The sequence below is a fragment of the Gymnodraco acuticeps genome, unplaced genomic scaffold, assembly GCF_902827175.1.
Source record: "Gymnodraco acuticeps unplaced genomic scaffold, fGymAcu1.1, whole genome shotgun sequence".
NCBI lineage: Eukaryota > Metazoa > Chordata > Actinopteri > Perciformes > Bathydraconidae > Gymnodraco > Gymnodraco acuticeps.
The window spans coordinates 560,922-703,912 of record NW_022989949.1 but is presented as its reverse complement, the minus strand read 5'-3'; the positions used below and the strand labels follow the sequence as shown (position 1 = coordinate 703,912).

General features: G+C 41.7%; 9 protein-coding genes and 3 non-coding genes across 16 annotated transcripts in view; 11 read left to right on the top strand and 1 right to left on the bottom strand.

Moving 5' to 3' along the window:
* Window positions 1-35,320: 35,320 nt before the first annotated feature.
* On the top strand, window positions 35,321-48,888 carry kiaa0232 (KIAA0232 ortholog). 2 transcript variants are annotated; one of them, XM_034210606.1, is made up of 8 exons: window positions 35,321-35,632; window positions 37,553-38,122; window positions 38,434-38,571; window positions 41,402-41,471; window positions 41,568-41,652; window positions 41,793-45,153; window positions 45,318-45,426; window positions 46,001-48,888. In XM_034210606.1, exons 2-8 carry the CDS (start codon window positions 37,886-37,888, stop codon window positions 46,015-46,017), a joined length of 4,017 nt encoding a protein of 1,338 aa, XP_034066497.1. In that variant the 5' UTR covers window positions 35,321-35,632; window positions 37,553-37,885; the 3' UTR covers window positions 46,018-48,888. The 2 variants fall into 2 exon arrangements, with proteins under 2 accessions (XP_034066497.1, XP_034066496.1); XM_034210605.1 differs by having other exon boundaries at window positions 38,431-38,571.
* Window positions 48,889-49,838: 950 nt separating this feature from the next.
* On the top strand, window positions 49,839-95,427 carry tbc1d14 (TBC1 domain family, member 14). 4 transcript variants are annotated; one of them, XM_034210602.1, is made up of 15 exons: window positions 49,839-50,241; window positions 50,316-50,477; window positions 53,317-54,061; window positions 69,318-69,441; window positions 77,874-77,998; window positions 79,001-79,083; window positions 79,638-79,755; window positions 80,775-80,881; window positions 83,931-84,005; window positions 85,733-85,821; window positions 85,995-86,066; window positions 87,614-87,742; window positions 90,346-90,455; window positions 90,553-90,811; window positions 93,119-95,427. In XM_034210602.1, exons 2-15 carry the CDS (start codon window positions 50,429-50,431, stop codon window positions 93,173-93,175), a joined length of 2,142 nt encoding a protein of 713 aa, XP_034066493.1. In that variant the 5' UTR covers window positions 49,839-50,241; window positions 50,316-50,428; the 3' UTR covers window positions 93,176-95,427. The 4 variants fall into 4 exon arrangements, with proteins under 4 accessions (XP_034066493.1, XP_034066492.1, XP_034066494.1 ...); XM_034210601.1 differs by having other exon boundaries at window positions 49,925-50,019; XM_034210603.1 differs by lacking the exons at window positions 49,839-50,241; window positions 50,316-50,477; window positions 53,317-54,061 and adding an exon at window positions 56,735-56,987.
* A 741-nt stretch (window positions 95,428-96,168) lies between these two features.
* On the top strand, window positions 96,169-97,167 carry LOC117542751 (C-C motif chemokine 5-like). Its single transcript, XM_034210585.1, has 3 exons — window positions 96,169-96,439; window positions 96,518-96,629; window positions 96,831-97,167. Exons 1-3 carry the CDS (start codon window positions 96,370-96,372, stop codon window positions 96,922-96,924), a joined length of 276 nt encoding a protein of 91 aa, XP_034066476.1. The 5' UTR covers window positions 96,169-96,369; the 3' UTR covers window positions 96,925-97,167.
* Window positions 97,168-98,262: 1,095 nt separating this feature from the next.
* LOC117542755 (C-C motif chemokine 5-like) lies at window positions 98,263-99,151 on the top strand. Its single transcript, XM_034210589.1, has 3 exons — window positions 98,263-98,423; window positions 98,502-98,613; window positions 98,815-99,151. The coding sequence occupies exons 1-3, from the start codon at window positions 98,354-98,356 to the stop codon at window positions 98,906-98,908; spliced, it is 276 nt and encodes a 91-aa protein (XP_034066480.1). The 5' UTR covers window positions 98,263-98,353; the 3' UTR covers window positions 98,909-99,151.
* Window positions 99,152-100,205: 1,054 nt separating this feature from the next.
* LOC117542752 (C-C motif chemokine 5-like) lies at window positions 100,206-104,418 on the top strand. The gene is made up of 4 exons (XM_034210586.1): window positions 100,206-100,408; window positions 100,488-100,599; window positions 100,801-100,974; window positions 104,394-104,418. The coding sequence occupies exons 1-3, from the start codon at window positions 100,339-100,341 to the stop codon at window positions 100,892-100,894; spliced, it is 276 nt and encodes a 91-aa protein (XP_034066477.1). The 5' UTR covers window positions 100,206-100,338; the 3' UTR covers window positions 100,895-100,974; window positions 104,394-104,418.
* Window positions 101,914-103,889, bottom strand: LOC117542730 (piggyBac transposable element-derived protein 2-like). Its single transcript, XM_034210557.1, has 2 exons — window positions 103,742-103,889; window positions 101,914-103,544 (listed from the first exon to the last, which is right to left on the bottom strand). Exons 1-2 carry the CDS (start codon window positions 103,887-103,889, stop codon window positions 101,914-101,916), a joined length of 1,779 nt encoding a protein of 592 aa, XP_034066448.1.
* A 1,391-nt stretch (window positions 104,419-105,809) lies between the features above and the next one.
* On the top strand, window positions 105,810-122,483 carry senp3b (SUMO specific peptidase 3b). The gene is made up of 12 exons (XM_034210587.1): window positions 105,810-106,169; window positions 107,588-107,713; window positions 108,445-109,167; window positions 111,993-112,106; window positions 112,265-112,376; window positions 115,069-115,216; window positions 115,387-115,434; window positions 115,555-115,632; window positions 117,237-117,374; window positions 117,633-117,716; window positions 117,894-117,944; window positions 121,083-122,483. Exons 2-12 carry the CDS (start codon window positions 107,626-107,628, stop codon window positions 121,191-121,193), a joined length of 1,695 nt encoding a protein of 564 aa, XP_034066478.1. The 5' UTR covers window positions 105,810-106,169; window positions 107,588-107,625; the 3' UTR covers window positions 121,194-122,483.
* An 804-nt stretch (window positions 122,484-123,287) lies between these two features.
* On the top strand, window positions 123,288-131,299 carry eif4a1a (eukaryotic translation initiation factor 4A1A). Its single transcript, XM_034210534.1, has 11 exons — window positions 123,288-123,464; window positions 124,851-124,893; window positions 125,052-125,184; window positions 125,528-125,667; window positions 126,435-126,603; window positions 127,037-127,146; window positions 127,438-127,581; window positions 128,109-128,246; window positions 128,610-128,699; window positions 129,122-129,201; window positions 129,335-131,299. Exons 1-11 carry the CDS (start codon window positions 123,442-123,444, stop codon window positions 129,477-129,479), a joined length of 1,215 nt encoding a protein of 404 aa, XP_034066425.1. The 5' UTR covers window positions 123,288-123,441; the 3' UTR covers window positions 129,480-131,299.
* On the top strand, window positions 125,859-125,997 carry LOC117542773. Its single transcript, XR_004568484.1, has one exon. It is a non-coding gene; the product is annotated as a small nucleolar RNA SNORD10 (small nucleolar RNA).
* LOC117542772 lies at window positions 126,766-126,905 on the top strand. Its single transcript, XR_004568483.1, has one exon. It is a non-coding gene; the product is annotated as a small nucleolar RNA SNORD10 (small nucleolar RNA).
* On the top strand, window positions 127,829-127,967 carry LOC117542774. Its single transcript, XR_004568485.1, has one exon. It is a non-coding gene; the product is annotated as a small nucleolar RNA SNORD10 (small nucleolar RNA).
* A 9,462-nt stretch (window positions 131,300-140,761) lies between the features above and the next one.
* sox19b (SRY-box transcription factor 19b) overlaps window positions 140,762-142,991 on the top strand; it is a 5,287-nt gene continuing 3,057 nt past the window's right edge. The window contains exon 1 of the mRNA XM_034210572.1: window positions 140,762-141,745. Within this exon, the coding sequence (XP_034066463.1) occupies window positions 141,087-141,745 (659 nt within the window). The 5' untranslated portion in view covers window positions 140,762-141,086. The remainder of the gene's footprint in view (window positions 141,746-142,991) is intronic.

Here is a 142,991-nt window from a genome sequence, read left to right as displayed (position 1 = left end):
GTTGATATATATGGAGAATAAAAGTGGACCTAAAACAGAACCTTGAGGAACACCATTAGTAATGTTTAACCACTCAGAAGACAGCCCATCAAAGTGAACACATTGGGACCTTTCAGAGAGGTAGTTCACAAACCACCCACTGCATGGATATGCCAATACTGGCTAGCCTCTGCTTTAAAATGCGATGATCGACGGTGTCAAACGCTTTTGAAAGGTCAATAAATAGAGCTGCACAACTCTGCTTATTATCTAAAATACTCGCCACATCATTCACCACTTTCATTGTGGCAGTGATGGTGCTGTGTTGCTTTCTGAAGCCTGACTGATGTTTAGACAGGATGTCATTTGTACATAAAAACACCTTTACCTGTTCACTCACTAAGCGTTCAAGAACCTTAGCCAGAACTGACAACTTAGAGATTGGCCTAAAGTTATTTAATAAGGTGGCCTCCCCACCTTTTAGTAAAGGCAGGACATACGCCGACTTCCACAATTTTGGAATTGTGTTAGTGCTGAGGGAGAGGTTAAAAAGAGTAGTGAGAGGTGGAGCAATAAAATCTGCAGCTATCTTTAAAAAGAAAGGTTCTACGTTGTCCGGGCCAGCCGGTTTCTTAGGATCTAACTTGGTTAAAGTTTCACGAACAACATCAACAGTAAAAGGGGTAAAACTAAAAGGGTTTTCCAACACACATTTTTCAGAGTCACATATTGTAGTGTTCACAGAAGCAGAGTTAGTGACAGAATCAAATAGAGAACCACAGGACACAAAATGCTCATTAAAGCAATTTAACATAGTGGCCCTGTCCGATATAGTGCCAGATGCTGTGGTAATGCACGGAGGTAGCTCATTACGGATATCGCCGGTGGATAACGATTGAATGGCTTTCCAAAATTTTCCAGGATTATTCAGATTCTTTGTGGTTACTGACAGATAGTACTTTGATTTAGCACTTTTGATTTGCGATGTGAAGCTATTCCTTAGCTGCCTAAAATGCAGCCATTCTACCTCTGAGCCTGATTTCCTAGCCTTTGCCCAGGCCTTGTTTCTCTCATGAAGGAGACTGGACAGTTCAGCAGAGAACCAAGGATTATATATGTATATTGTTTTACACTTTAAATGTTTTATGTTTATTTGTATTTTATTCTATTTTTAAGAAATGTTATAATTCTTGTACATTGACTGTCAAAATGCTGCTGTGACAAAACAATGTATATGTATGTATGTATGTATGTATGTATGTATGTATGTATGTATGTATGTATGTATGTATGTATGTATGTATGTATGTATGTATGTATGTATGTATGTATGTATGTATGTATGTATGTATGTATGTAGTATGTATGTATGTATGTATGTATGTATGTATGTATGTATGTATGTAGGTATGTATGTATCTATCTATCTATCTATGTATCTATCTATCTATCTATCTATCTATCTATCTATATATGTATCTATCTATGTATCTATATATGTATCTATATATGTATCTATCTATGTATCTATATCTATCTTAATGCTAATGTGGCTACATGTCTGCGAGATGAATACATTATCAACTGTTCTAGCATGCTAACAAAGACAGATTAAATGTGATTTGTCCTCATTGCGAAACAGGATCATATACAGGTCCAGTTCCTTGTGGATTTAGTCAATTAAATACATTGTATTAAACATGTTTAGTACATAAGAAGCTCAATTATATCAAAATGTTTGACTTTTGTAGAGCTCATTCTATAAAAATACGTGTTGTATCTATTACTCTTCCTAAATTAATCAATGGCAATGTTTTTTTGACAAATGAGTGTAGCTATTGGCTCTAGAGATTTCAATCTGAAGTCTGTTGAATGGATTGCACATTGATGGCGCCCCAGAATGATTCCTAACAACTTTGGTGATCTCTTGACTTTTTCTCTGGCGCCACCCGCAGGTCAAAGTTTGTACTCCTTCAGTGAAATGCCATATTATTCCTAATTCACACCAACGCAACTCCGGTTCAAGCTCCGTGCTAGAGCTTTTTAGGTTCAGAACCGGTTCTTCGGTTTAGAGTCATTTCTGTGGTTTAGACCAGGGGTTCCCAAACTTTGCCATTCCAAGGACCCCCATATAGCATTATCCTCTGGCGGGGACCCATGCCCGGCGCCGTGGGAGGGCCAGGCCCTCCCATTTGACATTCCTGCCCTCCCCCAATAAACACGTTTTTTATTATTTATAAAAATTTAAAAATATATCTTTTTTATTTTTTTAATTATAAATAAACTGTGAACTTTTATGCTACGATGTATGTGATGTCAGAACAACAACAACAAATCGCAGGCGCCAGGCTACGTCAAATAAATGCATGTGTCTGTTGTGATTTGTGATTCGTCCCCATTTAGACCAATCACAGTGTCACACTCTGCCGCCTATTCTGGATTTGTTTATTGTGCATTCTGTAGACTCCCATTTCTGTTTGAATTACAAAATGGACATCAAAAATTGGCTTAAAAGGTCTAAGGATTTATTCAAACGAAATAGCGATGAAAGAACTGCAGTCGATGGTGCTGCTGGCGACCCTGCACCTGCCGTTGCAGCAGCACGCCTTAATGTCACAAGCTTGACCTCGGCAAACCCCGGGGCTGAGTTAGCGATGATCTTGGGGTTAATAAACCCAAGCAGGTGAAGCTGGATCATTATCCAGGGAGATTGTTTTCAGGAAAGAAGCGCACTTTTGCCTCTGCATGGTACACAACAGACCATGGCTTGAAGATTTGTTAAAAGCAGACGCAGCCTTTTGATTCCACTGTAGACAGTTTAAAGTAAATACGTCTTCATCTGATGCGGCTTTTACTGTCAAAGGTTTTTGCGACTGGAAACACGCATTACAGACTGATAAAGGACTGCTAATGCATGCCGCATCAAAAGAACACATTTCATGTGAGAGTTTGTGGAGAGAGAGAGAGAGATACGCGAGGAAACAAATAAGGAAATTAGAACTTTGGTGCAGTTCAGCTGCACGGAGCCGTTATTACGTGTCAGCTGTCGTTGATATTATAGCTTTTTTAGCTGTCAACCAACTCCCTCTCAGAGGTGACTCGATTCACTCCACAGCATGTCCGAGTGCAGTGTATATGAACATAAACCATGCCCAAGGCGGGCTAAACAGTTCAACGTCTCCGTCTCTACTATTTCTCTCCGAGTGCAGCGATGAGGAAGCTGCCATCCGTAACCAGTGTGCCTTGCTCGTGATTTACCAGTGCCTGTGCTGCCACGCACACAATGTTTCAAAGTGGTTGCTATGTTGCCCTTTATTTGTGTATGTATTTGCGATAGTGTGCGTCTTTATACGCAATGCCGTTGGCCTTGCTGTTTGATATATATTGTGCCGCAGGCCCGCAGCACGTGACGGTTTTGTGTGCCCTCCCATGAAAATCATATGCCCTCCCTTTAGATTTGTTCTGGCGCCGGGTCTGCGGGGACCCCCCTGTTTTAAAAAAAATGATGTGTACAAGTGCCTCGCGATGGAGCATGCAGTGTGTTGCCACTACATTTGGGGCCTTCTGCCTGATCAAAGCTGTCACTCCGCTTTCTTTGCCTGTCACAGCCCCACTGCCCCATCTGAACACACACCCACACAACAAGACAAGTCCGTTTGAGATGATGTACTCATCTAAAACTTGGAAAATGTCTCTTCATGTCCTACCTTCCAGTGCTTTGTAAAATAATATTTCCTCAACAAAGTTGTCTTCTGAAATAAATCTGATGTATGCAAGCATTTCTGCGACATTTGCTACATCCGTGCTCTCATCCAGCTGCAGAGCGAAACATTCACTAGCTCTCACTTGCTCCAAAAGCTGAGCAGATTTTCACTCTCAGTAGCGGCAGCTCGATTCTGATTGGCTTGAAGGGTGTCCGTGTGATTCAAAAACAAAAAATATTAAAAGATTGGCATCAAAGGAAACATAGATTGATTAATATACAGTTATTAATAACATCTAAAAAATTTTTTTTTTTAATTTAAATTAAAAATTCTGTTCAAACTTTGCGTGACCCCCCTGGCGCCCCCTGGGGGGTAGGGGCCCCCACTTTGAAAAACACTGGTTTAGACTATATTCTTATAAAAAAGTGTACTCGTGTCAATAAAGGTTTTTTAAAAACACAACTGCTTCCGAGGTCGGTCTTATTTCTTAAGGTGGACTGAACCATGAGTGTGGAGTAACGTTGTATCTTTCATTTAAATGAACTGTAACCTTCACCCAGGTATGTAACAGCTGTTCTCAAATAAACAAGTGAAGTAAAGTTTAATATTTATAGTTTTATAGATTTATAATGAGAGGTGATCAACGTGAATGCTCAGGTTCCACCTTAACACGCAGACACGTTGCTTCACCATGTGCAGAAACCTTTATATATACAGTCTATGGCAGAAACACTGAAACTCTGAAACTCTTGTTAAGTTTCTCCATCGTTGTGTACAAACTGGATCAAACGCGGGCTTTTTGTTGTTGTTCAGGAGTTGATCTGTCTCTGCCCCCGCCTCGACGTAAGCGTGACGAATGCGGTGCTTTTGCTCTGGCCAGACAATTAATTGGTGCTTGAAACGAACCGGATTCTGGAGCTAATACCTCATTCACACCAACGCAACTCCGGTTCAAGCTCCGTGCTAGAGCTTTTCAGGTTCAGAACCGGTTCTTCGGTTTAGCGGAGGCTCTTTTCACACCACCCAGAGTCAGCGGCGCCGGATTCATTTCAGAAGTGGGGGGTCAAAAAGTGCGTGTGTATGTGACATAGCCTACTTGCCAACCCTCCCGATTTTCGCTGGAGACTCCCGTTTTCCTCCCGGGGTCATATTTATCCCGCATTTCTCCCGATTTCTGACTAAATCTGATTTGTTTCATTCTAACATAACGCACCAAATGTTACTGTTTCCACTCGGACTTCAATACAGCTACACCATTGTTTGGTTTCCATGGTAACGTGTCTCTTTAGTAGCGCGAGAAAATGAAAGTCTGAGAGGGTCTTCAGGAGGAAGATAGTCAGAGAAAACAGAACAAGAATGGACAACTCAACCCTCTGCTCACTCCTTTCCTGTACATTAAACTACACAGACCAGCCCACATATGACAGCGCAGTTGCTCATTCCATCTCTTCTTTTTTCCTGCTACGCTCTTGTTTGACAAGCTGAATGTTTACTGGTGTTTGACTGAAGTAAGCTCTGTGAAAATGTCCAGTTATTAACTCGGTATTTACAAAGCTGTTATCTCCACATTTGGAGAAAGTTACAAGCCGTTTGACAGCAGCACATCTGCATATTTCACAGAAGGCTCGTTTAGTGGTTTTGCAAATAATTAACCACTCTCTGTTTTTGTACCATTCTGCATTGAAGTACCTTTCTCTTTGCCCAAATAAGCTTTTATTGGCCCGTCACAATGTCCCGACAACAAACCTCCATGCAGTCGGAACCAGCCTGTTTCGGTTCAACGATGCAGCGGCGGCGGTTTTGACAGCCTCTGCGGCCGCAGAGCTGCTGCTGGGGTTCATCTTCTGCGCTGGTTCTATGGTTGAAGGACCAGGCTCCGGAGTTGTGGATGTCAGGGATGTGACATTCAAGTTGTTGAATTTCAGCTTAGTTTGACTGTATTTTGTTTTCTTATGCGCCGGTTCTTCTGACATGTTTGCAAGTTTATCTATCTAGGTTAACGGCTGACACACACAGAACAACGTAACAAATAACGTAAACAACGTAACAAATAAACACATCTAAGCTTTGTTATTTGTTGTAATGTACATGGATACATTTGAATGGTGTGACAATGTCCTATTTGATTGGATTAAAATGTACATATTCTATGGAAGCAAACAAGAGACAGAAGTATTTGAATTTTATTAGACACCGAATTTATAGCATTGAAAATAATTACTTTGAAAATCATGAATCTGAATTTTTTTTGCTCCGAATTTATCTATGTGAAATAAAAATGTAAAAATTCAAGTTAAAAAAATTCGAATGTTCAAATTCAGATCCCAAAAATTCAAGTGAAAAAAATTCGACGTCAAATATTTCGGTGTTTAAAATTCGATGTAAAAAAATTCGGTGTGTAAAATTCGACGTCAAAAATTGCGATGCAGCCTCATCCGGGCTACTCAGACAGGATAAGCAATCGAGCCCTAATGCAATCAAACCGACTTCTGGCCTATCAGAGCCAAGCGGCAAACCCCGGGACAGTGCGGTGAAGCCCAATGCTGCAAACTATAGGCGATGGATGCAGATGGGAGCAATTCCCGTAGACCCTTTGTTAAAATGTCCAACTTAACATCAGAAAATGAACATGTTTCTAGCCTGGATCTACAAAAACATATTCTGTATATAGTTAGATTCCCCCTTCATGACAACGGGGCTGCTGCTCCTAGCTCCTCTCTGCTAGCTCCGTTAGCTCCGTGATGCTACAGCGGCTCAGCTCATGAGGAGAACACTACTTGAACTCGGCCATGTTTGTTGTGTTGGTTCCTGGTGGACTATTCGTCCTGCAAATATAGGATTTATCTGCCGTTGAAACAGACCGTCCATGAATGCAGTTTATTCGGTAAGTCAACCCTGCGTACTTTATGTTATGTTACTGGTGTTTTTATTAAGCTAACGTTAATGAATGTTTAGAGTTGGGGTAGTATTTGAGCAATCGTAGCTCCATCTGTGCTAACGATGCTATGCGTAGCATCCAAGAGTGTAAAACATTAAGTGGGATGCTACTGTCTACCAAAAGGCTTCTGTGCGAGGTTGCTCAAATAAGGTCATCCTTGTACGTTAGATAGTTTGTTTGCTATTTAGGTTACTGTATGCATTGTTAAGGTTCATTTAAATTCGCTATGCTCTACTATAGCATACAATAGACTAGCTAACGTCAACGTATTGTTGAAGAGAGGCTTAGTGTATATTAAATCAACCTCACAATGAAATATGTGTATCTTTAAAATATGAACGTCACATTTCAAGATAATAACGCTCCCTTAGATATTGTAATATGGTTTGTTGAACTGGAGTTATTTATTGCAGCTAACCGCCTATCCGACGAACATTGTTGTTTTTAATATTATTACCAATGCCTCTTTTAATTGTATTATCCTCACACTTGAGAAACAGCCTCATCGTGGCTGTAGAACAGAACATGTAACTTAATTCCTGCATTTAAGGACGATGAATAGCGTAGTCAATGCTTTAGTGACAAGGAAATGATTTGTTTAAATATTATATATGACGTTATCTGTGACTTCAGTGGAAATTAAGCTTATCCATTGCATTGCATTTGTTCAATAGGTTTGTGTCTTACCCTTACGTGTGTGATACATATGAATATGGCATATGAAAACAAATTAATTTGACTGACTCATGAAAACCTCATCCAAAGTAACAGTAAAATAAAAAGGACCTACACAATAATACTCAATCAAACTGATACAGTATAAGGACTGTGATATCCAGCAATTTCTGAAGTATAACAATAAGATTATGACCTGTTTTTAAAAGAAGATAAAAAGTTGTTTGCATGGAAAGAAGTCTGTAACCCACGCATGTAACTTTACATCTGTTTGTTCAAAGTCTCCTTAAGGTGATCCAGACAGGCTGGACCAGAGGAGGAGAAACAGACCTGGACCAGAGGAGGAGAGACAGACCTGGACCAGAGGAGGAGAGACAGATCTGGAGTCCTAACAGCAGAGAACTTCAGCACGGATTCCAAGGTACACCTTTTTCATGCTTTACAAAGAATGCATAAAGTAATGACTCTAATACACTGATAGACATGCCATTAAACATGACTGAATACTAGATCACCCACACATCAGTGATGTTGAGTGTACTTTCTTAGCAAAAGGTTACATTTACATTTTACCAAGCAACATCACATAGTGAGAGCTGCGACCCTTTGTCTTTCAGTGAGACAACCGGACAGAGCAAGCTTCTACAGTTGCACTAAGTTTTGATAACAGTTAAATATTATTTTAATAATACATTTATTTCAATGTTGATGAATTTAGAACGGTTTATTCATAATCTGATTATCTTTGTAGTACACTGTTGGATTTAAAAAACACATTCAAATAAAAAATCATTATATTTATGAACAAACAAACACACCTCTTTCTTAAATAACACACTTGCTCAGCAATAATATGTTTTTTAATATTTCTGTTAGGAAAGGACATGCCTGAGAGACAGGACTGCTTCACCATGTTCTCTTTCTCTAAGGGTCCAGAAGAACATCCAAGAGGGAAAGGAGAAGCTGATGTGATGAGATTTAAGAGCAGTACAGGACATTCACTAAGAGACACTTGTATTGTAACACAAAGACCTGCACACTGAATAGTTTTGTAGTCTAACAGGAACTTCATTTGTGTTGTTTTGTGTTTTACGTTGCACCTCAGAGACAGTGTGATTGTCAGGCCTATAAAGTTTGGCAAAAAAAAAGTCAGCTGATCAAATGCATTTGCACTTTGAGCTTCACATCACTTGTGCCTTGTGCCGCCGAGTTTGGAACGTCATAAATAAATGGTACCAATCTTCAGTCAGATGTGAATGTGTAATTTAACAGTTTCAGTAAGGATAACGGACAAAAGGAGTGCAAATACAATTTATTGAAATGTGAACTAAAAGTTATCAAGCATGAACCATCACCATTTAAAAAAATAAAAACGAAATAATATACATAAGTTACACTCAATGTTAATCTGTTAATTGACAGGCTAGGCCTGTGCAGGTGGTAACAGCTATGCCCAGCATGGGCTAAGTTCTGTAGGTGCAGCTGGTGTAAGTCCTCCTCCATCAGGCCTGCAGGGTCTTTCCCTGCGAGGAGGACTCCTCGCAGGGAAAGACCCTCAGCCCTCTCTGGCCAAAGCAACAGACAGGACGTTCATAAAGCTGAGGTCTCCCCCAAAGTCTCTAATCATCCATCCTGTGAATATGAGAGGGGAACAAATAGTGTAATAGATGCTTTGGACAATAAGAAATATAAAGTTAACTGTTGAGTTGCTCAGTTTTTTAGATTGACAGGGTTTAATAACACAAACAAAAGGAGAGAAATAAAGATTGGTCTTTCAATACATTGTGTTGATTTTGTCTTTTGAATTGTTTGTCTAAAGTCAAGTAGCTAGAACTGTTACTTATAGTTTGAATGATACAGTCTGGTTATAATGTGTGGAGAAGGCATCACAGGTAAGAGCACCATTTGTTGTGTTCCATCCACAACACATTGATGTGTGTGTATTTATTTATCTACTATTTCTTGAATCATTACTGTCAGTCCAAAACAAGAGATTTTGTTTTGGTAACATTTAAAAAAAAAAAACATTATCTCTTTTCCACTACACTATCTTGAATACTTTAGTTTTTACGTCACTACATTTATCCAACAGCTTTAACATTGTAAAGGTGTCACTTCGGACTCTGGGTAATTATGACAGCATGTCCTACTCAGAGCCCTAGAGTCTCTCGGGCTCTGGTCCTACTAGTTTGAGACTTTGAACAAACCAGACCTTCATCTATTAATGTAGAAAATAGTCAGCACATTACACCATTATGAAAGTAATAATTAGTTAGCTCATTGTTCAAATGAGCTCCAACTACAACAGTTAAGTCAACTCGTGCATCGGTAATAACAATAAATCAAATGATATAATATAATAGAATAACTTGTGTCTACTTTAAATACTCTAACAACACTTGTTGCTAATTATACTAGCATACTTTTACTAAAGTAACATTAACATGTTTAAATGCAGGGCTTTTGTAAGAGAGTATTTCGTATAGTGTAGCATGGTCTACTTGACTTATCTAACCGAAGTGATCGTTACGTTACTTTGCAAACCGTCCCCCCCCCCCCCCCCCCCCCCCCCCCCACACACACACACACACACACACACACACACACAAAAGGACACGGTAACGTTGTGATTCACTTCAATTAATGATAACTACGGAGCTTGCTAACAGCAAGGCTACTTCACTCATTTAGCTAATGTAAGATACAAATGCTGTCGAGCCCTCACTGCTTGTAAGATAAAGAGCACAAACTGACTACTTACCCGAGCGCCGAGCCCCGCTGTTCTCCGTCATTTTTCTCCCGGGTTGTTGTGATCACATGACTGACAAAGCCGTGCTCTGATAGGCCAAGTCAGTTTGATTGCATTAGGGCTCGATTGCTTATCCTGTCTGAGTAGCCCGGATGATGCTGCATCGCAATTTTTGACATCGAATTTTATACACCGAATTTTTTGACGTCGAATTTTTGGGATCTGAATTTGAACATTCGAATTTTTTTCACTTGAATTTTTACATTTTTATTTCACATAGGTAAATTCGGAGCAAAAACATTCAGATACATGATTTTCAAAGTAATTATTTTCAATGCTATAAATTCGGTGTCTAATACAATTCGAATACTTCTGTCTCTTGTTTGCTTCCATAATATTCTTCCTGATATGTCTGCCTGCTGTATTTTACCTAATGCAAAGTGACCTGCTCCATCGAAATCAGTCGCATTGATCCGAAGACACATTTTGAGTTGTATACACTGTTGGAAAGAGGAGATTCCTAGCTTTCTAATGATATCAGGATTGTTTTTGTACTATGTTAAACAAAATATGTCACATTATATAATGACTGTCACCGAGTCATCATTTTGAGAAAAAGGCCTTAAAGTTTCCTCTTCTCTGGATCGATCTGATTGATTATTAGCGGAGCAAATGATCAAAGCAGTACGGAGGGAAGATATTTTCGTTTGGATTACTGGTCTGGGGGAAGCTCGCAAGAGTGTGTGTGTATACGTGTGTGTGTTTGTGTATTTTTGCGTTTGTTTCCCGGGGAAAACTCTCAGGAGAAACACCGGCTGTTGTTATGCTTGCTGTGACGTCAAGTTACTCCGTTCTCCGCTTGTAATTATGCCGTTAAAAGCTTCAAAGCTGTATTTATCATCTGAATTTGCCGAAACAAGTTTAATATTCTGAAAGCCAAGACTTTGTTTATTTGAAATCAGATGAAAACAAACTGTAACGGACCCTGCGGTGTTATCTATGATTACTATGCCTTACATTCATAATGTCAGTGGAGGGAGGGGAAGCGGCGCTGTGGAAGAGCAGAGTGGCGAGTGAGAGGCGAGCTGTGTTCTTCCCTTTACAAGCTTCAAAAATGCCTGTAGCTAATGAGATTGAATATAAAAATTAAAAAATAACAAAATATACACAGCTAGATCAGATGGCGTTCTTTTTAGATGCGACTTTAGAGTAGAGGGGAATTATTGAAACGGGATGTGTACAGTGTTCGGCGGCATCCGCTGCTGCGAAAATGTGGGGCAGGGCCGTAAAGTGGGGGGGCCAATGGCCCCCTGGCCCCCTGGCCCCCCCGCTTCCGGCGCCCTTGCCCAGAGTCCGACTGGTGCTGCGTCATTGCGTCATCGTTTGCGTCATGACGTAACCGTTTGCGTGCCTGCTTCATAAAGCCAAACTGCGCGGAAACCCCTCACAGCTGACACCGACAACAACAACAATGGCCGATTGTGCTCCAGCTTCCTCTGTACCTCTTCGGAAGACCAGATTCCCAGTAGGTAGCTGGTCTCTTCAGTGGACCACTGCTGCTTGTTAAGTTTCTCCATCGTTGTGTACAAGCTGGATAACACGCGGGCTTCTTGTTGTTGTTCAGGAGTTGATCCCGCCCCTGCCCCTGCCCCCGCCTCGACGTAAGCGTGTATGTGGTGCTTTTGCTCTGGCCGGACAATTTGTTGGTGCTTGAAACGAACCGGATTTCGGAGCTAAGAGGCTGCTCCGCTGCAGTGGCGTAGCTGTGGGTGGGCCCGGGTGGGCCTGGGCCCACCCACATGCACGTCTGGCCCACCCACAGCCAATCAGCGCTTCATAGCGCAGAGCCGGGAAGCCCAGAAGGAAGTGCCACAAACTGCAGTTCATCTAGTGGCCGCCGGATGGATGCAAAAAGGAGCAATTCCCACAGACCCCCATGTTAAAATGCACAACTTTACAGCAGAAATAAACATGTTTCTAGCCTGGATCCAATAAAACGTATTCTGGATATAGTTAGATTCCACCTTCATGACAATGGAATAGGGAGTGCATTTTTTTACCGTGAGTCTTTATAGTAAGTAAAGTAACTTTTGCCGTGAGTGAATGAGCGAGGGGGCGGGGCAGTTTACACACACGCAGCTGCTACATGCAGCAACACACACACACACACGGAGGAGATGGCGGAGAGAACGCGCTCCGAGGTGTGGTTAAACTATAGCCGTGTCGATGTGGACAATACTCGTTACCAAAAGTGGAATAAGAGTTTAGCATGTAAGGGCGGTAACACGAGCAATTTGTTTAAACATTTAGCAAAAGTGCACCACATTCAGACGGAGAAATGCACCGGGTTCGACTGTCTTTCTAGCAGCTCTGTAGCCCCATCCACGAGTAACGTTTCCACGTCAGGTATGTTATGTATGCTAGCACCAACATACCAAGTTAACTACATTATACAAACATGGGTTAATGATTAGAGGTAACAGAGTTATTTATTTTGTTAAAGTTTCAGCTATTCTGTTTACAATTCTGTCATCACATTATTTAATACGATTTGTTAAAACATTGTTGTTTCTTTTGATGTGAAATATTATGTATTTAATTGAAATAAAAAGCAATGTTAGTTTTGTTCACAATTTGTTTAGTTAGTTTACTTTATTTTTTTCTCCAAAAGAACCGATAAAAGTAATGTTAAAGGACCGGATCGATAAGACATAGAAATAGACATACTTTATTGTCATTTCAACAAGACACAGAGTGTACTATTAAAACGAAATGTCGTTGTACTGGCTGACAGGAACAGGACAATATAAAAACTTGCTAAAATTGTACATATAAATAAATAATAGTGACGTGGTGCTGATAAAATTAAAGATAAAGTGTGCGTTTAAAATATAAAGACTTACTATACATATAAATAAAATAGACATTATGTTACTGGTCTACTTGCTGTTCAGCAGTCTGATGGCATGGGGGAAAAGCTATTGCAGAATCTGGCTGTTCTGCTCTTAATGCTGCGGAACCTCTTGCTGGAGGGCAGCAGGGAGAACAGAGCATGGTGAGGATGAGTGGGGTCTTTCAAAATGTTCTGGGCTTTTGTCAGGCAGCGTTTCTGAGCGGTGTCTCTGATGGGAGGGAGAGACACTCCGATGATCTTCTCTGCTGTCCTAACCACTCTCTGCAGAGACTTCCAGTCTTTGGCGTTGCAGTCTCTCGACCAGATGGAGATGCCGCTGGTCAGCACGCTCTATATGGTTCCTCTGTAGAACGTGGTGAGGATGGGAAGGGGGAGCTGCGCAGGAAGTGTAGGCGCTGCTGTGCCTTCTTAAATAGTGATGTCGTGTGAGTGGACCAGGTCAGACTGCTTGTGATATGCACCCCCAGGAACTTGGTGCTGTCTGTAGTCTTCACTGCTGTGCCGTTGATGTGGATTGGTGGGTGACAGTGCTTTTTGTTCCTGAAGTCGACAATGATCTCTTTTGTTTTATTGACATTCAGGATCAGGTTGTTGGTGTTACACCAGTCTGTCAGATGTTTCACCTCCTCCCTGTAGGCCTGTTCGTTGTTGTCCCTGATGAGTCCCACCACTGTTGTATGGTCCGCGTACTTTATGATGTGGTTGGTACTGAACCTGGAGCATAAGCATAAGCGCTATCGATAAAAGTAGTAGTACCGCTGTGTACCCTATGTGGATGTCAGTTTTACACACATTCTGAGGCCGCCGTGCCTATGTTTTTTGTTTTCACTGCTAATTTATGCTTATGTTCTATTAGTGCATTAAAAAATCATTAAAATCATTAATGAAGTTTCAGCTCAGACCCCACGCTTAATATGTCTCCCCCTGGCCCACCTACATTTCTCCAGGCCCACCCACACAATAATTCCTGGCTACGCCACTGGCGGTGTGAAGAGGAAAACCCGGTGCTTTTCAAGCTCCAGCTCCGAACTGGCCCCAGAACACCGTTGGTGTGAATGAGGTAGGGAGGCTGCTCCGCTGCGGTGTGAAGAGGAAAACCCGGTGCTTTTCAAGCTCCAGCTCCGAACCGGCCCTGAAACACCGTTGGTGTGAATGCGGTATTAGAAGTATCAATAAAGACACTTTGAGCCCAATGAAAACCATGTGACACGTCTCTTCATACCACAGACAGTTGCTGAGTAAGGCTTTATGTTTATAATGATGCATGCCTGGAATCATTTGTGTTCGTTTTGCATTGCAAAAGAGGAGGAGAACCTGGCAGGGTGATTTGCTTGTGACAGTTGGGCTGTGTAAATGTGCACATGAATCCCTTTTTCCTTCAAACCTGTCTTCCCAGAACATCATGTTGTGTGTGTGGCGTGGAGGGTTGAGTCTGGGCTAATAAACAATTGCCAGAACTGAAATACAACAGCATTCCTTTCAACTTAGTGTCAAAGAGGACATTTCTGTCAAACAGGATGCTGGTATCTGTCTGCTGTGGAGACTAAAGACTTGTCTCCACGGATGAATTCTGACTTCTGAAGAAGGCAGAACCAGACAGCTGTTTTTTTAAGAAAAATCCATGTGTAAGAAGCTTTAAAGTGGCTCTTAAGTATGAAAGTGAGGGAACAGACACACACATCAGCTCTCATGACAGTAGTGTCAGCACTGTCACCTTTGACCTACACTCATGATAAGCACTGAAAAGACTGAGGCGTCGTCTTTAATTAAATGTATTTTGTCAACAGATTTCACATAACTGTATTAGGTTAGTTGAAAGCAATAATATTAAGTTGAACCTAATATTTATTTATTTAAACTTGATATTATTTATTTTAACTAACCAAATACAGTTGAGTGAAATATGTTGACATAATACATTTAATTAAAACCAACGTTTCTGTTTTTTCAGTGTGGGAGCAGGAACTTATTATCATATTAGTCCCACCCTTATTTTAATTATTATCTTGGAATATAAATGATTGTTTTCTATGGCCAAGGCTTGTAGTAAATGGGCCCAAGGCGTGATTGCTCTATTATATAATTATGTATGAAATGATCCATCAAATGCACTCACTATGATTGCAGTGTCACATGAGAGCATGTGACACAGCAGCTGATCTGGGTAATGGCCTTGATTTTCACAGCTGAGCGTTAATTGAAACCATTGGAACTGGAATACATGCAGAGTAATGAAATGTTATGGTACATATTTATGTTTGATAGTTAAATGTAGCTTTGTTAGTTTTTACGAGTGGACATTCAACCACAAAAAAATCAAAAATGGGGTGAAGCCTGCGAGCTAGTTCAGGCAGTCAACTCGAGCACGTATGCTGCATTCATACATAATGCCTCCTTGCCCCTCTACAACCAACCAAACAGAGTCTCCTTAAGATGCCGCTCTATTTAACCTGCCAGATCTCTCTCCATGCATTGCTTGCTGCTGCTATTGCTGCAGCTACCTCTACGTCGCTGCTGCTCGCTGCCCCACCACCACCCCAGCTTCCACCTGTAGGCTCGGGGGTTAGTTATTTAATCATCACTCATGGTGCTATGTATATCTGTGGAGTGATGATGCCCGAGCCTAGTCGCCAAAATTAACTATATGCTGCTTCTAATAAACATGTTAAAGGAACACGTGAGTTGTCTGACTGAAATATGATAAATAAATGGTAGAGGCATACTTCTCCAAATGTGTTATTCAGTCTTTTACAGTTATTCTGTCTGACTTAAATAACTAACAGGATGAAAATAGTGCATTTATAGAGGATTCTTTTTATTTGTCGAACTAGAACAGAGGAATAAGATTCACATTACATTCATTTTTCATTTTGATGATCGCGTTTACGTTCCAGTGGTGGAAATAACTATGTAAATGTGTCAAGTACTGTACCTACATTGTGAGGTACAAGTACTTTACTTGAGTATTTTCATTTTATGCTACTTTATCATTCTGCTCCACTACATTTTGGCAGAAAATATTGAACTTTTTACATTTATTTGACAACATTAGTTACTTTTGCAGATTTATATGATTAATACAATAATGATTTTAATTGTATTCACTGTATTAGGTTAGTTGAAAGCAATAATATTAAGTTGAATCTAATATTAGTTATTTTAACTCAATATTATTGCTTTCAACTACTAACCTAATACAGTTATGTGAAATCTGTCGATATAATACATTTAATTAAAGTCAACGTTTCAGTTTTTCAGGGAACTTCTTCCACCACTGCTCCATTCATACATTATGTAAATGTAAAAACATCAACTCCAGATTGTTTTAGGCTCCTTTAAATGTACTTTTTAAAAAATGTTTAAGCAGGCTCTGATCAAAGAGAAAGAAAAACAAGCTGTCTGCACTTTGTATACCCATTGAAACATTAATCAGTAATCATGCATGCTGCAGACAGACGGCAGACAGGTTAACAGAGGGGCGTGGGGCCGTGCTATTTGCATTGAGAGCACATTCATGCCTGTACTGTGCTGATAACAGGCTCTCTGTGGATAGACTGTGACCGCATGATGTAATCCACATTTTCCTGCTTTTCCTGCCGCTTGTCTGTGACGTAAGTAAAAATGTTGGTGCACCATCTTGATGAGAACAGGACTGCTCTCTGTCTTATACACACAGAGTGAAACACATGACAAGGAGACTTTGTCCTTTCTTTATCGTCAGCAGCCCCAGACAAGTCCTTCAGCATAGACACATTTGCACATTGTCGGAGCCAGTCATCAGATATATGAATTCATTGAACGTTTTTGGACGCGCAGAAATGTGTTAAGGCCTCCAGATGATATCGGTTTGATACATTTAAAAATCAGTAGTTTAAATCCCTTGACAACCTCCAACATTGCTGGTCCATATTATTCAGGAACATTCCAAAGTAGGTTTCAAAAGTTTGCTTTAACAAGATCTCCGTATCATAAATTATAATTGATCTGTGTCTGTGGGTATGTACAATTGTATTATCTCCATTTGGCTTAATGATGGTTAGAAAAGGATGATCATTTATGTTTACATTTCATTCTGAATTGTTAATTGCATGAAATTATGAGCTATTTTTTTGTTTTATGCAGAATAGCCAATGTTCATGCTAGTGCTGATAGGGATACTAATAAAGAAAAAATAACCTACTGACAAAAACATTTGTATGAATTCCCATTTTTACAATATTGGTCAGAAATTATGGGATCCAACAAGCCATTCTGATTTGGCCCCTCTTTCTATATCACAATCAGGCCTATTAATCTCAAGCCATGACTCAACAAATACCATTCTCGTGAGCCAATCTGAGTGGACTTTTTCTGGAGGGTGGCTTAAAGAGACAGGCACCAAAACCAAGAGTCTAAACCACCAGACTGATTGATCTGTATCGACTGACCTACTGACCGATCTCCCTGCTGGAGTGATAATTGAGTAAAATGCAAATCATCCTTTTTAGATCATGTGTTAATGAGTTTTTCTGAAAACAGATAAAGACAATAGTGCATGTTTACAAGTGCAGTTGACCTTTAACACGAGCCAGTAGACAAAGTATCTGTCAGGTTGGAAACCATCACATACCTACTGCAGAACGAACTCAGTGACCTCACGTAAGTTCCGCTGCTGGCGGTGGTAAACAGTGTCGCACAAAGATGGAAACTATAAGGTGATCCTGTTGATCAGAATGTTATGAGAATCATGTGAAACGCTTCTCTACATCACAGACACTGGTAGCAAATAAGAATGCATCAAAATCAATAATTGGATCAACTCCTATACTTTAAATTATTCAAAAATGAACCTCAACTTAACACATAACTAGGGCTGCCACAAAATATGTTTTTATTATCTATTTATCTGCCAATTATTTTCCCAAGTAACCAATAAAATGTCAGAAAATTGTGAAAAATATTGTTTTGTCCAATAATCAATAACCAAAATATTGGCTGTTAATACAAGTTTGAAGCCATGTTATCTATACAGGACACAGCATTGACAACAGCAACAAAGAAGAGAGGATTGTAAGACAGTACATAGTCTACATACAAGTAATTGTACGTTCAGCAAAGTGGATCTACAGCTGTTTTCATTATCTTTCTGAATGTCCTGAGGTGAGGTATGGTACATGGCTTGGTGCCAGAAAAGATTTGCGCAACAGGGAACAAAACATCACTCAGGCAGGCTGTTACACTGTTACATCAGTCTGTAATGAGAGGAGATCTGAGTGCATGTGCCACCAGGCATGCAGACAGAGTCCAGACAGAGCAGAATGTGGTAAACAGATTTGGAGACAAGAAAGAGGAACCAAAGTCATGGCTTAGCCCAGGGCGGGATCTCTTTCTTCCTCAAAGATCCTGATTGGTCTCTGTTAATAATGCCCCATCTGTGATTGGTCTCTTCTTGGGAAAAGTATTTAAATTCTGTAAAAAGGATTATTCCTGAGAAGTGTGTCAACTTAAAAGGAGGTGAGAATTGTTTGTCACAATAGCATTAGTCCTTATGATGAATCCTGACATGTGACTGTCTTTGTCCAGGTGATTTGAATGAAGTTCGTCTAGATAACATGTGATTAACTTCTGTTGTCTGAAACTCTTACTAGTAAAACTGAAAAAATAAAAGCCCCCTGACCCAGCAGATTAAAAAAAAACATAAGCTAAAATGTTCTTGACGGCCTTACAGGTTTTGAACCACCCCATGTATTTAGACTTACGTAAATTGGAGTAGCGGAAAAAAATCATAGCTTTGAGTTTGAAAATGCTTCAAAGGTTGTGTTAGGACACAGAGACAATGTAAACAAGTCCCAGTGTACAATATACCACATGTCTAAAGTTATAAAGCCTGTGAGCTATGAGGAATAAAGCATTTACCTCAGTGACCAACAATGCCGATGATAATCCGCTTCACCTCAGATAGCACTGTGAACTCGCTGTGAAGGTGCAAAGCAACACTAAAGCTTCGTGGGACACACTCTACAGTACACAACCTTTGAGTGAAATTACCCAGAGGCTCCTTCCCCCATCTATAGCCCCCTTCCTGGGAGAGGATTATGGTGCATCTTTTAACCATGCCATCTGCTCCAAATTGACTTTCAGTTAACAAATGAGAAAGCTGTTGGAGCAAACAGCAGTAGTGATTTAGATATTTCTCTGTGGATGTTATGTTGTTGCATGTGATGTGCCTGAGGGGGAGGTTCAGAGGAGATGTTATCAGTGACAGGATGATGAGGAAAACACTTCCACTTCGATCAGGCCTCAGTGCAGTCATTTGTGTTTCGCCTTAGCTAAACATCAAAAAGCAGTACTCAATATTATTCTGCTGACTCTGAGGGACCCTGAACTGTAGTTAAATGCTTGCCTGTATAACCTGCCAGCTGCTAGATACTGCCTCACTGAGACACACCTCACTTCCTCTCTCCCTTTATTTAGTTTTTGCTCTCATTTGCACGTGCACACTCTCCTGTCCTCTTTTGTTTTCACACACTTACCTCAAACTCAACCACATGAAGATAATAACGCCTGGTAATCGAGTAGGCAATGAAGCATGGGGTTGTATGTGTGTGTGTGTGTGTGTGTGTGTGTGTGTGTGTGTGTGTGTGTGTGTGTGTGTGTGTGTGTGTGTGTGTGTGTGTGTGTGTGTGTGTGTGTGTGTGTGTGTGTGTGTTGTGCCAAGAGCACAAACAGCTGGTCAATAGCCCTCGACCCGTCTCTTCCCAGAGGTCATGACCCTATAGGGGCCAGAAGGCATTTGAAGTGCACAGGTGGCGAGCCTAAAGAATATGCACCACCCACAACATACACTCACACATACACTTAGTGAAATACATCTGTGAAAAGCAGTTGTATTGTTGTTTTGTAAAACATTTACAATACTTATGTTTAATACTTATACAAATGGCACAATTGCACAAACATTTGTATTTCTGTTGTGGTTTAACTTTAATAAATGTGTTGTTGACTACGTTTATTAGGTGCACACAATTATAAGATTATTATTATTTATCATAGAAAAATAATGATAATTGACAAGTCTAGTCATATTGTATTGTGTACGCTATATCGTGAGGGATGGGAACGATTAATCGAATATTCGAAATTATTCAGGTATTCGAATAATTATTAATGTATTCGAATATGAGTTATGAATTATTTTTTTGCGAGTGATGCCTAAATTGATTACATATTATCAAATTGAATAATTCAATGTATATATATATATATACGACTGTGCCATAGCTAAATGTGTTAGGTGACGTATAAAGGTGTGTTTTGCTCCACTCATAGTCCCTCACAGCGGTCAGAGCTGCAGGTGCTGATCTCTCTCTCTCTCGCGTCCGGTTATACTTCACTCGCGTTTATGTCCAAATCCATCAGATCTAGCTAGTTCTAGCCAATGATATGGCTGCTGCCCCTCCCTACACGCAGATCACGCAGACTCAAACCTCATATTAGGCCCAAATGTGGCGCAAATGAGCTCCGCAGCCGTTGCGAGGTTCCGGCGCTAACAGTTCATGAGCGTGCTCCCCCGCCCCCTGTCAACACTCGCGACACATGAGTGGCCAGCCTAAACAACAATAAGCGCTGCTTGGCAACCGTGTGTGGCGGCAAAGACGTAGGCTACATAGACATTTTGACAGGAGAGATTTAGTTTTGCCGGTATTCAACATATTTTACCAGTCATAGTCCGGTAATTATTTACACTCCAAGAAGAGTCCTACACAACAGACATGGCGTCAAAAAGGAGTAATGTGTGGAAATATTTCGACCAGGTTAGTGAGTGCGGTGTAGAGGTCAAAAGTATAATAAGAACGGCGGGAGAGTGTTGAGTACTGGCACGGTGCATGAGTACCGGCACGGTGCATGAGTACCGGAGTACCGCCAGCATGCCGGTACTGAGCAAGAAGTGCCGGTACTCCATGGGTCAGAACCAGAAGTGCCGGTACTGCGTACCGGTGAGTACCGGCCCAATTCCAGCACTGGGTCAAACTATGCGAAATTAAACTTATATATTAGGGCCGGGACTTTAACGCGTTAATTAAGATTAATTAATTACACAAAAATTAACGCGTTAAAAAAATTAACGCATTTTAATCGCACTTATTTTTGCACCGCGGAACGTTTCTCACTGGATGAGTTTCAGGCGTACCGATTATACTGGAGCACCAACTAACGTTCATGACTTCAGACAACAACAAACCACAGTGAACAACAGTGGGAAATGTTGTTTTAAAAAACGGACGGATGGAAGCGTCGATAAGAGCACGGTTGTGTGCAAATTATGTAAAAAGGAATTCGCATATCACCGCAGCACATCAAGCCTCAAGTATCACCTCAATGCAAAACATATAGCAGCTAGCGTGGAAGCTAGCGTGGACGTTAGCCTCTTTTATCGCGTTCACACCAAAAAGAGCCGGTACTAAAATTAGTTCACCCCACGAAAGTCCCTGCTAGAGAGCAGGGCTGCTTCTCAGGTCGACTATTTTCATTTCCTCGCTCCTCGGTCCTCGGTCTCACCGGAAGTTGATTTGCCTGCGCCATCTTGAGTACCGTCCCATGGCTCTTATTTCTGCCGGAGGACCGAGGATCGAGGAGCGAGGAGCGATAATGGAGGAGCGATAACCGAGGAACCACCAGACCATCCTCCGATGAAATCCTCAGATACTCACCCCGCCCCCTTACTGTGTATCGCTCACTGATTGGACGAGGCAGTGCATGCACTGATCTGATGCTTCTTGACATGAGAGCAATACCCCAGCGTGAAGAAAATACATGAACCTCACGGGACTCACTCCTCAGTTTATACCGTGTTTTGTTTCAATTAATGTATCATTTAGTTACAAATATGTGATCTGAACAAAAGTGGTCAAAAATCATTATTGGAAACATTTTCAGGATCGCTTTTTTCGTTTTACAGTTTCATTTATTGTCATTTCCATTCAGTCAGTCATTAAGTGCTATTAAAATGTTAATGTGCTACATATCCACACAAACACACAACGTGTGCAATCCAATGAATGTTAATCTAACTGGCTTTTGATAGATAACATATCTCTTTTTCTTCTCTTAATTATTTTATTTCTATTGTGCACTCTAATCAATATTAATCTAACTATTGTTCGTTTATACATTTTAAGAATGGCGTTTATCTTTTTTGAGAATGACTTCTTATTTTATTTAATGTATGTGGATCTACAACAGATGATACTAATGTTTGTGTCAGTAAATGTGTACTAACAGAGGCGGGGGTGTTTGTGGAAATAACGGGTACAGAGCTGGCTGCTGCCAGACGAACAGCTGTGCAGCGTCATCACAAACGGACGTCGCTTCACGTGACGCTCCGGAGGAAAGGACGTCCCATTGCTCTTAAAACTCATTTCCCTGCTTCTCGTGGTTTCCTTGCGTCCCTCCATGCTTCCCTGGAGGGAGGGACTAAACGCAGGGAAACGACGCAAGTGAGGGACGCAAGGATTTCATTTAATCGACCTGAGAAGCAGCCCAGGTGTCAGTACCAGATATGTTCGGGCTACCAGATATGTTCGGGTGTATTTCCGTCGCATCCGTCATCCGTCATATACTCACCTCCCTCTGCTCCCAGCGCTCTGCTGCCACACACCGGCCGTCCGTGGAACTGCAGCCGGAGGAACTCGGGACAGCTTGTTATGTGTGAGGTGCTATGGTGGGGTCCCATGTACTTGTGCACATAAATAATGTTTATAATTATTTACAATTTAAAAAAATATATATTCTGCGTTACTTTAGCCAACACTTTTATAAGGCCACTAGATTAGATAATTACGAAATGTGTAGATAGTACATATATTTCAGGTTGTTATTTTGTCATTATGTTTAATGTTTTATTTACCTTTGAGTATTTTTATATAGTATCTGAACTTTGGAGAGGAGTTGGGAGACACACGACACATCAAATCACATCTACAGATCAAGGCGAAGCGAATGGAAGTAGTCCCATACTCCTAGCGTGAAAATGTTTGTGAAAACGTGTGCAAAGTCTCCGAAAATCCTAAAAATAAGCTCATATTTGAATTCCCCATAAAAAAACACATCATTCAGTAAAAACAAGGCCCCACTGATCATCTACTCTCTGAGACGATTCCAGGGATGTCTGGCTTGAGTTTCGACCACCAGGGAAAGTGGACAAAAGTGCCCGAGATCAGCCTCTTAATTTACCCAGGGCCTAGTGCTTGGTTTTGGGCATGAAAATTCAGGAAACTCCCCTGAGTATTTTATTAAATATCTGAACTTTGGAGAGGAGTTGGGGGACACACGACACATCAAATCACATCTACAGATCAAGACGAAGCTAGTGGAAGTACTCCTAGCGTGTGCAAATGTTTGTGAAAAACGTGTGCAAAGTCTCCGAAAACGGAGCAGTGGCTGTGATGCTAGCTTTGCGGCTAGCGGTTAGTTGTTATTGTTTGAAGTTGTTGCTATGGAAACAACATGACGGAGAAAAAATTAATATCTTCTACATATAATAACGGACAAAGTAAAGAATGAAGTGTAGGCTATGCCTGTTTGAAGTTGTTGCTAAGGAAACAACATGACGGAGAAAAAGTATAATCTTCTACATATAATAACGGACAAAGTAAAGAATGAAGTGTCGGCTATGTTTAAATGTTCGGAATTTGACCGTGGTGGCCCTCTTGAGTTGCCGTAAAATATGACGAATATGACGGACGACGGATGCGACGGAAATACACCCGAACATATCTGGTAGCCCGAACATATCTGGTACTGACACAGGGACTTTCGTACGGTGTCAGTACCAGATATGTTCTGGCTACCAGATATGTTCGGGTGTATTTCCGTCGCATCCGTCATATTCGTCATATTTTACGGCAACTCAAGAGGGCCATCACGGTCAAATTCCGAACATTTAAACATAGCCGACACTTCATTCTTTAGTTTGTCCGTTATTATATGTAGAAGATTATACTTTTTCTCCGTCATGTTGTTTCCTTAGCAACAACTTCAAACAGGCATAGCCTACACTTCATTCTTTACTTTGTCCGTTATTATATTATGTAGAAGATATTAATTTTTTCTCCGTCATGTTGTTTCCATAGCAACAACTTCAAACAATAACAACTAACCGCTAGCCGCAAAGCTAGCTTCACAGCCACTGCTCCGTTTTCGGAGACTTTGCACACGTTTTTCACAAACATTTTCACACGCTAGGAGTACTTCCACTAGCTTCGTCTTGATCTGTAGATGTGATTTGATGTGTCGTGTGTCCCCCAACTCCTCTCCAAAGTTCAGATATTTAATAAAATACTCAGGGGAGTTTCCTGAATTTTCATGCCCAAAGCCAAGCACTAAGCCCTGGGTAAATTAAGAGGCTGATCTCGGGCACTTTTGTCCACTTTCCCTGGTGGTCGAAACTCAAGCCAGACATCCCTGGAATCGTCTCGGAGAGTAGATGATCAGTGGGGCCTTGTTTTTACTGAATGATGTGTTTTTTTATGATGAATTCAAATATGAGCTTATTTTTAGGATTTTCGGAGACTTTGCACACGTTTTCACAAACATTTTCACGCTAGGAGTATGGGAGTACTTCCATTCGCTTCGCCTTGATCTGTAGATGTGATTTGATGTGTCGTGTGTCTCCCAACTCCTCTCCAAAGTTCAGATACTATATAAAAATACTAAAAGGTAAATAAAACATTAAACATAATGACAAAATAACAACCTGAAATATATGTATTCTATCTACACATTTCGTAATTATCTAATCTAGTGGGCTTATAAAAGTGTTGGCTAAAGTAACGCAGAATATTTTTTTTTTTTAATTGTAAATAATTAGAAACATTATTTATGTGCACAAGTACATGGGACCCCACCATAGCACCCCACACATAACAAGCTGTCCCGAGTTCCTCCGGCTGCAGTTCCGCAGACGGCCGGTGTGTGGCAGCAGAGCGCTGGGAGCAGAGGGAGGTGAGTATATGACGGATATGACGGAAGACGGATGCGACGGAAATACACCCGAACATATCTGGTAGCCCGAACATATCTGGTACTGACAACGGCTCTCTTGTGAGAAGAGAGCTATATGTCTGATTGGCTGGGCGGATTGCAAACCACGCCCCGTAAAACTCCCAAAAAGTTTTGTGAAGCCGCCATTGTCGCCATATCCTCGCATTAGCATTATTAGCATTAGCCCAGCGCAGAAACGCAGAGAGACTAACTTATGGCAACACAAAATAAAACATGGGAGCGGTGGAGATGAGGAGGTGTCGGCGTTCTGGCGATTTACTCGGAAGGCTTCAGTAGAAGCTGCTGGGACTCCCAGCAGCTTCTACTGAAGCCAGTCCCCAACTCCGGGGACTTCCGGCCGGGGACTTTGGGCGGCAGTATACGCCGTGAAGTGGTTTGCGGCCTGCCAGTAAACCCAAAGCAGAAGAAGAAGAAGTGACGTCAGCGGCTTCATTTGCCTAATCCTCCCCCAGGTTCAAAGAGTTCTCATGAACCTTTGTGGGAAAAGTATGCGGTGTGAATGCGCCTAATGGTATACTAAAATCCATGTGAAAAAAATTGCTTCTCACTGTTCTTAGGTCAAATATTTATATGTGATTAAAAATGCGATTAATTTCGATTAATTAATTACAAAGCCTCTAATTAATTATATTAATTTTTTTAATCGAGTCCCGGCCCTTATATATATATATATATATACAGTGGCGTTTCTAGGTGTACAAAACTGGGGGGGCAGAAAGAGGTCGGGGGAGAGAGAGAGAGAGGGGGGGGACAGAGAGAGGGAGGAGAGAGAGAGGGGGGACAGAGAGAGGGGGGGAGGAGAGAGAGGGGGGGAGGAGAGAGAGAGAGAGGGGAGTGTTCAAATTACATACTGAAGACCACAGGAGCAACACTGTGAGCGCATACATTTACGTACACAGCGTGGGGATGTCATAGTAATGCACCTTCATACATGGAGTAAAGGTCACCATCACAAAGTAATTCTTAACAATAACAACAACCGTAATGCTTTAGCATTAAAAACACCATAGACTGTAAATATAAGGAAAACACAGACACTCATCATCGAGGTCACAATATCAATCGATCCAGCAGAGGCAAAACACAGAAGATCAACAAAATATATGACATAAATTAACTTACCAAAGCTGAAGGCCTCACTTGAAAAGAAAAGCGGCACGGCGGTCCTTCCTCTGACAGAATGTGTCTATCACTTGGGGATGAAGTCCTGTAGTTGCTGGATCAACTGGCTTTCAATTGAAAGCATGGCCAATGCGTTAAGTCGCGGCTGTCCCATGGTGTTGCGAGTGAAAGTCTTTATCCTTTTGAGGGTGGAAAAGTTCCTCTCTGACTCGGATGTCGTCATCGGAGTTGTCACTATTATTTTGACCAAAATAACAGTCTCAGCAAACGTTTCCTCCAAGTTGTTCTCGTGAATGGATTTCAACAGAGACAGGGCAGTGTTTCCAGTGTGAAGCTCACTGTGGCGGTAGCGCGTGGTCAGCTCAGACTTCAACTTCTCCTTGTTTCCCAACGCAGGCCACAGTTTCACGGCGCAGTCAAGCTCAGGTGTAGGAAATGACAGGACATGCTGTGGGAAGAATGAGCTGTCAACAAGCTTTGCAGCGATCAAATGGTCACTCTGTGAGAACCTCTGTTCCACCTGTGAGATGACTGTGTCACAAGCCTCCTTCATCACACCGGCGCTGTGCTGCTGACTCGTCGGCCTGGCTCGTCTGTTCCATCATGAGCAGTGGCGGCCAATGCATCAGTTTTCTGCCTCATTTTCTGAACATTTTCCTTGAAACGGCAGAGCGCGCTGTTGATCCCAGGTGCATCGATGCTTCGTTTTTGCAGAGTGTTGTATAGAACATCCACTTCTGGCATAAGCAACGAAAAAAACTCCAGGAGCTGCATAAATGCTCGGTCCCGCAGTTTCTTTGACAGGCCGTATGCCTCACTTATGGTGACCGCATCCCATCCTGGTTGTGCGCGTATATGCTTCATACACTGAAGTAGTGCATCTCGGGTCTCCCAAACCGCGTTCACAGTTCTGCTTTTAAAGTTCCATCTCACAGCCGGTGGCCGTGGGATGCGTCTCTGTGTTGCCTCTGCAAGAGCTGCAACACGTTTGGAGCACCGGAGAAAAAAGTGGGAAAAAGCAGTTAGATCTGCAAAAAACACCTTCAGGATGCTCATCCTTGCTGAACACAGTTGCTGCAGGGTCAGGTTCAGTTGGTGGGCATAGCAGTGAACAAACTGAGCGTTTGGGTACGTCTCCTTCATCACCGTCTGTACCCCGCGCACGTTACCGCTCATGACGGCCGCCCCGTCATAGGTCTGAGCGATTAGCTTTTCTTTCAGCTTCAGGGGTTCCAGAACAGCCTTGATGCTGTTAGAGAGACCTACACCAGTTTTGTCCTTTACTTCCACAAACTCCAAAAAAACGCTCTGTAACTGTGAGGTCAGGCATAATGTATCGCAGCACAATCACCATTTGCGATTTACAGGAGACATCGGTTGTCTCGTCGGCCTGAACGGCAACAAATGATGTGTTGTCCACTTGCTTGGCTATTTCCTCCCTGTACACATCATACATGCAGTCCAAGAGTTCATTCTGTATGGTGCTTGATGTCCCTTTGAAAACAAGCTGAGCTTCGTAGTGCCGTTGAAGCCTGGAATCGCCCTCACACATTGTCTCGAAAATTGACCTGAATATCCCTGGATTCAGAGAGTCCGCCGACTCGTTGTGGCCCCGCAGTGCTGTCTCACATTTCCCACACAGTTTAATACAGGTGATGATCCGACCAAGCACGTACCTGTTTTCTTCCACCTTCCTATTATGAGAATCAATGCCGCGTCTGTAGGCGCTGTCAATCTGAGCTGCAACATTCACCCTTCCAAGTAATCCCAATTTTACGGCATTTTCCAAATGACTGTTGCTGCTCTCATGCTTCATTGTCCTCTCCGAAAGATGCTTTAAGTCCTTGTAACCTGTCCTCGACCAAGTACCTTGATCTTCACCAAAAAGCAGGCCAGGAAATCAAAAGAGGGAATTCTTCTGGATGCTCGCCGTTAGCCATTTCTTTTTAGCAAACCACTCAGCGTTAAACCCACGTTTAACTTTGCCCGCAGTCTGGACCATTTGGAAATCCGGTGGATGGTGGGCACCGAGGCGCTTTACCTCCAGTTTCTCTCCGAGACTAAGTGTCTCAAATGTGTGCTCCAGTAAATGGTCAACTTCATTCATTTTCTTTCAGTTTTTTACTTCTTTTAATCGCTGGTGATGTTAGCTATATGCTGCTCTCTCGTCTCCTCTTCAAACTACACGTGACGTTTCGCAGCACTGCACACGTGAGTACTTACAGCCAATCAATTCTGAATTATGTGAGATGACGTATGGTGGGGATGGGAGCACTATGCCCCTACGGTCATTATTTTTTTGCCACACACATTAAATAGAAAAATACTCTGAGCATGCGCAGTGTAGTTTTTACAATCACCGTTCACTTAGACTGTGAGAGGGAGGGGCAGGATCGGGTTTTGTCCCACATGGCTCTAAACAGCTCAAAACGGCACTCTAGACACTAATTAGAAGAACACAGACTAAAACAGAAATGTACAGACGAATCAGATTATTAAACATGACCTTAAAATATATTTTATATGTTTTTTTATTTATTTTTTTGTATTTTTTTGTAATCATTATTTGTAATACTTTCTTCTGACACTAGGTGGGGCTGTGCCCCACCTGCCCCTAATGACCCGCCGCCACTGTATATATATATATATATATACATGCTATACCCGCAACCTCCGTTCCAGCTGAGAGGGTCTTCTCTACAGCTGGCCTGATTGTGAATCGCCTCCACACATGAAAGCTGTAGGCCTATAGCTATGGGCTCAGAACAGTCTCATAATACACACATGCACACAGAAGGATTCAAACTTGTATTTCCGGATCCACACTTGTGTTTTTCAATGCACACACAAATGTATTCCGTTTCATATACATACATGTAAATAAAATCCAAATACAGAAAAAAGTTTTACATGTGTATTTTTGATCCTCACATATTTGTTTTCCGTTTAACACTAGAACCGCCAACGGGTAAATTTTACCCGCAGCTGTTCTTTGACTGTATGTAACTTTTTTTCAATAACATATTAAAGTCTCCCAGTCCGTGACTTTTCCTGAAAGTGTGTTATGTAGCACCCTCTGTTGTTAACAATTGTCAATATGAAGTCAGATTGAAAAACTCGCCAAAAAAAATGCCATTTATAGGCTACCTATATCCGCCAGCAGGTAATATTTACCTCATAGAAAATGCAGCGTAAACATGACGTGTTGCTATAGCAACGCCTTTTGTCTACTGCGGTTCCTTATAGATTGAGAGAGAGAGAGAGAGATAAATAGATAGATAGATAGATAGATAGATAGAGAGATAGAGAGATAGACAGACAGATAGTTATAGATAGTGTAACATCTTGGAGAATACAAGATCTTGGATGACTGAGCTGACGTTGAGGACGTAATGCATGTGTGCAGGTTACGTGCCAGTTGAATAAAAATGGACACTCTGAATGAGAGAAGTAGTCAGCGTCGTCTGTTTGTGTAGACAATTATATGTCCATAGAACAGAACATTACAGATAGTTATAGATGGATAGAGAGAGAGATTTGTACCTAAACAAAACACAAGTCTAACACCAAGCGTTTAAATCAGCATTCTTAGCGATATTTTATACTTCATGCTATCTGCACAAACTATATCATATGAAACGCTGAGAGTCCACAGATTCTATTGGTATAAGTTTCATCCCTGTGCGATCAAAACTCACTGTTCTGTATGATAAATAAAATAACATTGTACCTTGCAAATCAATAACGGGTACATTTTACCCGTTGGTGGTTTTAGGTATACAGCGACCTCTGGCGGTTCTAGTGTTAAATCTCCTGCACCTGCAAACACAAACCGCTTTCTGTGCACGGATCGCTGTGCATTCGTGTGTGGGTTTTTTGAGACTCCCCTGACGGTCAGCCGATTCGTACTTGTAATTTTTTCTATCTATAGCCAATCAGATGTCTCCTCAATTCTAAGCCAATCACATGAGCGCGCCCCCACGAGGGTAGATTTCTTGCGTTCATGACGTAGCGCTTCATGTACGCATTTTGCGCAGTCCGGAGCTGACAGCTCCACGGAGCCTGCCTGCAGGCGCTAATCTCAGGACACCAGTGCTTGAATTGGAATGAAAAAGGTGCCAGTACTCTAAAATCAGCAACTTTTTCAAGTCAATTTTATATATACAGCCCACAAACAAGAATTTGGCTACTATAATGCTGGTGGGTTTGTCTCTTTACTACTGTATATTTTAGAAAGGTTCACTGTACTTACATTTTTTTATGATAGGCAGCGGATATGGCTAAAGCTCAGTAAGGTCAATATTAACTGAAAATATAGCAATCAAAGTCTAGATCTTCTGCTGAAGACACATGAAGCAGAGACCTTTCAGGTGAGAGCCCCTCTGGTGGTGTTCAACATTAATGACAAGGAAACAAAGCTCTGGTCAGAAGCATTTTTTATAAAAAGCTTTAACAAAATTAAGTATTTCTGTACATTTTGAATGCAATCTAACTTTCCAACTCAGAAAACGAAAAACGAAAAAGTGCCAAAAGTCTTCTCACATGGCTGAGCTGCTTTGTAATATACTTCACCACTGAAGAATACAAATATGTATAAAGTAAACTATGATGCAATCTAACTTTCCAACTCAGAAAAATGATAAAGAGCATGAACAAAGAACATGTAAAAACAAATGCAAAATTTGCACAATCTAAAATGAGAAACTGTAACTGCAAGTAACAAAGTCTGAGCCATGGTAAAGAGTTACATTGAACACCAAGCTGATCAGATAACTCCCTGGTTGGTCTGAAGTCCTTCTATCTCCAGGATCTGTACAAATCGGCACATTATGCCAAAAGTCTTCTCACTGGGTGAGCTGCTTTGCAATATACTTCACATTGTTAGAAAAGGCTCCAGAAGGCCTTGGGGACATCAGTATCAGGGGCTGAAGCTGGACAGGCTCTTTCATCAGCACTTCCCCTTCCCTTTGCCAGCCAGGACCTCACATACTGTTCCGGATTGAACTGTCCTAGTGATGGTCCATTACATTTAATGAAAACCAGGCTGGACAGTCGGCTGACAGAGAGAGCATTCCTTTTTGCAGTAAGGATATCGTTCATGCAGCTGAATGCCCGCTCACACTCACTAGTGGAGACAGCGATGGTTCGGACTGCTTTCAGTAGAGGCTCCATGGCAGCAGGTGTACGGGATGCCCTGGTTTCCTTGTATTCGCGAAAGCCCTGAACAGTCTCTCTTCTGTCCACTTTCAGCACTTCGCACAAACGTAGCACCTCTACGTCCCCATACTGTACGTCTAACTCCTCTTCAGGCCAACTTCCAGGATGGATAACTTTCATGTCCTGGATTAGCTGATTGTCCCGGGCCTCCCGGCCATGTAATGGGATTTCTCTTGTGCTGACATGAGAGGAGGTTGTGGAAGTCATTCTGTGTCTCAGATTCTCTACCATACTGCGGAAAAACTGACCTGCATGAATCTGTACAAGCCTGCCATTCTCACGCAGGGCAACACCCTTGAAGGACTTCTCAGCTAGAGCTGTATGAACTGTAGTCATGTGTGGGCCAGGCATGGTGACCATGGATTCAAAAACTCGTATTTCTCGAGTTAAGAGCCTATCTGCTGTAGGCAGTGTCATCTCTCTTTTTTGGAGTTGCCGAGAGAGGTCGCTGAGCTCTGTGAGCGCATCGTACATCAGTCCCAGATTGCTGACAAACGTTGCAGATGTGAGCACATCATCCAGGCCCTTGTACTTTGCTCTGTCTCTGGAATCCCTGCTCGTGTCGTTTGCAGCATTTGTGAAGTGATCATGAAGCACTCTGTAGTTTTCCCAGACTGCTCTGACGCTCCTTTCACTTGAAGCCACCCAGCGGATGGACAAAACACGCCCTATCACCAGGAGACGCTGTCCGACTGCTTGCGCACACTGCGCTAACTGCCTCTGATTTTTGGGGGAGGCATGGAACAAGGAATAGAGTTTGTCAAAAAAGATCTGGAAATGATTGAGCCCTGAGACCTCCTTGACCACATCCCCAACTGCCAGCTCTAGACGATGATTGGAGCAGTGCCACACAAACAGGCTTCGGAATTTACTACACAACTGGGTAGCAACGCCTGTTCTCTTCCCTAGCATGACTGAAGCCCCATCACATGCAAAAGAAACGAAACACTGACCTAAAAAGTCATCGTTAAAATCTCTTCCAAGACACTCCATTAACGCCTTTGTGATGTCATCAGCCGTTGTTCCATCCAACTCGATCAGCTCCCAAAAAAACGTTTCGGGCTCAGCATCAGCTAATGCTGAGCGTAGACACACAACAAGCACCGTTTTACCACTAATAGTGGTAGATTCATCGACCAAAACACAGAGTTTTCTTTGGTTTTCTGTAATGTCTTTTGCCATTTTTTTCTTTAGCTCATGAGCTATGTGGTCGATGATTTCGCCACAGGTTTTATTGGAGTGCAAAACCCTGCCCACGTTCAGCCCGTATCAGTTTCTGTACATTCAAATCAATTGGCATGTCTGTGAATGGCCGGCTATGTTTGCCAATTTTATATGCCGTTCGAAAAACTCTGATAGTGGTGTCTAATTCAGATTTATGCATAGACTGCACTTGATGTTGAATAGTTTCACGTGAAGCAGATGTAAGGATGTCAGCAGCTTTTACATGGGCTTGTGATTCTTTATGTTCTTTGATTTTTTTTTCTCAGGCTAGCTTGTTGTTTGCCCTTGTCAACACCGAAATGAGACACTGCACACTCACCCCATTCAGTTTACAGTTTCAGTCCTTGTCCAGTGTGTATTCCCAAATATTTGACATCTCTGCATATCCGACATCCTAGCTTCTTATCTTTAAGAAGGAGCCATGCATTGGTCTTGCAAAAATATTGCACCTGGTCCGTTGTCCAGCAGTCAGGTGCATCGCTTTGCCCGGTGTTGGTGGTGGCAGTTGCGCCAGCAGCAGCTAACGTTAGAGGCTCTGGAGGAGGCGGCGGAGCTAGTGCTAATGCTAATGCACTAGAACTTGGAGCAGGAGGATCAACCAAAGAAAGCTCCCCATCAGACACAATTTCCAACACAGGCACAGCATTCTCTGTATTTGAAGTTTCTTCCGGCGACAACCGCTGTCTTTTTGCACTTTTATTAATCCACGCTAACATTTTAGAAATGCTAATTTGTGACGTGACTTGCTTTCCTTCTCTCGGGGGCGTGCCTGCTCTGTTCTATCACTCTACATAGCCACCCACTGGGTGGGAGTTGCACTGCATAAACACAACACACGTGCATCTAGGTATGTAAATTGTAAAGCATTAAAACATGGTTTTACTAACAGTTTTCAGTATGTTGTTACTTCGGCATTATTATTATTATTATTTTGAAACGTGTATTACTATTAAATCACGGTCAAATAGGTTAATTTTGACATAGTCGTTTCCACCACAGTATTTACATGGAGAAGATAAGCCCCGCCCCCTCTCCAGCACGTTCTGTTTGAATGACAGGAGTAAACAGCTGACAGCCGCTGTGAAACTCCAGCGGTTAGAGCGATGAGAATGTCCGTTCGGCACCTCATGACGCATCTACTGAGTACCGGGCGGCTGTATATATATATATATGGATGTATAATAAGAACGGCGGGAGAGTGTTGAGTACTGGCACGGTGCATGAGTACCGGAGTACCGCCAGCATGCCGGTACTGAGCAAGAAGTGCCGGTACTCCATGGGTCAGAACCAGAAGTGCCGGTACTGCGTACCGGTGAGTACCGGCCCAATTCCAGCACTGAGGACACCCTCCACTCTCAGTACAGCGCCACTTTCCGAACAGGAAATGCACGCAAATACAAGCCTTTATATTATTAAGGTACAGCGCCACTTTCCAAACCATTGATGAATGCTTGTGTACACACAAACGGCAGGCAAAACCGTTTTAAATGTGTGTTTCCTGTATGGCGAATACAGCTGCTTTATTTATGTCTGTATGAAGTTGTTGTGAGTGTGGAGGGAGCAGCTACAGGTTAGCTTAGCCTTAGCCTAATCGATCAGTGCACTACGAAGCCAGTGCTAGACAGTGACCTGTTAACGGGGGGGGGAGCCCCACCGGTCATTATCGACCGATATTCACTCTAAATAGTTTGATCGGTGCTCTCTATAAAGGCCGACCAGGAGAGCTGGATCTGATCGATATGGATATAAACGCGAGTGAAGTGTAACCGGACGCAAGAGAGAGATCAGATCAGCTGCTGAGTCTGATGGAGACACGCTGCTCTGCATAATCACCTGATGCTCCGCCCTCTGTTTAGCGAGCTGACCGGCCTGCGCAAAATGCGTATATGAAGTCATTTTACCCTCGTGGGGGCGCGCTCATGTGATTGGCTTAGAATGAAGGAGACATCTGATTGGCTATAGATAGAAAACATTACAAGTACAAATCGGCTGACCGTCAGGGGAGTCTCAAAAAACCCACACACGAATGCACAGCGATCCGTGCACAGAAAGCGGTTTGTGTTTGCAGGTTCAGGAGATTTAAACGGGAAACTAATAAGTGAGGATCAAAAATACATATGTAAAACTTTTTTCTGTATTTGGATTTTATTTACGGAATACATTGGTGTGTACTTTGAAAAACACAAGTGTGGATCCGGAAATACAAGTTTGAATCCTTCTGTGTGCATGTGTGTATTATGAGACTGTTCTGAGCCCATATATAGCTGTCAAACTGTGATCACCAGTTCAATACATTTGACAAATTCGACTTGGTTTCCACACTTATTTGAACATGTATGTATTTTTTTCCAAAAATTGTTGAAAAAAAAAATGTTTAATAAAATTGTTTAGAATTTTTTTTATAGGATATGTACATTTCGGTTAACCGTTTTTTGGGGGGTCGAATATTCGAATATACATTTGCTTTCAAATTCCCATCCCTTAATAATAAATATTAGTGTGTTTAGGTTTTCAAAGTTTTTTCTTTTGAAAACCTTGTGTGTCTGTTTTTATTTTAAGAAACTATTATAACGTTGACCCAAGAGAGAATATTAAGTCTCTTATTTAATTTGTAGTACTGAGTTTAATCTGCGCATTGTAATTCATCATTTTACTTTTAGCCTACAAATATTAAGAGCACTAGTTGGGCTTCTGATGCAATACCCTAGCGGAGTAATCAAACCTTTGAGAACAGGACAGCAGAGGTTTGCCTTGTTGCCTAGATACGAACGCGGAGGGTGGCGAATCCAGGAGTCCTCTCTGAATGAAACTGGCTTTTCGATAGCGGACATTGTGGTTCTGGGTATCAGTATCATCGAGGAATGACCTTCCTTATGCTCGAGCCGGAATGTCGCCAGTTTCCTTGACGCTGATGAAGAAGCAGTGGATGTGAAAACAGCGCCATTTCTGTCGGCGTCCATGATACGCGATGCTACCGCAGCGGATTCCAGAGCTCGAGCTCGGAACGGCAGCGGGAGAGAAATAGCCGCTCCCCTTTCGCCGCTTCTCTTTACTTCAGCCCACGGCAGGTAGGTCAACCAGAGAACCGGCTTGGAACTTACTGTCGCACTGTGTTGTTTTTCTCCATGTTTTCTGTTTAGTCAGCCTACTCTTTCGTTGTATGACGATATGGCGTACATTTTGAAAGGAAAACGTCTGACAGTCCGCTTGTTGCCTACCCGGGCAGCCGCCTCCCCCTCGGTCACAACAAGCGGACGTGAAAGCTAACGATAGCAAACGTTTGTTTCAATTTGTACAGGACAATTTGCCACAATGTATGTTGACTGTTGGCCATTCTGGGCGCTACGTCTCCAACTGAAAGTTTAGACTCGGCCTAACGTTTGCGTGTTGCGGTTTGCTAGCTAACTATTTAATGGAGCACGGCCAGGGCTCTAATGTCACTGTACAGAGGAGCCTCCGTTCACCTGCCCGACATAACAATCCAACGTTAGTCTGCTCGGGTACGGGGGGACATCGCAATTGGAGTTACATTAATAAGACTGCAATATAACATAGGTGTTAACCTGTCATGATGCCCGTTATGGTACCGTAAAAGTAATACTTAACTGCTATTGACCGGAGACGAGCAGCTCTTGGCAGCTAACTTGGCTAATTTAGCTCATAAGCTAACGTTAAAGGTCGGTGGTCCAGCTAACCTTGCCATTTGACTGCAAAGTGACAATATCACAAGTCACTGTAACGTTTGTTGACATTTCAGCAGCTACCAAACACTGATTGTGTAGTATTTAATCAGAATAATGACAATACTTCTTAATCCTTATGATTGTCCCTGGCTGTTATGTATTTGTATTGCCGCACTTGGCAGCCCAGCAATGTAACGTTAGCCTCTGTAAACTATACCTATTTGCACAACGTTACAATGCACCTGAAATAAAGATAACTAGCCCGGTAACTATGTACAAATGGCATTACGTTGCTCCCTGTCCATGTCAGTGAAAAAAAATGGGTTGTAGGAAGAAGTTGGTATGTGGGCAGTGCAGTCTGAAGCTAGCTGCCGGGCTAATGTGAATACAAGAAACAGCTGGGTTTTAGACACTGGTCAGCCATATTTAGCAATTGTCGATGGAGCTAGCTTATTTGAGCTGTTGTCCTTCCGTGTTTATTATTTACCGACATTGTTCAAATGCGATATAGTTATTTCTGCTAAATAATTGGTTCGGATACTGCGAAACTTTTGATATTGCCCTATTGACGCCGCAAACGACTAAACCATAATGGGACGACGGGTCCAGCCAATCAAATCGCCGCAGCCTCCATTTGCTCTTCACGTCGGTCCCCTAATCCGCTGCTGCCATATACAACACATGCACTTGACAGCAAGCGATCCCCGGCCCGTTACCCGAGTTATATTGTCATTGTTGTCCTGTCATTGGCACAAATCCAGGACATACTTGCTGTAATTATTTGCCAATTTAAATTATTCAGCTGTTGATTATGTGATTGCAATGAAGGGAACAACAAGCAACATGTTACTTCCTCTTTTAGTAGTTTTACAAAGCCTTGCTGTCATCCAATCGTTTCAAAATGACATGGTCATGAGCACTTCTGTGATAAAGTTATTATGCTCCGTTGCATAGATAGATGGTTATTACACATGCACACTTGAATAAGAGTTAACTAAGTTGTAAATGTGAAGCACATGTACAACTTAGTTAAGCTGCTCCTCCTGAAAACCTCTCTTGCTCCTATCCCTTCGTTCACAATCACATTGTCAACCTGTTTATCACATGGGTGGGTGCGCCACCATAATGTGTCATGATTAGAACTGCTGCTGCATTATCTCAAGAGTTCATGATCTCTCATGAGCCCGTTAGCTTGCTGGTAAGCAAGGCTTTAAAGTTTAAACAGTCAGACTACGTCCTTTTCAAAGTTATTTTAAAATGATTACATTAAATATTGAAAACCAATGTATGTTTGCTCTGTTACAGGTTGTGCCGTTGAAGTAAGACGTAGCCCCAAAATGGACCACTCCGACTGAGACGCAAACACATCCTGTGTTTTGCTCAGCAGCTGAGATCTATCAGCAGCCTAAGCCATGCCTGACGTGTAAAATCCCCTTTTTGCTAAAAGCAATAATAAAAAAAAAACATCCTACATGCCTCCCCATGCAGAGTCGCTTCAGTGCGTCCTGCTGGAGTGACTACCCCCTCTTCCCAAGGTTCTGCCTCGTCCTCTCTCTGTTCCCTTCTCAACCGACCACCCTACCGTAACTACCCATCACAATGTTACTCCACCTTAGAATGGCCAACACCTGAGGTCCCATGCGTCCAGTGAGCACCGATTCAGACGGTCCTGCTCCTCCTGAAAACCTCTCTTGCCCCTATCCCTTCGTTGGCCCCCTGCCTGCCTCAGAGATGTCCTTGCTCCAGTCGCTGGGTCCAGTACAAAGCTGGCTTGGCCAGGAGCTTGAGAAGTGCGGGATAGATGCCATGATTTACACCCGCTACGTCCTCAGCCTCCTTCTGCATGACAGTTACGACTATGACCTGCAGGACCAGGTAAGCACCCACAAATGTTTGGAAATATTCTTTGTCAAAAAACTGTTTGTCAACTGTTTGTGTTTTGCATTGTCAAGTGAGTGGGCAGTACGCATTGTTTAGGAAGGGAAGTTGTTTTGTGAATATTAGAAAAAGACACCAATGTGCCAGGAGAGGTTAACAATGGGGGATTCCTTTCACATCATAGCACTTGTACAACGTCCTTTGATCGCTGTCATTTGTCATTACAGTTCTTGTTATGCTTTAAAAATAGTAATAGTAACACCAGTGTGTCTTTTTGTGACTGACTTTCTCGTTTTGTGTGAAAGGAGAATGACATCTTTTTGGGCTGGGAGAAGGGAGCTGGAAAGAAATGGGGCAAGAGTAAGAAGAAAGGAGGGACTGACCTGAGTCTCGAGGAAATGAAGAAGCAAGCTGCTGTGCAATGCCTCCGCTCTGCATCTGATGAAGTAAGCACTAATATCAATATCAATATAATCATTTAAAAGGAGTGTTATTCAAGTAAGGCTTTTGTTTGACCTGCCTCTTATTTTATGAAACCTTTGAGTGAAAAGCAGTCTCAGTGTTTCCCCTAGGATGGAGTCATAGCAGCGGTGCTAAGGCACGTGGGCCCAGCATAATGTGAGCGCGGAGCGCGTGGACGTTTTCAAAGTGCAAAGATTTTTTGAACATTTTAAAGTAAAATGCTTCAATCTGCTGCACTTTGAGCACACAATTACTAGAGACATGATCTAGGGGGTACAACTCTAAAACACCCATATGAAAAAGATCGGTTTACATTTTAATAATCAAATCAGTCTATGAACATAACCAATAACCTACCATAGCCAATAACAAATAAATGTAACTTATTTTATTTTTGTTGTTCATTTATATCTTATTTTACCTAGTTAACATTTATTTATGCATATTTTTGTATCTCTCCAACTTTAAACGATATTTTTTGGATTACTGTCCTGTAGTATACATTGGAATGATTTCAAACCTGTTTTTATTCATCCTAATAATTATAAAGGAGTGCCTTGGAAATATGTGTTTACATAATTTGTGGTCAAAACGTTTGAGACCCACTGAGACTAAAATTAACTATCTAAACACTCAGAGAGTCCTTTACCTCAATGAGCCTCTCAGTCTGACAGGAGAGCTCTCCTCCACCCTGGTTGTAGAAACACCTACTTCTTATATCCGTTAGCGCAGCTAGCACCAGATTCTAATCGGTACCGGTGCACCCTCTCTCTCAATCGCTCCCACGCTCGCACTTTGGCTGTGAGCTGCGGGTGCCTGATAAGCCAACATCCCCCACTTTCATCACTTACAGCGCCCATCCTACAGGGCAAATTAAAAGTGTAACCGGGGTGAAAAGGGTGTTACATTTACTTAATTATGAATGTTGTTACATCAAGGCCGAAAGTTAGGATGAGCGCAAACGGTCAAAAATGTTTTTTCCCTCCCAGAGCTGCCAGCGCAGCGCCTCCACAGATCTGGCGCCCTAGGCGACCGCCTATGCCAGAAATCAATGTCTCAAGATTTAGCAAAAATACACCTTTATTGAACATACAGTAACACAAATACTACACATCCACATAACAAACAATAAAAAATGAAAAAGGGTTGCCACTTATTATTATTTTTAAATTTTTAATACAAAAATTAAAAGTAAAAAAATAATTAAATTTTTTTTGGGTACCTGGCTGGCGCCCCCTAGCAGCGGCGCGCATATTTCAGCAGTGGCGCTGCGCCGCCACTCTTTGTATATAGGGGAAACACTGAGTCTGAATACAGGCACGTCACCAATTTGTAACACTAGTAATACTTGCTGTTTGTTAATGTGCAGTCATGCAGATTTAAATTGTATAACTCACGGTGAATAGACATGGAATAAATCTCTCTGGGAAGCTAATGCTATAAATCAGGGAAGATCTTCATTGTTCATGCATCGTAACTTCAATTGCGTCCAATTGGTGTTCATTGAAAAGGGTCATATTAAAGTCAGGACTTAACATAAAATCACGCTTTACTCACTTATAATGAGTGACCTTACGATGGTGCTGTTCGCATACAAGCATTTATCTTAAGATTCTATCTATTGTTATCCATTCCTTTTTGTGAATCATAAAGCCACAGAGATTTACTGACATTTTTGTCACTTGCCGGCAGTAGTAAGGGGAGGATGATCTCGTTGAGAATGACACAACGTAGAGCTGGAGGGAGGGGAAGGGTCTGCAAGGCAGGAGGAGGAGGAGGAGGAGTGTTGAGCTCCTCTCTGGGGAGTGGATTCTGCAGTCTATTTTTTAACCAGCACACGCTGCGCAGGATTGCAGCAGTGAGCAGCGTAGTTGGTCGGTTGTCAGCTGACCGGCATTAGCACAATGATGCAAGAGGAAACACAGGGCAGGAGAAAACTTTGCTTGGCTTTTCATGAGGCGGCATGGTAAGGAATATTATTTTCTGGATGAGTGAACAGGGAAGGAGTGAGCTAAAGTGTCTGGCAGGACTGAGGTGATTTGTTTGAGGCTATTTCCCTCGACAGTGCCTGCTTGATTGAGCTTGCCACCTGACATTGTTGTCTTGTTTATTTCAAACCCTTGTTGTTTACATTTTCCACGAATCAAATTGCTCAATGTGAGAAGGAAGTAAGCTAAACCGGATATGTAGTAAATAGTCACTTACTCAGAACATAGTGAGGCAATACCTTGTCCTGTTGTTTAGCCTCTTTATTTATTTATTTTTTCAAAAAGTATTTCGGCAGCATAGCTAAATATAGAACAGTCATGACCGAGCATGCCTAAGCTCTCGCAAGTCAGCTGGCTTGACTTGTGTCAACCCCATGCCTTTCATTCTTCACATTTTCTGTCAATGTAGCTTTTGGGAATTCTGCATTCTTACCTAAGGCTATTAGATCTCAGGAGTCATGTTGTATTTGGAGTTTGAGTTATCTATTATATTTCTTTTGTTTATGTCATAGCTGTTTTGCAAATATCTTTTTAATGTTCTTTTTATCACAAAGACCAAACATGATTCAGTTTCCCCCTTAAAATAACTGAGCAGGATTTTGATAATTCAACTGATCAGTACAATATATCACTAAGAAAATGTAGTATCAGTAAAACTCTACCATGATATTGACATCATCATCATTTCTGTTTCATAGTAGGATACGCAATTTCAATAGACTTTTGAGAAGGTCTTTATGTGTAACCTTTTTTCCCAAAACAGGTTTTTGAGTTGGAACATGCTCATACCAATTTTAACTATTGTTTTTTACCCTCATTTGTGCAGAACTCTGGAATTGAGAGCCTGGTTGAAGAGCTTTGCTCTAAACTAAAGGACATCCAAAACAAACAGAAAGGTTTGTTCGATTATCTTTACTAAGTGTTGTGTAAAAAGAAAGAATTTGAATAATAATTTCACTAATAAAATGTCTTGTTCAATTTGTTTTTTATAGAAGAGAAACAGATACAAAAGAAATCTGATGGCTCTCAGTCTCCAGAGCGAGCTGAGTCCCCCTCTTCAAAGGACCAGGTGGAAATGTAAGCTACATAATGGATGTGTGAATAATTGTATGTACAAAAGTGACTGCAGAACAACATCCACATGCATTTGTTTATTTCAACTGTACCGTTATGAATGCATTTCAATCTATTGTTCTCTCTTTTTGTTGTGACTGCAGGTATTATGAAGCCTTTCCTTCTTTGTCTGAGAAACCTGTTTGTCTCCAAGAGATCATGACGGTGTGGAACAAGGCTAAGGCCTGCGCATACTCGAGCTCATCCTCTGCTGCGCCACAGACCAGCACAGACACCTCTTCCCCAAAAGATTGCAACAGTGAAGGGGAGGCTGCAAAGGAGAGAAACCTCGAAGCATGTGGTACCATCACTACGACGTCCAACGAGAGAGGCCAGCAGCGACGGAGCAAGAAGGAGAAAGAAAATCGATACCATGGTGGTGCAGCAGCAGAGGAGAAATCTACCGTCCACTCGAAGAGACAGATGAGACACAGATCTGAGGGCAAAAACAGACCCAGATCCTGGTCCTCTGGCTCTAGTGAGGCCGGCTCAAGCTCTAGCGGGAACCACAGTGACTTGAAGTCATCCAGAAGCAAGGCAGTTAGAATAAGGCACAAATCCAGGGAGGCTGCAAAAAATAAGAGAACACGCAACAGCGGGCAGGTGAAGCTGCAGGTGAAGGTCATTGAAAAGGAGGAGCGAAGAAATACAGGAGGGAGCAGTAGCAGCGCCACTGGAGGCGCTGCCAAACAACCACAGCTTTACAAGAAGGGGAAGAGACCTCTGAAAGAGATTCGTAGAGATCCAGGCTGGAAGGAGGCTAAAGAGTCCGGAGTTGAGGCCAGAAACAGAAAGGAATACATGGAGGAGCCTCTTTGGTACACTGAGCCCATCACAGAGTATTTTGTACCTTGCAGCAGGCAAAGCAAGCTGGAAACAAAATATCGCAACAAGGTAGACTCTCCTGATGGTTTTGATTTGTCGACCGACATGGAGAGGCTGCCGGAGAGATTCCAGGGAATCTGCATTGCCAATGAGTGCTACCAGAGAGCGTACCTAGCAGCAGGCTCTTTTGTGGATGGGCACTTTGTGGAAGGGCCTGGCGAAGCAGAAGATGAAAGTGTTGAACTCACTGGGACCTCATGCTGCCCTCAGCCAGAGGATAGTAGAGATTTAGATGACAAGCATCTGTCTGAATTCACTCACTTCTATGAAGTTGACATTTATCAATCCATATTGGATACTAGTGCCTCAGACTCTATACAAGAGAGTCGGATCTTAAGCATGATTCGACAAAAAAGCAAAGAGCAAAGAGACGTTGAGGCAGAATGTTGTTTAGTGTTAGATGGCCTTGAGCAGCATGGGAAAATTGCAATACGGGCAGACTCACAAGAACCTCCGGGATCAGTTGGATTCCTAATGGAGGATCTTGAAAACATGGCTCAAGTGTGGGGATGTTATTCACCATCCACTTCAGAAGATATAGATGGAGAAAGCTTCATAGGAGACTCTCCCATCCGCCTCTCCCCCCTCCTTGATAGTGTCTCGTTCACCCTGAGCAAACTATCTGGAAATCTGGAGGAGCCAATTGTCCCTGAAGCCACCAGTGAACCATCCTGCTTCTCTCTTTTCGAGCTGCAGTATGAGAGCCCCACGTTCCCTTTTCCCCGCGACTCACTCACCGTCGGTCATGAAAACAACACAGATTCTAGTAGCTGTCTCGACCCTCATTCTAATAAACAGTCTCGTTTGCTAATATGGACCAAAAATAGTGCCTTTGACGAAACTGAACACTGTTCTAACCTTTCAACAAGAACTTGCAGTCCGTGGTCACATTCAGAGGAGACTCGTTCAGACAACGAGCAAGGAAATGTTCTGACTGAGGATGCTGTTCAAATTGGCAATGAAGAGATTGATTGTATAATCCCTCCTCTCTCTGGTACATATCTAGAGGATGAAATCCTGGATTTCTTGCAGGCGAACTCTGGCCGCAAATGTGAGGAGGTCAGTGTTAGCACGGCATCCAATAAGACCTTCACCAAAAAATCTAAATTGGAGTCCATTTGTGGTATAGCATTGGAAGAGGACGAGGGTAAACGCTACAGCACTGGCATGTTTTCGGACGACACAAACCAACACGGTGACGACTACAGCTCAGGGATAATAAAGGATATTTGGACTGCAATAGGAGATGAAAAATCTGTAACGACGAAGCAAGGAGCAGAACAACCAAGCGAGGGCCTGTTCTCAGATGAGTCCGGCGGTTACTGCTGCAGCCGCCTGGAAGTGCAGGCCAAAGGGGATCCAATTAAGGGACCTCAGAAAAAAGCAGTGCAGCGCTCAGAGTATCACCTTTGGGAGGGCAAGAAGGAAGAACAGGACTTAGCCAAAAACAAACTCTCCAAGGTAGATGGTGCAGGGGATTATATGACTCCGTCCAAGCCCTGGGACCTGAACTCTGACAAGGAGAACACAGCATTCATCCTTGGAGGGGTGTATGGAGAGTTGAAGACACTAAGTGGGGATAAGAATTGGGCTCTTGTGCCACCTAGTGACACCCAAGATAGCCTGCTACAGTGTGCCGCTGCGGCTGCGTCTGCTTCCAGCTCAGATATGCTCACCATCACCGGCACAGATGTGTTCATGAACACTGGCAGCTGCTTTTCCCCCGGGCACCGGCCCCTGTGGAGACCTCTTGTGTCTTTTGGGCAGAGTGACCAGGCCATTAGAGGTGGCGGGGATGGATTGAATAAGGGATTTTCTTTCATCTTCCATGAAGATTTGCTCGGGTCCTACGGAGGCTTGCGTGGTGAAGAGCAAGGTTCGGAATACCCGTTCGCATCCTTCAACCTGAACAATCCCTTCTCTCAAGTCCTCCACGTCGAGTGTTCTTTCGAGCCTGAGGACATGGCTTCGTTCAGTCCGGGCTTCAAGCCCAAGTCGATTCTTTGCTCGGACTCAGAGAATGAAGCCTTCCACCCACGCATATATGGCATCAACCGGACGCAGTACAGGGCCATTCGCATCTCCCCCAGGACTCATTTCCGACCAATATCGGCCTCAGAGTTGTCTCCCGGTGGAGTGAGTGATTCAGAGGCCGAGACTGACAAGGAGGAGTTGAGTTTTCCCGTCCTGGCGCCGGTGGACGTCTTCGATGATCCTCAGGCAGATCTCAAACCTCTGGAGGAGGATGCAGAATGTGAGGGCCCCTATTACGGGAAGTCCGAACTGGAATCTGGTAAATTCTTACCCAGATTAAAGAAGTCTGGCATGGAGAAGAGTGCCCAGACCTCTTTGGATTCACAGGAGGGCTCCAGTACCCTCCTGCCAATTGCTGAGCAAGAGATTTGCTTAGACTGCAAGACTGCAGAGGCCGCATCAACTGCAGGCGGACAGACAGACGTCTCTGTCGGCAAGATTCAAAAGAAGGAATCTTCAGAAGAAAAGCAGTCCTGCTTCTCTGCAACAGCGGGTCAGATCCCCAAGTATGGGATTGCTTATGACTTTGTGGGAGATGTTCCAGAGGTGAGGGTTTCCTCCTAAATGATGTCGTAAGAATGTTCTGTGTGCTAGTGCATTACAACAAAACTGTTTGCATAACCACACAGTGTTTTCACAATCTGTCAAATGGCTGTTAAAAGGGTTTCACCTTACTGACACACTAACCACTTCTCATGTGTTTTTTATAGTTCCCTCTGTTAAATATAAGTGGACAGAGAGGAACCGGCAACCAGCAAGACGAGTGCTGGTGGCAGAACACACTCTGTTCCCCCCTTTTCCCTGGATCGCAGTGTACAGGTATAGCGTTTCAAAAAATAAATAAAATACTTTTACATTTTATTCACCAGCAAATAGGAAATATAATCACTGTTATTAAAACTGTATTAGGTATGACGGGCAGAGACTCCCTATCTTGGGCCCAAACCTTCCTCCCACGACACATTCACATTGACACTCTTTATAGATGTCTATCAGTGCTATATACAAAGCACAATCTAATTCAAAAAATATATGACCTATCAGGCATTGCTCATGCAAAAAAACTTGATTGATTGTCCCAATATTGTGATGTTAAGATCCTAGAGACATACCTGTATAATACTGGCCATCAGCTTCTGCTGTTGCAGGCATCAAAATATATGAGCTATCTAAATAGTATACCCATTTTTGGTGATGGCTACCTGTATTCCACTGAGGGGGTTTTAGAAAAACATTAGCAGTGAAAATATGGCTGAAAGTCCTAATCAGGTCATGAGCCTGACAGTCAGTTTGAACATTCGATAGGTGTAGGATGTAAAGGAGAAACATAGGCAGCATGGAACTTTTTAGACTTGTATCAATCTAACCTTTTTTGTCTGACTTCTTTCTCCAGGGAGCAGCAACATTTGACTACTCCAGTTTTGCAGAGGACTCCTGTCGTAGAGAGGACACTCTCCTCTCCTTTTGTGACTGGACCTCTACCAGCAAAGATTCAGGTTCATCTCGGAGCTGGAAAAACCTAATGTAGGCTTATTTTCTGACACACCCATCCAAAACCCCCACACATAACCCCTGTTGGTTTTCATTTACTAAACATTGTGTAATCAACAATCAGATCAACAAAAAGTGAGAGAAAATAGGAAAACTCAAAAAATATGTTCTGTCTTTGAGTGATGCCATGTGCAAACATGCACTTTAGGCATTTTAGAATTTGTTTCATTTGGTTCTCCTGTACGCTGATCCTCATTCAAGTCTCAGAGTTGGGTAGTAGGGACAATCTTTTGTTCTATCCTTGTCAGTTTTGTTCCCGCCATCTTTGCTTTTGAGCTAGGATACTGCTCGTTGCTGGTATCTGAATGGTTGTGCATGTATGTTCGTCCAGCCAGTCTCACTCCTCTTTTTCTAGTTAAACATAAAGTTGTGTGAAACGACTGCTTTCGCATACTCTACTTTCCATCTTATGTTCAGAAAGATAATTATAAGGAAGTTGAGATTTTTGAGTTGTGTAAGAATGTCGAGAGTTTAATTTAAATAGTTTGTTTGGACGACTTTCTGAATGTGAAGTAGAGAATGTGTGCAGTTTTTCTTCTAAATATCCATAAATTCCCCATGTGTGAAAAGTGATCATAAATGAGTCTGATTTTTGAATGGTGATAGTCTTACAAAAGCTAGTAGTAGACATAGTATGGTTTGTGAGGCTAAAAGAAAACAAAAAAATCCTTTAAAAACAAAAAAACAGGAAATCAAAAGAAGTTTTGTTGGAAAAAATACTAATGATCTACTTGAAATGCAATGCTGTAAAATAATTGGGGGAAAAAAAAGAGTTTGTTTTGCGGTAAAGACCCAACATGATAAGACTACAGCCATGTCTGCAGACACCTGTGTTGCAATTGAATGAAACTTTGTTTTAATTTTTTGTAATTCCTATGGTACAAAATATTGGTGCTATAAATATGTTCAAGAATCTTTTGAATTGCAGTTCCATAATATGGCTGTGATACAAGTAGATGGCATAGTTTTCTTTGTAGTCCAGACAGTCAGACTCCATGAATATCTTTTTGCGGAAAAATTGAGAAAAGAAGAAAAAAAGATTAGCCTGATCGCAGTTCTTGTTTAATGTGGCTTGGTTTTTTATTTTAAGTTAACCTCTTAGTTGTCAGGCCTGCAGCAGAAGCAGAAATATTTGCAGGTGTTTAAATCTCATGTTCATCTTTTAAGTTACTTGTCCCCAAACAGAAAGGACAGAATCAGCATTGTCTAATGGTTTATTGTCCATTTTGCAACTAAACAAATGTATAACCAAGCAAGTGGCGAGTGGAGGTCAAACCAAAAACATGGCATAATTACTCTAAGGTACAAATGCTTATTTTTTTCATATGAGGTGTTATTTTTTTTGGTTTACAATATATCTTGTTGAAATATTGAGTAATATCTCACTATGTGTGAGTGTGTGTGTTTGTGTGTTGGCAAAACTTGTGGAGGTTCAGAATGAGTGGACTAGAACTTTATCTCAGAGAAACGTGAATGTATGCAGACTTACGTTCACAAAAAATGCATATGCCTATTAGCGCCCCTTAAATTTGAAAATTGGCAAACCTTCTGGCTTTTACCTTCTTTCGATTTCAGCTAAAAACTATAGGTAGTGAGGCCAGTAGTAGGGTAACTTTTCGTCACATACAATGAAACTGAAGCACACAACTAAAACTATCCTTCTGTTATGGGCAATTAAAGATGTGCAGACTTTCGGTAAGTCGCAGGTTGGCATGGCTTTGTAAATGGCTTCCTGATTTTGCAATGACTGTATTTACAGGCCAATGGTTTGCTCAATCCAATGCCACTTCAATTAATAAAAAAGGGCCCCAAGGTACTCCAACTTCAGGGTCTTGTCACCTTTCTTCGACAGTCACCAGACACTCAGGAATTTTTTAATATAAGCATAATCTACACTCAGACCTGTGACAGTGCATCGATGCATTAATGTAAAAACTTTTCTTTTGATTGTAGAGCAGAAATTATTGACAGGAGTTCCTTCCGCGCAAACCACAGAGGTGACTGTCGTAAACATATAGTTTTAGGGAAGAAAAAAAAAGCCATTGTAGGTTGCATAAGCAATGTGGAGGGGAATTCAAAAGTCCTATGCAATACCTTTTGGCGCATGAAAACATTAAAGAATATACGGAGAAAAGTCATTCAGCTAATTTAGCATGTTGATACGTTTTGAGTGAGGGACACCTCACAGGAAAAAAAACAAAATACGGACTGTCTCTAGAAATGCAGCATGCAAACATCACACTCGTTTTATGTTGGATTTAACAAAAAATATGTTGGTTTAAAAAATAAAAGTGAGGTTAAATTGAAAGAATGCTATGACTGTGTGAATCTGTGAGTGAATGTGTGTAAGAAGATAAGTCACAAAAACTTAGATGGGGGGTGAAAGGAATGCTTCACACCTTTCTCCGTTTAATTCTTCCATTTTGATAGGCCGTGTTAAAAACACAAAGCGTGTGAGACGAAAAAATGCATTCAGTGAGGGTATATGTGTTTGGAATAACACTGTTCTGATTGCACTGTGGTCTAAAGAACAGATCCGGCACTGAAAACTGAACGTTTTCCTCGTCTTCTCATTCCCACCTAGACGCTCCTTCACCCTTTCCTATATTTTCCTGAATCCCATCTGCCCCGAGTAGATGTGTTGTTCTAATTTCATGTACACCCTGAGTAAATTATTTTGTTTCATTGTGGATTTTCTTAACATCTAATAAAGGAATAAACCAAACCTCAGTCTGAGTTAACCTGTTTCTTTTCTTACCTTACCTTATGGCGACACTAGAGGGCAGGGTGATGATACTCATTCATATCACAAGCTTTAATCATTATGTTCTTTTCATACTTATCAACAGTGAAGTGAAAAGCTGCAAACAATTTAAGAAATAACCCTTACATTTTAAATGTTATATGCGGATTTTATTCAATAAAAGAGCAATATTTTTGTATTTGACACTACAGCATCCAATGCTAAAAGTTGTGACAAAAAAAATACTATTATTGTAGCATTTATTAGCTTATAGTCATTTGAGGCCAAATTGAATAGTCATCAAAATAGTGTTATATTTAACATTTTATAAAATGTTATATATTTTGTGTGATCTGACACTCACAAAATGAGAATTGAATGAATGTCTTTCCCTATGCACATGTTGCAGTTGTTTTGAGTGCAAGGGTTTAATTTTGACCTTTGAAATAGCAGTTCACCAAGCAACAAGTCAGTATATTTTTAGCAGGCAGTCGCCCATCCCACAAAGGGTGCTGTGCAAAACAAGTTTGATAAGTTAAATGACGGATTGAACAGATGAGACAGTACCTGGGATAATGGTTGCAGTAGCATTATGGCATTTATACTGCACTTAAAGTACATAGAGGAGGGGTATCTATAATAATATACGCAGCAAACAATTTTAAAGCATGGAAAGTGTAAATTCTAGAAATACCAAAGTATAGGAAAGTACTCATTCTGCAGATTGGTCGATTTCAGAATAATATAATTATATGTTTTGATTATAATTATTGATGCATTAAAGTAACTAAAGGTATTACATAAATGTAGTGGAGTAAAGGTAAACAATTTAATTGTAGTAGAAGTACAAACTAACATAAAATGGAAATACTCAAGTAAAGTAAAAGTACCTCAAACTTGTACTTAAGTACCGTACTTAAATGTACGTAACTTGTCTTACTAACGTGTTCTTAAGTACAAGTTAGCCTGCATCAGCGCTGGCCTGCATGTACGCGATCGATTATTAATGCCTTAATTTCAAGACAGGTGAATCCATCGACGGTGAGCATTCTTCACTCGATTGCACCGCACTCACGGTACAAGTTTGGTTTAAAATGGCGGCGGAAGCGTCAAAACAGGTATGAAATGTTAACGATACCGGATAAACTTATGACATGTGCTTGTTGTTATAACACCGGTGAAGCGTGTCCTCTCCTGTAGAGATGACGTTAGAGCAAAACATGTCCGTCGCATTTGAACTTATTTTGATATAATTCACTTGAGGAAGCGCTGCTAGAATCATCGTCGGTAGCAAGTCCGGGAAGACGTGTTTATATTTACCATCCTCCTTTTCCCCAGAGGTGAATTTACATGTTTTTATATTATTATTTGTTCGACTATTTTCCTCACACTGGTGCTGTTTGTGTACTCTAAGCTGCGTTGAGGAGGCAGGGGGATGAGGGCGGTGCAGCAGCAGTATCACAGCATCACCATGGACCGCTTCAGCAGGCGGCTACCTGCCTGACACCTGTAGCATCAACCGGCATCATGGCGAACACGACCACCGGGACCCGGGACCGCAGAGACAGCCGCTGTGGTAGGTTATTATGATGTGCTTTCAGACCTTTTTATGTATTTATTTTTTACTTTAATAACACGTACCACATGAACTGTGCCCTCATACTGTAGGCAATGTGCATTTCTCCCTTGGCATTGGCAACATTACAGGTCACGCCAAACTGTCTTTAAAAATTATTTGAGTTCAATTCAACCTCGAATATTACACATGTATACGGTTGTTAAACCAGAACATTTTGCATTTTGTGATTAATTTAAGGCTAATAATAAATTCGGCATTCATCTAATTAACTAAAAGTCCATTTCTGAGCTCAAATGTAGACTTTCTAACCACTGTTTTTTTCTGAATCATTAATTCTGTATTCGGTTTGGAATTCAACATGATTTTAAAGTAGAATACAGAGTTGCACAGCTGCTATTAATTTCAAACTTTAACCCCAGCAAAATGGCTCAAAACCTTTTATGAATTGCTCAACCACTTAATTTAGGACTCAAGAGTACAAATACCAAGCTGCACTTTTAGAGAAAAAACAACCTTTTATCTATTTATTTTTGCTAACCAGCATTCTTCAAGATGATAGAATGTATCTGTTTAAAATAAATACAGCTGCATTGAAAAAATGAGGCCTATAGGCTTGAAAAACCAGGCATACTTATCAAATATGTTTTAGGTCATGTGCCCTGTATTATATGCATCACACCCTGATCACACCATGCATTCCAATCTTAGGCTGCAGCAGTGCTACTTAGGAACTTGCTTCCGAACCCAAACGGAGGACAACTTTTCTTAGAAAACCACTGAAGCATATGCCCTTATTTTAGAATTTGTGAGATGATGTTTACCTACACTGAAAGTCATACTATTAATAATTATATCATGACCTGCAGAACAAGATTTGAGTGTGCATACTCTAATGGGTGTTTCAGTTAATTAAGGAGTCAGTCACCTCTTTCTTCTGTCATGCCTTATCTATGTTGGCGTGGCCTTGCTTTTACACTACTATGCTAATACTTTTTGAATGATTTGTGGTTAAAACCTTATAAAGGGCATTGCGTTTATGTTTGAAAACATAAGCTAGGCTAACAAGAATGCCAGTTTTTCAGCAGTACACAGTAATACATTTAATAAAAGTAAGTGAGTTTGTACAGATTACTTTATTTATTGATATGTTCTAGTGACCTCTGGTTGTAGATTATTTCCAGAGTGGCACAAGACCAACCTTTGCTATGTTTTGGGACAAAGTTTACCCAAATCACATGACAACCTGCAGGTCAGGGTTTACAACTTGGGTAAGAATCTGGCTTTATGTGTCAAACATTTGCACAAAAAAGGCCCCGTTGTCTGTTAATGTTTATTTATTTGACCGTTCCCTTTTACCTACCTATTTATTTTAATTGCCCATGACAACACTATGGTGCTTGAGTACAGGACTGATAGGAGAGCCTGATCCATTAGCTTTAGCTTAGCTTCCCAGCTGGTGTTAAAGCATGATATAGCCTTTACTGAGGCCCCTGTTCACATTACAGTCCGGACTCCAGTTACAGCCCGGTTTCTGTGGGATTAGTTTTCACCTCTCAAGGCTTCCACTCTAACCTGATACCCCGGTCAAGCAGAAAAAACCTTTAAATATTGTATTATGTAGAGCTGGTGTTATTCATTTGTATGAATACATCTCATATATACACATGTTCAAATGGCATCACATTCAGGGTTGGATTAAAATGCTCTGGGCCAAGGAGACATCTTAATATTACTTATCATCTCCAACAAACCATCCATAACAGAGTTGTATTCAATTTGCAACGCTATAATAACTGTCATAGCTGCATATCCTCACTTTTGACAAGATGGAACCAGTGAATGTTTAGCATTTTTTTTATTGATGAAAAGCTATAAGTTATTTAAATTATTGTAGAATAATTCTACTTCTGTCAATCAATTTGACTGAAAGTGTAGTTGTAACGCACATTGCAAATGTTTGTGTGTTTCAGTTTAACAGTAAATCTGATACAAGTGGAAATAAAAGCATTACAACACCCAATCATAGAATATCAAATAAATAATCACTCTTTAGTTTTTGTATAACATTTTAAAAGGAATTTTATATAATCGAGGCCTTTATAAATGTACCACATTTTCTGAAGATGTATATACTTTTCAAATCTTTATTGTTAATAAGTATGCTTTTTAAAAAAAATCCTTTTGGACTTCCTTGGAACAATTCTTTGTGGTTTATTGACCCACCTGTCAGTGGAAACTATTGACATGATACCTTTTTTTTCTTTCAGTTAAAGCAGACTCAAACTTTAAACATGTGGATTATAAAAGCCTACTATTAATCAATAAAACATACAGTTAATCATTATTATATAATACATGTTCTCCATTTCGTCGGATAGTCTTATTCAGGCTCCCTGGAATTTGGTACAAAAAAGCTGGGCTCCCTTTGAGCTCAAGTCACACCTATACACCACTGGAAATCGTTCAGAATAGTAGAATTGTAACCTTTTTAAAATTCTTTATTTAGGGTCAAATAGTATTGATATTGCATTTTTCTCAGTTAATAGTTCAATCTTTTTTAGTGACCCAACAATTGCACACAAACCAACCTAAAATAAATAAGTAAACAATCAAACCAAAAATGAAATCAATTAAAGATAAATACAAACATAAAAATCAAACGGTAGACTTTTCGGTGTTTTTTAAAAGTTTTTTTTACAAAAGCACAATCAAACAAGGGATGGATAATGTATTGCTTGCACAATGTCCCAGTTTCTTTTTAAATGGTTTTAAATTGTTTTATTAAAAAAACTGTTGTGTAAAAATCCTCTAATTAAATGTAACTTTCTTTCTGAAGGTTTGTCTGGAGAAGCCATAGTGCAGAATGGCTGTGTAGTGACGGAGCTGGCTGCCTCTGACCTCCACAATCACACCAACAACCATGACCTCAGCTCCACCATGCACATTGAGACGGTCGTGCCCACCTACAAGCCATCCTGCTCCTCCACCCCCATCTACTACTGCAGCCCCCAAAAAAACTACTCGGACCTGAACCAGGACTGCCACAGCTTGACCTCCCAGGACTCGGGTATCCCCACTCTGGAGATCAACCCTCCAGAGCCCATCATCCACGCCCACCAACGCACCGGTGACGGAGGCCTCGTCTCTGACTCCAGTTCCTACTCGCCCGCCACTTTAACTTTGGAAGATTCTACTGATGGCAACTCCATCCGTAAATCCTCCACCTTCCCCCGCAGCGGGTACGACTCCATCCGCCACCTTAGCCCCGCCCTCAGATTGTCAACCACCACAGGGACGGCCGTCGGAGCTTTAAACCGCAGCGATGACATATCCAGCATGTCCAGCATGAGCACCGAGCTGTCCGTCTCCAATGAAGACATCTTGGATTTCACCGTCACCTCCAGCTCCAGCGCCATCGTTACCTTGGAGACGGACGACAGCAGCGGCAGTCACTTCACAGACGTGACGCTGACGACGTCACCTGGAAACCCCGGAGACCTATGGAGTCCTGTACGGGGTCCGCATCAGGAAGAGGATGGAAGGCTAAAGAAATTAGGACCTCTAGCAAGCTTATTCAACAGGTATGTTCAGAATATCCGTCTACAATAACTCGTGTTTTATTCAGATGGTTGATTTGCACTACAAAAGTAGGGCTCCATGCTCTTTATTACGTCATGATCGTTCATTCATTTTAACTTCGCCCCACAATTTCTGTGTCTATCAAGGTAGTTGAAATATCATTTCATTGTAGCCATACCTGCAGTTATCCAGGACTTGGGTGGTAACACTTTACTTCAACCCCCCCTTATTTAATATTCATAAGCAGAAACATTTCATAAATGATTTATAACACACTTTAATGTAGTGCAGCTTATTTGCCCATAAGAGGAGGCTGGGGTTAACAGAAAGCCATTTGCAATATAGTTAAACCCAGTTGTTATAACAATATAAAGTTTGTCTCCATAGGAGAACTTGATGAAATATACTGAAAACAATATTTAAAAGATTAAAATAACAAGCTGATTTTAATTGGGACTACAATAATGACATTTGGAAGTTTTAAATAAAGATCCCTACTTTAGCATCAAGACAAATAGGTAAACAATATGAAGCAAGAAATATTGCTTCTCACTTGCCTGTTGTATCATTTGGGTATAACAAGAGATAAAGCACAGGGTATCACAGGAGTGGCCAGAAATAGAAAAATAAGCCTCAGCAAACTAATAATCATTTTCTGCTTCCTCTCGTTCGACTCTGTGTGGAAGGCTTTATAATATAGCCTTAGAGAAGTAGCCATTGCTCAAAGTTCTTTTACAAACCTTGCTTAGCCAACATACCCCCCCCCCCTCCCTCCACTCTTGCATATTACAGCTCACCTACAATGACCCTCTGTAAAACAAAAAGCTCTGCGTTTCCTGGCTGCAGTGTCACTTCAGTGCACTTCTCGTTAATAACATTACAAAGATAAAACCTTGTTTGAATGAAGGTGTTTTTTTCGTTCCACTGAAAAACAACTTTGCCTTTTTATTAGTCAAGGGTTCCATTAATACCCTAAATCCCACCATCATCATTTTTAGTTTGGACTGCATCATTGTGCTGCTCTGTTTGTAAAGAAGACAAGGCATTACATTCTAATTCTGTGTGTGATCGGGAGTGCGTCTTACTCTCTGATGTTGCAGACAGAGCAGGTGGGGGACGATATGTTACCTTTTTGAGATAATGATCCATGATTACTTTGGCTTTTGACCAGCTGTGGGCCCAGCCATTATCCACCTAGTGTTTTTAAATGCATCTACCAAAAGGGCAGGAGCATATGATATGCATGGCCATGCGTTTTGTCTTCTTTTGTCTTGCTTAGATTCTCTGTTGGGTATCATTTGTAGGGTTGCCAGAAACTGACCATGATCAAAATCGATTATTCGGCAGCCCTGGCGAATAATAATCGATTATTCGACCGACCCACCAGTTTGTTTTACAGTAAAACAAACTGGTGGTGTGACCAATGGCCATTTACAATTATTAATACTATTACTATTATTAGCATTAGTCTATATTTTGGTTGAAACTAAGCCAAAAAAATAAATAAAAGACATAAATAATAATAAAAAAATATATAAATAAAATCGATTTTTAAAAATAATATTCGAGTTTGGAGACTGTAACGAATATTCGAATAATCCAATAATCACTGGCATCCCTAATCCCATGGTTCAAACTTTCAACACATTATTTTGAGAGCTTGAATATTTAGTCGCTGAATGCATCAAATAGATAATTGATTGCAACTGTTAAGTTAATTAAATAATGACTTGTCAACCACCACTACAATATCTCAAATTATTTTCTTTATTTCATTTTTAAGAACTCCAACAACTCATCTTCGAGTGAGCCTTCTTCAGACAAACAAGAACACAAATGAAAGGAGAAACCGAGCTACATTCAGCGTTTTACAAAGATTAAAAACCAAGACTATGAATGAAAAGTTGGAAAGAAAAAGTTATACATTTATCCAGATCTGAAAATGAAATAGAAAATAATCAGTGAGGGAAGTTTAGTCATGAATTGAGCTATTCAAAAATGATCAAACAAATCCTAAACGACTTTTTGGTTTCCACAAGACCCTTCCTTATAGGTTTCTGTTTACCCATAACAACTTTTTGTATTCATTTACATACAATACAATGGTTTGCTCTGGCTGTGTCGATTACTAACTCACTATTAACACGTTTATATATTTCAACCCAAGAGCATGTTGAAATTGTATCCAAAATTCAGCAAAGTTAGTCTAGAGTTCTTGGAAGTAGTTCTTAGGATGGTATTTAATTTCCTCTCACTGCTTTGCCACATTCCACTCTGGGGGTTAACAGCACCTAGTCAAACTTTTATTTTTTGTTGTTGTCACATTTGCACCGGTCTTAGAAGCTGTAACCTGACCCCCTCTGTGTCGCTTTATGACGTGTCTTCTGTTATCCTGCTGACACACAAGCACATTGTAAATGTGTTAACACCAGTGTTAGCACTAACGTAACACTTAGTGACAGATTTGTATACTTTTTTCCCACTGTAATTGATTTCAAATGAATTACATTTAGTGTAATACACCATGGCAGCACCTCCCCTTACTATTCTATCTATTCTACTATTATCCCTCCTACCTCAAACGGAGAAGTTACTGATTCCCTCAGTGCCCTTCAGACTCCTTCTCCTCACACCCACTCCTCCCCTCCCATTTGTGAAGTCAGGCCTCTCATTGCCTCTTCCTCCACAATCTCACTGTCTCTGAACATAGTGGCCGTGTGGGACTATTTCCTCTCTCCACCTTACACTTTTGGAAGACATGGGCCTGAATCTTGACTAAAGAAGAGCTTTAGTCTTTGCTCTTCTTTTAAAGAATAGTACTTTCTAGAACCCTTCAGGTGCCTTCTCTCTGATTTTTGGGGGAGAATTCCGTTTTTTGTGGTGACAGAGCAGCATGCCAACCCCATCACTACTTCTGTTCATTGACAGGTAGGATACTAGCACATACAAAGTTAGTTTTCTAGTTGACATTCTTTGTACTTTGTGTGTTCTGCATGCCAGAAAGCACTGGAAGTTTGGTCAGAAGTGATGACTTTTGTACTAGAAAGTCTATTTTCTGTTGGATTACATTCATACTAAACTCTTTAGTGTGTGGAAGCAGCTCAGACACTCTGATGTTCTTTCTGAAGGAAAAAACTCAATGTTCTTTCCCAATTCTTGTACTAGCTTGTTTGGTATTTCCATGCCATTGTTACCTGAAGCATAACCTTATCAGCTCCTGTGCACACACCAAGACTGAATGTAATGTTGTGAAATCGTGTCACAAAGCAGTGCAGTGCAAAGCAAAGCCTTTAGCTTGAACTCAACATACAAACAAGCAGCTCTGCCATTTTCCGGCTGTTCCACTTGAGCACTGGACCATTGCCGCGGCCATTCAGAGGTCACGTTGAGGCAGAGATGTTCACAAGTCTTTTTTTGAAAGTCCAAGTCTCAAGTCTTTGGTCACGAGTCCAAGTCAAGTCTCAAGTCTTTGGTCACGAGTCCAAGTCAAGTCTCAAGTCTTTGTGGGGTGAGACTTGATCAAGTCTCAAGTCTTTGGTCACGGGTCCAAGTCAAGTCTCAAGTCTTTGGTCACGAGTCCAAGTCAAGTCTCAAGTCTTTGTGGGGTGAGACTTGATCAAGTCTCAAGTCTTTGGTCACGGGTCCAAGTCAAGTCTCAAGTCTTTGTGGGGTGAGACTTGATCAAGTCTCAAGTCTTTGGTCACGAGTCCAAGTCAAGTCTCAAGTCTTTGTGGGGTGAGACTTGATCAAGTCTCAAGTCTTTGGTCACGGGTCCAAGTCAAGTCTCAAGTCTTTGTGGGGTGAGACTTGATCAAGTCTCAAGTCTCAAGTCTCTAAAAAATCAAAGTCTCATGTCTCTTCTGGTTGTAATAAGCCTTCTATTGTCTGCTGCTATCCAGTCTGTTAAGAATACTGCACAGCTATATCTAAGAAATTCAAAGCATTTACTGTATTATTATCACTCCTATATCTATTAGCATACAGTATCAGTACTGATTAGTTGTTTGTTATATGATCACTTTAAACAGGCTATTGCAATATGAGGAAAAACATCACACTTTAGCTAAATGCAAACAACTTATAAGCAAAACACTTCAGAATCAGAAATCAGTATCACAAATACTTTATTAATCCCCCGCAGGGAAACTGTGTTAAAAGTACTTCAAAGTAAACATTTGTTCTTTGCAACTAAAAAACTATTGCTGCAATATTATCTGAAATATACTGAACTGGTGATATTAAAACATGACCTGTTCCAAAAGAGATATTTACCATTAACACCATTTACCAGCCAAACGCTGGTGAATCATGCAAGTGGCTGGTACTGTATGTTGCACGCACCAGCCACAAATAACAATGGCAATCTATTGAGTGGCTGGTAACATTTCAACATTCACTAGGCTAGCCATTTGGCCAGTGGACAAAAATGTTAAAATGTAACCTCTGCAACCGTATTGTTTAATTACACTGGGTCTCTAATGACATATTTTAAGTCTACTATAAATAAACATATTCCTCTATCCTCTCACTCAAACCCAGTGTAATGGTAACCTGATAAACCTGTAACATTAACGTTACGTGGTCAACAATAAACCTGTAACCTGCCTATAAACCGACAGATGTATTTATGTATGTAACTATGTATTTTTCTACGTTTAACGTTAGCCAGTAGATGGTGGCAGCGGAACGTAATGATTAACGTTACCGACCTTTTTTATGTCATGTCAAGAGTTGGATGTCAACGCCACTCAACGCAAACAAGTGTGACAAGCAAACATTCACTCATCTTTTCAAATATTCAGTTACAAAGCTAGTAGCAAGCTAAGTTAACATTACATAGCTGATGCTGAGCTAAACATGTTTGCTAACCGTCCAGATGCGTTAATGTGACTGACCTCTCCGGGTGAGTTTTCAAGTGCCTGATTAAATTTGACGTTGTTGCACCAGCATCCTTGATTTTAATATTGCAGACTTTGCAGTGTGCGCTCCTTTTGTTGGTGCCGCCGGCGTTTTGTTCGAAGTTTTTATAGTTGAACCTAATTACCAGAGGTGGGACCAAGTCATTGTTTTGCAAGTCCGAGTCAAGTCTCAAGTCAGGATGGGCCAGTTCAAGTCAAGTCCTAAACTTTGACAAAACGAGTCATAAACAAGTCATTATGTGTTTTTCACCAAATGTAATGACATCGATCAACAGAATAATACTTAATAATCAAATTGCTCTTTATTAGTCACATTAATAATTTAATAATCCATTTTCTCTCTGCTGGTAAAGTAACGTGTGTTTTTCTAATTTAAGAGGGATCAGTAAGGTAAGGCTACCGTGACGGTTTGATTCAGAAGGAGTTTAATGTATAAGATCCCTGATGTTGAGGTAACCAGAATGTTTATTTCCACTGTGTACAACATGTTATAAGGGACCCACAATCTATCTTTATGCAAGGGATAATGTGCAGCGAGGCGGTCTCTATGGGGAAAAGAACACCTGCATCTAGATCCCTCTGCAGGTGGTACTTTAAGTATATTTTGATGCTAATACTTTTGTACTTTTACTTGTAACATTTTGAATGCAGGACTTTTTATTGTACAGGGTTCCTGCAGGTTTCGCCAACTCAAATTTTAGACTTTTTAACACCTTTTTAAGACCACTTTGAATAGAATTTAAGACCTATTTCACGGCAATAAAGTATGAAGGAAAATGTATATAAAGAAGAAATACGTCCCATAATCACTTACAAAGTAAATGTATTCATGTTCAACATAAGAACAATGACTGAACACAACAGCGTAACAGTACAGAACTGTGTTAGCGTGTTAGACAAAAAGTGTGTGTATGTGTGTGCTTGAGTGTGTGTGTGTGTGTGTGTGTGTGTGTGTGTGTGTGTGTGTTAGGGCTGTGCAATTAATCATATTTTAATCGCAATTACGATTTTGGCCTGCCACAATTACGAAAACAACATCGTAAAAAACGATTATTTTGCTTTGCTAGGTTGTGACGGTGCACCACAACATATTTGATCTAATGAATTTTTTAGTAATGTATCATTTATTTAATTAATTTTTGTATTGGTTTTTCAGTTGAATTATACGTTCAGGGTAATCAACAGTTAAAAAGATACTGTTCAAATTATTATCTGTTTTAAAGTTCAATAAATGGATGTTTTCAAAGTCAATGAATAATCATATTTAATAATCGTGATATTAATTATTGACCAACATAATCTTGATTATTGCCATAATCGAGCAGCCCTAGTGTGTGTGTGTGTGTGTGTGTGTGTGTGTGTGTGTGTGTGTGTGTGTGTGTGTGTGTGTGTGTGTGTGTGTGTGTGTGTGTGTGTGTGTGTGTGTGTGTGTGTGTGTGTGTGTGTGTGTGTGTGTGTGTGTGTGTGTGTGTGTGTGTGTGTGTGTGTGTGTGTGTGTGTGTGTGTGTGTGTGTGTGTGTGTGTGTGTGTGTGTGTGTGTGTGTGTGTGTGTGTGTGTGTGTGTGTGTGTGTGTGTGTGTGTGTGTGTGTGTGTGTGTGTGTGTGTGTGTGTGTGTGTGTGTGTGACAAGAGCTATATTCAGAGCTCTGCTGCCTTGGCTACACTATTTCATCGTTGCTGTTGTATGATTGGTGTTTAGCTACGGTATTTAGCGTCTGTGTGTTTCACCTCCGCTTTTAGGGTTGACGTAGACCCAAACTTCGCCCGGAGGTCCCCCGGTGTTGTTGCGGGAGCTGCTGCATTAGCTGCTGCTGCACTAGCTAACGCTGCATTAGCTGCTGCTGCACTAGCTAACGCTGCATTAGCTGCTGCTGCACTAGCTAACGCTACACTAGCTAACGCTGCATTAGCTGCTGCTGCACTAGCTAACGCTGCATTAGCTGCTGCTGCACTAGCTAACGCTGCACTAGCTAACGCTGCACTAGCTAACGCTGCATTAGTTGCTGCTGCACTAGCTAACGCTGCACTAGCTAACGCTCCACTAGCAAAACAAACACTAATTTATTTTGCAAAAGGTGCAGCGGGCTTCAAACACGTTCCCTCCACTGGTTTCAACCAAGCACTAAATTAGATGTTTTCCAACCAAATACGGTTGAACTTACACTTCCCCATATTTATTTGTAAGTAGATTCGAAGATAGGCTACATGGGCTGAAGCTTGGTTGCTAGGTTACTAGCTGGGTGTTCTCCAACAAGGGGCCGGGGGAAACAAAGTTAGTGATTACTGGTTCCATGTTCTGAAGAACCAGCACCTTACCGTGGTAGAGAGGTTTGTGTGCTCTGATGAACCTGGGGGCTGTGTTGTCTGGAACCTTGTGTTCCTGGTAGGGTTTCCCATGGCAAATTGGTCTCAGGCAAGGGGCCAGACTAAGATTGGTTCAAAAGACCTCATGAAAGACGATACAAGAAGTGAGGATACCCGGCCCGGAGGAAGCCCGGGGTCCCCTTCTGGAGCCAGGCCCAGAAGGAGGACTCGTCGGCGAGCGTCTGGTGGCCGGGCTTGCCACGGAGCCCGGCCGGGCCCAGCCCGAAAAGGCAACGTGGGCAACACCTCCGCTTCTCCGTCCCGCGGGCCCACCACCTACGGGAAACATCAATGGGGTCGGGTGCGCTGCCAGAAGGGTGGCAGTGAAAGCGGAGGGTCTCGACGGACCAGACCCGGGCGACAGAAGCTGGCTTTGGGGACGTGGAACGTCACCTCTCTGGGGGGGAAGGAGCCGGAGCTTGTGCGGGAGGTGGAGCGTTACCAGTTGGATCTGGTTGGGCTCACCTCTACGCACAGCGTCGGCTCTGGAACCTTACTTCTGGATAGGGGTTGGACTCTATTCTTCTCCGGAGTTGCTCAAGGTGTGAGGCGCCGGGCGGGTGTGGGGATACTCACAAGTCCCCGGTTAGGTGCTTCGTTGTTGGAGTTTACCCCAGTGGACGAGAGGGTCGCCTCCCTACGCCTGCGGGTTATGGGGGGGAAAACTCTGACTGTTGTGTGTGCTTATGCACCCAACAGCAGTTCAGAGTATACGGCCTTCTTGGAGACCCTGGAAAGAGTCCTGTATGGGGCTCCTGAAGGGGACTCTTTAATCTTGCTGGGAGACTTCAACGCACATGTGGGCAATGATGGAGACACTTGGAGGGGCGTGATTGGGAGGAACGGCCCCCCTGATCTGAACCGGAGTGGTGGTTTGTTACTGGACTTCTGTGCTAGTCATGGATTGGCCATAACAAACACCATGTTCGAACATAAGGATGCTCATAAGTGTACGTGGTACCAGAGCACCCTAGGCAGAAGGTCCATGATCGATTTCGTTATCGTATCATCGGACCTGAGGCCGTATGTTTTGGACACTCGGGTAAAGAGAGGGGCGGAGTTGTCAACTGATCACCATCTGGTGGTGAGTTGGGTCGAGTGGCGAGGGAAGCCTCTGGATAGACCTGGTAAGCCCAAACGTGTAGTTCGGGTGAACTGGGAACGTCTGGAGGAGGCCCAAGTTCAGGAGGCCTTCAACTCACACCTCCGGCGGAGCTTTTCGGGCATTCCTGTGGAGGTTGGGGACATTGAACCAGAGTGGTCGGTGTTTAAAGCCTCTATTGCCGAAGCCGCGGCGGGGAGCTGTGGTCTCAAGGTCCTAGGTGCCTCAAGGGGCGGTAACCCTCGAACCTCCTGGTGGACACCGGTGGTCAGGGAAGCCGTCCGACTGAAGAAGGAGGCCTTCAGGGATTTGTTATCCCGGGGGACTCCCGAGGCAGTTGCAAGGTACCGACAGGCCCGAAGGGCAGCAGCCTCATCCGTGGCCGAGGCAAAGCAGCGGGTGTGGGAGAAGTTCGGAGAAGACATGGAGAAGGACTTTCGGGCGGCACCAAAGTTGTTCTGGAAAAACTGTCCGACACCTCAGGAGGGGGAAGCAGGGAACCATCCAAGCTGTGTACAGTAAGGATGGGACGTTGTTGACCTCAACTGATGGAGTGTTGGGGCGTTGGAAGGAACACTTTGAGGAACTCCTAAACCCGACAACTCCGCCCTCTATGTTAGAGGCAGAGCTGGAGTATGACGGGGGATCAACACCAATCTCCCGGGGGGAGGTCACTGAGGTCGTCAAACAACTCCACAGTGGCAAAGCCCCGGGGGTGGATGAGATCCGCCCGGAAATGCTGAAGGCTCTGGGTGTTGAGGGACTGTCATGGTTGACACGTCTCATCAACGTTGCGTGGAAGTCGGAAACAGTACCGAAGGAGTGGCAGACCGGGGTGGTGGTTCCCCTATTTAAAAAGGGGGATCAGAGGGTGTGTGCCAATTACAGAGGCATCACACTACTCAGCCTCCCCGGGAAAGTTTACTCTAAGGTACTCGAAAGGAGGGTCAGGCCGATTGTCGAACCTCAGATTGAGGAGGAACAATGCGGATTCCGTCCTGGTCGTGGAACGACGGATCAGCTTTTTACTCTCGCAAGGATCCTGGAGGGGGCCTGGGAGTACGCTTATCCGGTCTACATGTGTTTTGTAGACTTGGAGAAGGCGTATGACCGAGTTCCCAGGGAGTTACTGTGGGAGGTGCTGCGGGAGTATGGGGTGAGGGGGTCTCTACTCAGGGCCATCCAATCTCTGTACTCCCAAAGCGAGAGCTGTGTCCGGGTCCTCGGCAGTAAGTCGGACCCATTTCCGGTGAGGGTTGGCCTCCGCCAGGGCTGCGCTTTGTCACCAATCCTGTTTGTAATATACATGAATCGGATTTCGAGGCGTAGTCGTGGGGGAGGGGGTCTGCAGTTCGGTGGACTAAGGATTGCACCACTGCTTTTTGCAGATGATGTGGTTCTAATGGCTTCATCGGTCTGCGACCTTCAGCACTCACTGGATCGGTTCGCAACCGAGTGTGAAGCGGCTGGGATGAGGATCAGCACCTCCAAATCTGAGGCCATGGTTCTCAGCAGGAAACCGATGGACTGTCCACTCCAGGTAGGGAATGAGTCCTTACCCCAAGTGAAGGAGTTCAAGTATCTCGGGGTCTTGTTCTCGAGTGAGGGAACAATGGAGCGTGAGATGGGCCGGAGAATCGGAGCAGCGGGAGCGGTACTGCAGTCGCTTTACCGCACCGTTGTGACGAAAAGGGAGCTGAGCCAGAAGGCAAAGCTCTCGGTCTTCCGGGCCATTTTCGTTCCTACCCTCACCTATGGTCATGAAGGATGGGTCATGACCGAAAGAACGAGATCGCGGATACAAGCGGCCGAGATGGGTTTTCTCCGCAGGGTGGCTGGTGTCTCCCTTAGGGATAAGGTGAGAAGTTCGGTCATCAGGGAGGGACTCGGAGTTGAGCCGCTCCTCCTTCGCGTCGAAAGGAGCCAGTTGAGGTGGTTCGGGCACCTAGTTAGGATGCCACCTGGGCGCCTCGGTGTTCCAGGCACGTCCAGCTGGGAAGAGACCAAGGGGTAGACCTAGGACCAGGTGGAGGGATTATATCTCTTCGCTGGCCTGGGAGCGCCTTGGGATCCCCCAGTCAGAGCTGGTTGATGTCGCCAGGGAAAAGAAAGTTTGGGGCTCTCTGCTGGAACTGCTACCCCCGCGACCCGATCACGGATAAGCGGGAGAAGATGGATGGATGGATGGATGTTGATTTAATTCAATACAAATTGTTGGGGGGAACTGAAAGGCTATTGCCGTACTGGTTACTTTGCAGCCCGGACATTTCCCCCAAAACACATTTAGACGCTATCGCAACACAGAAGTATCTTTCAAATCCGATAATTTTTAAGACCTTCTGAATCATATTTAAGACCTTTTTAAGGCCTTCAATTCTGATTATCAAATGTAAGACTTTTTAAGACCCCGCGGGAACCCTGATTGTAACTTTTTTTAATTGTCTGAACTTCTCCCACCTCTGACAATAAATCCTGAGTGTTTACCCTGCTCTGAAGGTTATTTTCATTTTACAAATCCTGCACTCAGCTTTGCTTTCTCCAATATCATTGACAAGCAGCCAGATGCTGCTTCTTTTTTCGGTTTTCGCTCATTTCTTGACTTTTTCCGACGCGCTTGCATTTAAATCCGTCTCCCCGTCGCTCTGCACATGCTGTGCCCCCACCCTTCTTTCACATAATGGTATGATCCTAGTGTGTCCTCGCATATGATTGGCCGCATGGTGGCCCAGCTAAATAAAGACCCGCCCCTGCCTGCAAGGATTCTCAGCAAGAGTAGGAGCGGCTGAAGATTCTGCTTTCCCCGACGGGAGTCTGCTCTTCTAACGGCAGCTCGCGATCGGCGTGTTGGAGACCTCTGAATTAAAGTAGCAAGTCACCTCAAGTCAGAAGGCTCAAGTCCAAGTCAAGTCCCGAGTCATTGGTGTTCAAGTCCAAGTCGAGTCGCAAGTCTTTTGTGATGTTGTCGAGTCTCAAGTCATAAAATGTGTGACTCGAGTCTGACTCGAGTCCAAGTCATGTGACTCGAGTCCACACCTCTGCTAATTACAAGCGGTACAGCTGCAGGTGTGCCGCCGGTCGCCATGGTGTTACCATGATGTTAATGTTAATGTTAAAGGTGGGGTAGGTAAGTTTGAGAAACCGGCTCGAGATACACTTTTTGTTATATTCCATGGAATGCTCTTAACATCCCGATAGCCGGCCCGGCTAAAGTAACTGGATGGCCTACCTGCCTGTCAGCCTCCCATCGGGGCACAAACGTATCTCGTGCCCTCATTGGTCATGTGTGCGTTCGTGTGTGTTGGAGGAGGGGCTCTGTGAGGAAGTGGCAGATTTTCTCCGGTTGTGTATTTTCAAATTCTAGCGATCTCGAGCCGGTTTCTCAAACTTACCTACCCCACCTTTAATACGCCAAAAATAGAAAACACAATGATTGTTCACGAGTCCCAAAACACGAGTCCAAGTCGAGTCCGAAGTCTTTTGAGCAGGAGTCCAAATCAAGTCTGAAGTCTCTGTGTGTGCGACTTAAGTGCGACTCGAGTCCGAGTCACAGACTCGAGTCCCCATCTCTGCGTTGAGGCACACTTTGACCCGGACTGAATGCAAATCACGTCCCTGCATTGTAAACACCCACTCTGTAGCATACACTGAAAACATAATGTTCTGATGAACTGTACAGCACAATCTGGTGTATGAAGTTTTCATAAACTTAAAAGTCAGGCTTTGATTTGTGAATGAAGGACTCAGTTGGCCTCTGTACCTCAATCCATCACTGTTTTATGTTGGCTCAGAGGGTTACTGAAGTGCTCCCAGGCCATAGTTCAAAGCCTGGGTGCACTTTATTTTTCCACCTCAGCGTGTCCTTGGACAAAAATAAATTGTCAATTTTTGTCCGAGTTATTGGAAAAAGTCCCTGGTTGAGCTGGAATGTTATTTATTGACCTTTTTTAAATAGTAGTTTGACGCAACGAAGGATTTTTACAGACTTTGATATTTTTCCGGAGCTTTCAATCATGCTTAATGGAGCGTCCACACAGCAGCGTGTGTTGACGCTTGGAGGTGGGCGTATCTGAAGCTTGGGGATTTTTTGCGACCAACAACCAATCACATGAATCTCCCGCCCCCGGCATACAAAGCAATAGCAATGTTAAAACGAAGTAAACTGGATATAAAATCCCCAAACAGGCGAAAACCTACCAGTTTCACCCACTGTCTCTGCCACCTCCCTCCATGCCTCGCTCCTCCGGTTTGTATCCCGGTAGATGAACAGAGACTGATCATACAGCACCGGGTGATTCACTACCGCTATAATCAATTTTCCCTCCATTTTTTTGAATATGAGGAAATGACCTGCGTAGTCTCTCCCAGCATGCACGCGGTTTGATTGGCTAGCGCTTGTACTGGCAGATTTGCATAAACGGGATTTAATTGGCTGACGCCTCCGTCGAGGCGTCAAAAGTTGAACATTGCTCAACTTTTGACGCCAGCAACGCCAGCAACGCTCCACGTCGCTTCCCAAAATGCAGTTCGGCTAAAAGTGACGTCACCCCATTCAAAGTGAATGGGCAGAAGCGTTGGAAGCTTCAATGCACGCCGCTGTGTGGACGGGCCGTTATTCAGCAAATGGAGTTTGCTCAGTTGAAATAGAGATGGTTCTACTTCTGTTGTCATCATGTGACCTGAGTATCAAACTTTAGCACATTACAAAAGGTGACAACTAGAGCTTGGGACATGAACGCTGATGAAGACTGTTAAAAGGCAGTGCACGCTCAAAGAAAAACTTGCAAGTGGACCTTGAGTTTGGAATTCACTGGTTGTTATTGGTCACACTGTTCTTTTTATGATCTTCCCTTTGGATCAGATGCTTTCTTCTTTGAAACTGAAAGCTGATGTTTTCTTCCTTTTCCTCAGAGGGGAGTTGGGTTACTTTGATAACATCAGATATTCCCGTACACAGATGACTGCATTCCTTAGTATAAAATGTTGCTCGACAAGTGTCTGATGCCTCATTTCTTCCAGCATATGTCTCTTGTCTTTCCACGAAAAAAAATTGCAAATCTAGTGGTTGCTTGTTTCCCGTTCTGTGATTCCAGTGTGCAGTTCTGGGAACAGCTGAACAGATAAGGCTTAATGTCACTGCATTTTGCACCGGGTTCACAACCTTTAAGAAATTGCTTCATGATCTTTCATATCTGTGTTGTCATTCAACTTCTTCTTTAAACGTTCTAGTCCCCTACTTAATGAGAAAATACCTTCCAATGCTTGCATTATCTTGTGTTCTTCAGTATCAGTAAATACAGCGGAAGAAATGGGTTGGGGTTAGGGTTGGATTAAGATGTTTCCATTGGAAAGTAAATAATGTCAAAAAATATTTTTAAAACTGCCAAATTGGCATGAAAAGACAACTGCTATAAGTCTTTTTCGGGGTAGCTTCTCTAGCGTAAATGACTAGTCAGAATTCTTACACCATTAGTAAGTAACGTGCTTATTTTTATAGCGCCAGTTAGTGTAATTCTCACATGTTCTCAAATATATTAGTTAGTCTATATGCGGAATACGTAGACAATGGGCCAATATTTAAACATCTCCAACTTGGCCATATGGTGCCATCACAACTTCCTTATCGGAACGGCTTATTAATCTTGACTAATACAATGTCCCTTAATTATAAGATAAGGCAGTTGACTTTGAGACTCTTGATGAGATGTAACCCAGACAAACAGCATCATATGCCCTCTTTGATGTTACTCCTCTTTACTCTGTGTGTTATGTTAAGTGTCCTGGTTAGAGAAGGTTTTTAATTTCACATTATTCATTTCATGACAGGGCTCTATTGAAGCTTTTAATGAAAGCCCCACTAACCGCTCTTTGACAACACGGCACTGATGGATAAATGAAAGGAATATCTGGCTAAATGACACAGTGGAAGCTGCTGAAAAGAGGAAGCTTTTCAGCAGCTTTGCATATGGTATTCAAACTCCAGGTGGATGGAAGCTGAACACAGCGAGCAGATTCTTGTTCTATTTATATAAGGTGGTTTTTAGTTTTGGGTGCAGAGCTGATAGTTTAGTGGTTATTTCAATTGGAAAGTTCCTATTCTTTAATGAAGGCAGCAGTGACGGGTTCCCTTTTCTCTTCAATGGTTTTTCAAATGTTGGTTTGATGACTAAAGTATGGTCTTCAAGATTTTCACGTTTTGAATGACCCCGCTATCCCACTGGTAAATGTCCTAAAAAAGGCGATTGCTAACAAACAAACAACTAAACATCGTCACGCCCGTCGCCCAATCTACCTTTAGCTTAGCGGAGTTATGCTACTGTGATGTAGTTTGTTTATAGCATTACGTTAGCTCTTTACTTCTGGCAACTGCTTTATGCTTCCATTTTTATTAAAGCAGTGTTAATATGTAGACATTTTACTGCTGAACAAAACGTGTAAGCATCATAAACTTCTTTGCACAGATCTTATTTTCTGCAATATTCCAAAATCTAATGGAAAATCCCGTTAGCTTTTTGTCGAAGGAGCCCTCGCTACCTTCCGGGTTAGCCTACAAAAATAAGTCATAACTGCTCCACTCTATGCGTCCAGGTCTAGTTTAAATGTCCCTGACCAGCCTGACAGCTCACATGATGTCACACATTGCCTTTACCCTTTGTTCTTTAAATCCACAGATTCCTGTTGTGAGCTTATCTAAGTCGTGAACTTCTGCAGTAGCATGCACACACACATATACTGCAGCTCTTTCGACCCCAAGAGGGACCCAGTGAGGACCGCGATCGTAGCTTGTGTTCTATGCTTTGCCCTTGTGTTTTAATGACCTCATATTATATACATGTTTGTCCTCCGATCGAATTCCCTCTCTCATTTGTCTCCCAGGAGCCTGTTTGCCAGGAGGGTGAAGGACAATCGGCCGGTGGAGCAGAAGGATCCCGGGTGGAAGCTGTTTGGGAAGGTCCCCCTCAGGGAAGGCCCCGTTAAGGACCCCAAGAGAATACAGAAGGTAGAAATCTTCCTTTTACAGGTTTACACACGCAGTCTATCATTGTGTTTATTAACCATATCCTGTTTGGAAGGGCTTGTGGTTTTGCTAAACCAATGAGCAAAGACCAACATGTCAATTCCAATGTCATTTTGAGTATGTTTGCTGTACGTTAGTTTGCTGTACGTTAGCTGTAAATTAGTTTTAAAAATACACAAGAATCATGATTTTCTTCAAGTGCTTGTGTGGTTTGTTGACTGAGACTAGACTTTGAATATTTCTGTCATTTTACTTAAATTGACAGGTTTTACTTGATAATATGCTCCTTGCGTTCAATTTGCACTGCTATGTTTGAATTTCCGTACGTTACATCTCTCCATTGATTTGAGATCATTCATGTAATAGTTGGTTATTTTGGTTATAGTTGTTAAAACCTCAATTGGGACAGTGCTGCAGCAGCTTGTGGTGCAGAACAGCTGCTGCTCAAAGGTCAAATGGATGAGCAAATGCTTTTGATGCAGTAATGCCTTTTAGCAGGTCTTATCACTGTACCATGGATAGGGGTGCAACAACTAATCGACTTAATCGATTAAAATCGACGACCAAATTAGTTGCCAACTAATTCAGTCGTCGAGTCGTTGGTGACGTCATCACGTGTGTTTTACACGCCGTTAAACTCCAACGTTATCGGTCTTTTTATCGGTACTGGAGACATTTAAAAAATATGTCATGTATTATTGCTACAAAAACATTATCTCGCAGTCTTAGTGTCGCCAACTCGTTTCTAACATGCAAAAAGACAAACAAATGCGTCTATGGTCGGTGTATTTTCGATCTTTCCAATCCAGACGAGATCTCTCTCTCCCCGTCTGTGTGCGAGGGGGCGGGGCAGTTTACACACACGCAGCTGCTACATGCAGCAACACACGGAGGAGATGGCGGAGAGAAGCGCTCCAAGGTGTGGTTAAATGTTACCCGTCTCGATGTGGACAATGCTCGTTGCCAAGAGTGCAATAAGAGTTTAGCATGTAATGATACAAACATGGGTTAATGATTAGAGGTAACTGAGTGATTTATTTTGTTAAAGTTTCAGCTATTCTGTTTACAGTTCTGTCATCACATTATTTAATACCATTTGTTAAAACATTGTTGTTTCTTTTGATGTGAAATATTATTTATTTTATTTAAATAAAAAGCAATGTTAGTTTTGTTCACAATGTGTTAGTTAATTCAATAATATATGTATTTTTGAATCAAGTATTCATCTTTATTGTCTTCATTGTTAGTTTCCACATGCCTAAAACAACCTCAAGCTACATATAAAAGTTGATGGCTAAATAAGAGCGTTTGAGAAATTGTGCAAGGCGTACAGTAATAGTCCGAATAGTCGATTCATCGTTTCATTAATCGATAGATGAATCGATTATCAAATGAGTCGTTTGTTGCAGCCCTAACCATGGACAATACAGACCAATAACTGCTGTACACAAATATTATAAGGACTCATGATAACATATACAACTATGACTAAGATTGTTGTTTTAAGACACGATGGAAATGGATTTCTAAAATGTCAGTAACATACTATACAATGGTAGTTGTGTTCTTGAAAAGTAGTACAATGCCTTCAGCTACAGAACTCCCCATTTAGCTCCTTTGGCTATCTTAAGAACTGCACGAGCTACTACTCGCAGTGCTTATAAACTTATTTGACAGGGCTAAATATTTATCAAACCACAATAGATGTACTTTAACAAAATGTCGTAGTAGCATAAGGCGGCATTGCTATTTTCATTTGGCCATTTACAGATATCTTCAGGAGTACTATGGTACCTAAGATGAGTTGTTTATTTTTGGGGAAAAAGCTTTAATTTCTCTTTAGTTAGCTGAAGAGTTATGTCACTGTAGCCTGACTCTTTCCAATAAAGAATGTAGCTCCCTTAGCTACATAAGTACTTATAATAACAATTGCTTGGCTACCTTTTATCCATTTCCCCAGATGGAAGTAAAATGTGTTGACTTAAAACCCAAAACATTTCAAATGTAAAATAACATAATGTATATTTAGTGTTTCTCTAAGATTTGTCCTACGTGCATGTTGTGTTGCTAAGCTAGCTCACATAAAAAAAGTATAGTTCTTTTAACGTACTTTTTTTTTTATAGCTGGTGACTGTACACTCCTTTGTTATTTCCCACCACCATTCAAAAGCCAATTAAAGACCACAGCATCTCCCTCTGGTCAAATAAACCAGAGAACATGATGGCAGCGTGTAATTAGAGCCCGTAGAAGCCTGTTATTGGTCTACCATTATCCCTGTGTCTGACACCACGGAAGTAGCACTCTCTTCTGTACAGAAACTGTTTGAACTGCACATTAACAGACCTTTTTAACCTGGTTGAAAGGCCGGTAATGTGCAGTTCAAAGAGTTTACATATCCTCCCTTTAACATGTACCTTGTTTTGTTGACTCTTGTTGTAATGGTTAGAAATGAATGCCTGAAGACTGACACGCTGCGCTTCTTATCTGCAGCCCATCTCACCTGTGGCTGTAACCCTATATTGAACCTGGGGAATCGGTTAACACGGCTAGGTTTTCATGCTTTTGTCCTGCCGCTGTTCGAGGGCGGGGTCAGCTCGCTCTGTGTGTTGAATGCTTTATTTGCCAAGGTTATTGTTCAGCTGCGCCGGGACACACTGTGTTCTCTTTCAGCCAGTATCATTTCCCCTGTGAGGATGCTGTGAATCATGTTTTTACATTCTAATTTACACCATTTCAGCCTGGGGACTTCAATATATCTAGGGGCCTCACTCAGTAGAATGTCTGGGCACAGTGAAATGCTATTGCTGCTTTCTGAAGAAAGAAATTCCGTTCCCCGCTGAGACTCTAAATTACATTTTGCGGCAGCTCAGGCTGTTTGAGTTTCTGAGTTTTTGGATGTAGGGCTGAACTGAAATTGAACTATTCCCAGCAGGCATTTTAACTTTCGAATTAAGCCAATTAAACCGCTTCTAGACTTTAATAAATGTGTGATTTTGATAGTCAGCTATACATAAATTGGGCTAAAGCTAAAATGGGGAGTATATATATATATATATATATATATATATATATATATATATATATATATACTCTCCATATATATGTATATATATATATATATGTATATGTAAGGATAAATATTACATGCATAGCCTGACAAAAAGGTATCGTATATCTCAGTAAAGTAATATTGTCATACCAATATATGGCAATTAAACATGCGACAAATTAAGGTAATTCATCACTTCCTGCAAGAATGATTACAATAATACAATTTTTTAAAAAAAGAAGGAATTTCACGGTATTACCCCTTTGAGAGTGAGACACTGAATACTTGAATTTAAAAACATGAAAACTTGTTTTATTCTTGTGAAAGCTACAGTATTGCTAGGCAACGACTGCATCAACACAAAGTGAGGAACATCCAATTAGCAGAGGAACAATTTCTCTCAGAGCAGTAGATGTGTACATTGCATCAACACTTGAGTCCTGACTGGATTAGGAGAGGCAGTAGCTGAAACCTGATCCATTGTTCTGGGATTGATTAGCACGGCTTCCAGGGTTCAGCAGAGCACAGAGCTCCTCTCAGTGCAGCGATGGTGACTAATAACAGACGGCGGTGCTGATTTGCTGACACACAAACGCACAGCAGCAGCCATAGACCTGATGCAGAGCAGCTCAGGCTAGCGTCAGTGCTCAGAGACAGAGGGGGGGGGGGGGGGGGGGCAGGAAAATAGAGGGGTGTCATGCTGCTGCTGCATCCTCTCCAATGCGGGGAGTGTCCCTCTTTTGGCAGCTTGACTGTCCTTCTGCCTTCCTTTCTGATCTCCTCGCCTTCTCGTTCCTGGGTGTCTTGTTGCCAGGAGCAGCGATGACGCTACACTAAGGTTTTTTGGAAACAAATCCCCAGCGGAGGACTGTAGGGAACAGCAGCGTTCATGGTGAGTGAGCATTTGCACGGCGAGGACAAGTGGATGAGCTGGGTGACCCGTCTCCTTGTCTGGCGGAATCAGAGGGCATTGGTAGTCGGAGCGTGAGAGAGACGCTGCAGAGGAAGAGGATGGCTCGGATTTCACATAATATTCTCTTTCAGCTTGTCGTAGCTCTGCTTCGTAGTGATGGCAGTCTTAGAAAGATTATTATATCCTGACTCATGATGTCTAACCAGTAGATGACCCATTTCCATTGAATGTATCGGTGCAACAGTATGACAGTATGGTTTTGTATGAATGTCAAGGGATTATAGCCTGCTGATGCAGTTAGAGATCAGCTGTGTCAGTGTTTATTTACGCTTTCTAGTAAGGCATGCTGATATTTTCTTTTTTTAAATGCTTTGGCGCCAGTGCCCGTGGTTCCATCTGTTTGTCTGGATATTGCATATTTAGTCTCAAGAAAGCTGCCAGATCATCACAGCCTTACTAACAGAATCCTCAGCTCCCCTGCGGTAACTGTTACTCAGCTGGTCGAGTCCAAAATGAATCATAGCTTGAAACTCATTCAAATATATTCAATCAAGAATATTGTGTCCAGCTCTTAAATGGGGGGCTTTGCCGTTTTCTTCTATGAATATACATTTATGATAGCAACTTGCAACAGAGCATTAGCCCGTCTAGATTGGTCCTTACGATTGGTCCTCACCCAACCCGATGATGTGACTTCATTAAAACAGTTGACATTGTCAGAAGTTTAGGAGATCATTCACCACAAATATAAAGGTGCTTCTTTCACATTCTGATTTAAAATGGACATAGCAGAGTGCTCCATTTAAGCACACTTTTTCCTATTTGAGAATGCTAATATATAAATGTCTTTGTAATGTAATTAACATCCATTAAAGGAAATCAGTGGCATAACCGTGTTGAATTTGGACAGTTCTGATGAACCTGTAGCACTGCCAACCACACAGAAGCCATCTGACTCATTGACATGTCGCTCTGAACTTGATGGGCTTCGGAAAAATACTTTGGGACTACCTCAAGCAGTTTCCAGTTAGAAGCCTTGTGATTGGCAGGTAGTGAAAGCAGGCTAGGCACACTGCTGTGGGCCATTTGTCTCATAGCTTACATTTAGAAAGCCAGTGTTTTCATTACAATATATTGCATAGATACACAGCAAACAGAAGGACAGTGTTACCAACATTTGTAACACTGAGCTCCTTTTTGCACATAGAAGGAACTTGCAAAACATGCCGTTACCTAAGTAGCACTTCATTGTTTTTTTGTATGACTTTACAGACATGGTGTAAAAATAGTTTAAAAAACGTCTCTGTCTTTTAGTTTGAAAGCATAAAGAACAGTGAGCAGTGAAAGCCAGTCAGGCACCCAGAGAGCTCTTGCTGCTTTAACAGGAAATTGGAGAACAACTAAGAGCCAGCATGACAAAGCCGGTTGCCCTGGCAGCAGGTTATCATGGGACGCAGTCGCTTTTGCAACAGCTTAAAGCCACATACAACGAAAGAATAAAGTTCTACCCTTGGCGTTTCTTCCCATTGTTGAGAAATATACAACTTTATGTATGCAAGATGGCTTTTCACAGGAATGTAACTTCATTAATAGATATGAACAAAATAAATACTGAGATGATGGAGCTTCACACTCTGTATGAATCAAAGTTTTATAAATGTTTTTCTGTGTGAGGGAGCGGTTTGAAGTCTGATAACGTTCAGCCCAAGTGCTGATTCACCAGTTGAACTATTGTCGAGAGGAGCAGGAATGTAATGTGGTTAGTCTTTACCGGATTCAGCTCCAGTGTCTTGATATTGCACCATCAGTCCATTGTTATTGTTTTAGCTAATATCTCATTGTAGGGAGTTTCTCAACCTCACATACTTGTTTGCACCATTCACCTCATGTACCTCCCCTTCTCTCGGAACAGCTTCACACACATTATGTCTTGTGTTTCACCTTGTTGGTAGCACCTGCATTGCTGCTGGACAGATGCCAAATGGTCCCTCCCCCATCTACCTCCCTCTTGTCGTCTTCCCTCTCTCTTTCTGCAGTATTCATCTATTGTCAGGGACCTAAACGCTAGCTTACCTTTTTGTATCGAGCTGCAGAGGTTCCCTCGGGTACACACTGTCTTTGAAATGCCCAGCGGCAGCACATCCATGTAACCTGTTCATTAAAGCACAAAGAAAATCAATACCTGGTCAACCATTCGCACAAGGGACATATTGTTTTGTGAATGTGTCTGTTTCTCAAAATAACATTGAGCTCATCTTAAACTGGGGATTTGTTAACTGCACAAGAAATGATTAACAAAACTACCCAAATATGTGTTTTTAAACTGAATCATAAATGGAGGGAAAAAAAAAAGAAAAAGGCCCAAGCTAGCTTTCTTGCTCACTGACCATTAACAATCTAGCTAGAGGGCTAGTGTGACTTAGTAGTGCTAGCATGTATCCAGCTAGGTAGCTTTATAAAGGTTAGCCTTCCAGCTACAGTAGTAAACAACTGGCTCCACAGGAAGTCACTAAGCTTCTAAGGGAGTGAGGGACGGACAAACAGATGCAGGGAAGATGAAAGTCAGGATAAAGATGGCAAAGAAATAGGGGAAAGTACACATCAGAATGGGGACTCAGCCCTCTGTGTAGCACTCTACTCCCATCCCAGTGCTGAGTACAGGCTTACCCATGAATGACCTCCATTTCCCAGTGACGGGGACTTCACTTCCTTTAGCACTCTTGACTTTCATCCTCAATTCGTCATGGCCCTCATTTATTTCTGTCTTCTGTGTCAACTGCTTTCCACTAATGCTCAATCCTCAGGAGAGGCATTCTACTGTCAGGCTTTCCCTTCGACTATCTCTGGTCCTGTTTTCTCTTCTGCTTCCCTGCTATGTGTAGATAAGATGATACCCTGCTTTTACTCTGTAATCTGGTCACCTCTTTTTTTGACATGGCTTTTCTTTGGTCTCTGCAAAGGTAGAGACACTGGCGACTGGCACATTTTCACTTTCTAATGCTTTTATTTAATTCAATCTATTTTTTGCTTTCTTGGAATGAGTTGGGTGAAATTGGTACCATTCTCATATTTGTCCTTTAAATATAAATAATGCCCTTCTCATTCAATGAGAGGTATTGGTAGAGGTATATTTATTCCAGTTTCAAGCCAAACTATTCTTCAACTTGATTTTTCCCTCAGAAATGGGAGAGTTTCTATCTTGTCATTTAAGAATCTGCAAGAAAGAAATAAGCATATGTTCTAGAATGTGGGACTATTTTCAAAAACTAAGATGATGAACATTACCTGCTAAACTTAAAATGTTAGCATTGTATTTGTAAGCGTGTGAGCATGCTGACTTTATCATTTAGCTAAGTTAAGACTCACACAGCTGAGCACTTATATATAGATTGTTTTGACTGCTTATTCTTTTATTTTATGGCCTATTTCATTAATCTTGTAGAGAACTTAACTCTCTGTTAGGTGCTATTATCAATAGGTCATGATGGATTTGTCTTTTTTATGTCTATTACTTTTAATCTCTGATGCCCTGCCTTATTGGGTCTTATTCAATTAACTTTATTGGTCCCCCTGGCTTTGGGAAACAAAAAGAACGCGACACAAAGGCGGATAATAAACGTGGACAGCATCTGTCACACACACGCATACACACTCACACACACACACATACACACTCACACACGCATACACACTCACACACGCATACACACTCACACACGCATACACACTCACACACGCATACACACTCACACACACGCAGCTATTGTGGAGAATAGATTTCCCTATCTGTATTGTGACCAATGTGAACGGCCCTGTGGCAGCGCTGTGTTAAGCTGCCTACATTATTAACCAGCTCCATGCACACTGCAGGCCATTTTGGACACACAGTATGTGTGTATGTGTTGCACTCATCCTAAATACAATGGCTTTTAAATTAACCAGACAATCTTGTGTTTTATCTACAGGTCTTCCCTGAACTGTGTGTACTCTTTAAGACAAACACAGAAGTCAGCTGGTAGTAAACCTTGTGTTGGTTGCTGTTTCATACTGAAAGTCACATGGCCTCCTCTTCCTATAGGCCAACACTCATTAGACACCAGCTGACAAATGCTCAAAGGCCAAAAGAGCCTTGTCACAAGGTTAAGAGTCACATGTCTCAGTGTTTCTGTGTGATGTAACGTACACAAAAAGTTCTCATTATGTTTTTTAAATGTTTCCCAGCTATTACATCCTAGCAGTTGAGTCTGATCACAACATGCTTTTTAAGGTCAGCTTGTGGCAATTTACTCATGTACTTTGACATGGATTATAAAGCAAGTAATCCACCAATTTTTCGCTGTGTGTATTAATGTTGCTCACATCTCATGAACAGCAAAAGCAGACTGTGTTTCCTCTAAAACTCCCCAGTAAGTCAAGTCTAAGTCTAAATGTGTTTTTTTTTTTGTCCACAGGAATATGAAACAAAGAGTGGCAGAGCTGGACCTGGCAACCCAACGTCTCCCAGGCACGGTGTGAGGAAAAACCTGGACTTTGAGCCCCTCTCCACCACCGCACTCATACTGGAGGACAGACCTGCGTATGTAAACACTCACACTTGTCTGTGGCGTAGTTGAATATCTGTGGGATATTAGCATGTCCCACATTCTTCACTGCTTATCAGACAGTATAGTCGCCTCTATTATATCTTCCCCTCATTCCTCCTTTATCACTCCTCCTTCCTCTGTCATTAGACCCCATTCAGTATTGTTCCAGCTCCCCCTGTTTGTATCACAGTCGGTAAAAGAGAGGCGCTGCTGAAAGTTTAATGACCCTCCCTCAGCCTGGCTCCATTACCCTAGTTTTTTTTTCTTAAATGTAAAACAGGTAATGTAAAAATGTAAATCTTAAAACAGGCATACACACAGACATATTCCAGGCTTAATTTTTCATTCAGTTTTGCTGCTCAGCCACACGGTTAAAACTTCTGCTCGTAGTAAGTAAAAAGCAATTAGCCTGATTTCCTGTGTGAACAAAAGGAAGTTTATTCTAACACCATGACTGGCTAAATGTGAGCTCAGCCTCCCACCGCCTTTCCTTCTTTACGGTCACCCCCTACTGGTGAAACTCATCTGAACAAACACTGAACATGTGTGTTATTGCCTTAGTTCAATTCAAATGAACCATTTGTTTGTAGCCCGAAATTAATGAAAAGCGTATACACAGTGACATTTAAAATCACGTGATTCCCACTAAGAAGACCCAATAAAATGTAGATTATATTTGGAGTATAAAAACGAAATACTGAAATACCTTTCTATCACTTATATTTACAAAATAACTGTGTCAAATCTTCAAAATGAAAAAAAGGCTTTACTATATGATTTATTTTCTTTACAAAGGTCAATTTTAATTCTGGAGCTTTCACTCGTATAACCTGGTTTTCAGCAGCACAAATAGCCCTGTTGTATTTTTAATATGGAGCACATTAAGGGTGCACTTTGTGCTGTTCCATGCAAGCTAGCTCAACATGAATAATTCAAGTCAAGCTCAGAGAACACATAGTGGCTGATCCATTTCCCTGCATTGATGTGTGTTACAGTAATCTGCCTGCCAAGCCCGCCGAGGAGGCCCAGAAGCACCGACAGCAGTATGAAGAGATGGTGGCCCAGGCCAAGAAGAGAGGTGAGGAGTCCAGGTTCAGAGCAGGGGTGTCAAGCACACGGAAAACCAGCCCGCCAGAGGGTCCAATCCGGCCCGTGGGATGACTTTGCAATGTTACAAATGTACAGAGATGCAAATCTCACAATTTAAATGCAATACACTTTAGTTTGTATAAGATAAGATAAGATGGACCTTTATTTATCCCTGTGGACAGTACAGATTCTCACGAGGTAAAAAAACAATACAGAAAATAGAAATTAAATAAAACAAGATATCACATCAAGGTAAACGTTGATCAGTTGAATGAACACATACATATTTGGGTTCGTATTGTTAAATATATTTACTTGTATGTGCAGATGCGAGTGCAGGTCAAAGTAATTTGTACAAACAATGCAGATTTTATGTATGTACAGTGCCGGTTACTTTTAATGGTGCCGTGTCAGGATTATTACACAGATGTGGAAATGAACTTAAAATAATTTGTATATCTTGACATGTTGTTTTTATCATAGCTCTTTCTAACGTTTCCTTTATTTGATTCCAACCACATTTCTCCTCACTCCTGTCTGCAGAGTTGAAGGAGGCTCAGAAGAGGAAGAAGCAGCTGGAGGTCCGGTGTAAGCTGGAGGAGAGCATCGGCACGGCCGCCCAGATCTGGAACCAGGAGATCTTACCCAACTGGAGCACAACGTGAGTACAATAACTCAGTCTATGATGACAGAAATAAGGATTTTCCATCAATTATAAAGCACAGTTGGACCATTTATATCAAATCATAATTTCTACTGTCATTTACCCATAGCAAAAACTCTACTCACATGCGCAGCTTTGTGTTAGTTACACTGCCTCATGTGGCCACATTTATGCTGATGAATGAGTCGCACTTAAAATCCTGGCAAACATATGAGGATGTTCTCATAATGAAAACACCATTTTAAATAACTGAACATCTTGGCGTACCGTTGTTTAAACCCCAACCACAGTCAGCCAGCAGTTTTATACATGAATGTATGCTAGGTGTGTTGCACTTAGCATACATTTATTACACTATCAGTATATATTTAAGTCATCTATTAAGTCCTGTGTAAAATGATTACTAAGATATGACGACCTATAGGCCTACATGGGAATTTAATATATGCCACTCTTTTTATCAGTGCATCAAATCAGTTCACGGCCATTTATTGTGTCAGTTATTGTGTCACCTCATTAGAGCGTACACTGAGCAGCTGCTGTAGGCGAGCATGCAAACACATAATGATTCATAATGAGGTCTACAGAACACAACCTGTTAAGCAAGCAGAACTGGCACCTATTAATTCCAGCATGTTGGGCCTTTGTCATAAAGTTATGTAGAATTCCAAAGTATTGCCACTCCTACATGTACAGGTGTAATATCTCAGATGTACTTTGCTGAGGTGTTTGTAGAGACTTTTGGTTTATTTGACCATATAGTAAACATAAACAATAAGTAAATGGGTTAAGGATAAGTTTTATTTTGAAGAAGAGTCAAGTCCTGCACTTAATGTGGAATCAGTGAATTCACTGTGAATGCTATGACAATAAACTTTTGAATCTTCAGAAGTGGAGGAAATGACTGCCCCCTTGTGGCTGTAATCAATGAATGATGCTCCTCTATGATACGCAGTTATGAAGCAGCCTCTGGTGTGTCTATTTTTCAACATTTAACACACTTCACCTTCCTCCAGGTGTACGTCTCGACGCGTGAGGGACCTGTGGTGGCAGGGCATCCCCCCCAGTGTGCGGGGCAAAGTGTGGAGCCTGGCCGTGGGCAACGAGCTCAACATCACACACGGTACACACCAACCTGTGACTGTACACGCGCGTGCACACACACACACACACACACACACACACACACACACACACACACACACACACATAAAGATAGACAGATGTCACAAGTTCTATCTATGTTAATTGATTAGTGGTAGTGTGATAAATAGGAGAGGAAAGAAGAGTGTCGATTATGGAGAAGGATTTTTGAATGACTCTCCCAGTACAAGAGCATTTTAATGAGCTGTCAATGCAGTTTGGAGATCACACACACACACACACACACACACACACAGCAAATTCATTCTCCACACTCTAAAGAAGCACCAACTTCATATCTCTCAGTGAACGCTCCTCAGGGCTGCTCGCAGATAAGCGCCCGCTCTGTGCTTTGTGCTACTCATCCTTTTTAAATGGAGCACAGGCCTACAGTATTATCACTCTACACATACACTATATACACAAACACACACTCATACAAAGCTCAGTCCCCTTCAAACATGTCCGTCTTTTCATAAGCTCAGTGCCATTATGCCTAGGTTTAATGCTGCTGCTAATGCTACTACTTGCATTTCTAAGGTTTATATTTCTTCTAGTGGTACTCAAGTTACAGAAGTGTATGATAAAAGTAAGGTGTGACACACTAAGATGATACTCATATTTTTAGATGCAGTTACTTATACTTCCTGAGGATGTCACTTATATTTATTGTTTCCGATGTCAACGCAAGCAAATGTCAGTTAATCTGCAAAGGAACATTATACGCTGATTGTAACTCCAGAACTTGCCTAAAATATCTTCTCTTTTTTTATTTTATTGGAATAATCCAGTGATAGCTGACAATTTGCCAAACGGTGAACAAATGTAGGCTATTCATTATGAGAGTTACACCTAGAGCATAATCATCCATAAAAGAGATGAAGAGTTACAAGAGTGACAAAATCCATGTATCTCACCCCCTCCCAGTCAGTTGACATAACATTAAACAAAAACATTTCCCCCCCCCCAATCATTCATATAAGCCCAATTGAATCACATTGTTGGATCATTAGAACAAGTCTGAAATGTTTTATAGATAATGCTTTTAATACTATGTATTTTTATTTTGTATTATCTAGTTCCTCTGTGCTCTTTTCCTTTGGCCTTTTTTCCATCTGATTTACCATGTCTGGTTCTATTTCCTTTATTAAGCACTTTATTGCATTGTTCAAGAAAAAGAGTAAATACAATAACACCAGAGCTCCATGTCTCAGAAAGCTCAATATTTGGATCCAGAAGCTCATCACTACAGGTCAGCAGCCACAGGTCACAACACATCCCAGGCTATCTAACGAAGCATCATAATGGATTTCTTCTGGTAATGGAGGGAGATCTCTTTCCTTGAATCACTTCTGGGGTGTAACGGTTCACAAACATTTCGGTTCGGTACGTACCTCGGTTTTTAGGTCACGGTTCGGTACGTTTTCGGTACAGCAGAAAAAATGATCACAAAACATAAAATATCTTTTAGGGTTTTTTAATTATTATTAAACTGTGAATAATGTATTCACTCAAATAAATACAAAATAAAATAAACATTACGGTTGCAGCATTTCGATGAACTGAAATCATTTGTATTTGAACTTTACTGTACTAGTACTCACAAAACATAAAATATTTGTTTTGGGTTTTTAATTATAATTAAAGGTGGGGTAGGTAATTTTGAGAAACCAGCTCAAGTGCGCTAGAATTTGAAAATACACAACCGGAGGAAATCTGCCACTTCCTTACAGAGCCCCTCCTCCAACACACACAAACGCACACATGACCAATGAGGGCACGAGATAAGTTTGTGCACAGATGGAAGGCTGACAGGCAGGTAGGCCATCCAGTTACTTTAGCCGGGCCGGCTCAGATGATTGGTCGTGCTTTTTACAGCGCCACGGCTTCCACAGATGAAATTTGTTTATGGATTTTTTGTCAAAGCAATTAAGATATTCATTGCTATCGGGATGTTAAGAGCATTCCATGGAATATAACACAAAGTGTTTCTCGAGCCGGTTTCTCAAATGTACCTACCCCACCTTTAATCTGTGAATAATGTATTCACTCAAATAAATACAAAATAAAATAAACATTAAGATGCAGCATTTCAATGAACTGAAATAATCTGTACTTGAACTTTACTCTACTAGTTAGTACTCACCTAAGCAGCCAGTTTGACATTAGGCTTGTCATTGTATTTTCATGTTTTTTTTAAAGAAAAATGAACTTGTCCACATTGTTTGCCGAAAGGGCAGATCTGCTGGCACTAACAATGTCTCCTGCTGTGGAGAACACCCTCTTGCTAGGCCAGGGACAGCCAGGTAGCGCTTTGCTAACATAAGGATATTTGGCGTTTGTAATAGCTTTGGCTCGGTCTGAACTCTCTGCGAGTGGTGGAGGCTTAAATGCTAGTGGGAGTTGGGTTTGCACTTCAGTCTTTTTTCTTTTGTTACCGGTGATATTCACGTTCGGGTGATGCCTTTTCCAATGTTAGTTGAACAATGCCGACAAACAGCTTTGGTTCGGTCCACCTGTCTTTGTCCGTCATCCTTGTACGTAACTGCGAAACCAAAATGTTCCCAAACCGGAAACTTCAATGATGCTGGAGGATGTTCAGCTCAACTTTATCTGCGTTCGACAATTCCCCAAATTACTGACTAAATTTGAACGCATCCCTCTGATCAGCTCTCATAGTATGCCTCTCGTCCAATGAAATGACTTGGTCGCTCTATGACGCGTTGAACACAATGTGAGTAAATTACACTGAACGCAGCACTTGAGGTTACTTCCAAAAAGTTGTTCACGTTCTCAATTTTTTACGTTTAACGTTATATTCGCTCGGTACACTTCGGTACACACGTGTACCGAACCGAATATTTTCGGTACATATACCGTTACACCCCTACCTCCAGTGTTACTGCTGCAGAGTAATGTGAATCCTTATATCATCTGAAGTGGATCTGTCCAGTCATCATGTTCTCCACTTTTTCTGTAGTCGCCCTCTATTTCTCTCATTGATTGTTCTGTGTTATGTGACCCTGCAGAGCTGTATGACATCTGTCTGTCCCGGGCCAAAGAGAAGTGGAGGACAACACCAGCACCGTCCTTAGAGGCTGAAGGTAAAGAAAAGAGAAAATCCTGTGGCTGTTTCCTATGCTGTTGGGGCCCTATTATGATCATTTTCAGGTTCATATCAGTATGTAGTGTCTCTACTCTGACATGTCTCCAGGCTTTAATGTTCAAAAGCTCTTTATTTTTTGTCATACTGCCTGTGCTGCAGCACCTCTTTTCACCCTCTGTCTGAAACCAGAGCCCAGTCTGCTCTGATTGGTTAGCTGGCCGGCTCTGTTGTGGTTGGTCAACCTCTTGGAGATGTCCCGCCCCTTTGCCCATCACATACAATGTTTTGGAACACTAGCCAATAGAAGTACGAGTGTTACAGAGTGATGTCACTTTGTTACAGCTTTATCCAAACCTTTTTTTTTTAAAAACTCATTACATGTATTTTAGGTCTTTGTTTTTCTAAAAATGTATTTAAAGGCTTTGTAAAGTCTGACACTCCTTTTATTCCCATTGGTCATAACCACCAACTCCAGCTGTATCTTATTTAAAGCAATTCACAACATGCAGTCTTTTGGATCTCAGGATTGTATTTTAGCTACATGTTGGAGCCCACAAAGGGAAATATAATATCCAGCTCTTAAGTTGCTTAATGCTCGACTGGGTTCACCATCTTCTTTTTATTTATTTCGGGATAACGGGTTAGTATCAGTGCGCCAAGGAGGAAGTGGAGCGCACAGGAGACAACCGTTTCATTGCAGAGTGACTGTTATGTTTACGTGGGGAAATGACAGTGCATACATTATTTGAGATATATTTCGTACTCAGACTTCATTTTAAGGACATTTCGGCCAGGGGTGTGTGGTCACTCCAGGAGACAGCGGGACATGCAACTCAGAGAAGAGCAGCACCAGCGCTCAAAGAGCTTTTACGCACCGCCTACACTGTGTTTACCTTCATTGAACAGCTAAAGAGTGACGTGCAGGCTGTTACGTTTTAACCACACACACACATTGAACTGCCCGATTACTCCCCCTTTTACTAGTTTTATGAAGGAGATGTCCGGTCATCAAGGTGTGTGTGTGTGTGTGTGTGTGTGTGTGTGTGTGTGTGTGTGTGTGTGTGTGTGTGTGTGTGTGTGTGTGTGTGTGTGTGTGTGTGTGTGTGTGTGTGTGTGTGTGTGTGTGTGTGTGTGTGTGTGTGTGTGTGTGTGTGTGTGTGTGTGTGTGTGTGTTGTGTGTGTGTGTGTGGTGTGTGTGTGTGTGTGTGTGTGTGTGTGTGTGTGTGTGTTTGTGTGTGTGTGTGTGTGTGTGTGTGTGTGTGTGTGTGTGTGTGTGTGTGTGTGTGGACTGGGTTACAGACTTTCCTGTTTTGAAATATATCTCAAATAATGTATGCACTGTCATTTCCCCACGTAAACATAACAGTCTGCAATGAAATGGTTGTCTCCTGTGTGCTGCACTTCCTCCTTGGCGCACCGGTAACTTTCTAAGAAAAAAGTCGGGATAACGGGTCAGTTTCTCGTTATCCCGACTTTTATTTTTTTCTCTCTTTTTTTTTTTAGTTTATCACACCAAAGGCAGGATGGAAAAATAATGCAGGAATTGGAAAATTAAAAGGCTAATTTAAAAAAAAAAGAGGAAAGTTAGGTACACACACACTTAGTTTACAGACCATTTACATGAACACAAACCTAAAACACACTACAGGAAAGGGAAATCCCAAAAAGCATAACAGGGCCCCTTTTTAAATGACAAATACATTTTTTGTTTTGCCGTGTTTCCAGATGCTGGTTCGTCAGATCGGGAGTCGAGCCTGGAGCTCATCAAGCTGGACATCTCAAGAACTTTCCCCCACCTCTGTATCTTCCAGCAGGTCAGTGAAGAAAAGCTCAGCAATCCTATAATATTTCTGTTTCTGTTTTTTATTCAATACTCTGTAACATTACTCTGATATTATTGTATCATCAGACACTGAATGCCGGGACAGGGTGTGTGTTTGAGTGTACTTTATGCCTGTTGGTTCTTAATGTATTTTTGTTACATCAGGGCGGGCCATATCACGATGTGCTACACAGCATTCTGGGAGCATACACTTGTTACCGGCCAGACGTCGGCTACGTAAGTCCCACACACAAAACATAGCATTTGCATCTTGTGCTCCACAAGCACATTGAATGCTTTTTGTCTCACTTTGTGTATCGTGCCTTTTTAAGAAAGCTGTCACATAGTCCCAAACAAAGGCCTTTAATGTAGGTAGACATTAGATATTGTGTTCTGGATCTGCATGCATGTGTGATGTCACACTTGCCTATCATGAAGGTTAAATATGACACAGCACAGACTTCCCACATAACACCTACAGTTTGATTGTGGTCTCTACGACTGGAATGTTCCAATATTTGGTTTCCATTAAGTGTGAGGTGTCATCTGAAAATTCAGTTGTCTGCATATTGCAAACAACCAAAACTTAAAGTAATCATTTTAAACTCAGACCTCATGTTTTTTTTACAATTTAGCTTTTTATAAGCGTAGGATACGCTTCTAAATGTTATTCAATTGATCATAATGTAAAGTGATTCAAACTTTATTTTCACACTATTAGTAGTTTTTCAGAAACGTATGATGATTAGCAAGAGAACCCTGGTTTAATGCAACCTGAAGTGTTGATGGCAGATGCTATTTGCACCCGGGTGTCTATAGTCAACAATGCTATTTACAACCGGGGATACATTTGATTATATATTGAATTCATAGGTATTTTTGGAAATATTTTTCTCCATAACTTAAACAAATAAATAGCTATGGTGTAGCTATTTTCAAAAGTGTGCAAATAGCACAGGTGTCAAAACAAGTATTTTCGAACCTTGTCAGTCAGATCTCCATGGTTGCACCCGTAATTCTGTTTCAATTCTGTTAATATCAATAAATGGGTAATATAGGTTTTGTTTGATATTCATTTTATTTGGCATATAATAGCAACAGATTCACAGAACTAGAGGAATGTGTACATTGATGTCAGCTACACGTTCCTAGAGGTGGTTGTGGTCACTTTCTCTGAATTTCCACAATTGTAAAACACAAAATGCCTCACACATCTTCAGTGTTTTTCCAGCGTGACACTCTAATAAGACAGTAGCATTAGAAGAAAAAAGCGTTGGATACTCTTCCTCTCACATGAACTTGTGTTTGCACGTCTGTTAGCCACTGTGGTTTTAACCTCGCTGCTGCTCACTGCAGTCCCACGCTGTGTGTACTTAGGTGGAAATGACTGTGACTTCCTGCACTGACCCCAACCCATTAGCTGCTACACACGACACACACACACTATGCATTCACCTCTGTGCAGGCGTCTTTGTTTTCTCCTTTGCATCTGTCTGCATCAGCATTTCGTTTCCTTCTTTAAACTTATTATGATTGTTAATTACAGTTAATAAGATTAATAGAGTGCTTTAAGTTAGCATGAGTGTAAATTAGGGTAAAGTGTAAAACTTACCGTTAGCAGGTGTTAACTTTTTTCTCAGACATTGTTTTTACAGCGGAAGTCAAAATATACGCTTCGTGGTAACACTTTTTTTTTTCTTTCACATACAAGACCCCGACAGACCGGGGGGTTTGGGGGGTTTTGTGTTTGCTTGTTCAAACTCTATTTGTGTTTTTGTGTTCAGGTGCAGGGCATGTCGTTCATCGCAGCAGTGCTCATCCTGAACTTGGACACAGCCGATGCCTTTATAGCTTTTGCCAACCTGCTCAACAAGCCCTGTCAGATGGCCTTCTTCAGAGTGGACCACAGCCTTGTCAGTACACACACACACACACACACACACACACACACACACACACACACACACACACACACACATTCAGCCCCTGTGATTACACATTTCACACATGCCTTTTGTAACTATTACAGCTCAACTACATTCAAATTGTTAATTTGAACTTTGTATGTTTCATGAGCATTGGAGTTCATTCCTGACCTAAAATTATAGTTAATTACCTTAAATACATAAATATACAGTGACTTTCCGCTGTAAGATATTGCTTCCAAAGTATGACTGTCACAATATCAGACAACTGTCGTTGCCAAATTAAATCAGGATAACGATATTATTATTATTACATCTTTTACATTTATTTTTCTTGAAATCACTAACTACCATAATGTTATCAGTCAAATTAATCCTTTATCTTGTCTTTGTGAATTTTATCTCTTTTTCCTCCTATTATTACACTCAAAATATGAGTGTAGGGAGGAAGAGAGAGGGTCTTTAGCCAGAAGGGTACAATAATAAAAGAACATGATATTATTTAAGGGCGAGACAATTTACATGGTTTAACCAAATGTTTATTAATAACATGACATTAATATTTCAATTCTAAATATCAAAGCTATCGTTACACCCGTATTCCAAGGTAGGGCTGCAACAAAAAATGACTAATAATCAATAATCTGTCAATTATTTTCTTAATTTACATTACATTGCATTACAATGCATTTAGCTGACGCTTTTATCCAAAGCGACTTACAATAAGTACATTCGACCAGGAAGACACAACCTTGAAGAAAACAGAATCATATAAGTACATCAGGTTTCATAGAGCCAAACATTTCAAGTGCTACTCAACTGGCTTTAGGTAAACCAGTCCTTTATTAGTATAAAAGTGCTTTGTTAATAGTTATATCGCTCGAAGTGGAGTCGAAAGAGATGAGTTTTCAGTCTGCGCCGGAAGATGTGCAAGCTATCTGCTGTCCTGATGTCAATGGGGAGCTCATTCCACCATATTGGAGCCAGGATAGCAAACCCACGTGTTTTTGCTGATGGGAACTTGGGTTCCCCTCGCAGCGAGGGCGCAGCGAGTCGTTTGGCTGATGCAGAGCGTAGTGCACGCGCTGGGGTGTACGGTTTAACCATGTCCTGGATGTAGGAAGGGCCAGATCCATTCGCAGCATGGTACGCAAGTACCATTGTCTTGAAGTGGATTCTAGCAGTTACCGGAAGCCAGTGAAGCGAGCGGAGGAGCGGAGTGGTGTGGGAAAATTTAGGAAGGTTGAAGACCAGACGAGCCGCTGCATTCTGGATGAGCTGCAGAGGTCGGATGGCACATGCAGGTAGACCAGCCAGGAGGGAGTTGCAGTAGTCTAGGCGTGAGATGACGAGAGCCTGGACCAGAACCTGAGTCGCTTTCTGGGTCAGCTGGGGACGTATCCTCCTGATGTTGTAAAGCGTGTATCTGCAGCAACGGGTTGTAGCAGCGATGTTTGCAGTGAAGGACAGGTTGTTATCTAGGGTCACACCCAGATTCCTTGCAGTCTGAGTCGGGGAAACAACACAAATGCCGATGTTGATTGTCAGGTCAAGAGTGGGACAATCTTTTCCCGGGAGGAAGAGCAGCTTAGTCTTGTCAAGGTTGAGCTTGAGGTGATGAGCAGACATCCACTGAGAGATGTCAGCTAGACAAGCAGAGATGCGTGCGACGACCTGGGTCTCTGAGCGGGGAAAGGACAGAATTAATTGGGTGTCGTCAGCGTAGCAGTGGTATGAAAAACCATGCAGGCTAATGACTGATCCGAGCGAGTTTGTGTACAGGGAGAAGAGGAGGGGACCAAGAACAGAGCCCTGAGGGACCCCTGTAGTTAATTGACAAGGGTCGGACTCAGACCCTCTCCAAGTTACCCTGTAGGTACGGTCTTTGAGGTATGAGGTGAGGAGGGAAAGTGCAGATCCTGAAACTCCAAGTTTTTGGAGAGTGCGAAGGAGGATCTGATGGTTCACCGTGTCGAATGCAGTAGACAGGTCCAACAGGATGATGACAGAGGAGAGGGATGCTGCTTTGGCAGTGTGCAGTTCCTCAGTGACAGCAATGAGAACAGTTTCTGTGGAGTGACCTGCCTTGAAACCAGACTGGTGCGGATCCAGAAGGTTGTTCTGATTGAGATAACAGGAGAGTTGTTTAAAGACAGCGCGTTCAAGTGTTTTAGACAGGAACGGGAGTAATAATTTAATCATTCAAACATCTATTTTGTTTAACCAACAGTCCCAAACCATAATATAATTAGTTTAAAATTGCAGATCACTGAGGAAATAATCAAATATTCACATTTAAACTGGAAGCTGTACTCTACTGGCATTACTTTCTTAAGACTCAAGGAGAGGCCTCAGCGCATATATTTATTATTAGTTAACTTGGCAAAGTAATACATACAGCACGAGGACCAACACCTCATTAAAGCGTAGGTGTAGCTTTTTATACAATAGCAGGTCTATCTAATTGAAGCCGCCACACACCACAGAAATCACCGGCCCCCCTCCACACATGACTCAGCCTCCATCTTGTTGAACACTCATGTGGTTTCTGTGTTACCCCTCTTTAAGACCACCTTCTCCTCTCTTTGCAGATGTTGACTTACTTTGCGGCTTTTGAAGTGTTCTTTGAAGAAAACCTACCAAAGCTCTTTGCACATTTCCAGAAAAACAACTTGACCCCTGATATTTATTTAATCGACTGGTGAGTTGCTTACTTCCTGCAGTGCACGTGCTTGTTTCTTGTTTCTTGTTTTAATCTGCTGTAGTTGATCCGTGTATCTCCCCCCCCCTCTCTGCAGGATATTCACTCTGTACAGTAAGTCCCTGCCGCTGGACCTGGCGTGCCGGGTGTGGGACGTGTTCTGCAGAGACCACGAGGAGTTCCTGTTCCGCACTGGGCTGGGACTGCTGCGCCTCTACCAGGACGTCCTCTCCCCCATGGACTTCATCCACATGGCTCAGTTCCTCACCCGCCTCCCCGACCTCATCCCAGCGGATCAGCTCTTCCAGCACATCACCGCCATCCACATGACCAGCCGCAACAGGAAGTGGGCTCAGGTAGGATGTCGGAGAGTTACATTGGAGGGCTTTGGGTTGGTGCTAGGGCTGGGCAATATATATATTGATATTATATCAGTACTTTGATATAAGGCATCTTAGAAATTGGTATCGCGAGTGTTGATTTTTCTGGTTTTTAATTTAGCATTAATATATTATTTAAAATAATACACCCATCTATATACATTATATATCGTAGTACAATGGTCACATCTTTACTTTAACTACTTTAGTTGACATAAATACACTGAACAAAAATATAAATGCAACACTTTTGTTTTTGCTCCCATTTTTCATGAGATGAACTCAAAGATCTAAAACATTTTCTATATACACAAAATAACCATTTCTCTCAAATATTGTTCACAAATCTGAACAAATCTGTGATAGTGAGCACTTCTCCTTTGCCGAGATAATCCATCCCACCTCACAGGTGTGGCATATCAAGATGCTGATTAGACAGCATGATTATTGCACAGGTGTGCCTTAGGCTGGCCACAATAAAAGGCCACTCTGAAACGTGCAGTTTTACTTTATTGGGGGGTCTGGGGGGGTCCGAAAACCAGTCAGTATCTGGTGTGACCACCATTTGCCTCACGCAGTGCAACACATCTCCTTCGCATAGAGTTGATCAGGTTGTTGATTGTGGCCTGTGGAATGTTGGTCCACTCCTCTTCAATGGCTGTGCCAAGTTGCTGGATATTGGCAGGAACTGGAACACGCTGTCGTATACGCCGATCCAGAACATCCCAAACATGCTCAATGGGTGACATGTCCGGTGAGTATGCTGGCCATGCAAGAACTGGGATGTTTTCAGCCTCCAGGAATTGTGTACAGATCCTTGCAACATGGGGCCGTGCATTATCATGCTGCAACATGAGGTGATGGTCGTGGATGAATGGCACAACAATGGGCCTCAGGATCTCGTCCCGGTATCTCTGTGCATTCACAATGCCATCAATAAAATGCACCTGTGTTCGTCGTCCATAACATACGCCTGCCCGTACCATAACCCCACCACCACCATGGGCCACTCGATTCACAACATTGACATCAGAAAACCGCTCACCCACACAACGCCACACACGCTGTCTGCCATCTGCCCTGAACAGTGAAAACCGGGATTCATCCGTGAAGAGAACACCTCTCCAACGTGCCAGACGCCATCGAATGTGAGCACTTGCCCACTCAAGTCGGTTACGATGACGAACCGGAGTCAGGTCGAGACCCCGATGAGGACGACGAGCATGCAGATGAGCTTCCCTGAGACGGTTTCTGACAGTTTGTGCAGAAATTCTTTGGTTATGCAAAGCGATTGTTGCAGCAGCTGTCCGAGTGGCTGGTCTCAGACGATCTTGGAGGTGAACATGCTGGATGTGGAGGTCCTGGGCTGGTGTGGTTACACGTGGTCTGCGGTTGTGAGGCCGGTTGGATGTACTGCCACATTCTCTGAAACGCCTTTGGAGACGGCTTATGGTAGAGAAATGAACATTCAATTCACGGGCAACAGCTCTGGTGGACATTCCTGCTGTCAGCATGCCAATTGCACGCTCCCTCAAAACTTGCGACATCTGTGGCATTGTGCTGTGTGATAAAACTGAACATTTCAGAGTGGCCTTTTATTGTGGCCAGCCTAAGGCACACCTGTGCAATAATCATGCTGTCTAATCAGCATCTTGATATGCCACACCTGTGAGGTGGGATGGATTATCTCGGCAAAGGAGAAGTGCTCACTATCACAGATTTGTGAACAATATTTGAGAGAAATGGTTATTTTGTGTATATAGAAAATGTTTTAGATCTTTGAGTTCATCTCATGAAAAATGGGAGCAAAAACTAAAGTGTTGCATTTATATTTTTGTTCAGTGTATGTGTATTCTATTTTAGTTTATCTCTTGATAGAAATATTCTTTCAATTATTCTTATCTTTTTATTGGACATTATTTTTTTAACTTGTTATTATATCAATATTTTGATTACATTTTTCTATTTTTATTCATCTTTTAATTTATTCAACTAAGAAATAAAACCCAATTTACCCCAGGATGAATAAAGTCTTCTGGATTTACCAGAAATATCCACATTACTGATGATTATTCATCATGTGTAAATATTTCCTGAGAGCATCAATAGTCAACCCTAAAATATAGTGACAATATCAAGGGCCACATAAATAATTGAAAGTCCTATTATCGGCCAGCTTTAAATGATTTTTTTAAGTGAGAATATTTGACCTAAAAGTAATATTAGCCTGATTTTATCATCAGTCATGGCCAGTGGATCTCTAACTGTTTCTGTGTGTCTCAGGTCCTGCAGGCGCTACAGAAAGATCCGGAGCGATGCAGCCCGGTGCTGAAGCGCTGATCTGAGATCAGAGGAAACCAGGTCACCTCCAGCTCTCGGTGAATCAAACTGGACTCTCAGCAGGCAGTACGGACCTGAGCAAGTCTTTTAACCTCAGCGGGACACGTCTGAGATAAACCTCTTGCCTCGCTGCTCTAACAGGAACCAGCACCCTGGAGGGGGCGAGAGAAGGGACACGAGGCCTTATTTATCTCCCATCACCCCTCCTCCCCTCAGAGGCCCAGCGAGAGGTGGGAAACTGTAGCTGGTAGAGGCTGAAGAATGTATCACACACACACCGGAGGAAATCAACTTTAATCCTCCACTCTAATTTGAGTTCTATGCTGTCGATCTTTCTAGCTACACTTCCACTCGTCTTTTCTCTAAATGTGTCTTTTTAGTGCAACAAATCTCCACCTCTCCCGAGTCATAGCTTCAGCTATATCTCTTAGTTTCTGCACCTTATTTTTCTCAGATCTTCTGTCATTCCTTCACTTTGATTTTGAATGTGTTTTTAATTTGTGTTGTTTCCTGAACCATTCCATGAAGTCAACTCTGTCACGAGTTATACATCTGTGAAAGACAAATTGGTGTCTGCGAGAGCACTGTTACATTTGTTTTAAAACCTCTAAGAGGAGGTCGTAAGCTGCTTGTAAAATTAGTTTTGCAGATTATTTATGTCGATGACACTGGAGTAAATGATGATGCTGCTGTAAAACACAGTCATTGTCACACTGGACCCCCACCCTAATGTTTGAGGTACATTTCAGCTTGTTAGTGTTCTGATTCCTGATGTCTTGGTGTGGGTGTGAAGTCTTTAAAGTTTGTATTTATTCATATTTATCAAAAACAGGACTTGTTCCAGTCAAATGAAGGGTTTTCGCTGAGCCTCGCCCCCACAAGCACATACTCGATTTGAACAATGAAAGTAGTAACAGCCCTAAACAGATAGAAAAGTCGTCATATGCACTCTAGCAAGTACATACTGTAGCCGCTGTAATCTAAGACACAGCAGCTTGACATTCTGTAGCAAACTGCCCGGCTTTTATCGAGTATGTATGGTTTATGGTGATAGTTTCATCAAGTTTTCTCCGTCTCTAAAGCAAGAAAGCGCTTCATAGAGTCGACTAGACACGATAAACGGGGGCAAGTGTGTCTTTTTTCTTACTAACGTGTTGTTTGGACTCAGGTTTCGTCAGTAAACCCCTGTGGAGCTCTGTGGCTGCTCTTGTTCTCTGTGCAGGCCCTTAATGTGGCTGCGTTCACACCGTGGTGGATGTGTCCCGACCAGCAGGGGGCGGGGCCAGTATTCAGATCACTGGTGGTTGAGCTTTTATTGCAGCATTGGTTTGATGAGTAATGAGATCGGGTAAAAATGAGTCCAAATGACTTTTTTGTCTGTTGAGATTTGAAATCAATCTATTTGTTGACACTGGTTCGGCATTTGTTGATGTTAATAAATGAAGGACCGTCTTACTGAGGGTCCCGTTCAGGATGATACATGTCTCTTTTTCCATGTTGCCCATTTTGCACAGAAACTGCTAACGGCATTTCTTCGTGAGGAACTTTTGTGTTACTTCCTTTTGTTTCCTGTACTATTGATGATTTATTTGAGCTTAAATGTACTTTATTAAATGCCTGGACTGCAGCTGAAGTATAACGGAGCACTGGGTGTGGAAACAGGAAGCGCCTGTCATTTGCTTGTCTGTGTTTCAGTGTGCGCGTCAGCTAAGCACCATGCAGCACACTTTCTGATCACTCTTCTCGATGCACTCCCCCCCCCCCCCCCCCCCCCAGTGTGGTACACACCGCAGGACTGCAATAAAGCTTTTTGCACATACATGTAAGCCTTTGAGTTGTGCCTCGCATCATCCCTTTCTGTCATCAATCGCAGGTTTAAACGGGTTGTTTGTTTTTGATCCTTTTTTCCAGCTCAAGTCGTGACAATGCAAGTTTGTGTTTGTGTTTGTGTTAAGTGGCATTTGCACCAACACCCTCCTCCGATAACAAAACACCACTGTGTGATCCACGATGAAGCAGAATTCAATCAAACTAATTTGAATATAAAGTGTAATATGCTGTCATTTCTTGCTTTGTCTCTTCCCCCCCCCCCCCCCCCCCCCCCCCCCCCCCCTCCTTGAGAGACCTGTTCTGTTGTACTGTAGAGCGACAGACAGACATGGAGACGGCTGAGGGTGACCATACAACTTTGTCTCACTTGATCTGTATATAAACAATGCTTTTATTAAAAATAAAAAGCTGTACATATTCAACCAGCGTGTGTTTTAACATGTTTATTGTTTTACCCTCGACGGACCTCGTCAACTTTACATTTCCAATTTGGCCTTTCTCCACTCCAAAAGGCTGCTGACCAAATAACTATCAGAACATGGAGTCAAGACTTTTGACCCCCTTACATTATCATTATATTGAATGTGGGCTCTTACCACACGCTCAAAACAAACTTAAGAGTACATCATTTTAATCTAGGGTCAATTTTAATATTTCACTTCCAGTAGTTCTTGTTTTAGTTGAATTTTCTTGCCTTCATATTTAAAGGCTTTATTTATTTTATTTATTCATGCATTATGTATGTATATATTTATTTATTTTATTCATTTTTCAATCTTTTGTATTTTATTTATAATGTATTACTTCTGTTTCTTAACTAGAATGTGTTTTGTTATTTTATAGCTGAGCTTATGAGTAAATGAGTTCCATATCAAATACAACTTCAATAAACGTTACTTAAAGCAGCTTCTAATGAGTACTAAAACTACTATTTATACATTTTTATTTGCTGTATTTTTTAAGTATTCGTATATGGAAAGTAATGAATCACCCTTAAATGCAAAAAACATCTTAATTTCCGTGTCTTAATAGGTGTTTTATTTTATAATGGCGATAGTGATATCGTAGCATTTGGTTTCGCAGTATTTCACGTCAGTACTTTGAGCTACATCTCTTTAACCACATGCATTTCCTGTAATCTACCTCAGCCTTTGAAAAACCCAGTGGAAAGTTTTGTAGCAGGCAAAAAGTCGCCTTTAAACCACAATGTCCTCCTTCCTTTACACCAGCAACACCTTCTTTTTTTAACACTTTTTTGATCGTGATAAACGCACTTTTTTTTGTCAGAAGCACTTTCCTGCAGACGAGGAGCGGTTTGATATTAACCTCCATCATCACATCCAGAAACATCTCCAGAAGCCACCATGAGGACCAGTCACATCCTCCTGCTCTGCATCCTGGGACACGCTCTATTCGCCTCGGTGTTCTGCAACAGTAAGATGACTTAAGATGTTATTCTTTCAAACATTTTCTGCTACACTTCTCAACTCATTATACTTGTTCTTTCTCCAGATGTTAGTGGTCCTGACGACTGCTGCTTCGATTACCACCCGAGAAGTTTGAACAAAAAGTACGTCCGCTCGTATTACATGACCGACGACAGATGCTCAATGACTGCAGCCGTGTAAGTTAATCCTTACATGTATATGACATAATGACCAGAATAAGCATAATAAGTTAAAAAAACCTTCACAAATGTCCTTTTTCTCATTAAATACAGTATATTTCATACAATAAGATTTTGAGTCTCCATTTCCTACTTTGTATTTGGTTTTAATCTGTTATTTTATCCCCTTTCCTTCCTCCTTTTACTTATTTATTTCAGTCTGATCACGATGAAAGGAGCTACCCTCTGTGTGGATCCGAAGCTTGCCTGGGTTGGGAGGGTCATGACAAGTTTGGACCAAAAGATCTTTTAAAACTCCATGCCCGCTCATCCTTCTTTTAAAGTGCCTGCGCCTTCTGTTGCTTTCAAATGCAATGAGATCATGATTTTGGTGTTAATGTGTAAATCTGTAATGGTTCAAAAGCATCTGACCCCAAATGGATTCCTTTTGATCCTGCATTGGTATATCATATAACCAACCTGTGTTTTTTTGCTATTGCTTTGGTTGCTTTGTATTACCCATACCGTTTCACTGAATAAAGAACAATGTAAGGAATACCGACTCTCCTCTTTTCCTTTGCCCATTAACACTATTACATTGTTGCTGCATGATTACCGACCGTGAGTATTACTTGGAATTAATCATATCATATTTATTATTGTTTTTCTTACAATCTATTTGCATAGTTATAGTATCACAGTAGTAAACAGAGATCATAATGAGGACTCGTATAAAGACCATTACAATCAGTAAAGACGACTAACAATAAAAGCATAAACTGAATGTCTGCCTCTTGTGGCTCATTTCAGGTCTTACCTTTGCAAATAAGAACATTTAGTTTTGGTCAGAATCTAAAATGAGCGAAGAGTACTTGTGGTCATGTCTTCGAAGCCAAATTAACTCATTTGAGAGAATAATGTTCCTTTTTTTGTTCCAACTCGAATCTTAAAACCATCTTAATTTTGTATTGTAATTCATGAAATCTGTTGTCTGGCCTCACAGTCTTCACATAATGATTATGCTGCCACCTTTTGGTACAGCAGTTAGAAATAAGCTTCAGAATATTTACAATCAATTATAGTTCGATACAAATAATACCTCATCTCATTGTCAAATATAGCTTTATTATCATGTGTTTTAAGTTGTGACCTAAACTATAATTTAACAAAAGTCTCATCAAAATTTGTGTAAAAGTGAATCTAAAATAAGGCAAACGTCATCAGAAACACCGAGATTCTTCTTCAAGAGATGATGTCATTTGAACAAATGTTTAATCTGCTGCCATGAAGAGAGATTTACCATTTATAATCTGAGTTGAACACTGTGATAATAACCTAAGAACACGTTTTCTTTATTTATACAAAGCTGCCAACCTACTTTATTCTTGTAAAACCAGAGGTAGAAAAAAGTACTCATATATTGTACTTGAGTAAAAGTAGAAGTACCAGAGTGTAGAAATACTCTGTTACAAGTACAAGTCCTGCATTGCAAATGTTACTTAAGTAAAAGTAAAAAAGTATTAGCATCAAAATATACTTAAAGTATAGCGAAAGTAAAAGGCAAAAAGTCGCCTTAAAACCACAATGTCCTCCTTCCTTTACACCAGCAACACCTTCTTTTTTTAACACTTTTTTGATCGTGATAAACGCACTTTTTTTTGTCAGAAGCACTTTCCTGCAGACGAGGAGCGGTTTGATATTAACCTCCATCATCACATCCAGAAACATCTCCAGAAGCCACCATGAGGACCAGTCACATCCTCCTGCTCTGCATCCTGGGACACGCTCTATTCGCCTCGGTGTTCTGCAACAGTAAGATGACTTAAGATGTTATTCTTTCAAACATTTTCTGCTACACTTCTCAACTCATTATACTTGTTCTTTCTCCAGATGTTAGTGGTCTTGACGACTGCTGCTTCGATTACCACCCGAGAAGTTTGAACAAAAAGTACGTCCGCTCGTATTACATGACCGACGACAGATGCTCAATGACTGCAGCCGTGTAAGTTAATCCTTACATGTATATGACATAATGACCAGAATAAGCATAATAAGTTAAAAAAACCTTCACAAATGTCCTTTTTCTCATTAAATACAGTATATTTCATACAATAAGATTTTGAGTCTCCATTTCCTACTTTGTATTTGGTTTTAATCTGTTATTTTATCCCCTTTCCTTCCTCCTTTTACTTATTTATTTCAGTCTGATCACGATGAAAGGAGCTACCCTCTGTGTGGATCCGAAGCTTGCCTGGGTTGGGAGGGTCATGACAAGTTTGGACCAAAAGATCTTTTAAAACTCCATGCCCGCTCATCCTTCTTTTAAAGTGCCTGCGCCTTCTGTTGCTTTCAAATGCAATGAGATCATGATTTTGGTGTTAATGTGTAAATCTGTAATGGTTCAAAAGCATCTGACCCCAAATGGATTCCTTTTGATCCTGCATTGGTATATCATATAACCAACCTGTGTTTTTTTGCTATTGCTTTGGTTGCTTTGTATTACCCATACCGTTTCACTGAATAAAGAACAATGTAAGGAATACCGACTCTCCTCTTTTCCTTTGCCCATTAACACTATTACATTGTTGCTGCATGATTACCGACCGTGAGTATTACTTGGAATTAATCATATCATATTTATTATTGTTTTTCTTACAATCTATTTGCATAGTTATAGTATCACAGTAGTAAACAGAGATCATAATGAGGACTCGTATAAAGACCATTACAATCAGTAAAGACGACTAACAATAAAAGCATAAACTGAATGTCTGCCTCTTGTGGCTCATTTCAGGTCTTACCTTTGCAAATAAGAACATTTAGTTTTGGTCAGAATCTAAAATGAGCGAAGAGTACTTGTGGTCATGTCTTCGAAGCCAAATTAACTCATTTGAGAGAATAATGTTCCTTTTTTTGTTCCAACTCGAATCTTAAAACCATCTTAATTTTGTATTGTAATTCATGAAATCTGTTGTCTGGCCTCACAGTCTTCACATAATGATTATGCTGCCACCTTTTGGTACAGCAGTTAGAAATAAGCTTCAGAATATTTACAATCAATTATAGTTCGATACAAATAATACCTCATCTCATTGTCAAATATAGCTTTATTATCATGTGTTTTAAGTTGTGACCTAAACTATAATTTAACAAAAGTCTCATCAAAATTTGTGTAAAAGTGAATCTAAAATAAGGCAAACGTCATCAGAAACACCGAGATTCTTCTTCAAGAGATGATGTCATTTGAACAAATGTTTAATCTGCTGCCATGAAGAGAGATTTACCATTTATAATCTGAGTTGAACACTGTGATAATAACCTAAGAACACGTTTTCTTTATTTATACAAAGCTGCCAACCTACTTTATTCTTGTAAAACCAGAGGTAGAAAAAAGTACTCATATATTGTACTTGAGTAAAAGTAGAAGTACCAGAGTGTAGAAATACTCTGTTACAAGTACAAGTCCTGCATTGCAAATGTTACTTAAGTAAAAGTAAAAAAGTATTAGCATCAAAATATACTTAAAGTATAGCGAAAGTAAAAGGCAAAAAGTCGCCTTAAAACCACAATGTCCTCCTTCCTTTACACCAGCAACACCTTCTTTTTTTAACACTTTTTTGATCGTGATAAACGCACTTTTTTTTTGTCAGAAGCACTTTCCTGCAGACGAGGAGCGGTTTGATATTAACCTCCATCATCACATCCAGAAACATCTCCAGAAGCCACCATGAGGACCAGTCACATCCTCCTGCTCTGCATCCTGGGACACGCTCTATTCGCCTCGGTGTTCTGCAACAGTAAGATGACTTAAGATGTTATTCTTTCAAAACATTTTCTGCTACACTTCTCAACTCATTATACTTGTTCTTTCTCCAGATGTTAGTGGTCTTGACGACTGCTGCTTCGATTACCACCCGAGAAGTTTGAACAAAAAGTACGTCCGCTCGTATTACATGACCGACGACAGATGCTCAATGACTGCAGCCGTGTAAGTTAATCCTTACATGTATATGACATAATGACCAGAATAAGCATAATAAGTTAAAAAAACCTTCACAAATGTCCTTTTTCTCATTAAATACAGTATATTTCATACAATAAGATTTTGAGTCTCCATTTCCTACTTTGTATTTGGTTTTAATCTGTTATTTTATCCCCTTTCCTTCCTCCTTTTACTTATTTATTTCAGTCTGATCACGATGAAAGGAGCTACCCTCTGTGTGGATCCGAAGCTTGCCTGGGTTGGGAGGGTCATGACAAGTTTGGACCAAAAGATCTTTTAAAACTCCATGCCCGCTCATCCTTCTTTTAAAGTGCCTGCGCCTTCTGTTGCTTTCAAATGCAATGAGATCATGATTTTGGTGTTAACCCTATGCTATGGCATGACTTTTTATTTTGGGAGGAAAAAAATGTTTCACCATGTATTTTAGGAGCTTAGGGGTCCCTGATATTATATCAATTATAAAATGTGACCCCCCCGAACCCCCCAACCAGGGGTGGGTTTGTTGCCTCAGGGCAACACTGCGCAACAAGGGTATTGAAACACCAAGGATTTCTACAATTCAGAAGAAATAGAAAAAACAACTCTGTATGAATTCATAAGGTTTTATTTGTTTTAAATAACCACAACTAGCTACAACATATAACAGGAACACATTAAAAACATAACAAATAACATTTCATATTAACCAGTGTGTGTGTGTGTGTGTGTGTGTGTGTGTGTGTGTGTGTGTGTGTGTGTGTGTGTGTGTGTGTGTGTGTGTGTGTGTGTGTGTGTGTGTGTGTGTGTGTGTGTGTGTGTGTGTGTGTGTGTGTGTGTGTGTGTGTGTTACAGTATGTGTGTGTGTGTTACAGTATGTGTGTGCGTGTTACAGTATGTGTGTTTTACAGTCTGTGTGTGTGTGTGTGTGTGTGTGTGTGTGTGTGTGTGTGTGTGTGTGTGTGTGTGTGTGTGTGTGTGTGTGTGTGTGTGTGTGTTACAGCATGTGTGTGTGTGTGTGTGTTACAGTGTGTGTGTGTGTGTGTGTGTGTTACAGTATGTGTGTGTGTGTTACAGTATGTGTGTGTTACAGTCTGTGTGTGTGTGTGTGTGTGTGTGTGTGAGTGTGTTACAGTATGTGTGTGTTACAGTGTGTGTGTGTGTGTGTGTGTGTGTGTGTGTGTGTGTGTGTGTGTGTGTGTGTGTGTGTGTGTGTGTGTGTGTGTGTGTGTGTGTGTGTGTGTGTGTGTGTGTGTGTGTGTGTGTGTGTGTGTGTGTGTGTGTGTGTGTGTGTGTTACAGTATCTGTGTGTGGCTATTATTCTCACTCTGTGTGAAACCTCAGGAAGCAGTTGCTTGTGGATATGAAGCAGAGGTGCACATCACATTTCCGGCACTTGGCTTTGGGTGTGCCTGTGCACCCTGGTACCTTGCATCTCCCCTTCTTTTCATCCATTACCATCCAGTGCGCTGTGGCATCCAGGCGAACAGCAGGGATCGGAATCGGAGTTGCTGGTCCTTTTCTTCTCTTCTCCTCATACTCACCAGCAATTGTGAGACTGGGACGACCTCTCTTGCGTTCCAGACTCTTTCCACTCTTTTGCAGACCTTCAGCAATGTATGATTTGAAGGTATACAGCCTCATTTCTTCCTTCCTGGTCATGCCTGTGCCTTCACAATCTCTTCTGTAGAGCAGCCAGGCCGTCACGATAATCATGTCCATGAAGTGAAACACCAGCCGGTGATACCACTTCTTTGATCTGATTTTGATCCGGTACAGTGCAATCAGTGAGTCAAGCAGATCGACCCCACCCATATTCTTGTTGTATTCCTTTACAACAGCAGGGCGGGGGACATTCATGATGAGCTTTTGCTTGCGATCCCATCTTTCAACTTCATTGACAGGGTACGCTCCAGCGTAATCACTCAGAAGGCTAACTGTACGGTTATCATACCACTTCACAACATGCAATGTGGTTTCTCCAACAATGGCCATCTTCTCTTCAAACGATCCACGTCCTTTTTTCTTTAGCTCAGCATCGCACTTTAAGTTGACGCCGGGTAGTCTGTTGCAACGAACAGTACCAATAGTGTGAATCCCCTGCTGAGCCAGTGTGAGCACAAGGGGGACACTTGTGAACCAGTTGTCGAAGAAGAGTTTGTAGTTCTCTTGCTTGGGTATAGGCTGAGCCAGGCGGAGGACAACATTGCCACTTGCTCCAATATCTGCTAGCTCAGGGGGGTGTACCGCTCTCCCTGTGTAAATTTCGAAGTTGTGCGGGACACCATCAGAGCCGGCCAAGACGAGTATTTTGTAGCCCCATTTTTTGGGCTTTGATGGCAGGTATTGCTTCAGTCTACTTCTTCCCTTGAATGGGACCATCTGTTCATCAACTGCCAGCTTCTCACGCATTGGGATCGACTTCAGTTTGGAGATTAGGTGAGTGACAAGTGGTCGGATCTTGTGTAATGGATCATTACCTTCCTCCTGCCTGTCTTCATTGTTGCTGAAGTGAAGGTATTTTTTAATGGCCTCCCATCTATTCAGGGTCATGGTGTCAGCTACTTGGGACACTCTGCAGGCTTTGTTCCAAAACATGCGGGTCCTTGGTAAACCAAACAGTGACATGTACACAACAGTTCCCAGGAACTGCTCTAACTCTTTTGTTGTGAGGTTTAGGGGCTTGTTTGGGTTATTTTGCATTGCATATAAATTGGACTGCTGAACAATGCTTTCTAGAATGTCTTCAGAAAAAAACTGCTGGAAATACTGGAGGGGGGAGAGGATTTCATCACTTCTCGATACACCCTGCCATTCTGGGTAAGGATTGCAGGATGGATTGTGGACTGTTTTCCACCGAGGTGGGCCTGGATTAGCAACTTCGACTACATCTTCATCTTCATCTTCCTCTTCATTGACAGACTCAGTGTCATTTTCAATAGACATGCCTTCTCCTAATAGCACACAGGAAGCACAAATAGAAACACACATTTGAATTTGTTATTTACCCTTTTTTCATCCAATATGCTTGCCAAATAAACACACACACACACACACACACACACACACACACACATACACACACACACACAGACACTAGTACTCTGCTGAATGATACAGACTGACACCTAACATAACTATTTTTTCAAACCTGATTCAGGGATCCACTCTTCCTGACTATCTTGACCTTCACTGTCCTCACTCTCACTCCCATCAAGCTCACTGTCCTCACTGTCAGATGGAATAGCCCTAACAGCCTGATCGTTTCCCTTATTCCCATAAAAGGTTTTGCTGTCCATTTCCTGTAAATATCAGTAGATCAGTAAAGTAAAAACATTGACTAGGTTTATCATTTTACAGCTAAGCACATTTTTACACTTGCATGATATTGCCTGGAAAAAAGTGGTCTTAGTGGCACAGTGTTGCCCTGAGGCAACGAACAAAAAAACATAGTTTTAGCTAATTAATAAATACATAATAAGTCTTTAAACAATCAAATATACTTCTTTACGTATTCATGCACATGCATGTATTTTTTATTTTAATTGGTGTACATTTCTAATATGTTAAAAAGTGAAATGTATCTTACCAAGTGGTGGCCCTGAGTGCCCTGCAGCTTTGCTTGCAGAAAGGACTGCTCCGCCCCCAGACAAAATGCCACACCCATATAATTCCCTCATTTTATTGGACACCAGCATGTCAGGTGACATTGTGTATATTCAAAAAAATAAAAATATTTAGTGGGCCAGTGTGAGGTCGAAAAAAGTGGTTTGTTGCCTGAGGGCAACAGTATGCCATAGAGGGTTAATGTGTAAATCTGTAATGGTTCAAAAGCATTTGACCCCAAATGGATTCCTTTTGATCCTGCATTGGTATATGATATATAACTCGAATCTTAAAACCATCTTAATTTTTATTATTCATCAAATCTGTTGTCTGGCTTCACAGTCTTGTAAAAATGTAAATGTTTATATATTTTGTGTTACGCATAGATTTTTATTTATATTTTACACAACTCCCCTTCTCTTTTAAGCAGCTGTTTTCTGTCATATAATATTATATACTGTCCAAATTATTGCATTAAAAATAGCAAAACACAAATTGCACAGAATGTCATTTGATGCAATATTCTACCCTAGGCTGCTAGAGTGTGCAGCTTTAGAAATTCTGGCATTTGTTAAACGTCATAATGATTATGCTGCCACCTTTTGGTACAGCAGTTAGAAATATTTACAATAAATTATAGTTCGATACAAATAATACCTCATCTCATTGCTATTTCTAGTTTTGTCAAATATAGCTTTATTATCATGTGTTTTAAGTTGTGACCCAAACTATAACTTAACAAAAGTCTCATCAAAATGTGTGTAAAAGTGAATCTAAAATAAGGCAAACGTCATCAGAAACACCGAGATTCTTCTTCAAGAGATGATGTCATTTGAACAAATGTTTAATCTACTGCCATGAAGAGAGATTTACCATTTATAATCTGAGTTGAACACTGTGATAATAACCTAAGAACACGTTTTCTTTATTCATACAAAACCTGCCAACCTACTTTATTCTTGTAAAACCAGAGGTAGAACAATTACTCAAGTATATTGTACTTGACTAAAAGTAGAAGTACCAGTGTGTAGAAATACTCTGTTACAAGTAAAAGTCCTGCATTGCAAATGTTACTTGAGTACAAGTAGAAAAGTATTAGCATTAAAATATACTTAAAGTAGCAAAAGTAAAATTAGTCATAATATATATGATATGTTTTATAATGATTGATCATTAAAGTGTTCTCAAAGCTGGTAAAGGTGCAGCTAGTTTGAATGACTTTGTATACTGCAGGGTAGCTGGTGGATTTACTCCAGGTGGAACTAAAGTCTGATTTAACACTTGATTATATTTCACATCATTAATCCAAATCCAAAGTAACTAAAGGTATTAAATACATGTAGTGGAGTAAAATTACACCATTTATCTCTGAATTGAAGTGGAGTAGAAGTACAAAGTAGCAACACATTTAAATACTCAAGTAAAATACTAGTATCTCAACATTGTACACTATAGTAGGCTACCTAGGTACTTTACACCACCCGGTAAAACATATAACTTTCATAAACTCATACCGAATCCAATTGTTAAAATACAACATGAGCAATTGTGTCAATAGAAAAAGTGGGGGGTCAAAACCCTTATCCTGATCAGATCCTGATGATACTCTCTATGACGCCATTGCTGCGCGACGGACTTGTTGTAGACATGAGAGCGAAAAATCTGCAGTGATCCGGCTCAGCGCATCTCGTTCTTTTTCACTTCTTATAGATTTTCGTGTCGATTTCACACAGATCTCTGTCTGCAATCTATACTTAATGTTTAGTGTTTAATTTGTTCGTTGAACCGGAAGACCTAAAATAAATCAAAGTTCTCAAGGAGGTAACATCTGGCTCCTGCACACCTGACTTCATTGAATGAGGTTTAACGTAAATTAGCATTTGTTTTGGTTCGATACCCTGACTAAATTAAGCACGCCCAACATTCAGTTGGAAGCAGCTGGACACACATTCATATAAATCTGCAGTCCAACGGTAAGCATATAATATGAACACCTAGCTTTGGAAGCACTACAGTAAAGCCGGGCGTTTTATTTTGTTGTTGCTAACATGGCAGCTCCCTTCTAGCTAGCTAACGACAACATAGCTAACCAGCTAACATGCTAGCTAGCATAGACAACGGATTATTGGAGAGCTATGGTTATTTCAGTTGGTTATAAATGGTGTTGCGGGGGCTTCGGATAGTTATAGTTACATACAAAACACAGTTTGCAGTTAATTGGGTTTTTATTTCGGTTTTAAGTGCTGAAACTGTGACGGTGATGCTGCTAGCGCTAAATGCGAACAAGCTAGCCTGGGTAGTGACTATTTCCTGCACCGGACATAATTGTCCCCTTCATAGAGCAGTTTTTAAAAAAGCATATCCCCTGCAGCAAATTATGCACTTTAATAAAAGCTAATTCGCCCATTTGCTTAGTTATACTCGTACTCAGTGTAGCTAGCAGGCTAAGTTACATATCCGCTTTCCGACCAGGTGCACATGGTGACGACAGTCCCGGTGTTACAAAGCTGCTCTGCTGTAACACAGCCATATGCATCCGAATGAAATGTGTATAATGTAAACCAAGTGTTGCTTGCTAAACGCTTTTCCTATGTCAACAAGAACAATTAGGTTTAATTAACTTTTTAAGCAGGTATTATTTATGCACATTATCAATTGTCCGTTGGAAGGTCATAGGTCATTCTTATTTACATTTCGTAGTAAAGTGTTGCAATTTCCCGCTTGTTGTTCCAATTGCAGCCCTGTCATTATAGAGCATGAAGGGTACTTTGCAGAGGTGGAAGAAGTACTCAGATCTTGTACTTGAGTAAAAGAAGAAGTACCAGAGTGTAGGAATACTCTGTTACAAGTATAAGTCTTGCAATCAAAATGTTACTCAAGTAAAATCATGAATCAGCATAAAAATATACTTAAACTACCAAATGTAAAAGTACTCATTGTGCAGATTGGAGTAAATCTACTCAGTTACTCTAAACCACTGCTGAGGTGTAATGTGCCCCAACCTTACTCCACAGCTCAGAAGGATTATCTGATACCCACGGATATTTTTTTATCTTAAAGGGACTTTGATTATGTCACAGTTGTTTTTCTGTCCACTTCTACATGTAAAAATGTTATCTACTGCTGGATTTCAGGTCAATTATTGGTTTCCCATTTTCTCCTAAGGCAGCTGATTTTAAAAGATGTTTCCTCTTACCCTTCGTTTAATCACATGGTGTTTTAATTAGAACACTTGATTTTCATTTTGTGGTGATGAACATCATTTAGGAGAAACATGGCACAACTAAATCTTATAAATTACCAATATGACTAGTGTGGAGCATGGCGGATAACCTTTTTTAACATCTGCATTTTTAGAGAAAGTAAAGTAAACTGTGTTTGTGGTCTGCAGGTGACGAGCTGGCGCAGGTTGTGGGTTGTCCGTGGACAATGCGAGACAGTGGCGGTAGCCTGGCCCAGAACCGCTGGCAGGGTGACCTGGGTCTGACCGCTGTGGGGCAGGACGACACTGGAGGAGGTGGGGTTTTTATCAATCGTTAATGTTTACATTCCTGCTAGCTGCATGATCATTTATTTTTATTACACAGCTCAGTTGAATACCAGATTCTGGAACTGCAACAACTTAACTTAAAAGGAAGGTTTTCTGTGTCCAAGTCTACTCACATTTTAGTTTGTACATGCCCTCTCTCCCTTGATCATCCTTAGCAACAGTCATTATTTTGCTTAGTAGCGCTGTGTTATCGAGTATTATTTCACGGCTTGGTTGAATACTTTTCAGAGTTTGTTAATACTCGAACACACCTCTGCTAAGCAAAATAATGACCTTTCTGCATATTATCCATTAACATTTTCTTTTAATGCAACTGTATCATAATGAAAAAAGGAAATCCCAGTTTTGTACAGAACCTTTTTTTTAAAGTCACACTATGATCATTTAAATACTAATTGTTATTCATTTTGTATTATTTTTAATATCTCAAATTCAATCGCAATTGCATTGCAAGTCAATATAATAATATGAAGTAAAGTTGTGCAGTCCTAATCGGATATCACAATACACAATTACTTTTTCTAAGTGTATATTATAACAAGCACATTATAACTCAAATTTGAAACAAAAACGTCAGGTTTTAGACGGCATGTGTTCGGTAAAATGAACCATAGTATTATTTATAAAAAATTCTAACCCAAAAATGTAATATTTTTTGGGAAGAAATGCAGCTGATGATAGTCAATGTTTGTATCCAGGTGGGATTCCTGGGGACCACCTCATCGTCCCAGTGTCGGGCCACAGCGTACCCAGCCCCATGCACCTCCGACTGGGGCAGAAAGAGAAGGTGTGGACGGGCGAGTATGTGGAGGAGGAGGATGAGGAGGATGGCATTGTTAGGATCAAGGCAATGGGTGATGAGGAGGAAGATAACAATCTGGATGGCGAGGACGAGTTAGAGTTTGAGGGCAAGGGCTGGGAAAACGAGGAGGAGGAGGAGGAAGAGGAGGAGGAAGATGAAGAGGAGAATGATGAAGAGGAGCCGGAAGATGGCGGAGACCAGGCGCCATTGGAGTGGGAGATCCCAGACTTTCCCTCCCAGTCCAGCGAGCTCCCTCACTCACACCTACACCACCATGGACCACAACAGAAGGCACAAGATGGTGACGACGTCGCCGGGGGCGCTGCCGCCTCCCAGGCCGAGGGGGGTGACGTGTTCCGGCCCCCCCTCAGCAGGTACCGGGTTCAGAAGAGGCGCTGGCAGCGTTTGAGGACCCATCGAGGCCTGGGCTTCCGGCTCACCAGGCACTGGAAGAGCTGGCGTCAGCGGGCGCAGTGGGTCTGCTCCCAGGGGCTCCGCTACCGGCAGAGAGCGCACCACCTGTACGGCAAGCAGAGGAGGACAAAAAGGTACCAGCAGTCTCCGTACTCTGACGGAGAGGAGGACAGCAACGACGAGATGTTCACAGACTCTGAGAGAGGTACTGATCGTTCACTTCTAACACACGTACTGAATATGTTTCAATGGCAAGGTTCTTTGTTTTTCTTAATACAAACAAATCTAAATCAAACTAATTGCATGTAAAGACCAAATCAACCAACAGTGTTTCCACCAGGAACTTTTTCAGGGTCAGAAGCCAAATGTCTTTTTTGTGTTTTGGGTGCTGTGCTAATCTTGTTAGAGCGGTTTGTCACTAAAATCTGAAATTTGGGGAGTTAACATGCAATACACTGGCAAAAACCCTGCAACCATTTTTGTTTATCAAAACTTTCTGACCATGAGCTGGCCATTAGGTTGCTACTGAACATCTTTTAAAACGGCTCACAACATATTTAGATTTTTTAAACAGCTTAACAGTGTAGTATTTATAATCCTCTAAACCGGAGGATATTATTTGGTGAGGACTATTTCAGGTGGCCGATAAATCCACATTTTTACATTGCATTTAGCCGACACTTTTATCCAAAGCGACTTACAATACAAGTACATTCGACCAGGAAGACACAACCTTGAAGAAAACAGAATCATATAAGTACATCAGGTTTCATAGAGCCAAACATTTCAAGTGCTACTCAACTGTTGGTATCTAGGGTCACACCCAGATTCCTTGCAGTCTGAGTCGGGGAAACAACTGAGGTGCCGATGTTGATTGTTAGGTCAAGAGTGGGACAATCTTTTCCCGGAAGGAAAAGCAGTTCAGTCTTGTCAAGGTTGAGCTTGAGGTGGTGAGCAGACATCCACTGAGAGACAAGCAGAGATGCGTGCGACGACCTGGGTCTCTGAGCGGGGAAAGGACAGAATTAGTTGGGTGTCATCAGCGTAGCAGTGGTATGAAAAACCATGCGGGCTAATGACTGTTCCGAGCGAGTTTGTGTACAGGGAGAAGAGGAGGGGACCAAGAACAGAGCCCTGAGGGACCCCTATAGTTAATTGACAAGGGTCGGACTCAGACCCTCTCCAAGTAACCCTGTAGGTACGGTCTTTGAGGTACGAGGTGAGGAGGGAAAGTGCAGAGCCTGAAACTCCACGTTTTTGGAGAGTGCGAAGGAGGATCTGATGATTCACCGTGTCGAATGCAGCAGACAGGTCCAACAGGATGATGACAGAGGAGAGGGATGCAGTTTTGGCAGTGTGCAGTTCCTCAGTGACAGCAAGGAGAGCAGTTTCTGTGGAGTGACCTGCCTTGAAACCAGACTGGTGCGGATCCAGAAGGTTGTTCTGATTGAGATAACAGGAGAGTTGTTTAAAGACAGCGCGTTCAACTGATTTAGACAGGAACGGGAGGAGAGAGACAGGCCTGTAGTTTATAACATCAGACGGGTTGAGAGTGGGTTTCTTTAGGAGAGGGTTTACTCTAGGAGGCAAGAGCCTCCTTGAGACTGTTTGGAAAGTGACCAGAAGTTAGAGAAGTGTTGATGAAATGGGTGAGAAACGGTAGAATATCAGGAGCGATAGTCTGAAGGAGGTTTGAAGGGATAGGGTCCAGAGGACAGGTGGTAGGGCGGGCAGAGGTAATGAGGGTAAGAACCTCACTTGGAGAGAGAGGGGAAAAGGAGGTTAGTGTGTTGGTGGAAGGAAGGTCTGGTGACCCAGCGGTGAGTAAAGGTGAGTCAGAAAAAGAAGAGCGAATATCATCAACCTTTTTTTCAAAGTGGGTAACAAAGTCGCTTGACAGAAGTGAGGAGGGGGGAGGGGCTTTGGGAGGGTCCAAGAGGGTGGAGAAGATGGAAAATAGTTTTTTGGGATTGGAATAGGAAGATTGTATCTTATCTTGAAAGAAAGTGCTTTTTGCCTGAGAGATCGAAGCAGAGAAAGAGGAGAGGAGAGCCTGATAGGTTAGGAGGTCGTCATGGTGTTTGGATTTCCACCATTTCCGCTCTGCTGCCCTAAGGACGGTTCTATTAGCACGCAGTGCATCATTTAGCCAGGGAGCAGGAGGGGACTGACGAGCCTGCCGAGATGTGAGAGGACAGAGAGAGTCCAGAGAGGATGAGAGAGTAGAGAGGAGAGTTTCTGCAGCAGAGTTTGGAGGCAGGAGTTGGAACGAGTCAGAGGAAGGGAGGGCTGAGAGCACCGACGAGGCAAAGGTAGAGGGGGAGAGGGAGCGAAGGTTACGGCGGACAAGTGCAGGATGAGAAGAGATTAGTTTGTTATGTTTGGAAAGGGATAGAGAGAATGAAATGAAGAAGTGATCGGATGTGTGGAGCGGGTTTACAGAGAGGTTAGAAGTAGAGCAGTTCCTTGAGAATATGAGATCAAGGACATTGCCAGCTTTATGAGTCGGTGGGGACGGAGACAGTGAGAAAGCAAAGGCGGTTAACAGAGATGTTAGTTCGTCTATCTTCCCCGTCTGGAGGTTGAAGTCTCCGAGAAGTACAGCGGGAGGGCCAGTTTCAGGGATGTGTGAGAGGAGATGATCTAATTCCTCCAAGAAGTCCCCCAAGGCGCCTGGTGGACGGTAGAGAACAACAATGGTTAACTGTATAGGATGGGTTACTGTGACGGCATGGAAATACATTTGTATTTAATATGACAAGAGATTTGAGTTGGTTTATTTCTTTATCTGCTATCATTACGCTGATGCACTCCAGTAGCATTTGTGCCCGCTGTGGGAAAGCACATCAGCAATGGCAGATTCTTGACATTTGTACGGCTCCCAAAGATCCCCCCCCGCCCTTCTTTTTTCATTGAGATTTCACGGAGTGTAATAATTTATGGTGTTAATGTATCAAATGATCAGAGCCATGACATTGCAAAACATGTAATCTTCACTGGATAATGACTTTATTTCCTTTTCTCTGTCAGATAAACGGATGAATGGCTGCTCTCCAGACAAGCCAGAGGACAGAGGGAGGCGGGAAGTGGAGGCCAAACCTGTGGAGCTGGCCCTGACTGAGGAACACATGAGTTGTGTCACAGGTACGGATCAACATCTGTCAGGCAGATACATGTAAAACTGCTTTTTGATAGGTAAAAAGGAAAGAGTATGACCTCTTCAATGGTTAAGTATGCTTTTTTCTGGCTTGCTATGAAGATAAAGGTGACATTATAACTGCTTCTTTCTTTCTTCTGTCAAGGGATCCTTGAAGAGTCTCTACAGCAGTACGGCAGTTTGATCCCCATCCATGTGGATGACATCGTGGAGAAGCTTCAGGACATCTTCAGCCAGAGCTTCTCACAGCCACACAGGTCAGACACACACTTCTTCTGACATGGGGTTGGCAGGCAGTGCAATTGTCAGGGTTCGTACGGTCATGGAAAACCTGGAAAAGTCATGGAAATTCAAAATGCAAATTCCAGGCCCTGGAAAAGTTATGGAAAACAATATTTTTCCCAAAGTTTTGGAAAATTCATGGAAATGTAACTAAAGTTGCGTCAAAGAGCGCGATGTGAACTGAAAAGTTTTTCTGTCGCAATATCATTTAAGGAATCGTTGAGCTAGCTAGCTAGCATACATTGTCACTATCTGCTAACGTTAGCTTTAGCCTTAGTTTTCTAATAGTTTTTTTCATAGGCTATAAACAGAGGTGGTATAAGTATAGATATGGTGCTAGAGTAAAAGTAAAAGTACTCAGATCGTGTACTTTAGTAGAAGTACTCAGATCTTGTACTTAATAAAAGTATAGTACTCAGATCTTGTAGTAAAAGTAGAAGTACTCAGATCTTGTACTTGAGTAAAAGTAGAAGTACCAGAGTGTAGGAATACTCTGTTACAGTAAAAGTCCTGCATTCAAAATGTTCCTCAAGTGAAAGTAGAAAAGTATTGTCATCAAAATATAGTGAAAGTAGCGACAGTAAAAGTAGTCGTTGTGCAGATTGGTCCATTTCAGAATAATATATATGATATGTTTTATAATGATTGATCATGAAAGTGTTCTCAAAGCTGGTAAAGGTGCAGCTAGTTTGAATGACTTTGTATACTGCAGGGTAGCTGGTGGATTTACTCCAGGTGGAACTAAAGTCTGATTTAACACTTGATTAGATTTCACATCATTCATCCACATCTGTGAAGTAACTAAAGGTATTCAATACATGTAGTGGAGTAGAAGTACACCATTTACCTCTGAATTGTAGAAGTACAAAGTAGCAAAACATTGAAATACTTAAATAAAGTACAAGTATCTCAAAATTGTACCCACATATAGTACTGGAGTTTATGAACTTAGTTACTTTACACCAGTGGCTATAAAGATAGAAAGACTAACGGCCCGTCTACACTACAGGCATCGGAAAATGCTTTCAACGCTTCGCCCATTCATTTGAATGGGGTGACGTAGAAGATTTTTAAACTTCGCCGAACTGCATTGTGGGGAGCATGGCATGGCTTTGCAAGCATCACGAGCATCTATCGGCATCAAAAGTTGAAAAATGTTCAACTTTTGAGGCTCGATGCTTGGCATCAGCCAATCAAATCCCGCGTATGCAAATCTGCCAGTACAAGCGCTAGCCAATCAAACCGCGTGTATGCTGGGAGAGACTACGCAGGTCATTTCCTCATATTCAAAAAAATGGAGGGAAAATTCATTATAGCGGTAGTGTATCACCCGGTGCTGTATGATCAGGCTCTGTTCATCTACCGGGATACAAACCGGAGGAGCGAGGCATGGAGGGAGGTGGCAGAGACAGTGGGTGAAACTGGTAGGTTTTCGCCTGTTTGGGGATTTTATATCCAGTTTACTTCGTTTAACATTGCTATTGCTTTGTATGCCGGGGGCGGGCGGGAGATTCCTGATTGGTTGTTGGTCGCCTTGGGCGCGAGAAATCGGCAAGCCTCAGACACGCCCAGCTTCAAGATTTTTTGATGCCTGTAGTGTAGACGGGCCGTAAGCCTTGCACAGAGGCATGACAATACATTTTCAAAATGCTCAACAGTGCTGCCAAAATCATAAACTGACTGCTACACAATTAAAATAAATGCTTTTTATATATTTCTATTAGATGTGACTCTTTCTGTTATTATTGACTGCTGCTTTAGTTGTTCTGACTGCTAAAATCGGATCGGGGCTCGGATCCTTGTCACCTTTTTCATACCTGATGACTTTGCCTCCCTGACTACAGTTGCTTTAGCGTGTAGAAGCTAGTAAGCCTACTATTTGATTTGTTTTAGATAGGCACAACATGTTTCATATGCAGACCTTATTTTCCTGTTCCATGTTCAAATAAACAATTTTCAGTGGTAATTTTTTTTTGGTCATGGAAAATGAGGTAACGGTCATTGAGAAGTCATGGAGAAGTCATTGGTGAAAAAGTGTATGAACCCTGAATTGTGTGGCTAAAAAACAACAACCAGGAAACAAGTTAGCATTAAGCTATACCGGTTCTCTCCCCTGGTAGTCAACAGTTTTGTCAATGAGTTTTCAGTTAGATGCCTGACATAAGGTCTGTGGTTGGTCATGATTGGTTCTACGACATAAAATACGTCAGTAATTACCCTACTGATGAATGTCTGAAGCTTTTAGTGGCTCACAGGCAGCTGCTAACAAATGCCTGAATGAGGCTTCTAAACGTCATCACACTGAACACGAGTCTGCATTTAGCTTAGCATTTGTAATGTGAAGGAATGCAAATGTTGGCTTTTTACTTCTGGCAATATTTTTCAATTTCAACAAATATAAAAGTAGGTTTATCATGCTGAAGTATCATGTTACTTTAGTTTCTGCAGTATTCCGAAATCCAATGGGAAAAGACAATTGCTTTTTAAAAAAATACATCATCCCTGCACCACTCTACATCAAGAAGAATTGTAAAATCCACTTAATAATGTATGACATTCATTAGGGCATCCAGAGGTTGGTAAACCATAAACATCTGATGTGACACTATGTACAGTAGGTAAAGGAATTTTTTTAATGCTTCTCTGTTTGTGATTCTGCTTCCATAGGAAAGCCGTGGTCCAACACCTAATACAATCCTTCCAGCGCTCGTCGGGATCCGCCCTGGCTAAAACATTCAGAGTCAACTACAAACGCCACGTCCTCACCATGGACGACCTCGGCACGCTGTACGGACAGAACTGGCTCAACGACCAGGTAACACAACACACTCTTTACACATTTTGAATTGATATTGCAGGAAAGGAAAAGCTTATTAGCATCATGGAAGGAAATATATTCAACTCTTATTTTTGGCAATTTTGGATCACTTTGCGATGTTGATTTTGGACATCTTGGGAACATCTAAACCTTCTTTTGTTGTTCAGATCATGAACATGTATGGTGACCTGGTCATGGACTCTGTGCCAGACAAGGTAAAGAAATTAATGAAATATGTCATGCGGAAACAGAATTCATGCAAAGACTTTATTGAGCTACATTAAAACCCAAAACAATCTACCCTAATTCTCCCCTTCCTCTGTTATCCCCTTCAGGTTCACTTTTTCAACAGCTTCTTTTATGACAAGCTAAGGACAAACGGCTATGATGGAGTCAAACGGTGGACGAAAAATGTAAGTGTGTCAGAACCCTGTGTCTTCTGCATCCTCTCAAAGTTGAAGTTGTGCTAGACAATTTTTCTTACTCAAATCAACTTTATTTATATTGCACTTTACGTACAACACAGTTGAGCTAAATAGCTTTTACAGCACACACAGGAGTCAAATTAAAATAATGAAACAAACACATTAGAAAATAACTAAGATCTGAGTAATGATAGACCTACAGGAGAAACGAAGAGCTGGTTAAGTAACGGCCCGTCTACACTACAGGCATCAAAAAATCTTGAAGCTGGGCGTGTCTGAAGCTTGGGGATTTTTTGCGACCAACAACCAATCACATGAATCTCCCGCCCCCGACATACAAAGCAATAGCAATGTTAAAACGAAGTAAACTAGATATAAAATCCCCAAACAGGCGAAAACCTACCAGTTTCACCCACTGTCTCTGCCACCTCCCTCCATGCCTGGTTCCTCCGGTTTGTATCCCGGTAAATAGTTCTGGTCGGAAAGGACCGGGTGATTTGCTACCGTAATTTCTCGTTTGGAATATGAGGAAATGAACTGCGGTCTGGCCCTCCCAGCTTGCACGCGGTTTGATTGGCTAGCGCTTGTACTGGCGGGATTTGCAAAAACGGGATTTGATTGGCTGACGCCAGCTTCGAGCCTCAAAAGTTGAACATTGTTCAACTTTTGACGCCGATAGACGCTCGCGATGCTTGCAACGCCTTGCCATGCTACCCACAATGCAGTTCGGCGAAGTTTGAAAATATCCTACGTCACCCCATTCAAATGAATGGGCGAAGCGTTGAAAGCATTTTTTTACGCCTGTAGTGTAGACGGGCCGTAAGACAAATAAAAGCTAATCAGAAAAATAGTTTTTAGATGAATCCTAGAGATATTGGTAGTAGGAGAGAAAACGTCTTTTGGGGGCGACTACCCATGAAAGTAATCATTTAGATTTGTATCAATACTAGTTTGGTTCCTCATGAATCATTGTCTTTGTGAATAATCTCACACGCACACATATGCCATTGAGCTCACCAAGTTGCGCCTTATCAGAACGGCACTGAAGCTACCTTTCCGTGTTACTAAACCTTACTCACGACTGACATTTTAAGGTGAGGAGCCGTCCTTCTATCGCTACAATCCCCACCACCAACCAACAACTATTCTACATTTAACACAAGTACTGTTAGCAGTAAAGGGGGCAGGGAACAAACTGAACCGTTGAGAGCACCAGAGGGAGGGAGGAGAGCCATCGCCAGATATCAAGCTACGGTAGCTACTGTTAGCAAAGCCAAAAGGAGCAGGAATTTCCGAGAGTTGCTAAGAGAAGGAGAGTTATGAGTGCTTGAGCTGTGCTAACATGTGATTAGATGAACAACGTGAAGTAACTGCCTTCTTCAAGAGCTTTAACAAGATCGACTTAAATTAAGCTATCAGTTTCACAAACATGCAGCAACAGACACACAGGAGACCCTGAAATGACAACACGCTTATCGTACTGCCTCGATAGTCTCAGTGGTTAACCATCTTTGTTCAAACGTTTCAAAGTATGGATACATTTTATTCACAGTAGTATTTATATCAGTTCTCCCTCCTCTCCTCCCCGTCAGGTTGACATCTTTCAGAAGGACCTGCTGCTGATCCCCATCCACCTGGAGGTCCACTGGTCTCTGGTCAGTGTGGACATTCCTCGCCGAGCCATCACTTACTTTGACTCTCAGCGGACTCTCAACAGACGCTGCCCAAAGGTAGGACCACACAGCAACCCCAGGCGCCTAGTAGTAGATTATTCTGGAGAAGAAAAAAAATATAAAAGCCATTGGAGACCCTCAATGCTTCTTTTACTGAAAATGTTTTCCATGTTATCATTTGAACTTTTCCACTGGTTCAATGTCATCAATTCTATTCATAGTGGGCTCTCTTGTTATGGAAGGCAATAAAGACTTCTTTAATAAAACAAGTCTGTGACTAGAGTTCGTCTCAAGTCTTTCTGTTTTTGTTTACAGCACATTTTTAAGTATCTGCAAGCGGAGGCCATCAAAAAAGACCAGCAAGACTTTTTGACGGGATGGAAGGGCTTTTTCAAAATGGTGAGCTCTGTTTCTGATGGATTTTTCTCCTTTTTAACACGGCTTCAGATTACTAGTTCCACAAAGCTCTCTGTGTGGGCTGAGCCGCTGCCAGCCACTCACACATTACCATGGCTTTGTTATGTACTTGAACTATTGTCCTGCGAGTTGCTCATGTTTTGTGGATGTTTGTTTCAGAATGTGGGTCGTCAAAACAACGACAGCGACTGCGGTGCTTTTGTGCTACAGGTGAGTCTCATGTTATTGTCCATGTGCAGATTAATGGCAGACTATGCTGGCTGAGTAAAGCTCACATCCCCCATACCAGGGCTGTCCAACTTATTTGCACCGTGATTAGTTAAGAATTACCATAAATAAATCACAGACTAATCAAATCAAGTTTTATTTATATAGCACATTTATAAACGATTTTTGGTGGAGCCAAAGTGCTGTACATATAATAAAAATAGCCTACAGTAGAGACACTTTACAGCAAATACAACAACACAGATTGTTCAGAATATCAGTATGAGAAAAACGACACCCTCTGTCCTTAGACCCTCTGTCCTTAGACCCTCTGTCCTTAGACCCTCACATCGTACAAGGAAAAACTTCCAGAGAAAACCCACAGTTTAAGGGAAAATGGGAGAAACCTCAGGGAGAGCAACAGAGGAGGGATCCCTCTCCCAGGACGGACAGACGTGCAATAGATGCCGTGTGTAAATCGAAGAGATAATACTTTTTACAGCATATAGACCGAATGTTAGGAAATGCATGTGTCTGTAATAAGAAGATGAATCCACGAGGATGTCAGCTACAATCCTGAGGAAGCCATCAGGGAAGCAGCATGACGAGACCCAAGGCAGGACTACAGCAAGAGGATCAGCCTCGACTCCGGATCCCGGCGTAGATATAGATACAAAACAAGAAAAAAGATTTGGCTGGGTTAATCGGAACAAGAGAATACACAGACACAGACAGAGAGGGAAAAGGTCATTGGATACAAGTTATTCTTGATAACCCTCTAGAACAGTGGTTCCCAACCTGGGGGGCGCCAAAGATAATAATTATTTATTTTTTACATATAATTGTAACGCAATACATGATTGTCACTAAAAGCCTTGTCTCTACATTACAATAACATATAAAAAATAGTTGATTAATTAATTTGAATACAAATTCAAGTTAGTAGCTATTAAAGGCATAGATAGACAGAAATGTATAATTCTTTCTTTAATAGAAATGTTCCTTCTGCCCGTAAAGTGTCCAAACCGGGCTTTTCTGGATAAGCGCATTTTCAAAACATAGTCATTGTCCATGCCGGTTTCAGTATACCTTGTGTGTGTGTGTGTGTGTGTGTGTGTGTGTGTGGGGGGGGGGCGCGCAACTTCCAACAGGAGTCATTTGGGGGGGCTCTTGGGAAAAAAGGTTGGGAACCACTGCTCTAGAAAGATCTCATGAACTTCCCCACTCAATCTATCAAGACCCGAGCAGTTATTTTTATTTTTTTTAGACAAAACACCAAATCTTTAATGAAAGTCACATTTATCATCCATGACCATATGGAGAAAAAAGGAAAAAAAGCATTTCATCTTAAAGACCCGAGCAGTTCTATTAGATATAGGATAAGAACCAGAGATAGGGAGCTTAACAACCTATCTCTTCGTCAGATGCACTCCCCCGCTTATCTAAGCGACTCTGTACCCCGTTACCCTACAAGGCCATAGACCAGCAGAGGGACCGTTACCCTCTACAAGGCCATAGACCAGCAGAGGGACCGTTACCCTCTACAAGGCCATAGACCAGCAGAGGGACCGTTACCCTCTACAAGGCCATAGACCAGCAGAGGGACCGTTACCCTCTACAAGGCTATAGACCAGCAGAGGGACCGTTACCCTCTACAAGGCCATAGACCAGCAGAGGGACCGTTACCCTCTACAAGGCCATAGACCAGCAGAGGGACCGTTACCCTCTACAAGGCCATAGACCAGCAGAGGGACCGTTACCCTCTACAAGGCCATAGACCAGCAGAGGGAAAATGGGGGGTGGGTAAGGGTTTTTAAGAATAAACCGCAAGGGTCTAAAGGGAAAAAATATGAAATATAAGGTACTATATTTTAAGTAATCCTATCTACTATTCCTATATTCGAATAATGTATAAACTATTTTATTACTCGACTACAATTGTAGGCTAGTATAACGATTTAATTTGCAGTGTTATAATATTAGTCCTTCAATAAAAAAAAGGCATACTTTTTAAATGTTTTCATTTAAATGGGTTTATTATCTTAAATGAAAACACATTAGTTCCAGCTAATCAGAAACTGGTTTATTGCCAAGTAGGTTTACACATGCAAGGAATTAGCCTATGGTGCATACATAAACGCAGTTTAAGATCAATTGTAAGTGTATTTGAACATTATATCAACATGAAATATAGATATACTAAAAACTACATACAATAAAATATGACAAAATACTCTTAATAAAATAAAAATATATGAGCGGTGGAAAGCTGTGCAGATATTACAAGAGGTAGATTTGTATATCAGTGTGCTAAATATTCAAAGGGTTGTGCAGGACTGACAGTAATTCAATGAAATAAATAAAAACAAGATATTGTTCGCATAGCCTGCTCATAATGACATTGTGAGGAAAAAATGCAAAGCGAACTTAAATGAACCAGTTAATACATTTGCTGGGAATTTTGAGAGGCAAGCCATTTAAAATCAGTTTTGAGCGTCACAAACGTTCTTCGGGTGTGAATTCGGATTCCCCTAAAGGAAATGCATCAATCTGCTGCACTTTGAGAGAACAAAAAGATAAGCTTAAATCTATATTTATATTTCAAGCATTTATTAACACTGTAATCTGCAACATTTTGGTAGATTAGATATGCAAATATTACCCACTGCACCCACCCTAATGCACTATATACACACACATACATACACAAGGCAAACACAGGCATTTCATCTACCCACTGTCTGCATGGAAGCTCTATGAATCTGTATATTGTATTTAACATTTCATTTATTTTCTTGTGTTGATCTCTTATTGCATCACGTTTCCTTGTATTCTGCATTGAGTTTAATTTTGCAGAGAAACTTGTTTTTAACTGCGTATAACAATCAACGCTTTAACATGATATGAAATCACAGCCACAATGCATGGGGAAAAAGGACGTGCTTAAAGACCGATTGGGTGGGTTTACATCTCCGAAGACCAACTGTCTTGGTCATTCATGGGAAATACTTTTTTAGACCGCATGTCTCACACCTACTACATGGAGCCTGTTGATCTGCAATGTAGGAACGCACACTTCTTACTTGTGTCGTTGCTACACGCTAATAACTTGCTGTGTTTCTCCTCATGTGCGTCCTACAGTACTGCAAGTGTCTGGCACTAGGGCAGCCGTTCAGCTTCGGCCAGCTGGATATGCCCAGGCTGAGGAGGCAAATGTACAAAGAACTCTGTCACTGCAAGCTCACCCTGTGACCCGCCGCCCGCCCGCCATCTCCACCTGCTCCTTTAACAAGATGGAGGGACAGTGATACGACAAGACCGAGGGCAAGGGGAGCAAACGATTGACTGGGAAAGAGAACAAAAACTATTTTTCTCAACATCCAGAGAAATTACTTCTTTCTTCTATTGTAGGTGATGTCATTGTTTCACTTTTTGTCTCTCTTTGCTTCCCTCTCCCCCCACCCTTTGATAAATGTTTTAATTTCCATGTCATGGTTATTCCTTTGTGGTTGACAGAGGCCAAGACTAGCTTCCGTTTTGGGAATGTGCTAATCTTCCATCCCATTGTAGACCACCGTTGTTTTATCGAGAAGATTTCAATAGCGTACAGTCCAGGTATAAACGGTTGAAGTCCAACCTGACTACTACTTTCACTTTTGGGTGGAGGGCAGAACGAATTGAACCAGTCTGTGTAAGCTTGTGGTTAATTAGTACTTGTGGATGTACATGCCTTCCATCCATCCAGTCCATACAGTATGTTGTGTTCAAATCATTGACACCCAACATGAAACACACTCTCTACAGCCAATGGTATGTTGACAATTCTATCCATCTAGTCAGCACATAGTGTTTGTAATGCAGCGTAACATTTCCGATGTTTAGTTGAATCCAAGAGACAATGGAACTTGCTAACTGATGCTGCCATATTGATGTCCGAAAACAGCATATGAAGAGCTACTCTAGTGCATTTTTTTTTTTTTAAGGAAATCAGAATTGACATCCATGGAACAGCCCACATTTCAACCCATGTGCTGGAAAATTGCCCTGCCATCACTCAACCCTAAATAAAACATCTTTAATGTGGGAGACTTCCGCATCGTTGCCCATACAAGCCAGAATGACATATTGGCCCTGAGAAAGGGGCATCTTTACATTGCATTTATCTTTTTCTGTGTTTTATCTGTCAGTAAATGTGTTGATATGCTTATTGCTTTAAACAAATGGTGTTAAAAAGGAGGACTACTAATAGGTTATTTTCCAAGTAAATACAAAACTGATCCTCTGGTTAGTATTTCTTAGAAAGTTTGACAGCCATTTTGGTGAGGACCACGACAGCGACACAACAGATTCAGTATGTTCACAATGGAGTTACAGCACCCTCCTCTTTTTTTTTTTTATAACGAAAGAAAGATTTTGTTGATAGCGGTGTGTCTGTTTTTCTTTTGTTTTTCCAAACAGGAGATGATGCATCAGAGTTGAACGTTTTATATATCTTCTACAATGCATTATTGTTGCTAAAAATAAAAATATGCGGCAAAAATTGGACTGTGCATTTTATTAATGCTAATAAATAGGCGTCATATTCAAAATCCAGTAGTATTGCAGTATGTTATAACATACAAGGAATTTCTTTATGGGCCAAAACAAAAACAAATGGTCGTATCAAATGAAGTCTATTACTCAAATTCTGTTCTTAAGATCACACTTATCATTCAGTACTCTGAACATGTAATCTTTATTATAACAAGTTACAATGAGCAAAGATATTATTCACATTTGTTTTTTATTTTGCCTATAATGTTGCTATGGACCCTTATATAAACAGTCCATGTTAAGGACAGTTTGAACTGAGTATTCCTGAAAGCCTGGTTCTGGTCATATTCACAATACATGCCAAACATGAATTGGCATTCATTATGCTATAAATTACAACTATAAACAACTGTATCTAGGGACATATTCTATAAAATACTTATTGCAGACAGCATGAGTCATACACCATAAGTCCAGCTTTTTTCCATGTTGTGTTAAATATGCTACACATGAGTACACTGTGACTCATACAGTTTCACACTTTGCATCATATATCAGTGGTCATAAGATTTGTCACTTATTTGTAAGGAAATATGGTTCAGATGAAAACAAAAATAATTCTACCCTAGGTACGGCCTTCTGTCTGCGTTGACGAATGGCTGGTCTAGGAATGGGGAACCTTAACTTTGTTCTACAGCGTATCGCGGGAGAAGCAGCTTGATTTGCCCCATACAGTTTTTCGCAACATATAAACACCGCCCCTCTGGCCTGCTAACGCCGAGAAAATCATGCGCCACTAAAGACGTTACGACCCGCCTACCCCTATGTGACGTAAAATTGAACCAATCAAAAGTGTCCGTGGGCGGGCTTATAGCTAAGTGACGGGGATCTGTTGCAATGAGAAGGCCCCTTTGTGTGTTGTCAACGTATATAACACATCTCTGCCGCAGTTTCTTTCTTTGGAATAATGTCGGCTGAATATGACAATAGGTAAGGAAACGATTTTATGTTTTTGTGTGCATTTCACGATTTAGAGTACGATTAATCTGTTATCGTAGGTGTGTTAGTCTTTCTTATCGACGACTATGTGGAATGTAGACGTTAAACGGAGCATCTTACGGTTTATTTGCTCGGCAACGGTTAGGCCTAACGATAGCCTGCCTCGGACTAACGTCACAGCTCTTCATATTTAATAAAACAATATGACGACTCGAGTTAAAACTCACTATTTTACGTTCAATATGTTTATTTTACCCCGTAAATCGTGTCACGTTTATTTGGTGGTACTAATAATGGCTTTTGCTGTTGGTCCTGAACGTCGCTGAAGCAAATTAAATGGCAACCGGCGCCTTGCGTAGCACGTGAGTGCGTCTGGTCTAGGCCTCAATTTCTATTCCAGAAGCTTCCGTTTCCACTATTATGATAACTAACACATTTTACATTAGTACGGTGTAATGAACGGCTTGTGTTAACATAGTGAACGTATCTCGTAGTTAACGCAGTAAATGTAAAGAGATTTGTTCAGTTCATACGACGGGCGCACATGGCCGCGCAGCGCTAATCGAGGGGATGCGCACAATGCCGGTAGCGTAGGCCGGTTAATGCCGTTAGCATATGCTAACGAGGTGATATGCGTTAGCTTCGTGAAACAAATGCATTGTTTGTGTGGGCAAAAGCACATTAGAGGGGTTTCACTGGCTACGAGTTATTAAAAGGCCACATAAAGAGGCGCAGGGCCTGTTGGCAGTGGCTATTGCGGCCCTGTTAGAGGTAACCGAGCCTTTTATTCTTTCCAATAGCAAATTTGACATTGGAACAATTTTGTTTCAAACAATCGTTAATTGTAGTAAGTTAAAGTCTAAAATATGTCGGGTTTTTTTAAAGCTACAATGCTATTCTACTTGGTTAGGCCGTCATTCCTGTCGACTGGCTTCCGACTTTTTCAGCCCGACAGTAGAAACGACCATCTTGAGTGAATGCAGTAGAAATGGCGGACTGGAGAAAAGGCGTTTGCGTACACGCACGAGGATTTAGCCGAACATTGTGTTTTAGAGAAATAATCTATCGGCACAGAAAATAAATGTGTCGCAATTAGTCGGTAGAAGTGTGCGTGACTATGGAACACAATCGTCTGATTGCCTGGAGAATGTGTATTGTGTAATCTGGTGGTGGAAAAGGGTGGAGACCATAATTGGCTTTAAAAGGGAATTTTCTTTTAAAGCCATGTCTTAATCAATGCAGTCACATTTATAACATGACTCCACATTTTCCATTGTTTCAATTGACAATATTTAATTAAAATAATTTTATGTTAAAATGTGTTGTACGATTCAAGTTTGCAAGGCTTAACAAACTTTATTGTTTTCTCGTTCACAGAGAGAATGGCCCGGAAGGAATGGAGCCCGATGGGGTCATCGAGGTGAGTGCACTAATAGGCCACTATAAGACTTAAATACGCTGAAACTACCATACAGGTGCATGGTACAAACTGATTATACATAATTGTAAGCAAACCCTTTTTCATGTTCTGTACACTTGACTCCATGATTAATATTGTGTTTGTCTTATCCCTTCCAGAGCAACTGGACCGAGATCACGGACAGTTTCGATGAGATGGCTCTGCGTGAGGCTCTCCTCAGAGGAATCTATGCCTATGGTTTTGAGAAGCCCTCTGCTATCCAGCAGAGAGCCATTATGCCTTGTATCAAGGGTAAGTAAGGCTTGTTCTTTCCTTGTTCAACATTTTGTTGTTCAATGTTTCTTTCTTTTATAAACATTAGGCCTGTGTACTCTGACTTTCCAGTCTAGACAAAATATTCCAGCTTTGTAGGGATGTGTTTTTTTGTGCCGGCTGACAGTAATGCTTGACAGCCCTAGCGGATATTGTTCCAACATCTCATTCATAAAAGGGAATTCTTCACTTGTGCCAAAGTCTGTATAACTTTTTATTTGCATCCATTAGTTTCTAACTAAAGGGTTTGTCTAAGTTATTTTAAAAGTAGTTTTTCTGTGTGTACACAACAGTGGTTTGATATCTTTGTTTTTGTTTTAAGGTTACGATGTGATCGCTCAGGCCCAATCTGGCACTGGGAAGACTGCCACCTTTGCCATCTCCATCCTCCAGCAGATTGATGTGGAGCTGAAAGGCACTCAGGCTCTGGTCCTGGCTCCCACCAGGGAGCTGGCTCAGCAGGTAAGCTTGCACACAGTTACATTTAGCTAATAAAAAGAGATGTGCAATGAAGTTTTAATTTGAAAGACTTGATTCTTTTGGGAGCTGGTTTCATAGACGAATGAAGCGGATCGAATACAAAGACTAATTAGTGCCGTTTGCGTTCAAGAGTTACTGGCTGCTTAACACCTATAAACACTCAGAAGACCTGCTGTATAATGATGATAACCATGCGTGTCAGCTGACTCTGTTTCCTCATGCTGTATTGTAACTCAGGTTGGCGTTTTGTTAGCCTGGGTGCTCAATGCAGCAGGGATCCAGAGACATGATCTTACTTCACTTCTGAATACAGCAGCCATCACGCTCAAAAGAGTCATCAGCTAGTGTAAACAAATAGATCTGCATGACTAAACTGCCATGAGGGTCCTAAAAGAAGGAACTAATAGCACTTGTACCTGAAGTCACTGAAGCTATGTGTTTTTGGTTTAAAATGAAATGCCCTGCTGTTACAGCACTCGGCACCAGATGCTGACTATAACAATTAATGACATTTACTTCATGGGGACCTTCTCAAAACATTGCACAATAATGTATACATGATACATATTACAGTCATTATACTTAGCCTTACCTGGGTCTTGGTCTTCAACCTAAATATTTTTGAATGTACTTCCGTGGCAAATATAAAACTAGTTTTACCTCCATCCAGCATACTGCCATTGTTGACATTTATTCACATTTACTATTCATTTGATGGCCATTAAAATACTTTATTTGCCCATATTTAGATCCAGAAGGTGGTTCTGGCCTTGGGCGACTACATGGGAGCCAGTTGCTACGCCTGTATCGGAGGGACCAACATTCGCAATGAAGTGCAGAAACTGCAAGCTGAAGCCCCTCACATTGTGGTGGGAACCCCCGGCCGCGTCTTCGACATGTTGAGTCGCAAAAACCTCTGTAAGTCATACAGGAAACAATTGTGTTACGGTGCTGATCTGTCTTTATTTGACTGAAATGTTAGTATGACACCTGTCCTTAGACAGTCAACTGTAGTCGCATGCTGCATATGCTTAAATTAATTAAAAGGTGGAAGATCAATTGGTTTATCAGAATTCCTGCTGTATAATGATGAAACCCATGCGTGTCAGCTGACTCTTGTTTCCTGCTGCTGTGCTGTGGCTCAGGTTGGCGTTTTGCTGGCCTAAGCCCTCGGCACAGCAGAGATTCAGAGACGTGATCATACTTCACTTCTGAATACAGCTCCTGTTTTTGCCTGCGACTAATCAAACCCATCCCGCATGTTTTCTTGCATCAGACCTGAAACATTCAAATAAGACTGCATACAACGTGTTCATTCTGGTTTATTTATTTAATTTGCATTTCCTTGCAGCTGCCAAGTACATCAAAATGTTTGTTCTGGATGAGGCCGACGAGATGCTTAGTAGAGGGTTCAAGGACCAGATCTATGAGATTTTCCAGAAACTGGCAAGCAGCACACAGGTGAGAGCTTTGAATTATTCCTGTAGTTTACCAGAGACAGTGTCAGGTTTGCTTTAAATCAGAGTTCTGTGCTGTCCAGGGTTCCCTCTCCTCCCGTCTGCAGTGATGGAGTGGGACTGAATGTTCCTTGGTAGAGAAGCGTTCTGCCCTCCACTGTAGCTGGGCTCTAGTCCTTGACTCACAACTAATTGGCGGAATACATCCCTTTTGTCTTTAATGTTTAGATGGGCTATATTGATCAGTTTTTTGTTTTCATTCCGGTTTTAACCCGTTTCTCTCGTCCGGTTTCAGGTTGTCCTACTGTCGGCCACCATGCCAGCTGATGTCTTGGAGGTCACAAAGAAGTTCATGCGTGAACCCATCAGAATCCTGGTGAAGAAGGAAGAGCTGACCCTTGAGGGTATCCGTCAGTTCTACATCAATGTGGAGAAAGAGGTGAAGAAACGTTTCATTTATCGCTTTTCGTCAGCATTCTAAGAAAATGAGGGAGAAATGTTAATCTATTTATTTTTTAGACAAATATTTGACTCCTAAATGTCACTGAAAGTAAAGTGTGGAGGTTATCAAACGGACTTCCCTTTTAATTTGAACTAGTCGGTCTATTTATATTGCGCTCGCTTACTAGAATGTCTGAACTCAAACGTAACACATGGCGGCACCTACAAACACTCAGAAGACCTGCTGTATAATGATGATAACCATGCGTGTCAGCTGACTCTGTTTCCTCATGCTGTATTGTAACTCAGGTTGGCGTTTTGTTGGCCTGAGTGCTCAATGCAGCAGGGATCCAGAGACATGATCTTACTTCACTTCTGAATACAGCAGCCATCACGCTCAAAAGAGTCGTCAGCTAGTGTAAACAAATGTACAAGCATAATCCCGCATGACTAAACTACCATGAGGGTCCTAAAAGAAAATGATTTTTCAGTTTGGCTGTGTCTGACCTTGCGGTTGTTTCTCAGGAATGGAAGCTGGACACACTGTGTGACCTGTACGAAACCCTGACCATCACACAAGCGGTCATCTTCATCAACACAAGGAGGAAAGTGGACTGGCTGACTGAGAAGATGCATGCCAGAGACTTCACTGTGTCTGCTCTGGTAAGATCATCCACTTATCCACATCAAAACACCCGGATATACGGGTGTGCTGTCCAGGGTTCCCTCTCCTCCCATCTGCAGTGATGGAGTGGGACTGAATGTTCCTTGGTAGAGAAGCGTTCTGCCCTCCACTGTAGCTGGGCTCTAGTCCTTGACTCACAACTAATTGGCGGAATACATCCCTTTTGTCTTTCAATGTTTGCATTGTATGTCTAATCATTTGGACTACTTGCATTCTAACCAACACAAGTTATTTGTCCTGTGAAAAAAAGTCAATTGTGCTCCCGATTGGAATCTTCATGCCATGTTGCTGGTTCATGTCTTTTCATTGTCTGTCTTACTGATGTCCCTGATTTCTTTCAGCACGGTGACATGGACCAGAAAGAGAGAGACTTGATTATGAGGGAGTTCCGCTCTGGCTCCAGTCGAGTCCTGATCACCACTGACCTGCTGGTATGTACAATAAATGCACAGACCTTTTCTCTTTACAAATTCAGGTTTGCTTTAAATCAGAGTTCTGTGCTGTCCAGGGTTCCCTCTCCTCCCATCTGCAGTGATGGAGTGGGACTGAATGTTCCTTGGTAGAGAAGCTTTCTGCCCTCCACTGTAGCTGGGCTCTAGTCCTTGACTCACAACTAATTGGCGGAATACATCCCTTTTGTCTTTCAATGTTTAGATTGTATGTCTAATCATTTTGTGCACTTAATTTTGATTGAACACGTGTTTACCTGGCAGTAGTTCAGTTAAAGCAATACTTCTTTAACCTCTACCAAAAGTAGTGATTTTTATACAGTGTAAAGTTGGCCCTTGACCGCAGTCATGTCTACTCCTTTTATCTATAGCTTGTAATTAATGCTCACTATGTTTCTCCTCAGGCCAGAGGTATTGATGTTCAGCAGGTGTCCCTAGTCATCAACTACGACCTGCCGACCAACAGGGAGAACTACATCCACAGGTGAGAAGGAACAAGCAGTGCACATTAAATAACATTGACATGGGTCTTTCAAATGCACTTTTTTGACTGTTTAGATCAGCCCCATGCTCTTGTATTGTTTCAATTTAAACTGATCTTATTATTTTCTATTCAGGATTGGTCGCGGTGGTCGTTTTGGCAGAAAGGGTGTAGCCATCAACATGGTGACTGAGGACGACAAGCGAACCCTGAGGGACATTGAGACATTCTACAACACCACCGTCGAGGAGATGCCCATGAATGTGGCCGACCTTATCTAGACTACTCCATGCGCCCTTTGCCACCCCCTCCACTTATTTTAGCAGTCAAACCTTGTTTCTTATACGATCTGAATTCTGAGAACTTCCTTTTGCTAAATTCCACAATGACTTTACCCTCTACATTCTAAGGAAAGGAAGAATGTGGCCATTATTCCTTCCTAACCTTTGAAAAAGTTATCGGTCGTTTTGGAAGGATGAATTACTGACCTGCCTCATCTGCTTGCCATAGTCCATTACCTAATATTGGCACCTCAATTATTTTCTGCAGCTAGTCCCGCGTATAAACCTTAAAAGCATTGAATAAAATATATTTTTGCAAACTGAGGACAAAAACATCATCCAAATCAGTTTGTAACCGGGTCCCAGACATGCAAAAACATAACCGCGTTTACAAAAGCACATTAAAACTCCTAAACAAGTTGATGATCAAAAGTATTTTGGCTCTTGCTGTTAGAAAAATCTTAACATTAATAACAACCCGGCTCAATTGATAACATTCTGACAGTCATCGACACTTTTGGTCAATATGGCTGTGATTTGCACCTCGCACCGTCACCAGGTCTGCACTGCCTGGTGACGTTAGGTTAGGCTGCAGTTCAGTTTGGCCTTAACACAAAAATGATCTTAATGGAATGGGAAGTGCTGCATTTGACCAGATCAGTATTTAAACAACCTTCGGTGTACTGAAAAGCGCCTTTTTACTCGTATCCATGATCATGTTAAGAAAAGGTTTTGGGGCTAGAGTACACGGGGCATATTCAATAAAAAGACCTATATAGTAAAATCCAACATGATTGAGTGGTTTACCGTTTCGATCCTTTACTGCTGTTTCACATATATATTTTAATTGCTATTGTACAAACTGCTTGACTTGTAGTCATTTGGGCAAGTAGCATTCAGTTGAAGACTGGTGGCATCAGATGTTTGGAGGCAAAAACAACGGTGAGTGCTGTGGGGACTTTGCCTCTCGACCCTGACAAGCGCGTTCCATATTCATCTTCGAGTTATTGTTCATTTAGATTTTATTTTTTGACACTTGATTTTTTTGTTGGCGTTTTTCTGATATTGTGGCGGAGTGTTTTTGTAACTTCCCTCGCCAAAATGTTTGGTGTGGGGTGCAGTCTGAGCTCATATGAAAGGACCAAACTACAGATGAAGTATATAGAGACCCCCCCTTCTCTTTAAGCGCTCATTAAAATGCCTGTCATCATGGGGTTTGGTGTGTAGGAGAACCGTCATGTTTTGAGGTGTGTAGTCAGTGCTATTTTTTAAAATGAATTTACGGAATTGTTAACCTTTTGAGACCGAACCGGTATCAAGTTTTCTACATTGGATTCTGTATAGTATTTATTTTAATGGTCTTTAAAAAAATAAAGGTTTCTCCTCTTTATCAGTGTAAACTGGCCTCTGCATTGTTGAATAGCATGAAAGCTGATATGGCCAAACCCTTTGTGGAAAGGCTAGTATTTAATGAATATACACTAAGATCACAGCCGAAGCACTGGTTTTAGAGCCCCGCCCACCTGTGCTGCGAAGCTGTCGCTGATTGGCTGCTGAGAGGTCTGAGGTTTGGTCCGAACTTCCTGCGCTAAAAAACATGAACCCACTGAGGTTTTAGTTGGAGATGCTTTTTTCCTGCACAGTTAATATGCCAAATGTTGGTCTCAGGCACCGCGGAAATATTATTTATATCGTGAACTTTATTGCTCTACCATTATAAGCTGCATCGAACCAGTGGTTGCAGTAGTTTTCATCCTGGTATTTAAAACATTTTAGCATGTCAATACTGGTTGTCTTTCCGCAATAAACATTTAATTGTATATCAGTGTCTTATCCTTTTAGTCACGTGTATAAATAAAGTAGAACATTTAAACATCCCCTGTAACCTCACTAGGACCTGTACAGCTGTTCGACTCTGACGTCACAACGACCTTCTAAAGTTTGTATACGGTATACAAACTCAATCGATTTTATGCCCAATTGAACATTGATAACGGTATATATCTAAAAAATGAAGTCCCATAAACGTATTAAACTGATAAAAAGTTTTCAATAACGGGGAAATTTAACAAATAACCCATGAGAAAAATATGTTAATGCCAAAAAACTGGAGCCGTAATTTCGAGCCCTAATGAAGACAATAATTTAGTTTAAGAGGCGTGACGCATCCTTTTACTGATAGCCGTGACGCCATTGTGCATAAAACCATGGAATATTGAAGCGTTAAAGGTTAAACCATAAGTACCAATGAGAATGGCTGCATGTACGTTTTCATATTTAAGATTTTCCTACAATTGGCTATAACAGTATTTAAAACCGATAGTATTATAAAGAAAATGTTATCCTAGTCCTGAAAGCTGAACGCGAAAAATAAACATGGACTCTGTGTCTCAGGTGTAATAAACGTTCCTGCCACTAGAGGGAGACATTGCCCATCACTGCGTTACACTCAGGTTCACCGCATCACGTCCTGTGCGGAGAGCTCCTCTTAGGCATAGATGCTGTGTGTGTCAGTGTTGAGGATCACACATCATAGATATTATCCAACAAAATATATCATATGATTATATTAACACGGTATATTGGCTCAGGTGTCCATCTGTCACTGGTTAATACATCATTTGTATTAGACCCAGGAAAAAGTGCTTGCAAATAAACGGGAGACTGGAACCTCACAATTCCCAAAATAATCAAAGTTATTGTACATTATTTTGTATATCATATATAGGAATCTGCGATTTTATAACATGCGATCTTCTCTTATGTGTGTGTATGCGATGCTCTGATAAGCATTTCTATTTTAGAAATTATGCATTGTATGTATAACGTGTTTAAAAACACATCACTTTTACATAACTAAGACTACAGAAATGTAAAACATAGTTCTAGGGACAATGTTAATGGTGTATCTATATTTAAGGGGTCCTTTTTTTGAATAAACATTTAAGAGGGCCACCTGTTCAATTTCCCATGACAGGATAAATATCAATAGAACAGCGCTTGCATCTCCCTCATTACCACCACTGCAGTGCCCTTGAGCAATGGTTAATGTGCCGCAGTGGAGCTGCACAGTACACAGACTGTAGTTGTGCTGGGGCCCTCCAGGGTGTGAATGTGAGGGCCACCCACTCTGTCAAAGGCCTGACTGCTTTATGTCAGTCCCAGATGGACTCAGAATTCATGAATTTGTTTAAGTGGTTCAATGATTTATCTGTAGCCGTAGGCTGAGCGGTATAGTTACAGTACAGCAGGGGGGTATTAGAGAGATGTATGCTGGAGAGAACTTGTCTAAAATATATATACATGTCTGTTAAGCCCAGGATATCAGGAATGACATCAATATCAGACAATATCCCAGGTCAAAATCTACATTCTGTAGCCTACTGTCCTTCCTTTATTGTAGTACATATAGTTGTCATGTTGCTGTTGCCTCACAGCAGGAAGTACTTCTTTGACTGAGTGGGTGTTGTCACTTTCACTCTGTATTGCCTTTGCAGTTCCTCGTTCCTAATTGTTACAAATTATAGGATTTGTGTGAAGGTGATCAGAAAAAATAAAGTAAGAGTAAAAATGCACTAATTTCCCTCCTCAAAGATATTTTATCTGGCCAGGCTGTGGCAGAAAACTCCAAACACACAGCTCTGCCATGAATTGAGCAAGTCAGTAAGATGTTATAGTAATAGAGAATAAACATAATTTCTGTCTTTTGCAATTTTCATGTATTGTGTTTTTATTTTAAAGAGAACTGAACACCTGCAGCAGGTTCAACAAAGCATATTTTCAAACCAGACTATGTGAGTCTGGTAAAGTTTACAAATCATTTAACTTGGACCCTACTTTCCATGTGTTTGTGTCTATTTAAATTTAAAGTTTTTCCAGTATTGAGTTCTGTAATATGTTATATATCTGGGCAACAGCATTAATGCACATCAAATAAAAGTGATTACATTTATTACAGTGCCTTCACTTAACTGGAGCACTTTTAAAAAAAATATTTAGCCTTTTAAACCCCAAAACATTTAAAAAATAAAGCCCATGTTGAAAAATACTGAAGTCACCAACTAAGTGTCATCTTTACACAGCTTGAAAGCACAACTCTATAGGATGTAGCACAACAGGACACAAGACACACACATTTGTCTTTTAATTGTCTTTAATTATATGTGACGCATTCCCTAGTCCAGAACGCTAACTGTCACAACGTGTCTAACCCCAACCTAAACATAAGTCTAACCTTAACCCTATAACCAATGACTAACCTTTAAACAGTTCTGAAGTAGTGAGGACAGGCTTAATGTCACACGCACACACACACACACACACACACACACACACACACACACACACAAACATCCAGTCCTCTGTATGTATGTATGCAGCATTGTCATGCACAGTGGTGAATATGCGTCCTGCATCAGCACGAATAACACTAATAAAAACTGCTCTCTCTCCAGCTGTCATTAACTTGTAGCCACACACACACACACACACACACACACACACACACACACACACACACACACACACACACACACACACACACACACACACACCCTAAGTCCCAGGCAGGTTAACCCCTCCTAACCTCCCCGGTGTCCCAATATGACGTCCATGCAGCCTCAAAACAAGTTACGTCTCTGCTTTTTTTTTTTTTTTTGTCCCACACTCAGCCTAGGTGGCCCTTCTTGGCGAAGACACCCCCGGTGCCCATCCCCCAACTGCCCAACGCAAGCGCGCACACACACACACACACGCACGCACGCACGCACACACACACACACACACACTCCTGTTACCCACTCCACCCCCTGTTGGGTGCTGGATTGTGGGGTTGAGAGATGGTGGGGGGGAGGATTATGCGAGTGTGAGGCTCGTAAAGGGCCTGCCATGGTCTTTCTGTTGTGTGACGGATGGCTGGGAGGCTGAACAGGCCTGCTTTGCATGAGAAGAGAAGCCAGCAGAGGGGAGAATAGAGGTCTATTCAATGAGGCCTGTCACCCAAAACCACCCTCCTGCACTGAACCCTCACACCCCACCCCTTCATCATCCATCCCTTCATCCTTTCGTCCCTCCTCCTCCTCTCTTGTTCTCCCTTCGCCATCTTGGTCTCCCTTTTCTTCCTTCATTTTGTGGCTTTCATTTGCCCGTCTTCACTGCTTCTTTCTCACCCTATAATCGACACACCCCCACCCCCACTCTGCTGCCCTTCTTACTTCTTGATTTCATCCCACTTAATTTCTGCTCATTCAGATTTTCCCTCCTTTCCATCAAGCTGTTTTTACCTCACTGAGTTCCATAACATTTGGATCCTCTCATTACTTTGTGGGCATTGTGAATGAGAGGCTTTAATGGAAATGTCATGGTCAAAGCTCTTTAACGCTAAAAGAAGTCATGTGACTCGGTGCTCTGACATGCTTAGTGAGTCCACATTTAAGTCAGCAGGAGATATTATGGCATAATTAGGTTAAAGCAGCATTCAATGATTTTTAGCCACTAGAGAGCAGAAAAAACTACAAAACAACACAGACGGATAAAAAGCCATGAGCCTGTCACGCTTTGTAAAGCTGATATGACTAATGTATTAAATTATACACATCAACCTTAACCTGCCATTTTCTCCTACCATGGATTAGCTAATTCTTGAAACGCGTCTGAGCATCGGCATGCTAGAATCTGGTCAGAAGATCTAACACAGTGTGGTAAACTACATTTTCAGGGTGGACAATAGTGTTTTTAAAAAAAATATTGTTACATACCAGAATGGCAAATCTAGGGACAGAACCTAACATGTGACTTCAGAAAGATATTGTGGTTGACCGTCGTCGTTAGTTTGCTGCATTTCTGTACGTTTTGCGCCAAAAAACAGGAAAAGTGGGCAAAGTTTTGTCTGGGAATACAGACTTGGCAAGGTTTACACACGTAGCAATTATTGATAGTTTGAAACTGGGCTAGTGCGAGCTATAGCTACAAGCTAACATGCTGTTGACGCTTCCGAGTTATTTTCATTAGCAGTTGCGGGTTTCTGTTTAATATTCCATTGAGTTGTTAATATATTATATAGATATCACATTTGGGGAGATATTACAGGATTAGTTTGGCAGTTAATGGGTTCAGAACAGCCTGGAACCTACCCCAAATCTGTCCAATGGTCTATTGCTATGGGGTCGGCATTAATGGTTTAATAGGCTAGTTTGGGCTCTTTCACAGCTGTCATCACAGAACCTCTCATGATCAAACGTGACTTCTGAAAAACGTTGTGGCAGACCGTCGTCGTTAGCTTGCTGCTTTTTTTGTTTGCCACGTTCTGTGCCAAAAAAGAGAACAAAAACTAAGATGGGGAAAGTCGTGGCTAGGAAGACAGAATAAGCCAGGCTTATACAAGTTTCAGTGCCAGATAGACATTTGAATGTATTTTTATTGTTAGTTTAAAACAGGGATAGTGCGAGCTATAGCTACAAGCTAACATGCTGCTGACGCTTCCAAGTTAGCATGTCCTCATTGGCAGTTGTGGGTATCTGAACAATACTGCATTGCTTTTCCTTTCACACTTTCATTTGTAAATATATTTTAATCCCATTTGGGGAGACATATCAGGATTATTTTGGCAGTTAATGGGTTCAGGGAATGCCACCGCAACCCCAAATCTGTCCAATTGTCTATTGGTATGGTGCCAGCTTTAGTGGTTTAATATGTTTGCCACGGGCTCTTTCACAGCTGTGCTCACTGAGCTGAAGGAAGGCAGCTCCAATCCCTGCATTATTGAATGAACACCGGAAGAAAACAGCGAGCTTAAGAATGGAACTTTTTGAATGATATCCTCAGTGTGGTGGACGGTGATGTGGATGAAGAGAGACAGTGCTGAAAACTGTCTTCATTTCAGCTCTTTAAACCTTGACAATCAAACAGATACACATTGTTTTTAAGTCACCTCTAAAGGGATGAACTGACCGCCATGTTGTGTCTGATGGGACACACAAGTGTAAAGGAAGTGTATGAGAGGACAGAGGGAGCAGAACATCTCAGAAGTTGACAGATAGATGAAGAAAAGCAAAAGCTGAGCGTGTGAGTCTCAGCGAGTTGTTTTTGAAAAGGGAAAGCCAGGAGGAGGAGGAGGAGGAGGAGGAGGAGGAGGAGGAGGAGGAGGAGGAGGAGGAGGAGGAGGAGGAGGAGGAGGAGGAGGAGGAGGTTTTGAAGGGATTCCACACAAGGTTGTCATGGTGATGGAAACGGGAGACTGGAACCTCACAATTCCCAATTAGTCACATACACACAGTCACAAACACACACCTGCAGCACGCGCACGCGCGCACACACACACACACACACACACACACACACACACACACACACACGTCCGTAAAGCACTCTCCAACTAACTAAAACTCACTCTTACACACTCTTATGGTGGGATGTTGCCGACACACACCTTCACACAAAAATCAATTAAAAACACAAAAATGAATGCATTAGTCAGCCAAGGCTGGAAAGTCTCACCTGTCCTCATGGGAGTGTGTGGCAGGATTTTAGTCATGATATACTTACTTTTTGGAATGTTGTATCCAACAGGTGATTGATCTAGAGTGGTATGTAATGGGGTTTTACTGAAGCCATGTAGCAGAAACATTTAACGGCCAAATAACTTGTTGGATAGTTGCTTGTGCTTCTCTGATGCAGTTAGATGTTTAAAAATGATGACTTCAAGAAAAGACGATTCCTCTGCTTTAATTATGTCAGATCATAAAATGTATACAGGAAGTGGACGTAACCACTTAAACTTCACTCACTGGTTTGCGGTGTTTTGTTCTGAAGTCTCAAACTTGGCATTTTTGCCATCTCCATCTTTGTTTTTTGGAACCAGAAACAACATAAGAGGATGGAGCTAAGAATCACTGAACACTGAACAAGACTTTCTAGGCAGCCATGAATTGATCATGAATTGACCCAATGTCAATCACAAAATAGACACACCCTAAATCATACTCTGCTTCATTGTCTAATTTTTTCTGAACTGGATCATCATTTACTCAATGAACACCACCCTGTATTGCAGAAGACTTAAAACTACCAATTGAGATCATTAACTCATCAGAAAATACTAAAGGAGAGTATAAATCAAATCAGAAGAAGGATCACTTTTTCATAGACTTTTATAGAATCAGACCTCTTTTTGCAACCAGTGAAATTGACCATTGCTGGCCCTCAGAATTCATTGTTTTAAGGCACTTCCGCTTTGTTTCTTTAATCTTACACACAACCGTCTTTAGCCCCAAATAACATCGACTCAACATAGATGTGTTTCATCAAGCTTAACACAGCTCCCTTTGGATATACCATATGAAGTAGTACTTCACAAGACAATTGATGGAGTTGCCCTTTCGGGAAGCTGGAGAAAGAGTCATTCTTCTGCATTTCATGAAACAAAGCTGTTTCCACTGCAAACATGCTGCTCACCATTTTCCTCTCTCGGCAGTAGTCCTTTATTCAGTTATGAGAGAAGTTCAAACTGGAGTTATCTGGATGTACTTCCACTTATTTTAAATATGCATATCCCTCTAAAAACCATAACAAAGCAAACTGAAAGAGTTACATTTGGGAATACAATTAAAGCAGGACTATCTATCTAGTGTTGTGGAGGTGCTGTATTTTGTTCAATATCAATGTCAAATGTCTTTTTTTTTTACATCCAAAGACAGTTTAAATCTAGCTGTCATCACAATTGAAAGCTCAAAACAAGCAAGTTAGTGGATCTTTGAGATGAGATTATTTGGGTGAATGGATATGTTGATGTGTAATCACATGATCCCAGCTGATCTGGTGATGTCACCAACAATGCTGGCGTCCCCAAACTAATTAACTGCATGGAGAGTTAGGACTCCTGAGTTAAATCCATCCATTTATAGTGACAGTGCTTTCACTGAGCAGATTCCATGCAAAAACACAGATGCAATGAGAAAAGATTATAACAAATAATCTGGGCACAGTGTGGGAAGAATGGGGAAGTAAACGGGGGCCATGGCTCATTTTGGCCATGCAGAGGTGGGAAGTAACTAAGTAGATTTCCTCAATAACTCTACTTAAGTACAATTTTGAGAGACTTGTACTTTACTTGCGTATTTCCATTCCACTACAATTCATAGGTAAAACATGTTATTTTACTACATTCATTTATTTTGTACCTTGTTACTTTACAGATGTGGATGAATGATGTGAAATCTAATCAAGTGTTGAATCAGACTTTAGTTCCACCTGGAGTAAATCTACAAGCTACCCTGCAGTACACAAAGTCATTCAGACTAGCTGCACCTTTACCAGCTTTGAGAACACTTTCATGATCAATCATTATAAAACATATCATATATATTATTCTGAAATGGACCAATCTGCACAATGACTACTTTTACTTTTGGTACTTGAAGTATATTTTGATGATAATACTTATGTACTTTTACTTGAGTCATATTTTTTGCAGGACTTTTACTTAAAACCGAGTATTCATACACTGTGGTACTTCTACTTTTACTAAAGTACAAGATCTGAGTACTTCTCCCACTTCTGGCCATGCATTATACCACAGAAGTGTCAAAAAGGGAACAAAAAGCTTCTATATGTCACTTTGTTTGCCAGGCTAAATGAAAGGATTTATCTACTTCCTCAGTGAAGCCAACTCTGGATGAAGTTGAGTAGAATCGGAGACAGCGCAGTCCTTGTAGTTTCCGAAAACACTGCTGCTAACAAAGACTCCCGAGGACAGCAAAAGAAGAGGTCTATTTCGCCAAACCTACAAAGATCTTCCTCATTCTCCCGCAGCTCTAAAGTAATTCTCTGTGCCATTGTAGCTGAATCAATACCCGTGTATAGGGACATGTCTTCAGCACAATCGTCTGAAAAGAGGGTCAGGCTTCTCAAAAGCGTCGCTTTAAAGAAGACACAACAAGCATTTTATTTGCTGTTAGCCTGGACTAATAATAATGTTAAGGTTTTTGATTGAGTCGGACTAGTTTACCATCTTAATGGCCAAGGGTTGTGTTGTGAACATTAAGTTAAGACAGATGTAAATCAAAGTTGGGAGTGGAACAAAAGTTACAATTACCATTGGGAACTGAAGATTCAAGCCTATAACCAACAGATTAACAAACTGCCTTGAGTCATTATATCACTAACTTTTGCCTATTTTATTTGCCCTACATTGGTAGTGACCTTTTGGGTTACCACCCAGGCAAAGTAGACGAAGACCCAGACCCCTGTGGGGCCCATACGATGCAGATAAAGGTGGTGAAGAGGGGTGCTGTGTCCTAGTAGTTGACCAACTTTGAAGCCTTGTGAAGTCTGGACATGATAATGAAGCTGCCACTTGTAGTCTGCAGTCCCCACTGCACCTGATGGGTACTTAAACAAAGTGGATACAAATACACTGCAGAATGGGAAGAAATGAAGTCCAACCTGAAGGGACTAAATCATTCATTCCAATGCATGCTGCTGCAACACAAACATTACCCAAATTGGGATCAATAAAGTACTATCTTATCTTATCTTATGTTTTTTCCTATGAAGTATTTTTGCTTTCATAACATGTACAATTGCTGTTAATTCTAAAAACAGCCCATGAAAACAATTATATTATTTAGCTAGCTAGACATTTGATTTGTACATTATGTATATTTGTTGATGTTGTTTTTTGGAAACTGCACTGATTTTGTTAATATAATATGACAAAAATGTCCCAAATTGGGATCAATAAAGTACTATCTTATCATCTTATATTCAAGATACATTTACTTTTTTGTTTTGTCTTATTGTACTTGTTAAAAAAAGTGTATTTATATGACTAATTGTCTCAGTGCATGAACATTATAAATACATGGGGTGAAAACAGACAGATTCAGGCAGCTTGTTGTGCCTTTTGGTTTGAGGTTTAAAACATGTTAAACATGTGTGTAAGTGTGTGTGTGTGTGTGTGTGTGTGTGTTTAATTAACCCTATGCAGTGATTTTGTAACACTCCCTTTGTGGACAATTTTGATTAAACACCCTTCGATTTAAATGTGAATCAATTGATCAGGTGGTTAACAATAATTGAATAATAAGATAGGCCTTGTCTCCCTGGAATGCCCCCCCCCCCCCCCCCCCCCCCCCCCCCCCACCCCCACCCCCACCGTCATCAACAAGTGTTTTGCGCGTCCTCGAAACCCATTCATTTGCAAATTCATGCGCGCACACGCTTTGAAGCTCCTCGCGTTCTTATTGGTCCACAGAGAGCTGCCTGCGCACGAGAGCGGGGCAACTTTGGGAGTGAGCAGCTGAAGAGTTCAGTGTGAGAGTTGGCCGTCTGACAACAAGTTGTTTTTCACAGCACTGAGGAGAGGCTTTTAAATCACCTTTGTGTATCTCAGTGACAAAGTAATGACTGCCACAGCCAGACTTATATCATTTAAGTGAACACTGCTCGTCCGTTGCAGTGTTTTGAATCCCGGGAAGCGTCGTGAGTAATTAGTTGATTTGCATCACCCGGTGCTCCCGGTTAAACCAAGCCACAGGTCGCCAGGTGGACGGCGACGAAGGCTTTCAGCGTTTAACTCTCCTGTTACCCGTCTTAACTTCACTTTCCAACATGTACAGCATGATGGAACACGAGCTGAAGCCCACCGGCCAGCCGCCTTCTCACCAGACCTCTCAGGGCATGTCCCCGGTCACCGGCAACATGACTGGGGGCATGGGCATCAATGGCAACTCTCACCCGGGCTCCAAAACTGCGTGTCCCCCCGGAGTCGACCCCATGGATAAAGTGAAGCGGCCCATGAACGCCTTCATGGTCTGGTCCAGAGGACAGAGGCGCAAAATGGCCCAAGAAAACCCCAAAATGCACAACTCCGAGATCAGCAAGCGGCTGGGGGCCGAGTGGAAGCTGCTGACGGACGCCGAGAAGCGGCCTTTCATCGACGAGGCCAAGCGGCTCCGGGCCGTCCACATGAAGGATTACCCCGACTACAAGTACAAGCCACGCCGCAAGACGAAGCCCCTTCTGAAGAAGGACACGCAGGTGGGCAAGTACCCGCTGTCAGCAGGGAACCTGTTGGTGGCGGCGCAAGGCCAAGGTGGCAGTCCCAGGATGGACAGCTACGGCTGGGGCCCCACTGGGGGGTACGCCGGCATGCAGGGCGAGGCTCTCGGCTACACCCAGCAGCTGCACCGGTACGACCTGTCCGCCCTGCAGTACCCACCTGCGATGACGGCTGCACAGTCCTACATGAACGGAGCCAACTCTTACAGGTGAGCGTGTGTTCGGGTGTACAATAATAACTTTTGTAACTGACTTAAACATTTGGAAACTTTGTCGTTCCTCTTGACAGAGAACACATCCTAACTAAAGTACGGACAACACGTAGCCTACTGACTTTAATTCAATTGTGATTTCAATCTATTTTATATTTAAATATGACGTAGGAAATTGTCTGAATTCGAGAAGCATGCTTAATTAAATTAAACGAGAACCACCAAACAAGGTCTCCAACTGCGCGGTATAGCCACATCCACCTGCGTCACAATCTGGCGCGTTTTAAATTATTAAAGAGTTAGTCAAAAGTACTAATTCTTGAAATACTGCTTACAAGGCATACATTAAATGAGTGTATGTGATGCCGACTCCCTAAAAATGCTTTAAAAAGATAGTTAAATCTATTGTAAATGCTTTTAAATGACAATCAGTGGAGAGTTCACACAAGCACTACTTCAACTGGGAGCGCATGCGCAGAGACTACAGTCGTTTAATTGATGCTTTTTAGTTTCCTTAAGGTTTTATCTTTTTATAAGTTGGTCCGTGTCATTCAGCTCTTTAGTCACTTAGGCCACACTCCATACAAAAAATAAAATATATTTGTTCTGTTAGTTGTGACTAATTGACAGAAACTTTTGAAGACACATTATAACATGTTCTTTGATTTAACTTTTTATTTTTTGTAACTATCTAAATGGTTTTAATGTGAACCACAGAAAGAAGGAAGGGAGCTGCAAATATACCTCCATTCTACAGAGTGCACCTGATGCGAGACATCACTCTAAAGTGAGACTTTAATCAGGTGGAAATGTTGCGATAAAGTACATTCAGTCCCATTGAGTCACAGGAACAACAGGCTTCAGTCTGGTGCCTACTTGTTATGCGTGTGACGCTTTGCTCTGGGCTGGGTCCTGCCTGGAATGTTGATCAGGATGACTTGACGGTAGGAAGGGCCTCTCTGTGTGTGGTCCCTTACCCACAATCCCCTATTCCTGCTAAACCATTGTCCCAGTTCCACTTCTGGGTCCCTGCCTCAGGTCTCATGTCCCCCTTCAGTACAAAGACTTTGCCAAATGTGAGGATAGATGATGTGGAAATGTACTCTAGTTTTTGATCATTTGGTCACTTTCTGACAGGTGACTCAACTGAAGCGTTAACAGCTTTGTTCTCCAGCAGGTGAAAGCTGTTTTGGTTTGCCTCATCAGTTACTCGTCTGTCAGCAGCTTTTAGTCATACGCCCAA

Coding starts and splice junctions, on each gene's coding strand:
- LOC117542730 (XM_034210557.1), bottom strand. CDS start 103,889: ATGGACAGCAAAACCTTTTATGGGAATAAGGGAAACGATCAGGCTGTT. Junction 103,545..103,741: donor AGAGTGGATCCCTGAATCAG/GTTTGAAAAAAT, acceptor GTGTGCTATTAG/GAGAAGGCATGTCTATTGAA.
- senp3b (XM_034210587.1), top strand. CDS start 107,626: ATGCGAGACAGTGGCGGTAGCCTGGCCCAGAACCGCTGGCAGGGTGAC. Junction 115,217..115,386: donor AGAACTGGCTCAACGACCAG/GTAACACAACAC, acceptor TTTGTTGTTCAG/ATCATGAACATGTATGGTGA. Junction 117,717..117,893: donor GGAAGGGCTTTTTCAAAATG/GTGAGCTCTGTT, acceptor TGTTTGTTTCAG/AATGTGGGTCGTCAAAACAA.
- tbc1d14 (XM_034210602.1), top strand. CDS start 50,429: ATGGCGAACACGACCACCGGGACCCGGGACCGCAGAGACAGCCGCTGT. Junction 69,442..77,873: donor ACCCCAAGAGAATACAGAAG/GTAGAAATCTTC, acceptor TTTTGTCCACAG/GAATATGAAACAAAGAGTGG. Junction 80,882..83,930: donor CGAGCTCAACATCACACACG/GTACACACCAAC, acceptor GTGACCCTGCAG/AGCTGTATGACATCTGTCTG.
- LOC117542752 (XM_034210586.1), top strand. CDS start 100,339: ATGAGGACCAGTCACATCCTCCTGCTCTGCATCCTGGGACACGCTCTA. Junction 100,409..100,487: donor CGCCTCGGTGTTCTGCAACA/GTAAGATGACTT, acceptor TTCTTTCTCCAG/ATGTTAGTGGTCTTGACGAC. Junction 100,600..100,800: donor TGCTCAATGACTGCAGCCGT/GTAAGTTAATCC, acceptor TATTTATTTCAG/TCTGATCACGATGAAAGGAG.
- LOC117542751 (XM_034210585.1), top strand. CDS start 96,370: ATGAGGACCAGTCACATCCTCCTGCTCTGCATCCTGGGACACGCTCTA. Junction 96,440..96,517: donor CGCCTCGGTGTTCTGCAACA/GTAAGATGACTT, acceptor TTCTTTCTCCAG/ATGTTAGTGGTCCTGACGAC. Junction 96,630..96,830: donor TGCTCAATGACTGCAGCCGT/GTAAGTTAATCC, acceptor TATTTATTTCAG/TCTGATCACGATGAAAGGAG.
- kiaa0232 (XM_034210605.1), top strand. CDS start 37,886: ATGCGTCCAGTGAGCACCGATTCAGACGGTCCTGCTCCTCCTGAAAAC. Junction 41,472..41,567: donor CATCCAAAACAAACAGAAAG/GTTTGTTCGATT, acceptor TGTTTTTTATAG/AAGAGAAACAGATACAAAAG. Junction 41,653..41,792: donor TCAAAGGACCAGGTGGAAAT/GTAAGCTACATA, acceptor TTGTGACTGCAG/GTATTATGAAGCCTTTCCTT.
- eif4a1a (XM_034210534.1), top strand. CDS start 123,442: ATGTCGGCTGAATATGACAATAG. Junction 123,465..124,850: donor TCGGCTGAATATGACAATAG/GTAAGGAAACGA, acceptor TCTCGTTCACAG/AGAGAATGGCCCGGAAGGAA. Junction 127,147..127,437: donor AACTGGCAAGCAGCACACAG/GTGAGAGCTTTG, acceptor GTCCGGTTTCAG/GTTGTCCTACTGTCGGCCAC.
- LOC117542755 (XM_034210589.1), top strand. CDS start 98,354: ATGAGGACCAGTCACATCCTCCTGCTCTGCATCCTGGGACACGCTCTA. Junction 98,424..98,501: donor CGCCTCGGTGTTCTGCAACA/GTAAGATGACTT, acceptor TTCTTTCTCCAG/ATGTTAGTGGTCTTGACGAC. Junction 98,614..98,814: donor TGCTCAATGACTGCAGCCGT/GTAAGTTAATCC, acceptor TATTTATTTCAG/TCTGATCACGATGAAAGGAG.